The sequence below is a fragment of the Bufo bufo genome, chromosome 2 (assembly GCF_905171765.1).
Source record: "Bufo bufo chromosome 2, aBufBuf1.1, whole genome shotgun sequence".
Classification (NCBI taxonomy): Eukaryota; Metazoa; Chordata; class Amphibia; order Anura; family Bufonidae; genus Bufo; species Bufo bufo.
The window spans coordinates 86,239,243-86,360,624 of record NC_053390.1 but is presented as its reverse complement, the minus strand read 5'-3'; the positions used below and the strand labels follow the sequence as shown (position 1 = coordinate 86,360,624).

The window sequence follows — 121,382 nt, the reverse complement described above, 5'->3', positions numbered from 1 at the left end:
GACCATTTTTTTGTCAAATCCCCCGGAAAAGGATAAAGGACGTTTAAGCGTTTTGGCAAGGTAAAACGTCCATCAGGAAAATTCCACTCCTAGGAAAGAAAGGAATCAAACTCCTGGTGGTTGGGGAAACACTTGTGCAAGCGACGGGACCTTCTAAAAGGAAAAAACCGAGCTGGCAGATGACTGGGTGGGATCCTCAACCTGCAACGTCTCGATAACCGCCGTAATAAGATTGTCCACCATGGAGGACAGTTTGGACGACTGAGACGCTCTAGCAGGAGAGGCTGAGAAACGGGAGACACAGACACCCTTTTGGGGGAGGATGTTCTGGAACGGCCGCAATGGGCATGTGCCCCATGATCCCCAGAGTCACACCGGTCAGAGGACCGCCTTGCCAACAAACGCCCCAATATTGCCACAATGGCGTGGTTGGTATTGGAGAAATCCTGTACCACTCTAGAGGGGGAACGTGCCCATTCCCGTTCTACCATAGGCTGGGCAGCAGGACCCAACGGGTCTGGGGCCGAGCCACTTTATGGCGGAGCCGCACACGCAGAGCAGAGGGAGTCTGACTGAGGGGATGGAAATTTTGCACGACACGACAAACAGGCAAAATGACGCACCAAAGGGACCGCCTGCTTCGGGACCTGGTCTGGGCTCAGACATAGTGACAACCCTGGCGCCTAAGCGAGGAAGAGGGGAAGACTAGGCCCTGTAAGAAAGGACAAACCGCTCTTACCCAGCCTGTGTCCCTCAAAGCAGCAAGACCAGGTCGTCAGCGTCCCACCGTGCTTTAAATTCTAGAAGTGGGCCACTCTCCCTCTGCCCAGCTGCCGGCACAAAAAGCACAGGCCCCGCCCCAAAATGATGTCGGACCTCCCCCTCAGGGGGGGAGGGGGGAGCCCTGAGCCACCGCGCAACGCCTTCAAACCAGGCAGCAGGAGGATGCGTCGCGCGTGGGAATGCCTAAACCAGAAGAAGCTGCAGGAGGAAGAGTCGCGCTACGTGACCGCAGAAGTGCCACCAAGCCCTGCCTGCTGCACTGGAAAACAGACGCCCCCTCATGAGCAAGCACATGTGCAGCGCTGTGCCCACATACCACAGGGTGACTGGACTGCTCCATCACCCTGCATACCCCCCCTCCCCCGGAAGTAGCCTCCTGGAGGGTCCTAGGTAACTTGGGGGGGGTACTATAAAAGAGGGAGCACACTGGGGCCAAATTCCTCCTCCCCATTTTTGTTTATATATACACACACACCTGTCCAGCGTCTTCTTCCCCCTGGCTCCAGCCGGATCACCACCTTCGGTGTGCGGCCCCTTGGTGAGGGACACTACACCGGAACAGAGGGGACTTGAGGTGGACGGCTGTGATGATCCGAACGCTGGCGGGATACAGAGGTTTTGTAGGAACCTCTGGTCTTTGCTTCTGGAGAACAGGAAGAAGCAGAGGGCTCTGGGGACCCCCTGGTCTCCTGTGTAGGAGCGCAACTGATTTAGCTTAGTCCCTGTAGGAAGGGTATAGCTGAAGGGGAGGACCTTACACTTTGTGTGCTTAGTATCCGCCTCCTAGCGGCAACAGCTATACCCATGGTCAAGCCTGTGTCCCCCAATGATACGGATGAGAAATAAGAGCGGTCTTACCATATCTTGTAGACCAGATAAGTGGTTATAAGGTTAATTCTCCAGAGAGAGGTCAGGATCGGGTAAGATTACTATCCCCATTATTCTTCCAGACAAGCGGAGCACCCACCCTGATAAGAGCAACCTTTCTGGAATTGGTCCCTCACACTGAAACACCCTATAAAGCCCTGCAAGCAGGTGAAACAGTCCATATTTCCTCAGCAAAGGCAAGAAAACTGTCCTGAGGCATTTCATTGGGCAGTATGACCAGCTTCCTCAGGAGACTTACAGCACGGTGGCAGAAAGATAAGTGCACAATGCGCAGGCTGGCTACTCTTGCTCATGTCCATGTAGAGAGGCAGCATCGTGAGTTGCGATCAAATAATATAAACCCACCTCTCAGCTGTGGGTTATCAGTGGAACTGAAGGGGCGTCCACGGAAGACTGTGGATTGAACAGCCCAGCCCACTTGGACAACCCCCGAAACCCAAACATGTAGCAGCAGGAGAAGCCCACTAAGGCATAATTCACAGTGTCAGGGTTTGGTCAGTGATTTGCAGGTCAAATACACAGAACAGGTCCAAATCTTTCCATTAGTATCTCATCTCTGTGGAGGCTCCACTCCTGGTTTTGGCTCACAGTCACTGAAGTGTGAACTAGGCCTAAGGGCTGTATTACACCAAAAGATTACCTGACCCACTGGTCAGATGGCCGTTTACACACACAGATCTTTTGTTAAAATACACCAACTATTGGTCTCATTGGACAGATATTGGTCAGATAATTGTTGGTGTAATACAGCCCTAAGACCGTACGGCCGCCAGGTCGACGGGCATAGATAATAAACATCTTGTTAAACTAAAAGAATTTCTGTCAGGATACCTAAAGCAGTGGTGTTTTTTGGGTACGACTACAAGGCGTGGTGGTTCCTGTTAAATTAATGAGGACTGCACTGCTTATGTCCGTGCTGCACTTTCAATACGGCGCGGCCATTAACAATGCAGACCAGCTAAACAGTGGGGTCCTGATTAGTTTAAAAGGTGCCATCTGCGGCATCTACGTCCACGTGGTACTTGACCACAGCACGGCTGTGTTGCAACCACGCAGTGTGGTCATACTCTCAATCACGTAATGATAGTGTATGCTCGCTAGTTACTCGGCCAAGGCTGAAGACAATTTGCTAATTTCCTTAGAATGAAAAGTTAAGTATAGAAGCTACCAGAACAAGAGAGAAGGTGAGTAATATTCAGCTACCCATCCATGCCATGATATAATAGATATTAATGTACAATACCAGACTAAGTGTTAACATTGCACCAAGTATGATACTAAAGGGGTTGGCCACCTTCTGCCCCCACCCCTTACCTGCTCCACGCCTCTGGATCCTGGTGGTTTCTTGTCAACATCTGCTCTGATGCCGCTGCAGCCAATGACTGGTCACATCGGTGACCTGCTCCCCTTGCATTGTGTCAGCTGGTCACGAATTGTAGCCAGTAGGTGCAGATCTTTTTAACAGTTTTGCTTAACTAATGGGCACACTAATGCAATTCCCATAAATCTCACAGTATGGATTACTCTGATGTGTTATGTGAGAGTGACTATGGACAAGATGATCCTAAAGGCCCCCATGTACATTAGCATATTGTCACTCAAACGTACTGGACTCACATTATCGTGATCAGATATGAAATATACTATGCTACAGTCAGTCCAAGGGGAACGTGTTCGGCGGACACACGGCCCGTTCTTCTCAGGACAATCATATTCATGTGAAATATCCCTTGTCCCAGGTTTATAAGGAGCTCCTGACTATTCCCTGACAGATGATGATAGGTGAGAGAAGGATTGTGCAAAATGAATATCTTCACCTGATCCTTTTGTTCTCCTGCAGGATATGCTGCCAGAGGCTTTTTCCAGTCTCTCCATAGAATACACTTACAAGTGCGGCCAGCTATTGCATGTGTATGCCCAGTCTAAGGCGGCGGGTCCGTGTGAAGGCGATTTGCAAGGATACCCCAACTACATCCCATTCTCAGAATGTTCGAGGGATGTGAGATAGTTTGTTTAATCTACTGGGAGGCACTATCAATCTGATACAGTCAGCGAGTGCCCTTTGGAGCACTCATGGATGGGGCCGCCTGGTCAGGCCATAGTCGACTTCTCCCGCTGTCGCATATTAGTGAGAGTTGTCCTAGTGGATTTGGCTGTTTGACACGTGACGTGTGGCTGATGGGCCGGTATGTGTCAGTGTCCTGCATTTATTAACCATGTGGAAGGCCACCGGATGTGCTGCTACCATACGTGGACATAAGCGAGAGTAGCTGGCCGGCACAGACCACTATGCCACGAATTAAACATGATATTTGGCATTTGCAGTATACCAAGTGCAGATCACCATTAGGGGTTTAGGCTGTGTGAACAGGGGGGGGTTGTAGGGGGAAGAAAAAATAAGTTCTCTATGGTGTGTAGAGAATGAAATCCACCTATTTCATCAGCTCTGGAACAGAGTGCCATGGCCACGTGAGCAGCGCAACGACATCTGATCACCAGAACATGCATCTATATACATGATGGGTTCACATTACATTTAAAGTAGCAAAAACAGCTTTTACCTGACAAAAACACTTTAATTTTATAATACATCTGGAGAGGGCGAGGACCTCAGTATATCTAAAGCAGAGCCCCCCAAAAACAGAGCTCCAAGTCCCCTGCCTTACCCCACACACAAAGTTAAAGGAGTTAGCCCATGAACAACATTTATCCATCCACAGGATAGGAGACAAAGGTATAGTCACAAGGAGTCCAACCGCTGGGACCCCCTGTAAACATAACAGTAGTACGCACGTCCATGAGCACTGCTACCACCAAGTGCTGTACTCCGCAATCCCACTGAATGAAGCGTTAGTCACGCATGCAAACCACCATTCACACAGGGGACTCGAGGTACCCATTCTCATGAATAATAAATCCAGCGGGTACAAGTTGTTGTTTTTTGTGTAGTTAAGGACCCCTATAAGACACAGTGGGCAAGACTTGACGGGGGTTGCACGATTCTGTAGAAGAATCATCCCACCACGGAGCTAACAAATGTCAGTTGCCTTGCCAGGCTTGAGATACCACAAATAGGAAGTGAGAACCTGGTGACATCACCTTGTAGACTGAACGAGCTCAGGAATGGAGAACATCCCCTGCCTGGGAATACGCGTCATCATTTCCTTCGTATGAAGAACACGCTTCTCCTCGTGACTCATATCTGCAATTAGGACTTTCTAGAAGAAAGCAGCAAGTCAATATCTTGTATGGCTTTTGAGGTCTTCTCCAGAATAGACTGTATATCCATTTCACTGATCTCGTCTTGCACGCCCTCAGCATTACCCGGGTGGCTGGGAATATCATTTCTGTGATCCTTTCTGCTGCTATTCTCCAAAAGAACTGAATGCATGCATTAAGGACAGAATGAACATCCAATGAAGATACAGTCATGGACTGCTTGAACATAAAATAATGACAGTAACATTCCTTTAAGGCACAGTTTATGCATGCTTTCGGGTGATGATCAGTCTGCAAACAATATCTATGGCTGGATGGTAACATTTCCATCACTCTGTGCTAGGGGCCCCCAGTGTCCACTGTCCGAGCATCCTGGGCTCTTGGCTTTAGGCTCAAGACCTCCTGTTATGTCACAAATCTTCACAGCGGCTCTCATCGAATGCAAATGGCAAAATCCCCACATAACTCTCCCTTCATGCTGATGTGTGACCACTGCTGTGTTGTGTGCAGGCGCGGCGCTGTGCGGCTACTAGTATTACAGGCAGAGGCACAGTAGTTGCCAGTATTATGAGGGCATTGTGTATTACAGATCCTAGCTGCTTTAAGACCGTCTCTCAAGGGGAGCTTGACTTCAGTCACTGCCGGACCTTAAAAAAGAAGAGGTTCTGCAGCAGTGTGTGATATACTATACTGTTGCGTGCTCCTACAGCATCTTGTAATGTGCATGTTAGCTCCTTAGGACCCTCGTTTGGAAGACAAAAATGGGGCATTTCATTTGTGAACGAGAAGAAAAAGATGCAAATGAGCACTTAACAAGCTCTGCCTCCGATGCCACCAGATGTAACGCTGCTATCCTATAAGTCAATGATTGACCTTTCAAACAGGCCTTGAGACATGACTTGGATATTAAATAAGCCAGCACCTCATCTACAGATAGCTGTTTTGGGGCAATCGCCCCTCATCAGTGCAGAGCAGAGAGTACTGGCTTACCTGGGTGAGAGGCCTAAGTCAGGATTTGGGGGGTACTATGTCTCCTGGGGGAAGAGAGCGCCTTAATCGGCGTAAGGAGACTTCTAGCCATAGTACCCCCAAATCCTGAACTAGGCCTCTCACCCAGTTAAGCCAGAACTCTCTGCTCTGCACCGATAATGGGTCAATCAACCCAAAAAAGCTGTCTGCTGGCTTATTATCCAAGTCATGTCTCAAGGCCTGTTTAAAAGGGTCGAACATTGACTATAGGATGGCTGCCTTACATCTGGTGGCATCAGAGGAAAAGCTTGTTAAGAGCTCATTTGCATCCCTTTCTTCCCAGAATTACAGAGGAGCATGTATGGCCTATAAGTCTCCTCACACCGATTAAGGCGCTCTCTCCCCAAGGAGAGTTAGTAATACCAAAGTTTGTGAATGATTAACATGGTGCTCCCCTTTTAGCTTTTAATTTGCACTCTGTGACAGATAAGGCGAGAGGAAAAATGGAGACGAATGTACTGTCTTGAGAATATTTGTAGTCTCCTCACAGTTCTATCATCGGTCGGTAAGCTTTCTCCTGGTTGCAGAGCTCCGGGTTACATAATAGAGTACAAACATTATCTCGTATAGACATTCCACATTGACGAGTAAAAAAGCAGTGGTTTTAAAGGATACAGTTAAACCTCTGAATCTTTTCAAGCTCACGTGCTACCGTCCTGGAGGAAGAAAACAAGCATCGGATATACATAAATCGTACAAAGGAAGCAAGGAACTCTGCAGATCACAACAATAACATTAAGGGATAGGCTATCGATATCCGATTGTCAGGGATCCAACACCAGACACCCCAGCGTAGCTCCGGCGCCAGGAGCTCCATCCATTGTGCAGCGGATAGCGCTAGTTACTGTAGCACTGCTCCTAATCACTTCAATGGTAACCAGCTCCGTCCACTACATAATGGATGAACCTACTCAGAAACAGCTGATCAGCAGAAGGGTGGGGTGTCAGACCCCCATCTATCAGATATTCAAAGCCTATGCTGAGGACAAAAAGATCATCAACAAAAAAATAAACATAATTTCTATAATTATCCATGTGGGGCGGTAAAGTGACTAACACCATGTTGGAGGCTGAAAAGCTTACCCACCCAAATCCCTTCACCAAGTCAGTTTCCGTGTTACTGGGGGTCCGCCTTTCTCCCAATGACTTCTCATCCAGCCATCTGCACCAGGTCACAGCGGTTCCGATATAGCTACAGGGAGAGGACACACTGATCATAGCAGCAAGTATGAAGAATAAAGTCAAAAGAAGGTGAAACTAATACAAAAAAAATGAACGTATTTATGGGCAGAAATTAAAGCAATAATTCTGATATTAGATTGGGGTGTGTGCATGATGTAAATCTATAATAAGTCCAAAGAGGAGTTTCACATTAAACCTGCCATCTTCCATGTTAATTCATTAGGAAAAGGATCTGCGCTTATTGTTTAAATGGGTCGTCCACCCAGGACATTCCCCATCCAGGTGGGTTTTTAGGGTGTTAGAAATGAAGGTCCCTTTGTATTGGCCAAAGCAGAGAGACACCCACTGAGTTGAAAAATCTAAGAAGGGATTATCCTGGAAGGACGACCCTTTAACACACAGTGGGTACACTAAATGTAACAATACACTGGAGTACGCATAATAATACCACTGGCGCATGGAAAGCTTTAAGTATTTTTTTTTTTAAAGGTCTTATAAATCTTAAAAAACATACTGAAGTGAACTGAAGCACACCTTGCATATTCTCCAGAATCCTCCATTTCTACCAGTTTGGACGATCCATCTGGAAAGCGCAAACAGCACCAACTGAACCGTTCATGTCTGACTGTGCTGGCTGGACACTGTGGGAGCAGAAACACTACAATGGTCTATATTCGAATTTAAAGGGCATCTGTCAGCAGATTTGCACCTACGAAACTGGCTGACCTGTTACATGTGCACTTGGCAGCTGAGGGCATCTGTGTTGGTCCCATGTACATATGTGCCCGCACACCTGAGAAATATGATGTTTTATTATATGCAAATGAGCCTCTAGGAGCAATGGGGGCGTTGCCGTTACACCTAGAGACTCTGCTCTCTCTGCAACTGCCGTGATCTCTCCACTTAAAGGGGTTGTCCGGGTTCAGAGCTGAACCAGGACATACCCTTATTTTCACCCAGGCAGCCCCACTGATGTTAGCATCGGAGCATCTCATGCTCCGATGCGCTCCCTTGCCCTGCGCTGGATTGCGCAGGGCAAGGGCTCTTTTGTTTACAATAACACACTGCTGGAGCGGAAGCGTCCGCCCGGCAGTGTGTTCGGGGATGTCACCGGCTCTGATGGGCGTGCTTTAGCTAAATCGCGCCCATCAGTGCCGGTGAAGTCAGCGGGCTTCCTGGCAGCCCCAGTACGTCACCGGAACTTCTGAAAATGCCTTTTCCTTGCGCAATTTAGCTCAGGGCAAAGGAGAGCATCGGAGCATGAACTGCTCCGATGCTCAAGTCCCCCCTGACCGGGCTGAAAATGGAGGTATGTCCGGGTTCAGATCTGAACCCGGACAACCCCTTTAAGGAAAAGTAAGGGCCTGACCGGTGTGCTGATGTTTACACTGCCTAGCCATGTCAATTAAAGTGGAAAGGGCATGGCGGTTGCAGAGAAAGCAGAGCTTCTATGTGCAATGGGAACGCCCCTGTTGCTCCTAGAGGCTCATTTGCATATAATAAAACATCATATTTCTCAGTAATGCAGGCACATATGAACATGGGACCAACACAGATGTCTTCAGCTGCCAAGTGCACATGGAACAGGTCAGCCAGTGTCATAGGGACAGATCTGCTGACAGATGCTCTGTCTTGTCCATTAGACGAACACATGGACTATGCACATGACAAATCCCCCCTAGGACTATGTACATTACCTCTTCACTTTTATTGAAGTTGGCAAAATTCCAAATCATGTATAGAAGGACGCCATCCAGATAGCTCGCACACACCGTGTTATTAGAATATGCTGCAAATCTGCCCTGGTTCGGGATGAAAGATTGCTCAAGCAGCAGTGGAATGACAGCTCTGGAGTCAGGCCCAGATCCCTGGCATAAGAAATGTACACAATAAAAGAAGGTATGGGGGCAGCCTGCATTTCCCCCATTAATCATTGAGAAGTCTGTATGATGGATATGGAGGACTTACAGAGGACATGGGGTGAGGATCACATCCCTCCACATAGCTGAGGAGACGCGTCAGCCCCTTTGCCTCCACTATATTATGCACAGCCATGGTCTGATCAGCAGGAATTCTGCTTCGCTCTGTGAATTAACATCTATTACCAGAAAACACGTCATCCCGGCCAATTAGGTCTATAAAAAGAATCAGGAGCCGTGTTCAGGAACAGCTGCAGATAAAAAAGAAAAAGTCTGCAACAACCAACAACCCCAAATACCAGAAGGATGCTTGACCCTCGACGCCACTATTTTGGGCCTTAAAGGGGTTTTTCAGGATTTTACTATTGATAGTCTATCCTTGGGATAGGCCATCAATATCCGATTGGCAGGGTCCGACACTGCACCTCTGCTGATCAGCTACTTCGGGGTAGCCAGAACTACACAGGTCAATGCATTGTGTAGTGGACGGAGTTGGTTACTGCAGCGCTGCTCTCATTCACTTCAGCGGGACCAGTGCTGCAGTTACCAGCTATGTCCACCGCACAATGGACAGCGCTGTGGAGTTTCAGTGCCGAATTCTGCCACAGAACTACCCCCGGGATGTTAGAGTGCTGCTGATGAGATACTGATGGCCTATCGTGAGGCCAGGCCATCAATAGTAAAGTCTTTAACAACTGCTGTAAAGGGGTTCTCCAGGACATTTATCTTTAGGATAGGTCATCTATATCAGATCAGTGGGGTCCGACTCGCGGAAACCTCCACCAATCAGCTGTCCTGCAGTAGCTCCAGCCCTTGAACTACACAGCTCTGTCCACGTGCAGTGGCTGGAGATGGTGAATGCGGTACTGCTCCCAGATGTGAGTAACACTGCAGTAACTGGCTCTGTCCACTACTCAGCGTAGTTACAGCTGATCGTAGTGGGGGGATCCAATCGGGTAGTCTGTTACCTGATCCGGTAGTCTGTTACCTGATCCGGTAGTCTGTTACCTGATCCGGTAGTCTGTTACCTGATCCGGTAGTCTGTTACCTGATCCGGTAGTCTGTTACCTGATCCGGTAGTCTGTTCCAGCACAGGAAAATCGGCTAAGCCGGATACGGTGAAATCTAATAGTCTGTTCTTCTGCCGGAACAGCCTGCTGGATCAGTGACTGCAGATGTGAACATACCCTTACATAACCCTGAGCTTCATAAAACCTGCATTAAAATAAAACTGCCCAAGAGCCCGGTCCTGGCCACGTCAAGGATACAGAACATCCCCTACATTTACCTACACAAGGATTTTGCAAAGCAAAATCATCGGAAGACATTCCCATAACCTTCAGGCTGAGAATATATTTAGCAGTAGGCCTTTTCTATCCCGCATTTTGCATAGCGGCAGGAAATTTGCTTATCCAGATACAAATGGAAATGACACATTTTAGTCGTACCGTCCTCCAGCAACAGGTGTGAGAGACCGGATTCAAGGAGAGCTTGTGCTTGCAGCAAAATTCCAAAAACCTGGAAAATGAAAAGCAAACGGACGGTGAACATAAAAGAAATAGAAACATATAGAAGATATAGAAACAGACAGCTGAGTACCTTATACAGATACAAGCCCTGGGAGATCTAGAAACTGTAGCGCAAAATGCAGCAATGCGGGGGTGGCCATGCATCATCACATACTGTAGCTGGGCAAATCTGCTATTCAGGAAAGGCTGTGCGATAGGCCGTTTGGCAGCTGTAGTGCTAGCCATATAAGTAGTCACCCAGCTTTCCCAGAAGCATACCTGCCAAAAGTCACACTTTTTTGGGGGGCAATCTCGTGAATCTGACCCCCCCAAAAAAACTGTCCATTTTGTTAGCATTCTAGATAATATCTGGGGCAATCCTCAAAGGTCCACCTGGGTGTATGTCCCTGCACAGTCTGAAATTGGCAGCACTGATTGGATAGTGTCAGACTGGGACACCCCCCCAACTGGTAACACCCAGCTGGACTTTTATTGCAGACTGATGGCAATTCAGTTATAAACTTCTGGCAGAAATGTTAGAGGAATGTCACAACATAGAGTCATAAGAATGTGTGTCCCCAATTGTTATTACATGGGGAACACAAGCAGAACAGACATGTCAGGGAGGGGGACAGGTCCTCTTAAATGGAACTTGTCACCTCCAAAAAACATCCCAAACCGCCAGCAGGGGATAAAAACGGTTTTCAGAGCTTTTATCGCATCTGACTGCTGAAAGAAAAAGATCATTAGAAACACACTGCGGGCTACTCTCGGGTACTGCTGGCGGTTTGGGATGGTTTTTGGAGATGACAAGTTCCCTTTAAATGTCCTGATTTTTACTTTAAATGTTGGTAAATCTTTAGATCTTGTTTTGGCACAGGCATAATCAGAGCAGGAATACTGACCTTCTAGCCTGAGATATGACGGAGCGCACAGAATACAGAGCTCGAGGCTTGTCCGGAGGGAGATCTCTGGCAGTATACAGCCGGTCTTCTACCTAATATCATACAAATACCAGATAAGAAAATGTTTAAGCCATTCACACTGGCTGGTCAAGCAAAGAAATGATAATTGTTCCTTGGTATTCCTTCATCTAAACTGTGTATGATATCTTTGTGTTCAAAGTCTTCCTGCGTCTTCCGTTCAGTCTCCAGCCATGTGGCGCCATCTTTGTTTTCCCCGTTTCACATTCGTTACTTATGAAAGTCCCAAGACTAAAGAGTGGGCACGTGCAATAGTTCTGCGTAGCCAGGTAGGTGTACAGGGTGGTTACAGTGCACAGCAGTCGGATCACGACACGTGCAAAATCTGCAAGCAGAAACAAGCTGAACTTCAATCAACTTGCTGGGGGACTGGTTGCTTCCCTGAGGCTAAGTTCAAACGGCAAAATCAGTGGCAGAAAAATCTGTAGCAGATTTCTAGCTGAAAACATGTCATTTTTGGTGAAGGTTTTTACAAGATTATTAGGTTGAGGTTTCTCTGCCTCCCTACTGTCTTCTATGAAATCCATATCTGCTTACTAGAAGTAACAAATCACTTCTCAGGTTTTTTTTAAATCCGCTACTGATAAAACTTCTACCATTGTACACTGCGTGCACAAGGTGTTTTTTTTTTACCATTAAAGTCAATAGGAAAAGATGATAATTACTGTTACCGGTAATTGGATTTTCTTTTAGTATCCACAATGGCACCACCTGGAGGGTAACCTGCCTTCTTAGGGACAGGAAACAACTGCGAGATCAGCCAATAAAAGGGCCCCTTCCCTCTTACCTTCTCCAGTTAATAACCTAGGACTCAGAAGTATATGCCATAATTTAATAATGTTTAAACATAACAGATAAAAATAACGATCTAGTTATATGAAATCAACAGCAAATAATCTATTATAGAGAATAATTGGGTGGTAATTCTTCGTGCCGTTGTGGGGGATAAAAGGAAAATCCAAATACTGGTAAGAGTAATTATCTTTTCCCCACGCCTCCACAACGGCACCACCTGGAGGAATAACAGAGAAACAATCGGGGGGCGACTACCGCATACAAAACCTTCCTGCCAAAAGATGAGTCTTTGCTGGCTAAGACATCTAATTTATAGTGTCTAAAGAAGTTACAGGGACTCGACCAGGTGGCAGCCTGACAAATGTCCTCAAGAGAAGCAGAGGCGCCTTCAGCCCAAGACGCGGGCAATGCTCTGGTGGAATGAGCCTTTACCCCAGGAGGAGAAATTCCCCTCTTGTCATAACAAAAATACAAGACTTAATCCACCGAGCAATAGACGCCTTGCTTGCCGCATTCCCCCGATTTAGTCTGAGATACTGATTCAACAGCTGATTTGACTTCCTGAGCTTTTTAGTCGATTCTAGGTATTGAAGCACACATCTCCTCATGTCCAGGTTCTAGAAAAACTTCTCTTTTTCAGAAACCGCCTAGGAACAAAAGGAAGATAGAGAGATTTCTTGTTGACAATGAAATCTAGAAACAACCTTAGGGAGGAATTCAGGAGAATATCTCAAAACAATCCTATCTTCAAAAGATTGTCAAGTAAGGTGGCAATATAGAAAAAGCCTGAATCTCCTCTATTCTCCTAGCCATTGTAGTGGTCAAAAGTTTTCTGCTCCGCATAAGTGTGTTGAAGACTGCATCTGAAAGGCCCTTCCTTTTTAAGATGGCTCTCTCAACCTTCAGGCTGTCATACAGAGCTGAGGAACTTTGGGATGCAGAACTGGACCCTGAGATAAGAGATCTGGCCGGAGAGAGGAAGAGTCCAGTAATCCTCTCCCGCTAAATTCTTCAGTACAGGAAATATGTGATTACACTTACCGGTAATCTTTTTTTCCTTGAGCCTAAGACAGCACCCTTGGATAGTGTCCGCCCCCTCCTCAGGACAGGAAAGAGGAACCACAACCACTTTAAAAAGGAGGGACCAACCCCCTACACGCCAGTACTATTCCAAGAACTAAGGAAACACAAACGTCTCATAACAACTCTTCTATACACTTTATTATTAGGGAAGGGAATTAAGCAGGTGCTGTCATAGGCTCAAGTAAAAAAGATTACCGGTAAGTGTAATCACATATTTCCCCTCCAAGCCTATGACAGCACCCTTGGATCTATAGGCAAGATACCTGGGCCAGAACGGTGTTATCAGGATGACTTGAGCTTTTTCTTCTATGATCTTTGTCAACACCTTGGGAATTAGAGGAAAGGAGACCCCTGGGTCAAGGAACCGACAGAGCGTCTACTTGTAGAGGCTGATCCTGGAGGGACAGAGAATAGAACTGCCCCACCTTTTTGTTCTTCCTTGAAGCAAACAAGTCGATCCTTTGAAAGTCCCCATCTCACACAAATCTGACTGAACACCACTGGATTCAGACTCCATTCCCCTTCTCTTAGTCTTTCCCTGCTCAGAAAATCCGCCACTAGATTTTCCTTTCCTTTTACATGCACGGCTGAAAGAGACAAATTTTCTTCGGCCTAGACAAAGATGTTCTTTGCGATCACAGAGGGAGAACGACTTCTCGTTCCCCCATGCTTGTTTAGATAAGCTACAGTCGTGGTGTTGTCTGAAAAGAATTCTGACGTGGTTTAACTGGACCGAGAGAGCAAAGGCTTTTAGGGCTTGCCAAACCGCACACAGTTCCCGCATGTTGGAAGATGCCCACTCCAGATCCGCCTGCCATAAACCTTGTTTCATGGTACCGTTCATGTGCGCTTCCCACCCCCGCTTGCTCGCGTCAGTTGTAATTACCATCTGATTCCTCTGCCGCCACTCTACCCCACGGGACAGATTTTCCTGTCTGATCCATCATAATAGAGAGAACTTTACCCCTGCTGGAACTTTTTAAAAGTTCTCTTGTTTAAAGACATCTGCTTGTTGTCCCAGGTCTGTAACAGGAAAGACTGAAGAACTCTCGAGTGGGCTTGCGACCACTTGCTTGCGGAATGGTGGAGGTCATGAGGCCCAGAATAGTCATGATTTCCCTGATTAAGGATATGTTTAACCGCTAAAACCTTATAATCTTCTGGATCAAATCTTCCTGTTTTTGTAAGGGAAGGAAAGAAAACATCTGACGAGAGTCTAGCAGTACTCCCAAGAATATTCTCTTCTGCTCGGGAAGAAGACAAGACTTCTGAAGATTTATGATCCAACCCAGATCTGAAAGGGTGTCTGATACTGCCTGAAGTTGAACATGCAGGTGATTCTCCGTCGGAGCTGAGGTTAGGAAGTCGTCAGTCGTCTAAATAAGGTATCAGCAAGATTCCCGCCAGATGAAAGAACTTTGCTACATCCGCTAAAATGTTCGTAAAGATTCTCGGTGCCGAGCACAGATCGAACAGCAGAACTTGAAATTGAAAATGATGTAATCTTCCCTTGAACCATACTGCCATTCTCAAATATTTCTGGTAATCCACGTGAATTGGCACATGGTAATAGGCATCTGAAAGGTCTATCGTGACCATGAAGCAGTCTTTTAACAGGAGATTGATTACAGACCTTACGGATTCCATTTTGAATTTCCTGTACACTATGTACCTGTTTAGATTCCTGAGATTTATTATCGCCCGGAAGGAACGGTTTGGTTTCTTGACCAGGAAGATTGAGGAGTAAAAGCCTTTCCCTTGTTCTTCTATAGGGACTTGTACTATGGCATTTTTCTGCAGAAGTAGAGCGATCTGCTCGTCCATTGCTTCCTGATTTTCTCCTTTTAATTTCAATTTTTCTAGATACCTGTCTGGAGGGACTTGCAAGAATTCTAAACGGTACCCCGTGGTTATGGCTGAGAGCACCCAAGGAGAGGCACGGATTCTTTCCTAGGCAGAACCAAAATGTTTCAGCCTAACCCACACCGGACTTCTGGCATCATTGGGAGGAAGGACGGGCGGATTTGTCAGGGTTGAATAGGAAACCTCTATCTTTCCCTTTTAATGATTGCCAGAAAGAATTAGGTTATTTTTCTTGTGGTCAAATCTAGCACGTTTTTTATCCATCGCGTCCCTTCAGTAGCCCCAGATCCTCAAACGGCAGAGAGGATTTCTTGGAAATCCTTGCTACCGGAGCATCGACTTTAGGAGGTTTGTCCCAAGAACTGGAATCTTCCTCAGCAAAAGGGTACTTCCTCTTAAACATTTTAGAAGCAGACTGCCTCTTTTCCAGATCCCTCCACCGATTTTGTATAAGAGAGTCTTAATATTACTGTGAACAGGAAAAACATTTGGTCCTGGACAGGGAGTGGCTCTTTGGGTTCGTCCAAATTTATCGTTGCTCTGATCGTTTTTAACAGAGATTCAGTATCATCAATGGAACAAAGTGAACGTCCCGAAGTATTCTCTGAGACACTAGAGTCAGTGTCAGAAGAATCTTCCCCTTCATCAAAATCAGAAGGATTTAGAAGTGGAGGCTTTAGGAGGAACGGCAGAAAGTTTTCCTTCACCTGCCACATCGACTTCCACTTTAATTAGGGCTCTTAAAGGGGTTGTCTCGTCATGTACAATAGGGGCGTATCGCTAGGATATGCCTCCATTGTCTTATAGGTCCCACCGCTGGGACAAGCACCTATATAGAGAACGGAGCCCCGCAAGGTGGTGGCTGGAGGACTCCAGTCCGGCCACCACCAAGCCGGCTCCCCATAGAAGTGAATGGGTGCATACATGCGCATGTACGGCCCCCACTCCTATTCATTTCTATGGGGGCGACGGAAATAGCCGAGCCAGCTCTGCTATTTTCGCAGGCCCCATAGAAAATAAATAAAGGGCGGCTGCACATGCGCAGTGCGCCCTCCTTCACTTGCAGGGCTCCATTCTACATATAGGTGCGGGTCCCAGTGGTGGGACCTGCACCTATAAGACAATGGGGGCATATCCTAGCGATATGCCCCCAATGTCCATGATGAGACAACCCCTTTAAGCTCTCAACTAGGGAAGGAGTTTTTTCAGAGACTACTCTGTAAATACATCTTGGACACAGATTTTTTGGAAGAAGCAGAAAGCCCCTTTTTACATAAGGAACATTTTTTCTTTTGGGATGGTTCCCCTTTAATGCTCTCTGTCCCCTAGTAAGACACAAGCATGTGGGGAGCTAATTAGAAAATAAAATACAGCCATAATAGAGAGCCGTCACCCAGGAAGAAAGAAACCAATCAAACCCCCTGTTCACAGAAGAGAAGAAGGTAAAGGTGATCAAAATAATCCTCAGGGAGGAGGCTTACCGGGCTGGAGGGTCTGGAGGTGTCAGTGGCCTTGCGGGTGGGTTCGCTGTCCGCCTGTAAGGACATACTGCCAGTAGGAAGGCATGCTGTGTGGGAACGCCCCCAACCACTGCACTATACGGTTCCCCTCCGTGGAACACGGAACAAAGTACGGGGTAGCCAGCACACGCCAGACTTACACCAAGAGGAGGGAAGAGCGATCCGCCTTGCTCCGCAACCCCTCCTCCTGCAGTGGCCCTCCGAATGAACCGGGAGAACAAACCTAAAGGCTGTGCGCGCCAACGCTGATCCACAACCTGCCTTCACAGTTACAGGAAACAACTGAAGGTAAGAGGGAGGGAGCTTTTTATTGGCTAATCTCACAGTTGTTTCTTGTCCTTAAGAAGGCGGGTTACCCTCCAGGTGGTGGAGGCATGGGGAAAACAGAGTTTTGGTTGTGGATTTCCGCTGCTGAATTAATGGCAGATTTTAGCCGTGTGAGCATTCCCTAACTCATGAATACGCTAGACAGGATAAAATGCCCAGTGGACACATATCACTAGAAAAGAGAGAATTTCTTAAAATTTGATTCGGATCAGAGTGATCCGAGTCAACCGTCTGAATCAGTTTGGCTCAAATTATTCAGATGGTGCTCTCATTGCCTGGAAAAGTCTCTCTCTCCTCTCGATTCCCCCAAACAGAATGACACAAATTTCAGGTTCAGTGAAATCCGAACTTTTAGAAAAATTTAGGTCAAATTTCTAAATTATAGCGCTGATTCTCTCTCTAATTTACATATAGTGGGGACATGTGTAAAACACATCACACAATGATCAGAAAAATAAATAGTGAGGAACTATCATTCTTTTGCTTACGTGCCAGTGTTTTTGGTGCCAAAACTGAGGTGACAGGTTCTCTTTATTGAATGTGCAAAGAATGGGGGAGACTTATAAAAATACATTTAAGGGTACCTGAATGATAGCAGGGAGAATCAAAGAAAACATCAAAACGTATCAGTATGTAAATCATGCTACAATCAGATCATCTATCATGGCTTAGACCAGGGCTTTTCAACCTTATTTTACTGCTCACAGCCCAGTAGAACAATGAAATAAGCAGAATTAGACTGCTGTTTTACAGTGAATTCTGAGATCCGGGAATAAAATAGGCTTTACAAGGCTTATGTGCATAAAAATTTACTAAACTATGATAAAATACATACGAAATATGACAGAGTAAAGTTACCTAGGCCGTGTACAAATGAGTGAGCTCTCCATCCTCCAGGGCCCAACATGGCATCCGGCTCACACCCATGATACAAAGTGGTGGTAATCACATTTTACTCTTATGATGTCCTCATTTGAGATGAGCTCTTTGGTACACATCTAGAAGTTTTCTAGCTACTTGGCCCCTTCCTAAAGGTCTCCAGTGTGCAGTACACATGTACAGTTACTTTAGACCTTAGGAATGCAGCCTGGTACCTGGTTACATTAACCAATTATATTACAAGGGATATCATTACATTAAAAGGATAAGGAATAACTAAAGGGAAAGAACCACTAAATATAAACCTTGCCACACAACTGCTAAACTAGTGATTGCTGCAGCAAGATTACTGCCTCCTCTGTTGCTCCTCACCATAAAATGGCGAGCATCTCACTTGAGAAGCCATGACCCATTTGCCTTTAATTTGGGCAAAAGGGAACAAAATCTACAGGAAACATTATCTGTATTAAATTTGCAGTTGAAGCTAATCTATTTCTCCCTGTTATCAGCCACATCAGGCTGCAGAGAAGATGCAATGTTCCCCCCTCTCTGATCACAACATTTCTCTTATCTTCTGTCGAAAGAACTTTAGTCAAGCTAATGGCCCTTTAAATAAAGTCAAACAAAACTTTGTCAGGACGTAACTAGGGTCAGTGCTTAGAAAAGCCTCAGTACATACGTACCTGTTTAGCATCCGTTTGTATGAAGAAGTGTTGGAAATATTTTCCCATACCGTCGCCCTCAGAAATAAAAACTGAACCATCGCCTGGGTAAATTTCCACCACATTGGTTCCATCCAAAATGAATCTAAAACAAATGAGATGAATTAGACAAGCTGTGGATGACGCAGCTGAAGGCATCGGTGTTGGTCCCATGTTCATATGTGCCTGCATTGCTGAGAAAATATGCAAATTAGCCTCTAGGGGCAACTTGGGCATTGCCATTACTCCTAGAGGCTCAGCGCTCTCTGCAACTGCCGCCCCTCTGCACTTTGATTGACAGGACCAGGCAGTGTAAACCTCCATCATGCCTGCCTGGCACTGTCAATCAAGACGGTGGGGCAGATGCAGAGAGAGCTGAGCCTCTAGGTGTAATGACAATGCCCCCATTGCTCCGAGAGGCTCATTTGCATATATTAAATCATAATTTTTCTCAGTAATGTGGGCACATATGAACATGGGACCAACACAGACGTCTTCAGCAGCCAAGTGCACATGTAACAGGTGAGCCCGTGTATAGGTACAAATCTGCTGACAGATGTGCTTTAATATTAGACTGGTAGGGATCGGATTGAAAATACTCCCACCAATCAGCCGTTCGAAGGGGCCATTCCAATCAGGTGGGCACCACATCCCCTTCATTATTTACCAGGCACAGCTTTGTCCCATTTCATCGGGCGGGACTAAACTGTAATACACGGCCACGAGACGTACAGAGCTGTGCTGTATGGAGCAGTGTGAACAACGACGGGGACGCCCCTTCAAACAGCAGATGGGGCTGCCAACAGTTAGACCCCCCTTACTAAATCTAAAATGCATGGCCTTTCATTAGAATAAGCGGCATGTTAATGAAGATTTTTTTTTGGTTGTTTATTTGTGATTGTGGTAACCGCACCCCACCCCAAAGAATCCTATGTGGGGAATTTATCCTTTCCTTATGCCAGTTTTCTGGAGTATAAGGCCCCTTTCACATGAGCAAGTATTCGGCACGGGTGCAATGTGTGATGCGAACGCATTGCGCCTGCACGGAATCCGGACCCATTCATTACAATAGGGCTGTGTACATAACACTTGTGCGTTGCGTGAAAATCGCAGCATGTTCTATATTCTGCGATTTTTACGCAATGCTGGCCCCATAGAAGTGAATAGGGCTGCGTGAAAATCATATCGCATCTGCAAGCAAGTGCGGATGTGATGCGTTTTTCACTGATGGTTGCTAAGAGATTTTTTTGGAAACATTCCGTTTTATTATCACGCACGTGAAAAACACATTAAATCGCATTGCACTGCACTGAACGCGATCGCAGACAAAACTGAATGAACTTGCTTGCGAAATCTGGCCTTTTCCACTGAACGCATCCGGACCTAATCCGCTCACGCTCATCTGCAAGGAGCCTAAATGTTGCAAACCCCTTGATTGTCTGCTGAGTCCAGGCAAGCCAATCCCCATAATGTGCAAACCCAAATACCACAAGTATGGAATTATACTAGCACTGGGTTCAAATACTCTGTAAGAATAAAGTATGTGAAGTCTCACCTGTACAGGGCGCCGTCATAGATCACCACTTTCAAAGGCAACGAATTTACTGCCAACTTGTCTCCTTCTTCCAAAGAGGCCTTCCAATAACTCATCCTATAATAAGGTACCGTGGTTAGGAATATGGATGGCACTTACACGGGATTGATCAGCCTCTTATATCACGCAGATTGAATACAAGAATGTGTCTGATAGAATCGAGTCCGCTAGGACTGGTTTTGCGTCAGTGGTCAGGTATTTAAAGATGGCGACGCTGTTAAGCGCAGCTGGGGCTTATGTATGTGATCGATGAAGGCGTTGATCACATACCTTTAATCTCTCAGATACCATGGTCAAATGTGACCATGGCATCTATAAGCGCACGTGCCCAGCTGTGTATCGACTCCCTCTAGGGAGGACTGGGGGATCCGGATGTTGTGTGCAGCAGCCTCGGTCTTCCTAAATGATCTGAGGCTGCCGCACATAGGTTCCTATGGACAACCTGCCTGTGGCTGGGCTCCATAGGAACATAGCAGCAATCTAATGATTGCTTGGTCAAGTTCCCTAAGGAAACTATTAAAAAGTATTTAAAAATCAAAAATAAAATATATATAAATTTAAAATCACCCCCCTCTCCCCAAAATTAGAAAAATACATAAAATTAAAAAAAATATATTGGCATTGCCGCATGCAAAAACACCTGCAGTATTAAAAAAATACTTATCCCATGTGGCAAAATGGAAAAAAGTCAAAATGGTTGATATCATGCATGAAATTTCTGTGCCCTAAGGGTATATTCATACGCCGCAGTTTTCTGTGACTGTCCCATGCATCTGAATGAGGCTTGCAGAGGTCCATGTGCTTGTCACACAGACAACACCTGAACCGATTTTCACCCACAGAACTTTCTGCAACAAATAATCAATATCCCCTACATGGAACGGTGTACAATTTTGGGTTAACTGTGTATAAGGAGGACGTAGCTGAAACTAGAGCAGGTGCAGAGAAGGGCAAGCAAAGTAATTAAAGGGGTTCACCAGGAATGGTATAAACATCGTAGAATGCGACTTGGACAGGATTCCTCCATATGTACATCTGCTTGGGGATGGGTCCTCATTACAATGTGCTGAGATTTGCTGTTAGTCTACTCAGCCTGATAGCATCTCTCATGTATCTATTGTAGCAGGAAACAATAGACGGTAATGATGTGTTCCTCTGTCATGGCTGAGCAGCCTGCCGAAAACTGGCAGGAGGGATGAGATATTGCTCAGCCGTGACAGGCATATCACACGTCGAGAATCTCCAGCTCTACAACAGATGGTAACGGAGCGATCATACATGAGATATGCTGTCAGGCTGAGTAGCCCAACATCAAATCTCAGCCATGTGAAGTAAAGCTGGAGCGCAGTGTGATGAGGCCCTAACCACCTTCCAATCCCAAAGCAGCTGTGCAAATGGTGGCAACCTATCCTAGTCACACTCTATTTTCTATACCATTACTGGAGAACCCTTTTAACTCATTAATTACCATGCCAATTTTTGTTTTTATCTCCCCACCTTCCAAGAACCATACGCTTTTATGTTTTTTTTTCTGCTCATATAGCCATAGGAGGGTTTATTTTTTGCAGGCCAAGTTGTATTTTTTAATGGCACCATTTAATTTACCAGAGCTTGTATTGGAAAATAGATTCTTTGTGGGGTAAAATTGAAAAAACAGAGGCAGTTCTGCCATTTTTGTCGGGCGAACTGTACTATTTATTGGTATTATTCTGGGTTACATGCGACTTTTGGCCACATTTTATTCAGTGTGACAAAAAAAACAAAAACTCAAATTGGCTATTTTTATTTTCGTTACGTCATTTACCGCATATTATAAATATTGTCATATTTTAATAATTTGGGCAATTTACAGATGCGGCAATACCCATTTTTGTTTTATTTATTTTCATGTGTAAAATTAGGAAAGGGGGGTGATTTGAATCTTTAATACGTTTGGGTTTTTCTAAAAACATTTTTTTCCACTTTTTTTTCAGTTACCTTAGAACTGATCGCTTGTACCATAGACTACAATAGAATACTATTGCAGTCTATTGGCTTTTCACTGGTTTCCTTCACAAGGCTCCAGACTGTCATAACAGCTGATTGGAGCCCTGTAATTTCACTAGGTGGGCTCCGATCAAAGGGAGCCCCCAACAGCGGCATCTGAGGAATTAAATGACTGGGATCATCTCCGTTCTTGGTCACTGCCGGAGGGTGCCTGCTGTATTATACAGGTGGTATATGCCATGTATGGAGCGAGCTCAGCGCGCAAGCCTGCTCCATACAACCCCTTAACGCCAATCACGTAAATGTATAGGTCGATTGCAGGGCCAAGACATGTTGTCAAACTTGGGTTTGTTCAGTCTGGGAAAAAAAAAAAAGATGGCTTAGAGGAGATCTCATCACAATGTACAAAGAGATGAATGGACATGACAAGAGAGCATTCTCTACGTCTACAGGAAAGAAGGCTTCACCATTATCACTGACTGGCTTCTTTACTGTAAGAGCAGCAAAACTATGAAACTCTCTGCCAGAGGAAGTTGTGATGGCCAAGTCATTGTAGAAGCTCAAGAAGGGTCTGTATATCTTTCTCTAATGTAATAATATTGTAGGTTGTGTGTGGTAGAATTCTAGAGATGGGTCATTGATCCAGGGATTTATTCTGATTGCCAGAATTTGGAGTCGGGAAGGAATATGCCTCATAAGGGTTTTTTGCCTCCCTCTGGAGCAACACTAAAATTATAGGTTGGACTTCATGGACCCATGTCTTGTTTTCAACCATACCAACTATGTAACAGAATGAATTCATCCTAAGAGTCCAATCAGACCCACCTCTACAGAGAAAGGGGGGTGAGAAAATAGTCCAGGGAGTCATGAAAAGATCTTGGAGAAGGAATCAGACCCTAATGGGTGGCCCCTATATGGACCCTCTCCTGTCTGGGTGCCACTGATAAACTGGTCCTAGAGTGGGATGTGATGTGACACCTACCTGTGCATGTGTGCAGCAGGACAGGTTAGAGGTAATGCTCTTGGTAACGCAGACACCGTTCTTCTATCTGGGAAATCGGACTTGGTCTCGTCAGTGTCCACAAACTGTTTTGCGTCACCTTGTTGGGCTAACTTCCTGTGGAAGAGAAGAGCCAAGTCCATGGGATACTGAAAGGACGGTGGACAGTCGGCCACAGAGAAGCGCTGCACCAACCAGGTGTACTGGGAGGCGTGCTTGGTCAGACATGACGGAGGCTCCTCTTGGAGGACGCAGGATGAATATTTCGACCTGTTCATGTTCTTTGTGGTCTTGATCCCTGCAGTCTTCGGGTCGGCGTTCACTTTGTTGTGGTTTGTATTTTCTTCATCACAGGGGGCGCAGCTGAGCTGGCATAAAAACTTCACAGTGAATTCTTTCTGTAGGGTGTTCATGTATAAATCTGCATGCCCATCCAACGAGGAAACCTTTACAGTGCCATCCTCCATATGTGTCACACCACCGGTGTCGTCCTCCAGAGCGGGCCATGTCGCTTCAGAGATCTCAGCCAAAAGAGTCTGAAGAAAGAGCAAAATAAAAGGCTCAATCTATACATCCATCTAAACGTCCAGGCTGGAGGAGATTAGAAAAACATGGTCACCTTCTTCCACAAACAGTGACATACTTGTCAACATGGACGGAGCAGTTTGGAGTTAAAGATTCTCATGTTTTTCTAATCCCAGACAACCCCTTTAAGTTATGTCAAGTCCTGAACATGAAGAGGCGTGATATTTGAAAACTTAGATAGAAGTATGCAGATAAGGTGATGAAAACCCGCGCGCCTGCAAGCTTCAAATGTGAAACGTGGGAAAAACGTACTCGATTGTGCCTAGACCAGGTTGCAAAATGCCCCAAAAGATGGTGAATTTCTGACACATATGCAGGTCTTTTATTAAAGACACACAAACCCTTCTAGAGGAAGATCCGGTCAAGTCATTAAGAAGCGCACACCTTTACATAAATTTGTCGCATCTTTCCTCAGTCTGTGTGCCAGAAAATGAATTCTGCTCCAGCAAAATGTTTGCACAAAATGCACTTTGCATCAAAATTTACAATTTTTTTAAAAAATTTTTTTACAACAAAAACCTAGTGTAAAGATTTGGTTATTGACCCCCAAAGTTTCATCATCTTTTAGACCTATTTAAGAAGAAACTGCACCAAAAAGAATAATCCATTACGTCTAAGGCTACTTTCACACTAGCGTTCGGAGCGGATCCGTCTGATGTTTCATCAGACGGATCCGCTCCGATAATGCAGACGTTCGCATCCATTCAGAACGGATGCGTCTGTATTAAAACTTAGAAAATTTTCTAAGCGTGAAAGTTGTCTGAGCGGATCCGTTCAGACTTTACATTGAAAGTCAATGGGGAACGGATCCGCTTGAAGATTGAGCCATATGGTGTCATCTTCAAGCGGATCCGTCCCCATTGACTTCCATTATAAGTCTGGACGGATCCGCTCGCCTCCGCACGGCCAGGCGGACACCCGAACGCTGCAAGCAGCGTTCAGGTGTCCGCTCACTGAGCGGAGCGGAGGCTGAACGCTGGCAGGCGGATGCATTCTCAGTGGATCCGCCTCCACTGAGAATGCATTGGGGCCAGACGGATGCGTTCGGGGCCGCTCGTGAGCCCCTTCAAACGGTGCGCACGAGCGGACACCCGAACGCTAGTGTGAAAGTAGCCTAACTCACCTATTTTGGATAGACAAGAGGGTGTGGCTTAGTGGAATGGGGCGTGGCTTAAATGGGCCCCTCGTATAGATTATACTTACCTGCTCCCCGGCACCCGCGTCGCTTCGGATCCCTGCACGGCCACCACTGCATCACCCCGTTGCCTGGATCAAAACAGCCGGCGACTGGGGTGGGGGGGGAGCAGCCAATAGCAGGCCGCTATGGAGACTGGCCTCCCTAGTATCGCGGATGACGCCAGGGATCCGGAGCGACGCGGGTGCCGGGGAGTAGGTAAGTATAATGTATAAGAGGAGCCCGGCATTGGGGGGGGGCTCATTATAAGGGTTGGATAACCCCTTTAAGACACGATTATGCGAGGCAAAATTTTACAAGATCTTCCTGCACAGCAAGATAACCAATAGTTGCTGTAATATTAGACAAAGTGTCTTTGCAGGCACCACAGCCAGGGCCCAGCCAGCGCACCCATGATAAATCTGGCACATTTTGAGACTTTCTACGTGTACATGTCTACAGGGTTAGTAACACCACCCTGATGTACTTGGTCATGGCGCTATTACTGCAGTACCTACCATGATCTCCTCTGAAGGTATCAGGCTACAGGGCAAGAATGGACGGCTGGAAAAGGTGTTGCGAAAACTTAGCGCCTGAAGAACTTGTTCCTACAGACAAGGCAGAAAATACAAAAATACTTAAAAAGAACTACTACACAAAAACTGGATAACAAAACTAAATGGTCAATGTAGTCAGAGCTGGCACAGCCTGTAAGTGTGCTCACGTGAAAGAGGGAACATAGTGGTAGCACAAGTTCCTGATCAGCAGGGTCCTGTTAACCCACCATGAATGGAGTGGCAGGTCCTGCATGCACAATGCCATCCCATTCATTCTCTAGGGGGTTGCTGGAGATAGCCAAGTATAGTGCAGCCCCATAGAATAGAGAATGAATGGAGAGGGACCAAGCATGCTCAACAGACGCTCCATTAATACAGGGGGGTGGGATTGTGGGGGTCCCATCAGTCAGATCATCATCCCCTATCCGGTGGAAACAGATACGTTAATAACTTAGCATGACCCCTTTAAATGGGGTTTCCCATCTTGTTTAGTGATGATGCATTGCTAAGCTATGACAGGACTTGATGGAGGTCCAACATCTGGGACTCCACTGATCCTGAGACTGAAGGGTCCTCAGCACCAGAGTAGAGCAAGATTCATCTGCTTTTAAATGAATATACCCCCTCGGCCCAATGGTTGCCTTCTTCACCTCCCCTTATCCCAGCCCAGGCTACGGGTAGTGGATTTCTGGAGATGGGCCGTCGCCCCAGCACAGTGTAAGGACACTGCTGGGAGGAGAGCAGCGGACCGGCTGTCTGGTTAAGGAAATTCTGTGTTAATGGGGTTTTCCAATCAAATTTTAATCATCTATCCACAGGATAGGTGCTAAGTGTAGAAAAAGCTGAGGGTCCAACTGCTGGGACCACTACAATCACGAGAAAGAGGACGCACACGTGTGACCATCCCTCTACCCACTTCAACGAGACCTCCGAGTCACAGCTCTATTATGTCCGCCTGTCTTATAGAAGAGAATGGAGTGGTGGTCAGGTATGCTTCATTCACATAGAAGACTTGAGGACCCTCATTCTTGTGAGGATCCTAGAGGTTGGACCCCTACATATCACACATTTATCACCTAACCCATGGATATACGTAATCTGTGAAAGGACCTTAGGGACTGTATAGTGGACGGGGGTGACAGGTCTGGTTGCCTTCCAAGCTAGGTTTCCCAGAACCTTAGGTTCTGTTCACACTTGTGTCTTGGCTTTTCAGTATGTGTGACATAAGTATAGTGCATCCTACTGAAATCACAGGAGACCACATTGAAGTTAAAGGGAGTCCTTCACCAAATATGACCATTACAGACCACTCAGACCAGGTTCTCCATGACTTTCCCCAGATTACTATGGTACCTTTTATAACACCGTCCATCGCCGATTTGCTCCAAAAAACACTTTTCTACCATATGGTAATTAGGTTCTGAAGGTGCCCAGGCCCCTCTGCGCTTTGCTTACCAAACTCCTCCTCTTTCACCCCTCTGGCCCACCCTTGTTTAATCTGATTACCTCCTCCTCTCTGTCTGAAATCCCGTGCCTCTGCCAGCTGGATCGGGTTGCGCAGGCTGGCACATGCCCATTGAAAGTCCCTGTTCCTCTGCCCATAATGGGCAATGCAGTGCGCACGCGCCAGGAATGTGTGGAGCGGCGAGGACACGGGATTTCAGACAGAGAGGAGGTAAACAAGGGTGGGCCAGAGGGGTGAAAGAGGAGGAGTTTGGTAAGCAAAGCGCCCAGGGGCATAAACGCGGCCCCTGGGCACCTTCAGAACCTAATTACCATATGGTAAAGTGTTTTTTGGAGTAAATCGGCGATGGACGGCAATATGAAAGGTACCATAGTAATCTGGGGAAAGTAATGGAGAACCTGATCTGAGTGGTCTGTAATGGTCATAGCTGGTGAAAGACTCCCTTTAAGGGGTCTACTGGCGTTTGGATCCATTGGAAAACAGATCGGTCACTGAGGTCCTCCTGACAATGTGTGCTCACCATATGGCATCATGGATAATGCTAGTCTGGCTGGGACCATGACACCAGTGTGACATCAGCCTCAGGACACCGTCATCCTGTACAGCGCTTTTATAGGACACCGTATTACAGGGGTATTGGTTCCAAGGAAAAAACCTCATACAGCGTCCGCACAGTCCTACTAAGCCAGAGCAATACATGAGGTCTTACCTCTGCACCCCCCCCCCAATATTACACCCCTGTATACTCCCCCCCCCCCCCAATATTACACCCCTGTATACTCCCCCCCCCCAATATTACACCCCTGTATCCTCCCCCCCCCAATATTACACCCCTGTATACTCCCCCCCCCCAATATTACACCCCTGTATACTCCCCCCCCCAATATTACACCCCTGTATACTCCCCCCCCCCCAATATTACACCCCTGTATACTCTCCCCCCCCGTATACTCCCCCCCCCCCCCCAATATTACACCCCTGTATACTCCCCCCCCAATATTACACCCCTGTATACTCCCCCCCCCAATATTACACCCCTGTATACTCCCCCCCCCAATATTACACCCCTGTACACCCCCCCCCCCCAATATTACACCCCTGTATACTCCCCCCCCCCCCCCAATATTACACCCCTGTATACTCCCCCATTACACCCCTGGGCACACGGTGCACCCGTTACCCGGGGCCATTCCGTACAGTCATCTCTTCCCACGCCCTGTAGACGCGGCAGAGCCCCGATGGTCAGGACGCCTCTCACCCTGCAGCTGCTGGTTACAAACTCCGTCCTATGACGTCCCCTCTGCGGCCTCTGCACCGGGTGAGCTCCAGCCTGGGGCCGCTCATACATGAACTCAGTCCCGCACGGAGAAACAAACAGCCGGGCCCCATCCCGGTACTGGACCTCCACCGAGTCATCCGTGTACAGCAGCAGCGCGCGGGGAGCCGACATCCTGCGTCACCGGCGCACCTAACCGACACTACACGGTTCAAACGGCCCGGCCACACCGAGCACCGCCCATCAACTCGTTGATTGGTCACGGTGTAACCAAGGCAAGCTTTCAGGTCGCTGATTGGCTAAGAACGTCGTTGCCATAGTAATTGGGGAAGACGCTTCGGCAGGTCTGTCAATGTTTTATTTGGATAGCTTGACAAGTCACCTGACCACAGATGACGGCCACTGACCATCCTTTACTGCGCATGCGTTTCTCTTCTCCAGCGTGTACTATGAGGCGCAGTGGAACTACTAATCCCAGCGTGTCCTATAACTCATGGATATCATTTGTAGTATTTGTGACGCTTCAGTCCATTGACTGCTAGTATAGAATTAACATTTGAAGCTATTAAAATCATACAGACTTTAATCCTCATTCACACCTCCATGTCTGTGCTCAAATCCCTGAGAAGGTGGTCAGTGATGCCTCTTTCAAGATGTCCGTGATGGATCTGTGTTTGTTCCATGTGCCATCCGTGTTTCACCGTCCCTGCACAGCTGAAAAATAGTTTTTAAAGCATCTCTTCCTAATGATCCGTGAAACACTGATGCAACACGGATAGCATCTGTGGCTTTCACAGACTCAGACTATAAAGCCTCATTCACATGTCCGTGCTCAAATCCGTGAGCAGGTGGTCAGTGATGCGTCCGTGAAGGATCCGTGTGTCGGTTTTTTGCTGTCCGTGGTCCATCCGTGTTTTACTTACAATGAACAGCTGAAAAATTATTTTCAAAGAATCTCTTTTTAATGATCCGTGAAACACGGATGCAACACGGACAGCATCCGTGGTTTTCACAGACCCATAGACTATAATGGACGTGATGGATCCGTGAACACAGACAAAAAACAGCATGCATCCGTGGTAAAAACACTGATGTCTGAATACACACATTAAAATAAACGGGGACGTGTGCTGTCCGTGGTGTGAATGACGCTTTACACTTGTGCTAGTTATTTTCAGTGTTTTCTACTGTAAAAAAACATTTCCCGAACTCGGGTTTGGTTCCAAGTGATAACTTGGAACCAAACCAGAGTTCGGGAAATGTTTTTTTTTACAGTAGAAGTCAATTTATGAAGTTATTACCCGAAGTCTCGCGAGACTTTGCATAGTAAGAACTTCGGCTCATCGGAGCCAATACATTCTAATACTGTACGGAGCTCTGTACAGTATGGAAACAAAGTTTTATGCGAATCGACTTTGGATGTTTCATCCGAAGTCGAGGGACCCATTCACTTCAATGGGTCTGCAAATCCAGAGATGCGGAACGGAAGCTCGTAACGGAACACTACGGAGTGCTTCCTGGGGGTTCCGATCCGTGCCTCTGCACCGCAAAAAGATAGAACATGCGCTATCTTTTTTCGGAACAGACGGATCGCTGACCAATTCAAGTGAATGGGTCCGCGATCCCCATGCGGCTGGGCCACAGTCGGTGCCCGTGAATTGCGGACCGCAATTTGTGCCCCACGGCACGGGCTTCACGCAGTCGTGTGAACAAGCCCTAAGCCACATTCTTATCAGTAAGATATGAACTGAGCTATAAAGTACTCACAAAAAGTTATGGATATTTGGCTTGTGGGTGAAATTTCAGGATGAACCTAAAATGCTCTCAGGTGAACTTAAAGGGGTTGTCCGGGCTTTTACTATGAGGATAGGTTATCAGTTTCAGATTAGCGGGGGTACGACGTCCAGCAGTACGATGAGACTGTGTGCGCCATGCCACCACCTTGCTCTCTTCATGCTCTGCCATGTTTTTGTACTGTATTTGGTTCGCAGAGAGCTGTTGCATTATATGTTGTGGTGTTTTAGGTTTCCAGTCATAGGGATGTGCTGACCAACCCCTTGTGTTTCCCTTGTATTTTGCACTGGAGGTGCGGCTGACTCCAGTCGGTCGTGCGCTCCTGACCAGCCTGTCTGCCTCATAGGCTGATTTTAATTAGCATGAGTATAAAGCTTAGTCTGCTCCTCCCCACTCACTGGAAGCCCCCGACACCAGGAGAGGTATGGAGCGGGTAGTGGACTCGGCATGCATGTTGGTACTTGCATCCCCTGTATTCAATGGAGGCCACTTTGGCACCAAAAATGATAAAAATCAAAGAGGACCCAGCATGCATGTGGAACCTACACCCCCTGAATTGCATGGTCGCTGTCATGGCACTTAACAGGTAGAACTTAGTGTTAGGTTCCCGTCTTACAGAGATCGCCTTGACATGCGGCAGACGGGCTCAAATAATTTTGTACAAAATGTATTTGCCAAGCATCTCTACTTTATTAGCACAGCATCGGCATTATAATATGTTTTTGTACTTTATTTGGTTCGCAGAGAGCTGTTGCATTGTATGTTGTGTTGTTCCACTGCTTTGCCATAGACCGCAGTGGCAGAGCAGGAAGAAAGAAGATAGACGGCACGTGCACACCGTCTCCTCATACAGCTGATCAGCAGGGGGACCAGGTGTCGGACCCCCGCCGATCTGATATTAATAACCTATCTCGAGGATAGGTCATCAATATTAAAAGCTGTTCGCATCCGTATAACAGGCATGGTTACAATGGGTCCGCAAAAAAATAAACAAAAACAGATGCAACACGGATGTCACCCGTATTTTTTGCGGATCCGTGTTTTGCGAACTGCAAAATACATACAGATGTGTGAATGTACCCAATTACCTTTATGTAACCCTTTAAAGGAAAGATTGTGACCATATATATATTTTTTTTTCAACTCAAAAGTGCACATTACAGCCAGACAGGGTCATGTAAAATCTTTTATTTACTATATTTGTACAAGGAAAAAACCCGAAAAAGAAAGATAAATAAGACACAGCAATGAATGTACAAGACAAGTGACGTGCTCTATACAATCCAGGCCGGCACTAAGTACACGGGGTAGACAGTCTCTGCCTAAGGGAAATTAAGGTTCATGGCTTGAGATACAATTGAAAAACATTAAAAAAAATTCACACATTTATCTGTCAGACTCAGAGCCTGTAATACTATCTGGAAGGAGTACAAGATCCTGCCACCAATCTGGTAGATCCACCTGCCTCTTGTGACAGAGCTCAGCTTCCTAAACTTTTCAGACACATATTCAAGCAATGACCTGATCTGATGAGCATCTGTGATGTTGGCACCACTTCAGTTAATACAAAATTTTGTCCCGATCCAATAGGCTCTGCCTTGTTGACCTGGGACAGCCGCACTCTTGTCCAAAAGGGATGTATCAGGCACTGGAGCACAGCCCTGAACAGATGTGAGCTGCAGTACCAGACTCCACCTATGGTCAAAAGTGGCACTGTTTTTTGAAAAACTTAATGCACCCTCTTTAAGGCAATGGCTACACAATATCTTCTGTAGCTTGATTGTGTGACGTTTGGAAGCCATTACAGTCTCAAACTGTAGCCGGCTGAAAACAATAGGGCAGATTCCTCAGCCAGTTTCCTAGACGCTATGAGCCGGTATTGATTTCAGCTAGAAGTTACACCATTTCTGGCATAAATTATAGAAAATCTGGCAGGTCGCCCCTTCCGCCTCGGCCCCATTTTCTCACCACTATGGCGTGCACCATAATTTACAATATTTTTTTTTACGCCCTAAAAGCTTTGATAAAATCAGCCCCATTATGTTGCAACATTGCAAATACGCCGGCACTCAGCAGCTAACCGGAGCCGGTGATGTACCTGGTGACAGACGCTAATTGTACAAGCTAAAATATGGAAAGGTTCGTACACGGGCCTGAAAAGGACGGACGTATCTAATGGCACAATGAAGATTCTGCAGTGACTGAGTTTCACTTTTCATACTGAAGGGTCAGATTATTTTGCCCCCTGTATCAATTCCTTATGGTTTTCAAGATCCCTGCTGGCTGTCATTCCGTAAGAGCCTTAATAATTTACCTTTGGGGGATAAAATCTGTCCTGGTTATGTGATGGACACAAGTGCACAGTGTAACCCTGCATCCATCACATGCCCAGGACTACTGAAAGTAATCAATGAAAATTCCTACTGAATGACAGCAAGTAGAGATCTTGAAAGCCGTGAAGAATTAAAAGGTTTTTCCAAGACTTTAATACTGTTCATCCTCAGGATAGGTCATCAGTATCTGAACGGTGGGGTCTGACACCCGGGACCCCCGCCAACGCTCCTGTGAGCGCCGCAGCCTTCTTGCAGCTTACCAAGCTCAGCGCTGTACACTGTATTGCGGCCGTACTTGGTATTGCACTCAATGGTGGGGCTGAGCTGCGCCCAAGCCGTGTGACTGATGAACGCCACATCACATGGCCTAGGAAAAGCTGAGGGAAGGCCGTGGCGCTACTGCTCTCCAATCCGCAGGGGTCCCGGGTGTCAGACCCTGACCGATCTGATACTGATGACCAATCCAGAGGATAGGTCATCAGTTTTTAAAACCTTGGAAACCCCCTTTAATATAAGAAGAATTTGCTGAAACTGTAATACCCCTTTAAAACCAGTCTTTACTAGTACATATGACAGATTTCAGCAGGAACTATGGAGCAGTGATGTCACTGGTACCTAATAAAGAGGTTGGCTGTATCCTCATGAATATAGCTTCCTCCCTGAGAACCACCTTATCCTCTGTGCATAGATTTTAGGTTGGGGGGTGGAATTAATTAAGACTGCGCCAAATCTACATCTGCTATGCAAGATATGAACGATAATCTGCAGAATTCTCTGGCGTAACGAATAGTAAATCTGTCAGTCTGCAGAGACCCTGCCCGGTCTCACTAAACCCCACCAACTTTTTTTTTTTGCCATTTGCCAAGTTGCAAAAGAAGGCGCAAGTATGGCAAGCGCCACAATTTGTCGCTTTTCTATGCCATAAGAGTAGCGTAAACCCATTAATAAATTAGCTCCTACCCAGAAATGAACGTTAACGGGGTTCTCTGACTTGGACAATCCTTACTTGTTAAACATGTCCCCTGACAGCAATTTGATCACAAAGTGTCCCGTTTTTGGCATCCCGAGGGTCAGCTGTAATCTGTGGGGTAACCTGGAAGTGTTTCGTTTCCCTCACCATGGTAGGAATAAAGCATTACACCAGTGGATTATCTATGTAAAGCAGGACAGGACCTCCAGAGTGAGAGGTGCTCTTTATAGCTGCTCACCCTGTGGGTAAAGCATGAGGATCCTCGAGAGAGGACCCCCATCAACTAACTCAGAAATACCTAACAGGGTCTATGGCAAAGGGTTTTTAAAGGTAATGAATGTTAAGAGCACGTGGCTTGCTATTTTCTGCCTGAAAAAGGAACACATAAACCTAGAAATGGCATTCTCCTGGGAAGCTACCGACAGGCTTAATTCTGACTCCAAACGCTAACAAACCAATCATCAGTATTTTCGTCTTTCTGCATTTTGGGAGCCGCAACAACCAGATATTACACTGAAAAGGATAAAAAAATAATCCTGTTCCAAAAGTTTCTGTGATTGTACCATGAAGTACCAACACAAGGTTCTCAAAAGGAGCATGACCCCTTACATGTTCCAACTGCAAGAAAAGCTGCATGTGGATTTGTGCCTGCCTGGAATTGTATATTTCAGTAGTGGTGCGGCTCTATACGACATGAAAAAAAATGAAGATTAAAATTTCCCTTTAATAGACTACTTACATCGCCCCAAAAACAGCCCCAACCCTTTCTACCATCTCTTGGCTATCAGATTTTCCCCCCTACGGTGAACACAGAGCACAAGTGGATGAACATCCTTAACGTACAGAGTAATTATGGTAAAATAAATTGCTTTTTATTTGTCAAGTTTCTATGTCAAGTACAGAAAAACATCGCTGAAAACCTTCAAGAAATAAATTAGTCAGGCTGAGCTGGGGGTTCATTGAGGAATACTGGGATTTGTTTTAATAGGCTCTAACCCACAAAAAAGCCATGCACATTACCTGGCCAGACGACCTACTACATCCTTCAGGTTAAAGGATGGGCCTACCGAGTTAGGAACGGTTTTATCACAACAATGTGCCGTTAGATTGGATATTTTTTCCTTTTTCTTTTTTTAATGCAGCCAAAAAGAAAACAAAAAAACCACTGTTCCTTTAACTGAACAGAAATGAAACTAGAATATTTACACAAATGTCGATATAACTTACTGGGTATCCGCGTACACATTTTTTGGCATTCACTTAAACAAAAGAGTTTGCATAAATTTCTAGATCTGAGATAATCTTGAACGTAATAATATTGGTGCAAGAATGATACGTCTGCCCCGTGTGCTAAACAGCGTACTGAACCATGTCCATGTATTCACTGCGTTCGCTTGTGTTCTGACTCCAAGCAGAACTTTTCATAAGCTTCTTGCATCTCAGGGTCCATTTCATCATCGCCAAAATCATCGAGGAACCTACAGAGAAACAAAGCGTTAATGAAACTCTGCTGCCACCTTATGGACAAACTCTCTTACCACAGCAGAAGACAATTTTATGGAGTCCTCTACAGGTCTCAGATTAAAAGGTATCTGTCAGCTTGGCAGCTGAAGGCATCTGTGTTGGTCCCATGTTCATATGCGCCCACATTGCTAAGAAAAATGAGCCTCTAGGAGCAACGGGGGCGTTGCCGTTACACCTAGAGGCTCTGCTCTGTCTACAACTGTTACACCCTCTGCACTTTGACAGGACCTGGCAGTGTAAACCTCATCATGCCTCGCCCTGTCAATCAAAGTGCAGAGAGTGCAGCTGCTGCAGAGAGAGCTAAGCCTCTAGGAGTAATGGGAACGCCCCCATTGCTCCGAGGCTCATTTGCATATATTACAACTTTTTCTAAGCAATGCGGGCACATATGAACATGGGACTCGCATAGATGTCTACAGCTGCCAACTGCACATGTAACAGGTCAGCCAGTGTCATAGGTACAAATCTGCTGACAGATGCGCTTTAATGGCTCTTGTTCTTGCTTGTGGTTGCCTATGGGAACACACCACAGTAAGGAAACACAAGTTGGCAGGTAGTGAAAGCCCAAATAACCTTCCACAACCATGACTCATGGGACACATCCCAATCAAATCTAAGGCTCCAGTCATATAGGCAAGTTTATCCTTTCTGCCCCATGCAACCAGTGTATGCCAATAGAGTCTTTTTAAAATACGCTGGGCTGGTAGGCTTTGACATAATTTCTATTTAACTGTATAACCATGTGCAGTCTGTAGATGGATATAGTATAAAAAATATATATATACACATACAGAAATGTATGGCTACACAGCTGCATACGAGATGTTAGTCAGGGTATGATAAGGAATAAATTATATATGAACAGTGCCTTAGCTTGCATTTTTCTGCTGATAAAGTGAGCATTTGACGTTGTTCTCTTAGGGCTCTTGCACACAAACTTATTTTCTTTCAGTGTCCGTTCTGTCTTTTTTGCAGACCGTATACGGAACCATTTATTTCAACGGGTCCGCCCAAAAAAATCCAGACGTTACTCTGTGTGCATTCTGTTTCCGTATGTCCGTTCCGCAAGATAATAGAACATGTCCTATTATTGTCCGCATTACAGACAAGGATAGGACTGTTCTATTAGGGGCCGGATCTTCCATTCTGCAAAATATGGAATGCACATGGACGCCATCTGTATTTTTATGCGGATCAGTTTTTTTCTGACTGCAAAATACATACGGTCGTGTGCAGGAGCCCTTACGTTGTTGAAATTCATCCACTGATGAGGGGTAGATATGGTGGTCAATGAATAAAGAAATGGTAAAAGAAAACCTACGCATCTCCAGAAGCGGACAAGTCTGTCCCAGTGTCTTCACAGAAAAAGTCTTCTCTGTCCAGCATTTCCTGGTACTTTTCTTGATACTCTGAAGACAGTAAGCGCCACATGTAAGACTCAGTATTTACAGGCAAGAACAAATACCATCCTGAGTGTCTCATAAGGTACCTGGGTCTGCAGCAGTGAAGGGAATACCCTCAGAGGTGTAAAAGGTGGGCTCATTCTGGAAAAGAAGCAGGAAAGAAAGAAAAATGATACACAAAAATTGTGACTTTCATAACTGAGCTCCAGAAACTGGCGATATCCACCATTGAACAATATTATGATACTCCATTTCAAGGAGATGAAAGAACACAAAAAATAAAAGATACAGATGCAGCAAGTTTTAAAATTGACAGTTAACACAACAAAAGCCATTGAAAAAGTGAAGTTTACGGCATCTGTAAATACACAAAAAATTGCAGCAATTCCCCTCTTAGAGGGGTGCTCCAGGATTACTGTGGTTAAGAGATACGCTCATGTAGCTGCTTACGTCATGTACACATTTCCCATGCTTTTTTACTTTGGACTCCCCTGACCTGTTCTCACCATGTTAACCAATCCCTCCGGTTTGTCTCCATCCTGTAGGTATCACTTTCTGTATCCAACCAAACCCATGATGCACTTCTCCTTTGTCTGCCGCAGATCCAGCACCGCCCAGCTAGTTTATAGCTCCTCCCACCCAGCTAGTTACAGGCACACCCCTATCTCTGCCCTATCCATGGACAGGAAATAAGAGCGGCATGGACATGGTCATGTGACCACAGCCCAGAACGGAAGATAGGAGCAGTAAAGGTAAAAGAAATACATTACAAAATGACAGCGACCTTCATAAGTATTTTAAAGGATATTGATGCAAACAGGAAAACCCCTTTAATCAGCTGCTGTTACAATCAAAACTGAGAAATATATCAAGAAGTGTCTTCTACCAATTTCATGCATCCTGTCAATTCATGCTCTGGATTTCCACTGCAGATTTCACCATCTGCAACGCAACAGTTTTGTTATTGGCCTAGAAGAGACACGACTTGTAGGTGCAAACTTACCATGAAGTAATTGGGGTCATTTTCAGGCGTGGCTTCCTTGAAAGTCAAAGTAGAATGAACCCTCCCCCAATTACTGGATCGAAGTTCTACTAACTTCAGCAGCATCTGTCTTACGTCTCTGAAACAAGACACGTGCAATTTAGATACAATACACCCCATTAAAAGAAAAGTGTTTTCTCTGTCCCTAAGCGAACGTGCAGACAGAGGATTTTGTCTGCTACGACTTCCGCCGCAGAAACCACTGTGCTGCCGTTTCCTACGTGGGTTTTCATACAGACCCACTCCAGGTTTAGCTCCATTGAAGGATCCCGCTGTGACTTTGCAAAGGGTCCATTCTTAATGTGTTCTCTGGAAACCTCAGCGGCACAAATTGTGGAGCAGCCTTCCACAATGGGAGGCGGTTTAAGCACAGATCCAGACTGGTTTTCTGAACAAAAAGGGTTTGCCACTTTGCAATCTTTTAAGGTTGCTCACCTCTCCTGTTCTGTTCGTTAACTTGCTTCCATATTCCGTTTGTTCATCTTTTCTGGTGTTTGCGGCTCCGCTTGTAAATGGTGGCTGTGCACAGTTTGGGGTCCTGCGTTCCCCATTTATGACATCACTGGAATTTAGCAGTCCTGTCCCGTCTTCTACTGTGCAGACCCTACATATGCACAGAAGAAGCAATTCTCTACCTCCAGTGTACCATCCGGTGGGCACTACTGGCAAGTGTAGCGTGCGTGCCCACTATGGACAGCTCCACTGTTGTGCTGCTGTCAATGAGGAGTGTGGTTGTACTGCGCAGAGTGCAGGAGATGCCGGGAGACCCAGTCTGTGCAATATGCTACTGTTTCAAGTAATCAAAAAGACACCTGATCTATAACAACAGCAGAAACTCACCAGCGACTTTATATAAACACATCCGGTGTGAATTGAGGTTTAGTGGTGCTGTGGAAATTTTATTAGGATGTGTATTTAATATATTGTGTACTGTCATCATGTCTCTCAGTGTCAGGGTAAACCATTGGGGTGGATATCTTCCCGTGTATGTCCTGTCACAGCTGCTGGGCGCAGAGGTCTCTGTCGGCGAATGGTCCATGTGCTAAGCACTGGGCTGTGGGCCGGGGGAGACTGATGTGTTCAGCAGAGCAGTGTTTTGTTGGCTGATGTATGGACGCCGGCTAGGGCCCCCGCGCAAGACGCGGATGCATTTGTTAAGAGAACAATATAACGAAAGGAACGTGCGTTTGTTGTCTCTAGTGCGCCTGAGATAATGACGTTGTCCTGTAAATAAACATGCATGAGGATCATAGTAACTTTATCTGGCATTGATCACTGAGCAAGGCTGGATAAAGTTCACTCCAGTGGTAATGGTAGATTATTGCATACATGTGTTTGTTGGCTAGGGTATTCTAAACGATGGTGTCTTGTCTTCCTGTATGTCATCACTTCCTGCATCCTTGTTATGGGCCAGCCCCTTTTACACCTTTTGTGAGTAAATAAAAGTGAACAGACTGATCAGGGCGGCGGGGCAGTTGCTCAGCAAGAATTCAACATGAAAACACCTTTGGCTGACTGCGGTTGAGATTTTTACCTTTCCTTACACAAAGTTTGATGCGAGCAGATTACAACTATTAATATTTCTACAACAATGTGCACACGAGGTCCCCAATATATGTATTAACCACTTCCCGCTACGCTAACGCCGAAAAGTGTCATTGCTGCGGCGCTCCTAGGCTACACTAACGCCGATTGGCGTCATCTCGCGTGAGCCGAGATTTCCTGTGAACACACAGGTGCGCACGTTCACAGGATCGGAAGGTAAGCGAGTGGATCTTCAGCCTGCCAGCGGCGATCGTTCGCTGGCAGGCTGTAGATGCGATTTTTTTAAACCCCTAACAGGTATATTAGACGCTGTTTTGATAACAGTGTCTAATATAACTGCTACCTGGTCCTCTGGTGGTCCCTTTTGCTTGGATCGACCACCAGAGGACACAGGCAGCTCTGTAATAAGTAGCACCAAACACCACACTACACTACACCCCCCTGTCACTTATTAACCCCTGATCACCCCATATAGACTCTCTGATCACCCCCGTCATTGATCACCCCCCTGTCATTGATCATCCCCTTGTAAGGCTCCATTCAGACGTCCGTATGATTTTTACGGATCCACTGATACATGGATCGGATCCACAAAACACATACGGACGTCTGAATGGAGCCTTACAGGGGGGTGATCAATGACGGGGTGATCACCCCATATAGACTCCCTGATCACCCCCCTGTCATTGATCACCCCCCTGTAAGGCTCCATTCAGACGTCCGTATGATTTTTACGGATCCACTGATACATGGATTGGATCTGCAAAACACATACGGACGTCTGAATGGAGCCTTACAGGGGGGTGATCAACGACGGGGGTGATCACCCAAAATAGACTCCCTGATCACCCCCCTGTCATTGATCACCCCCCCTGTAAGGCTCCATTCAGACGTCCGTATGATTTTTACGGATCCACAAAACACATACGGACATCTGAATGGAGCCTTACAGGGGGGAGATCAATGACAGGGGGGTGATCACCCCATATAGACTCCCTGATCACCCCCCTGTCCTTGATCACCCCCCTGTAAGGCTCCATTCAGATGTCCGTATGTGTTTTGCGGATCCGATCCGTGGATCCGTAAAAAACATACGGACGTCTGAATGGAGCCTTACAGGGGGGGTGATCAATGACAGGGGGGTGATCACCCCATATAGACTCCCTAAACACCCCCCTGTCATTGATCACCCCCTGTCATTGATCACCCCCCTGTAAGGCTCCATTCAGATGTCCGTATGTGTTTTGCGGATCCGATCCATGTATCCGTGGATCCGTAAAAAACATACGGACGTCTGAATGGAGCCTTACAGGGGGGTGATCAATGACAGGGGGGTGATCACCCCATATAGACTCCCTGATCACCCCCCTGTAAGGCTCCATTCAGAATTTTTTTTGGCCCAAGTTAGCGGAAATTTTTATTTTTATTTTTTTCTTACAAAGTCTCATATTCCACTAACTTGTGTCAAAAAATAAAATCTCACATGAACTCACCATACCCCTCACGGAATCCAAATGCGTAAAATTTTTTAGACATTTATATTCCAGACTTCTTCTCACGCTTTAGGGCCCCTAAAATGCCAGGGCAGTATAAATACCCCACATGTGACCCCATTTCGGAAAGTAGACACCCCAAGGTATTCCGTGAGGGGCATATTGAGTCCATGAAAGATTGAAATTTTTGTCCCAAGTTAGCGGAAAGGGAGACTGAGAAAAAACAAAAAAAAAAATAATCAACTTCCGCTAACTTGTGGCAAAAAAAATAAAAATTCTATGAACTCGCCATGCCCCTCATTGAATACCTTGGGGTGTCTTCTTTCCAAAATGGGGTCACATGTGGGGTATTTATCGCCGTACTCAGGAGCAGTTGGGGAATGTGTTTTGGGGTGTCATTTTACATATACCCATGCTGGGTGAGAGAAATATCTTGGTCAAATGCCAACTTTGTATAAAAAAAATGGGAAAAGTTGTCTTTTGCCAAGATATTTATCTCACCCAGCATGGGTATATGTAAAATGACACCCCAAAAAACATTGCCCAACTTCTCCTGAGTACGGCAATACCACATGTGTGACACTTTTTTGCAGCCTAGGTGGGCAAAGGGGCCCACATTCCAAAGAGCACCTTTCGGATTTCACCGGCCATTTTTTACAGATTTTGATTTCAAACTACTTCGCACGCATTTGGGCCCCTAGAATGCCAGGGCAGTATAACTACCCCACAAGTGACCCCATTTTGGAAAGAAGACACCCCAAGGTATTTCGTGATGGGCATAGTGAGTTCATGGAAGTTTTTATTTTTTGTCACAAGTTAGTGGAATATGAGACTTTGTAAGAAAAAATAAATAAATAAAAAAAATCATCATTTTCCGCTAACTTGTGACAAAAAAGAAAAAGTTCTATGAACTCACTATGCCCATCAGCGAATACCTTAGGGTGTGTACTTTCCGAAATGGGGTTATTTGACAGGTGCTCAGAAAGTCAGAGCTGCTTCAAAAAGCGGAAATTCACATTTTTGTACCATAGTTTGTAAACGCTATAACTTTTACCCAAAACATTATTTTTTTACCCAAACATTTTTTTTTTTATCAAAGACATGTAGAACAATTAATTTAGAGAAAAATTTATATATGGATGTCATTTTTTTTGCTAAATTTTACAACTGAAAGTGAAAAATGTCATTTTTTTGCAAAAAAAAAACAAAACGGTAAATTTCGATTAATAACAAAAAAAGTAAAAATGTCAGCAGCAATGAAATACCACCAAATGAAAGCTCTATTAGTGAGAAGAAAAGGAGGTAAAATTAATTTGGGTGGTAAGTTGCATGACCGAGCAATAAACCGCTAAAGTTGTGGAGTGCCGATTTGTAAAAAAGGGCCTGGTCTTTAGGGGGGTATAAACCTGTGGTCCTTAAGTGGTTAATTGATCTGTTTACCGGACCAGGGCTTACCGGACCAGGGCCATACTAGTTAGAAGGGGGATTTTAGGTTTTTAATGTTTTATTGTGGTTTTTATTTGAATGATCGACTCAGATGGCGATTTGATCTTTTTAATAAATTAGTAGTTTAGATTTAGGCCTCATGCACACAGCCGTTGTGTGCATTGATGACAGCAATTTGCCATCCCCAATGCACAGACACCATCGGTGTGGCTGCCGCAGATGGATCAAGACCCATTCAACTTGAATGGGTCTGTGATCCGTCAGCACTGGGGAAAAAAATAAATAAAAATAGAACATGTTCTATTTTTTTTTGTGGAGCGGAGGCACAGAGAGAAACCCCACAGAAGCCCTCCGTAGAGCTTCCGTTCTGCACCGCACCTTCCAGATTGCGGACCCATTCACTTTGGCGGACAAACGACCGGGCCCGTATATTGTGGACCTGCTGTTTTCTGGGCCGCAATATGAGCACAGCCATGTGCATGAGGCCTTATGCTGTGGGTATTTTATATTGCAGAGGCTTCCAACCACTGTCCAGCCACCTTTGTCCAGTAAACTCCAGAAAAGATGAACAAATGGAATAGGGAAACAAGCTAATGAACAAAACAGAAGTGACTGTAAAACAGTGAGTAAGCTAAAAAGATTGCAAAGTGGGCCAACCCTTTTAAGCTCGAGACAAACTAATAAAGTAAGTGCCATTATCAACCTGCTACGGTCTGAATCCAGAACCACGTTCTTCATTCTCTGGATCACATCGTCCATGTGAAAGGTCCCCTTCTCTTTCCATGCATCTTCTAGAACAGATCCAGTTAACTAGAAAACAAAACACATTTTAGTTTTTATGACCTGATCAGAATGAAGAATGGGCAACTGCACCCCTCACCCGCTGGACTAGGGTCTATATGATGAATTGGCTTATTTCTTCTCCTTACCAAAGGAAGATTGATGAAACATTTTGTTAATGAGGGTGAAGTGTAATTGAAAGTGGTTACGCCCCAAGTAGTTGTGGGTACAGCTCATCACAAATTCTCAGTAGTATATACTGTAGTATTGAACACTTGATCGCAGTGCACAATTTTGGCCTTAAATGGGTTGCCTAGGGTTTAAAGGTCGATGTACACCTTTGGGGGGCAATTTCTTTTTTATTATTGCATTGTATTCATTTGATGCTAAAAATCATTTCCTAAATTGGTCTTTATTACAAATATTGAACCCTATTTTTCTGTACAGCCGTGTGTTCCTCTAGTAGCAGGATCTAAATGTTCTCTTATCTCTGACCTTATAAACCCTTATTATAGCTCAGTTCTTATCTTATTGATAAGAATGTGGCTTAAATAAGTGTTTATGGCAGCATAGTAAATTAGAGATAAGGTTTATTAGATGACCGGCACAAAGTGAAAGTAAAAAGTACAATTCATACAGCTAGACCGTTAAAGAGTAACTAAACCTTTATTCAAGTTTAAAAAAAAAAAATGTCCCAAATACCCTAAAAATAATTTTTCGAATATACTTTATTCATTGATTTTGACTTTTTACTAAGGCTACATTCACACGTCAGTATTTTTCTATAATCCGATTTTCTGTCCGTTTTTTGCGGATCCGTTGTTCCTGAAAATGTTTCCGTATGTCATCCGTTTGTCATCCGTTTTTTGCGGATCCGCGAAAAACGGAAACGTGTATAAATTCCAATAAGCAAATAAAGTTGTTTGGATTTCTTTAAAAAAATAAAATAAAATTAAATGTAATTTCCAGGAACGGATTCCGTATAAAACGGATGACATACGCAATGACATCCGAATGTCTTCCGTTTTTTGCGGATCCATTGACTTTGTATTGTACCAGGATCCGATTTTTCAGGAAAAGAATAGGACATGTTTTATATTTAAAACGGACATGTGGAACGGAACAACGGAAACGGACAGCACACATTGTGCTGTCCGTTTTTTTCCAGGACCCATTGAAAATGAATGGGTCCAGATCTGGTCCAGATCTGTTCCAGAAAAAACGGAACAGATCAGGAAAGAAAAAACGGACGTGTGAATGGACCCTAAAAGATATTTCCCCTCCAGCCCTGATTTCCGGCACACTTTAAAGGGAGTCTTTCACCTATACTGACCGTTATAGAACACTAACACCATGATCAGCATTATAGTCCCCATATTGGAATGCTACTTACTGTTTAGGTGGCCGTCGCTTATTTTCTTGAAAAAATAAAAAACTTTTATTCAATATGCAAATTAGGTCTGAAGGTGCCCAGGGGCGGCGTTAAAGCAGCTGATTCCCAGGCCCCTCGTTGCTATTAATATGAAACCACGCCCCTTTCACCCCTCTCGCCCGCCCCAGGTTCTTCAGAAATCCAGCGCCTGCGCACTTCATTCCCCATCTGGGCAGAGGCACAAGAGCGTTTAATGCGCATGTGTCGGAATAGGGAATGAAGCGCGCAGGCGCGGCGAATCTTGTGAACGGCGCTGGATTTCTGAAGAACCTAGGGCGGGCCAGAGGGGTGAAAGGGGTTTCATATGAATAGCGACGAGGGGCCTGGGAATTGGCTGCTTGAACGCCGCCCCTGGGCATCTTCAGACCCAATTTGCATATTGAATACAAGTGTTTTTTTAAGAAAATAAGCGACGAACAGCTAAACAGTAAGTAGCATTCCAATATGGGGACTATAATGCTGATAATAGTGTTAGCGTTCTATAACGGTCAATATAGGTGAAAGACTCCCTTTAGTAAACCTCGGGGGGCACAGGCAGGAGCAGCAATGTGCGCTCCTGCCCATACTCCGTTCTCTGTGGCAGCAATGTGGAGAATAGTGAATTTAAAGCACGCAGGAAATCAGGGCTTTAGGGGGAAATATCTTTAGTAAAAAGTCAAAATCAATAAATAAAGTATATTAGAAAAAATATTTTTAGGGCATTTGGAGCGTTTTTTTTTTTAAACTTTAATAAAATTTTTGTTACTCTTTAACCCTTTCAGACAAAACAGCTCAATATTTTTAATAAAGACCAGACCAATGAAAAAAAAGATTTTTAGTCCAAAATGAGTAAAATGCAATCATTAAAAAAAGATGCCTCTGAAGGTGTACATAGCCTTTAAAAATTGATGGCCTATCCTAATGATAGACCATCAATATCTGATCAGTGGGGGTTTGACATCTTGCACCCTCGCCGATCAGCAGTTGATCAGTGTGGGTTTCAAGGTGATGTAAGGTCAGGCAGCAGCTGTAAATGGCCTAAAATAATAAAAACGTTAAGTATTACAAACTATGTTAATACGTACTATAGACAAGATACCTTTGCAAAATAATTTTTTTTTTGTCTTTTTATTCCACATTTAGCAGGCTCCAATAGGTAAGGTCACATTTGACCATGACATCTGAGGGGTTAAATGTCTGCGATTGGCATTACTGCTGATTGCAGACACTAGCCCTAACACTGGCAGACACTAACACTGGCAGAATTGCAATATTAGCCCACTTCACCTCACAAAAAAAAGCGATCAAAAAGTCATATGTACCCAAAAATGGTACTATTAAAAACTACAGCCCGCAAAAAATGAGCCCCACACAGCTCAATCAACAGAAAAATAAAAAAAGATATGGCCCAGAAGGAGGAGAAATTCCCCTCTTGTCATAACAAAAATACAAGACTTAAAGGATAACTGTCGTATTTTTATTTTTTTGGAGTATTGGATTGTGGTGATTAATATATCCTTGGTGGCCCTATTTCAACTTTTCACTGTGTATTCAATTACCCCTTAATTACACACTTTTGTTCCCTGTACTGCCTACTTTTACCTGTGCTTAAAATAGGGTTGCTAGGCATGACAGCCAGGGACTGTAAGTAAATGATTAAAGCCAGGTCCTCCCCAGCAGCTGATAACAGTGCCTGGGCTGTGTGCACTTCTCCCTGTCCCTGCGCTTGGCAGACGCTCCCTCACTACAGCAGAGCTGAACAATGCAGAGTTGGTGCAGCGCAGACCAGGGAAGGGAGATCTGCCATCTGCTCAGTGTATACATGAAAGCAACATGTGGTAAGAGGACCCCTTTGTGCTGCAGAAGATTAACCCTTTAGGGGGAGGGCTCTGGTTATTGACACTTTTGGGGGGCTATTGTTACTGGCTACTGAGGGCAGGCGGGATTAGCCCCAGGGTGAGGGCAGTGGCGGCCATCTTAACTGAATAGTGAAATTGCAGTTTTATGCAGACTGGTTGCTAAGGGCTGAATCGTATTAAATATGGGGTAAGTCAGTCTAATAGTAACTGATTCTGGAATATCATGTTATTAGTAACTACATATATGAAAATTGAAATTAGGGTCTAAATGTGACAGTTATTCTTTAAAATCTAATTCAGCAAATTCCACGTTAGAAAATGCCGCTCCTTTCCTTTTGAATTCTGCCGTCTGCCCATGCAGCAGTTTACAACCACGTATGGGTAGTTGCCGCATTCAGGAGAAAATGGGTAACACAACATTATGGGGTGCATTTTCTCCTGTTTGGGCTTAAGTGACTTTCTTGTAAAAAATATTATTTTTCATTTTCACAGCCATGTGTTTCTAAATATTATGAAACGCCTGTGATGTCACAGTGATCAGTAAACCTCTCAATAAGGGTCCATTCACACGTCCGGATCAGCAATACAACCGGCCGGCACCCTCAGAACTGCCTATTCTTGTCCGCATCCATTCCTGCCACATAGAGAATGAATGGGTCCGCACCCGTTCCGCAATTTGCGGAACGGCTGCTAACCCCTTCTACGGACGTGTGAATGGACCCTTAATTACTTGAGGGATGCAGTTTCCAAAATGGAGTCACTTTTAGGGGGTTTATTCTGTAGGGGTGCCTTAGTGTGCCCTTAAATATGACACGACACCCAAAAGCCATTCCAGCTAAATCTGCTCTTCAAAAACCATATGTTGCTACTTTCCTTCTGTGCCCTGCCATGCGCCCATATAGCTGTTTACGAACATAAATGGGGTGTTTTTGTAAACTGCAGGATCAGGGTAATAGATATTAGGGCTCGTTTTGCTGTTAACCCTTGCTGTGTTACAGAAAAAATTGGATTAACATAAAAAATCTGCACAAAAACTGAACTTTTTTAATTTTACCTCCATTTTCCTTTAATTTTTGTGGAACACCTAAAGGGTTAACATAGTTTGTGCAACCAGTTTTGAGTAATTCGGGGGGTGTAGTTTCTAAAATGGGGTCATTTATGGGTGGTTTCTGTTATGTAAGGACTTCAAAGTGACTTCAGAACTGAACCGGTCCTTGAAAAAGTCGGCTTTGAAAATCATATAGAAAATTTTAAAAATTGCTTCTTAAATTCTAAGCCTTCTAAGTCCTAAAAAAATAAAATGTCATTTTAAAAATGATGCCAACATAAATGAGAGATATAGGGAATCTTAAGTAAAAACTATCTAATGAGGTATCATAATCTGCCTTTAAGGTGTAGAAATTCAAATTTCGAAAATTAATTTTTTTTTCAAAATTTTGGATTTTTATGATATAAAAAGGTAAAAGTTATCGACCCAAATTTAACTCCAACATCAAGATGTCACGAATTGGCTTGGATAAATAAAAAGCATTCTGAAGTTATCACCACATAAAGTGACAAAATGTCATATTTGCAAAATTAAGCCTGGTCACGAAGGTGAAAAATGACTTGGTCTTGAAAGGGTTAAAGACCTCACATTCCCCGTACATGTACGGCAGATGTCAGGAAAGGGTTAAATGGAGGAAGCTGAACGGTGAATAACAAACCCTGGCATCAGTAGATCTAGAGGTAGCGATGAGCTGCTGCTTACCTTCAGTAGTTTCACAGCACAGATGAGATTATCATCTACAGGATTGGAGAATAAAGCATCCAGCAGCTCCTTGAGGCCGCTCTGCAGGATCTGGGCTCGAGTCACTTGGCCCTTTGCACCTTTTATCTGTTAGAGAAAAAAAATAGGCTCCAGCACATGGAAAATCTTCATGATATATCGGGCCAAAGTAATAACATGTAACCTACTAAACATTGCCCAGACCTGCAAGTAACCACGAGGAGGGTTTTTTAGCTTGTCAAATAACTGTCACCATACAGGTTGGCGACTTTCACACTCGCGTTTGGTGCGGATCCGTCATGGATCTGCCCAGTCGGATCCGTTCAGATAAAACAACCGTCTGCATTCGTTCAGAACGGATCCGTTTGTATCATCTTTAACATAGCCAAGACGGATTCGTCTTGAACACCACTGAAAGTCAATGGAGGATGGATCCGTTTTCTATTGTGCCAGAGAAAACGGATCCGTCCACATTGACTTACATTGTGTGCCAGGACAGATCAGTTTGGCTCAGTTTCGTCAGACGGTCACCAAAGCGGAATGGAGATGGATCGGAGGCAAACTGATACATTCTGAGCAGATCCTTTTCCATTCAGAACGCATTAGGGCAAAACTGATCCGTTTTGGATCGCCTGTGAGAGCCCTGAACGGATCTCACAAACGGAAAGCCAAAACGCCAGTGTGACAGTAGACTATAATAAGAGGTCTATGGGAGGCATTTTTTATTTTGTTTTCTACATTACCGTTTTCTTAAGTGCGGCTGTATGCTACAGGGGAGAAACACAGCCTCATATTACAGAGCTCTTATAGGGGTTTTCTGGGACTTAGGTCATCAATATCAGATTGGTGGGGGTTCGATACCGGGCACCGCCACCAATCAGCTGTTTCTGCTGCCGCTGGCACTGGAAACTACATAGTGAAGAGAACCAGAAGCACAAAGTGGCTGCGCTGAGCTGCAGTATGCCGACGCTGGAAACTACACAGTGCATGGAGCCTTCTGTCCACTGTACAGTTTCTGATACTGATGTCCAATCCCGAGGATAGCCCGTCAATATCAAAGTCCGGAAAAACAAGAGCAGCTCCAGCACAATGAACCTATAAAGAGTCAGATCTCTTCTTTAGCAGCAGCTGTAATAAATGCTGAAGTGCCCAACATTGGAAGATCTTATACAACACTGGAATATCACTTGTCATATGCCATCACTTCTTAATCTTTGGCAGTATGAAGGGGCCGCAGCACTGGTTTACGGTTGGAGGTCCCTTCACAGATTTTCCCTGCACAGAACCACTCCCTGGGCACCTGGCTGTGCAGGGAACTGCAGCTTGCCCCATTCACTTCTATGGGAGCTATGAAAAGATCAAAGCACAACCAGCTTGGTTATTACCAACCATCCACTTCTCTCAGCCGGGATGGGGTCAAAGGACACCTGTTCCAGAGAGAGGAGTGGGTCCCTGATGTGGGACCTGCATCTAGAAGACACTTATGGTATAGCCATGTGTTCCTCTAAGGTCTCTTTCACACGAGCGTGACGGATAAGCAGCAGAACTGATGCTTGAAAAAAAAACCCGCTGATGTACACAGTGTCGGCATACTGCAGCTCAGCGCTCTTCACTATGTAGTTTCCAGTGGGTCAGGATTCAGTGTGGGTGCTATGCGTTCACGTCACGCATTGCACCCGCGTGGGAAAACTCGCTCGTATGAAAGGGGTGTAAGGCTAGGTGGATATGGTTATGTGAAGTGTTCGCCAGCTAACATCATGTTCTTGTAAGAACCTACATTGGGAATTCTAGTCTTACCTCCAGGTTAAGATAAAGTTCACCCAAGAACAATACAAAGGCATGAAAGCGCTTTCTTGTGGCTTCATCTTCTTTTGCTGCCTGATGTCTTTTATCAAATTCTGTCTGACACCTGGAAGAGGCGAAGATTGCAAATATAGAATGACTTGGGAACAGAAATGCTAAGCACGGGTCTGAATGGTATGTGGTGACCTCTCTATCATACTTCACTAATCAGGATATGATACTAGGTAATAAACATATATCATGGCCAATATATGCCGCTGAATAAGATGGCCTTTATTAGCCCCCAGTCATGTCTCAATCCAGATTGTCATCTCTCTGCCTGTTCATCTGATTCAGCTTGATGTATCTACAGCACTTCAAATTCGGGGTGGCAATATAGTACTTGGTATATTTATCCATTATAGGCATGAACACATACATGACAACAGTCCTGATTATGGGGTGACAATCCAAATTTATCCAAGGGTTTCCGTTCTGGAGGGGCATACCCAGGGGAGCGATTATGGGGATTTGAATGCTGGAACGTATGGGTGTACTACAGGATTGTCATGACAGGTACGCCAGGACTTGTAAAAGATATCATGAGACTAGCGTCAGCTTACAATGCCCCGGGAGCAAGCAAACATCACCATTTATTTACCTCTTAAGGAGCAACTGCCTGAAGTTCCAGTTCTGAGAGTTTATCTGAAGATTACTTGTCAAGTGATTACACAATCGCGCCCCAGTATAGGAGAAATTGGGGACTGAAGTTGCCTTAAAAACAAAAATTATTATTATTATTTCCTAGTAATGCATGAAAATACTTGGTTGTAGCAAAATATCTATAACTTAGTCAAAAGCTATTATAAAATGCAAAAGATGGAGAGACACCAGTCAGTCATGGAGTGGAGGAGAGCCATCCTGTTGACACTGTTAGGCCCCTTGCAGACGAGCGTTCCTCCCGCAGCGAGTCTGCATCGCAGCTCCCGGCCTGACCTCCCATTGCTGCCGGGGGTCACACAGCATTATATTGATTTATGATGCTATGTAACCCTTATAGTTCTGGAATGTACTGGATAATGCTGCCAGTGTTGTCAAATACATTCCAGAACTGTAAGGGTTACATAGCATCATAAATCAATATAATGCTATGTGACCCCCGGCAGTGCTGGGAGGTCAGGCCGGGATCTGGGCTGCAGGAGGAACGCTCGTCTGCAAGGGGTCTTAATGCAGTAGATGGGAGGGGATCACAGCATTTAGTCCCTCACTGACCAGACACATCTTATTGCTATGCCATTCACTGGAACGCTCCAGACATTTAGGCCCCTTTCACACGAGCAAGTCCCCCACATCAGACTCACAACGTGTGTCAGGGAGAGCACCCGTCCTGAACTCCGGAGCACTTCAGGGGTCGCATGGCATTATACTGATTTATGCTGCTAAGGTTACATAGCATCATTCATAAGTCAATATAATGCTATGTGACCCCGTCAGTACTGGGAGGTCAGGACGATGCGTGGGACTTGCTCGTGTGAAAGGGGCCTTAAGGTGCATTTTTTTTTACATATGATACTTTAACATTTCTACATTACTTCATGTCACACAACAAAGTCTTGCTCAGGACGATTTTCTGCAGATTGTTAGCAAAATGTTTGACACAAATTACAGAAAGGGAAGCAGTAACGTGATAGCATCGTGTTAACCCCTTCCAGACAGCCTAACTAAAATGACAGCTAAAGGCCTGTGGCAGAAGACTAAATTTAGGTGTGGTCTATTCCAGGCGGTCACACTGACAAATAGCTGAAATTATCAGTTTCAGACAATGAATCGACAGAGCCATCATATTGAGCATTAAGTCTCTGAATACAGAATCCAAAGCTTCCGAGTTCAGGTATTTGCTAGAAAACCCTGAAAAGGGAACCTGTCAGACTGAAGCTGCAGGCAGCTGGTTCTAGAGCAAGAGGGGCTGAGCAGATTGAGGATTCAATAAAACCTGTATTTCAGTCAATTAAATCTCTGCTCATCCTGGGCCTTGAAGTCTAGGAGGTGGTCCTATCAGTGACTGACAGCCTTCCCTCTATGACTGTGTATACAGAGATACCTGTCAATCGAGGATCGCCTCCTCGACTTCAAAGCCCAGAAAGAGCAGAGGTTTAAATAAGTGAAATACAGGTTTTATGGAGTCTTCTCCCACAAAACTACATCTCAGTCTGCTCAGCTCCTCCTGCTCTATAACATGACATTTTATGACATCACCAGGCTTCTGTGCAGGTAAGGGGAGCAGAAAACATTAAATAATATCTAAAACACTACAAAAAGGTGATTGGGACTATTGCAGGATGTCAGAGTCATTCCAGATCCTGTCTGCAGCCCTTTCATTCTAGGAACAGATGGGGGTCCTATGCTCTGGACCACCACTGATGTTATACTGTAGCATGATATTATCACTGATGTAAACGCCACATTGTCTAGTGTCCTGCTCAGTAACAGGAGCAGAAGCCTCAGTCCTGGGATATGGTGGACACGAGCAGCACCCAAAGGACCCCACTGACTAGAAGAGTCTGTCGGGTTTCTGGCATCTTGCCAGACAAAACCGAGCAGCATGCAGTGCTATTTTATGTGGAATCTGCAATGGAGGCCTGATACAGAGCCTCCGACGCAGATGTGAACCCAGCCTTGTGGTAATATGCCGAGTCTCCTGTAAGGATATAATCTGGAGGAGATAAGGTTACGGTACAAAATACATACCTGCCCATAGATAAGTTCCACAAGTTCCTTTAAGGATTCTTCTGTGGTGACCCAGCCATTCAGTACATCTGTAAACTGGCCGATCTCAGCCTCAAAGCTACCCGGCTCTTCAGTTAAATGGTTGAGTATGTCCTGGACATAGCTTGCCAACGTGATGTTTAGGACAGCCGAATCTCCCACATTATTCTCCTCATAGGACTAGGACAATCACATAGCACAAGTTAGAACTTCTACATTGCTGTGTCACATAAAAATACCTAATAACATAAAATCATGAAAGCTCAGCAGATATCTATGGATGTCATCCTACTTATAAGAGCACCTGTTATTATGGCAGATTCTTTAAAGGCTATGGACACCTTCGGAGGCATTTTTTATGATTGCATTTTACTCATTTTAGGCTACAAATCATTTTTTCAATTGGTCTTTATTAAAAATGTTCAGCTGTTACTGAGATACAAAAAAAAAAAAAAAAAGTCTGTGTGCAAGCTGTCATTTTGTGTTTTCTTTGAATCTAGTCATCTGACGGCTCATGTGTAGTTCTTATTTTTGATCTCCTGACCTCAAACACTCCCATTATAGCTCAATTCTTATCAAACAGTTTAGAATGTGGCTTAAATAAGTGTTTATGAGGTCATTACGTCAGAGATAAGAGCTCAACATGAGCTGTCAGCTGACGGGATAAAAAAAAAAAAACAGCTGGCATGTGACAGCTTGCAAACAACGGGGTATGGGGCCTCCATTCTCATGATCGGTGGGGGTTCTGGTGGTAAGACCCCCACCAATCTGCCTGTTTTAATGTTTTATTATATTTATTGAGTCTTACTTTTTTTTTTAATCCCATGGGGGATATATTTAATCTTGATTTTCCCCATAATGTCCTTGGAGGACACAGACAGTTATTAGGACACGTCTCCGAACGCCCTAACAGAGAACACAGTCAGACGGTGCCTGGATCCTTCAAAGGATATGACAGCTTTTGTCCTGCTCCTGAGTGATCAGCATGACCAATATGCTCATCCTGATGCGGCAACTGCCCAAGGCTCATGACGTACACACTCTTCTCAACTCCTTTCCATGGCTTAAAAAAAGTACGTAAAATAACGAACTACCAGCAGAGATCACACATAACGCAATACTTACATTGCCATCTGCAAAATATCCGGAGGGATAAAACTCGGCTGCATTTGCAGACAGTTTGGAGTTCACGGTGCTGGAATCTGGAGGCTGACCCTTATACACGGCCATGTGGCTGGTCTCTACAGATATCTGAACCTTTTTCTGATTTATTTGGGCTATGGAGACAACGAGAAGCTTGATGTAAGCGTTTAATGGAGAGACATCGCTTGTCAATAGTGTTACACATTTGAAATGAGAGACGAGGCATTATCCCCCGGCTCACTCATCATGTACACACGGCCTATATCCTGCCCCCCTTACAGCATCTCCTATCACGCTGCTCACCTGCATGCTCTGCCATCCCTTCCTGCTTTCCCACATGCACCGCTGTACTTCCTCTGCTGCCCATCCGCAGCGCTCTGCCATCTCTGCCCTCACTACCTGTCTACAAGGTCACCATGATGCCAGTCATCTGTATACAGCACAGCCACGTCTCCCCACTGTCTATGGTATATGGACAGGAAGGGAAGCCCCTGCTCAGGAGACCTATAGATGACATATGTCACTGCCATTCATCACAGAATCCTGTGTTAGGAAAGACTCCAAGGGGGTCATTTATCAAACTGGTGTAAAGTAGACCTGGCTTAGCTGCCCATAGCAACCAATCAGATTCCTCCTTTCATTTTCCAAAAGAAGTTGTCCAAAAGGTAAGGTGGAATCTGATTGGTTGCTATGGGCAACTAAGCCAGGTCTACTTTACACCAGTGTGATAAATGACCCCGCCAAAATGTATACCTCTGACTGACAGAAGAAATGAAGTGTGAACAGAGCCTTAGGCCTGTTTCACGCTTGTGTTGTGGCTTTCCGGTTTCGAGATCCGGCAGAGGATCTCAAAACTGGAATTAAGTGGATCGTTGCCATTTAATACATCTGGATACATCCATTTCGGCCAGATCCGGCTGTATTAAATCTAAACTCAACACACCGGTTCCGGTATCAAAATCGCTGTAAGTCAATGGGCACCGGATCCATTTTGCTAAGGCATTTTCAGGCGTTCCGGTGACAAAACAGGCTCTCCTTAGGGCTGCCAGGCGGAGGCTTCCGCCCAGCAGTGAGCCCAGTGACATCACCAGCACTGATTGGCAGGCTTTAGCGCTGCCCTAGCCTGTAAAACGGCTAGGGCAGTGCTAAAGCGAGCCCATCAGAGCCGATGACGTCACCGAATACACTGCCGGGCGGAAGCTTCCACCTAGCAGTGTGTTATTGTACAGTGAGGAACAGAAGTATTTGAACACCCTGCGATTTTGCAAGTTCTCCCACTTAGAAATCATGGAGGGGTCTGAAATTCCCATTGTAGGTGCATTCCCACTCTGAGAGACAGAATAAAAAAAATTAAAATCAGGAAATCACATTGTATGATTTTTAAACAATTTATTTGTCTTGCACTGCTGAACATAAGTATTTGAACACCTGAGAAACCTTTAAAAAGTCCACCTCTACTCCACTCATTAATCTAACTTAGTAGCACCTGCCTGAGCTCTTTAAAGACCCCTGTCCACCCCACAGTCAGTCAGACGCCAACTACTACCATGGGCAAGACCAAAAGACACCAGAGACAAAATTGTGGACCTCCACAAGGCTAGAAAGGGCTACGGGGCAATTGCCAAGCAGCTTGGTGAAAATAGATCAACTGTTGGAGCAATTGTTAGAAAATGGAAGGGGCTAAAGACGACTGTCAGTCTTCCTCGGACTGGGGCTCCATGCAAGATCTCACCTCGTGGGGTATGACTGATGATAAGAAAGGTGAGGAATGAGCCCAGAACTACAAGGGAGGAGCTGGTCAATGACATGAAGAGAGCTGGGACCACAGTTACAAAGGTCACTGTCGGTAGAACACTATGCCGTCATGGGTAAATAAATAAAAAAACAGAAAATAGATAGATACTCACGCTGCCGTCTGTATTGGGGAGAAAGAAAATTGAGCCCACACAATTGGAATATGCGTAGGGCCCGTCGCTGCAGGGTTTTACTGTAAGGTTAATTGCCAGAAAAACCACAGAGTAGGTGGAGACCTAATATAAAAGGCAGAGAAAAAGAAAAAGAACCCGCGCTGACTATGCCGTCATGGTTTCAAATCATGCATTGCACAGAAGGTTCCCCTGCTCAAGTCATCACATGTCCAGGCCCGTCTGAAGTTTGCCATTGATCATCTGGATGCTCCAGAGGAGGCATGGGAGAAAGTAATGTGGTCAGATGAGACCAAAGTAGAACTTTTTGGTCTAAACTTTACTCGTTGTGTTTGGAGGAAAAATAAGGATGAGTTGCATCTCAAGAACACCATCCCTACTGTGAAGCATTGGGGTGGTAGCATCATGCTTTGGGGGTGCTTTTCTGCGAAGGGGACAGAACAACTGCACTGTACTAAGGAGAGGATGAATGGGGCCATTTATTGGGAGATTTTGAGCAACAACCTCCTTCCCTCAATCAGAGCATTGAAGATGGGTCGTGGCTGGGTCTTCCAACATGACAACGACCCGAAGCACAAAGCCAGGATAACCAAGGAGTGGCTCCGTAAGAAGCATATCAAGGTTCTGGAGTGGCCTAGCCAGTCTCCAGACCTAAATCCAATAGAACATCTTTGGAGGGAGCTGAAACTCAGTGTTGGTCAGCGACAGCCCCAAAACCTGACAGATCTAGAGGAGATCTGTCTGGAGGAGTGGGCCAAAATCCCTGTTGCAGTGTGTGCAAGAACTACAGGAAACGTTTGACCTCTGTAATTGCAAACAAAGGCTTCTGTACCAAATGTTAACACTGATTTTCTCAGGTGTTCAAATACCGTATATGCCGGCGTATAAGACGACTTTCTAACACTAAAAATTATTTTCAAAAGTCGGGGGTCGTCTTATACGCCGGGTATACTCAGATCCGATGGTATATTCTAACCCCCAGGCGTTCCCATGGTGACGGGGACGCTTGCCTGGGGGTTAGAATATACAGGGCCCCGCCGCTCACAGGAGTATACATTTATTAATTGTAAACTGTAACTTTAACTGAGCGCTCATGTCTTTACTAGGGTACCTTACTCTCAGCTCCGCTAACAGGCAGTGCGGGCGGCGCTCACTCACTGACGTCACGTGCCTGCTCCTCCCACTAGGTGGCGCAGGCGCGTGACGTCAGTGAGTGAGCACCGCCTATTACCAGAGCTGAGAGTAAGGTACCCTAGTAAAGACATGAGCGCTCATTTAAAGTTAAAGATTACAGTTAATAAATGTATACTCCTCTCAGCGTCGGGGAGGGGGATCTGTGGATGGCACTGTCATGGGGGGGGGGGATCTGTGGATGGCACTATTTGGAGGGGGGTCTGTGGATGGCACTGTCATGGGGGGGATCTGTGGATGGCACTGTCATGGGGGGGATCTGTGGACGGCACTGTCATGAGGGGGGATCTGTGGACGACACTTATGGGGAGGGAGATCTGTGGATGGCACTGTCATGGGGGGGATCTGTGGATGACACTGTTATGGGGAGGGGGATCTGTGGATGACACTGTTATGGGGAGGGGGATCTGTGGATGACACTGTTATGGGGAGGGGGATCTGTGGATGACACTGTTATGGGGAGGGGGATCTGTGGATGGCACTGTCATGGGGGGATCTGTGGATGACACTGTTATGGGGAGGGGGATCTGTGGATGACACTGTTATGGGGAGGGGGATCTGTGGATGACACTGTTATGGGGAGGGGGATCTGTGGATGACACTGTTATGGGAGGGGGATCTGTGGATGGCACTGTCATGGGGGGATCTGTGGATGACACTGTTATGGGAGGGGGATCTGTGGATGACACTGTTATGGGGAGGGAGATCTGTGGATGGCACTGTCATGGGGGGATCTGTGGATGACACTGTTATGGGGAGGGGGATCTGTGGATGACACTGTTATGGGGAGGGGGATCTGTGGATGACACTGTTTAGGGGGGGATCTGTGGATGGCACTGTTTAGGGGGGGATCTGTGGATGGCACTGTTTAGGGGGGGGATCTGTGGATGGCACTGTTTAGGGGGGGGATCTGTGGATGGCACTGTTATGGGGAGGGGGATCTGTGGATGACACTGTCATGGGGTGGATCTGTGGATGACACATATAGCATAAGATGCTATATAGTGTCATCCACTGATCCCCCTCCCCATAGCAGTGTCATCCACTGATCCCCCTCCCCATAGCAGTGTCATCCACTGATCCCCCTCCCCATAGCAGTGTCATCCACTGATCCCCCTCCCCATAGCAGTGCCATCCACAGATCCCAGTCAGTTCCCTGGACTGGAGAAGATTGTCTTGAAGACAGGGAGGGCTGGGCATTCAGGGGTAGTCTTATACGGCGAGTATAGCCCAAACCCTATATTTTAAATGGAAAAGTTGGGGGTCGTCTTATACGCCGGCATATACGGTACTTATGTTCAGCCGTGCAAGACAAATAAATTCTTCAAAAATATTACAATGCGATTTCCTGATTTTTTTTATTTTTAATTCTGTCTCTCAGAGTGGGAATGCACCTACAATGTGAATTTCAGACCCCTCCATGATTTCTAAGTGGGAGAACTTGCAAAATCGCAGGGTGTTCAAATACTTCTGTTCCTCACTGTATATAGAAAAGCCGTTGCCCTGAGCGATCCAGGGCAAGGGAACATGACATTCTCTGATGCCAACATCAAAGGGGCTACCTGGGTGAAAATATGGGTATGTCTGAACCCGGACAACTCCTTTAAAATGATTTTCATACCGGATCCACAGACTGGACACAAAACGGCAGCTTGCAGCGGTTTTGTGTCCGGTCAAAACTGGAAAGCCACAACGCAAGTGTGAAATGTGCCTTATTCTGGTTTTCACACCACCAGGGTACAAAGCTGCTGCCTAGGAAGACATTTTTTGGGGTGAGGCGGACTGGTACTTCCCAGCCATTAGAACGCTGACCAGCCTGTATAATCTCTGCGGTCTGTTATCAAACACCACTGACTATAAAGAATGGCGCATCAATGCTGTGTGATCAGGGCCGGCTCCACTGGACATTCCGCACCTCCCCCTTCCTCATGGTAAGGCCACTTTCACACTGTCAGTGTTTGGTCAGTGATTGTAAGGAACACAGACCAGCAGGAAATCTTCCCATTATACCTCATCTCGGTGGAGGCTCCACTCCTGGTTTTGGCTCACAATCACTGATCAAACACTGACTGCATGGAAGCGGCCTGACTGGTTCTGTTGAAGATGCGGCACACACATACTGCGACAGATCTTCTAGAAGGGAAGATTCAGACGTGGCTTTTGAGGTCTGGTTACTACTGCACTGGAAAAAAGGGCATGGGGTGGGTCAGACGAGCGAGGGCAATGCGTGAAGTGAACGCACAGCACCCGCCCTGAATCCTGACCCATTCATTTTAAAAGATCTGTGCACATCAGCGGTATTTTTCATGCATCATTTTGCATTGCGTGAGAATATTCTGCGTTTTTCACGCAGCTCTGGCTCCATAGAAGTGATAGGGGCTTTAGTGAAAAACGCATTGCGGATGTCACCTGGATGCAGTGATGGTTCCTAGGAGATGTTTGTAATTATTCCGTTTTTTTCCATGTGCGTGAAAAAATGCATCAAAACTGATTTCACCAGCGGGAGAAAAATTGAAACACTGGACGCAATCGCAGACAAAACGGACTGAACTTGCTTGCGAAATGGTGTGAGTTTCACTGAACGCACCCTGAGAGAATCCGTACAGGAGGAACACGTGGGCCCAGGTTTACTAATGTATCTGCCCCAAAAAACGTGTCTAAAATAAAGTGACACAAAATATACCCAATCTGGTGCATCTAGGGTTTCTACACTTTTTTCCAACATGTTCAACAAGGAGGCGGGGTTTAGCAGAAAGTGGCCGGAGCTTCAAGTCAAGAGGCGGGTCTAAGAGGCGCCAAAATTCTAGCGTAAAATTCTGTCCAAAAGCAAGCCCCCCCGATAGTCGGTATAGAGTCAGAGAGAAGTGTCTGTCCCTCCACCGAGCCCCTGGGATAAATCTGGGGTAGGTCTAGAGAACCCGTCTAAGCTCACTCCTCTAGGATTAGGACATCCATGGTTTCACATCTACAAACCTCAACTGCACAAAAACTGTATGCAGTTTTTTCCTTCACTGTCCGAATACAACCTTAAAGTCATTCTCCGCTTTTACTATACTGATGACCTCTCTGCAGAATAGGTCATCAATATCAGATCTCCATACAGCTGATCGGTGGCAGTGGCGGCAGTCAGGCCCCGGCCAATCTGATATTCATGACCTTTTCTGAGGAGAAGTCATCAGTACGGCAAAAGCGGAGAATCCCTTTAAAGGGAACCCGTCAGCTGAACTATGCTTTCCTCACTGAGGGCAGCGCAGTGTAGGGACAGACCGCTCTGTGGCTGATGTGATGGCAGTCTCTATCACAGTACTGATCTAACGAAGCCCACAGCTCGGGGATGCTCACTGTGCCCACCCTCCAGACCACAAGTGACAGGCACAACACTAAAGAAACCTGTCACTCATCGTCCGGAGGCGGGGGAGGAGGGGGATAGCAGTGGACGCCTCTCCCTCGCAGCGCTGGTGCGTGCAGTGGGCTTCAGCTGGTCAGTACTGAAGTGACTGACATCCCACCAGCGTCAGGCAGGTCTGTCACTACCCGCATGGAGGCTGCACAGCGCAGGCGACAGGTTCACTTTGAGAGGAGCATCTCGATTCTGTCTCTTCAATAAGATGCAGTTAAATACACTGCACGCGCTCAGCACCGATCCAGGATATAACATGGGGGGAGATCATCAGGGACCCCAAAAACACCCTCTATCCAAAGTACAGATAGGGTGCGGGGGGGGCACTGTAGAGTATTTCTGGTAGTGGCAGGAGTGACAGGGGAAGTAGTACCAAGTATAGATCACTGAGAGATGATGGTAGTGGTACTGTATAGGACTGCGCTATCTTATCACACCTCCAAGACGGCACTGTGCCCGGGCACAGACACCTTACTGCACATGCAGATGGCGCCTCCAAGAAGTGAAAAATACAGTGAACCCCCTCTATATACAGGACATCCCCCAGTACAGGGTAACCGCTCTGTATACAGGACATCCCGCTATATAGTGCCCCCCCTGATACAGTGCACCCCCGATACAGGATAACCCTCTATATACAGTGCACCCCCGATACAGGATAACCCCTCTATACAGTGCTCCCCCTCTATATACAGGACATCCCCAGTATAGGATAACTTCTCTGTATACAGGACATCCCGCTATATAGTGTACCCCCCGATACAGGATAACCCTCTATATATAGTGCACCCCCAATCAAAGGTCGCAATAACGCCTGTACAAGCGTCAGACGCCTGTTCGGGCCATTTTACTCCCTGGAAAAAGTCTAAGGCGTGCCGATAAGTCTAAGGCGTGCCGATAAGTCTAAGGCGTGCCGATAAGTCTAAGGCGTGCCGATAAGTCTAAGGCGTGCCGATAAGTCTAAGGCGTGCCGATAAGTCTAAGGCGTGCCGATAAGTCTAAGGCGTGCCGATAAGTCTAAGGCGTGCCGATAAGTCTAAGGCGTGCCGATAAGTCTAAGGCGTGCCGATAAGTCTAAGGCGTGCCGATAAGTCTAAGGCGCGCCGATACGCTGCTGCCTGAAACAACCAATAACAAGGCTCATTACAGTGAGGAGCTTTGTTGTTGGTCAGTTTGAGCGGGCTGCCGACCATTCGGCACGCTGCTCTGAAGCTGCAGCGTGCGATCTCACTATATATGCACACACCCTCTGCACAGGGCAGCTCTCTCAGTGGGTGCTGCCCACACTCTACAGCACCCGGAGCACCATGTTCAGGAACTAGAGCAGGGCTCGTCCTCCGGTCCCAGCTGCTGCTCAGGATGAGCCCAGTAAGTTAGCTCTTCTTCTACTGTGGTGAGGGGAGCTGTGGGTAGGGGGGCACCAGGTATTATCTCTACAGTGTGTACCACTGATAATGCGCCTAAGGAGTGTTCTGAGGTTTACCTGATGCCATGAACTTGTTTAGCACCGAGCTGTCTGCAAAGCATCCCCCACTGTTAGCCCCTTCAGTCGATCTAACCCCGTCCTACTGTAAGATCTAATAAATTCAATTTTTGGAAGGCACTCCGTTTCTATGAGGGAAATATAAATCCCAGAGAGAGGTGCTCAATGGAGGGACAGTCACGTCACTATATCAATTAAAGTATATATCCACGGCACACTCGTTTATACTGGTCAAAAATTAGAATTTATTGTATAATCGGCACCAACTGATTGTAGTACATAACAATCGGGCCAACGTTTCGGTCCAACCTGGACCTTGATCACGGCCTGATATGTCCGAAGCGATGTGTACTCGTTGGTGGTATAACGAGTACACATCGCTTCGGACATATCAGGCCGTGATCAAGGTCCAGGTTGGACCGAAACGTTGGCCCTATTGTTATGTACTACAATCAGTTGGTGCCGATTATACAATAAATTCTAATTTTTGACCAGTATAAACGAGTCTACTGTAAGATCTCACATCCCGTTTTCCTTTCCCAGATTGTGTGGGCATTGTGGGTACAGCTTGGGTAGCTTCAGCTTGTTGATCTGCACACATGCACCAAGCTCTATTAACTCTTGCTGTTCCTTCAGAAGAAAGAAGGACCCACGCAAATGGAATTTTGCATTTCCCCTTTTCATCCTGCGATTTGGTGACATAAATGTATTGCTCTGTCTCAGTCAAAACCTTGGGCGATTTCCTGCTCAGGATGTGCCCAGTAAGTTAGCTCCTCTTCTCCTGTGGTGATAGTTGCTGTGGGCAGGGGCACCATGTGTTATCTCTACAGTATGGGCACAGAGCTGCCTCCAGTGTGTGTATGCTCTGAGAAGAGGAGGGGGCATGCCCCTGGCACTGGTGTTCTGAAGTTGCCCTGTGCATGTGGAGGGCAGTGGGGTTTGTAAGAGGCAGGCAGTGGCAGGAAGACCTGTGCCCTGCTGTGGCTCTCGTGCCTTTCTGCAGTACTTAGGCTGGAAGTGAAGCTCTGCTTCACTCCCATCAAACATGTCATAGGATCCACTGGTGTGGACAGGGATAGGGTCCCAGTGCTAATGGGACCCTGCCTGTAACTCCCATAGACCTACGTGCAGCTGTATGCCACCTAAAACCAGAGGGCTGCTGCGGCCTACTGCTTCTGTCAGGGGCGATGTCACTGTTATGACTGACCTGTCTGACTACTGATAAAGTACAGGGAAGACCCACTATTCTTTACTATAACTGCCTGCTGTTATTAAGTCCAGTAACGGTCCCCTGCATCCCCACCTCTTAGGCCCCGTTCACATCACAGCTATTTATTTCTATTGTTCTACAGAACAATGAAAATAACGGAGGTGCTGGATCAGGCGCATAACTGAGATGAACAGACTCCATGTACTGGTATGGAGTCTATTCAGGTTCTGTTCAGGATCCTGTCTTTTTACCAGACAAAAAAGTCCTCATGTAAGGTTTTTTGTCTGGTGTTTGACAGAATCTGCGACAAAGCACCGTACAGAGCCTCCAGCGCAGATGTGAACAAGCCCCTAACATTATGTAAGCCTACTATTAGTTACAGTTGCAAGAAAAAGTATGTGAACCCTTTGGAATGATATGGATTTTTGCACAAATTGGTCATAAAATGTGATCTGATCTTCATCTAAGTCACAACAATAGACAATCACAGTCTGCTTAAACTAATAACACACAAAGAATTAAATGTTACCATGTTTTTATTGAACACACCATGTAAACATTCACAGTGCAGGTGGAAAAAGTATGTGAACCCCTAGACTAATGACATCTCCAAGAGCTAATTGGAGTGAGGTGTCAGCCAACTGGAGTCCAATCAATGAGATGAGATTGGAGGTGTTGGTTACAGCTGCCCTGCCCTATAAAAAACACACACCAGTTCTGGGTTTGCTTTTCACAAGAAGCATTGCCTGATGTGAATGATGCCTCGCACAAAAGAGCTCTCAGAAGACCTACGATTAAGAATTGTTAACTTGCATTAAGCTGGAAAGGGTTATAAAAGTGTCTCCAAAAGCCTTGCTGTTCATCAGTTCATGGTAAGACAAATTGTCTATAAATGGAGAAAGTTCAGCACTGCTGCTACTCTCCCTAGGAGTGGCCGTCCTGTAAAGATGACTGCAAGAGCACAGCGCAGAATGTTCAATGAGGTGAAGAAGAATCCTAGAGTGTCAGCTAAAGACTTACAAAAGTCTCTGGCATATGCTAACTGCCTGTTAGCGAATCTACGATACGTAAAACACTAAACAAGAATGGATTTCATGGGAGGATACCACAGAGGAAGCCACTGCTGTCCAAAAAAAACATTGCTGCACGTTTACAGTTTGCACAAGAGCACCTGGATGTTCCACAGCAGTACTGGCAAAATATTCTGTGGACAGATGAAACCAAAGTTGAGTTGTTTGGAAGAAACACACAACACTATGTGTGGAGATAAAGAGGCACAGCACACCAACATCAAAACCTCATCCCAACTGTGAAGTATGGTGGTGGGGGCATCATGGTTTGGGGCTGCTTTGCTGTGTCAGGGCCTGGACGGATTGCTATCATCGAAGGAAAAATGAATTCCCAAGTTTATCAAGACATTTTGCAGGGGAACTTAAGGCCATCTGTCCACCAGCTGGAGCTCAACAGAAGATGGGTGTTGCAACAGGACAACGACCCAAAGCATAGAAGTAAATCAACAACAGAATGGCGGGTTTCTACCACTTCGTTTTCACCTATTTAGCTTTCAGACACTAGCGATCCGCTAGTGTCTGCTCTATCAAACCATCCTAATATAACAGCTTATTGTCCTGCCGTTTCGCTAAAAAAAGAACTTATATTGATATGCTAATGAGCCTCTAGGTGCTATGGGGGCGTCATTAGCACCTAGAGGCTCGGTCTACCTTCACAAACTGCCGCCGCCCAGCGCGTCCCTCCAGCCCGCCCATCTCCTCCGGAATGCGATCCTCCCCATGCGCGTCTGTATTCGGCACATGCGCAGTGAACGTCTGACCGCTTCCCTGCTCAGACATCTCCACTGCGCCTGTTCCTCGGAGCACTATGACGTCATCGGCGCAGAGGGAAAGGTCCTCTTTAACCACCTCAGCCCCCAGTGCTTAAACACCCTGAAAGACCAGGCCACTTTTTACACTTCTGACCTACACTACTTTCACCATTTATTGCTCGGTCATGCAACTTACCACCCAAATGAATTTTACCTCCTTTTCTTCTCACTAATAGAGCTTTCATTTGGTGGTATTTCATTGCTGCTGACATTTTTACTTTTTTTGTTATTAATCGAAATTTAACGATTTTTTTGCAAAAAAATGACATTTTTCCCTTTCAGTTGTAAAATTTTGCAAAAAAAAACGACATCCATATAGAAATTTTGCTCTAAATTTATAGTTCTACATGTCTTTGATAAAAAAAAAATGTTTGGGTAAAAAAAAAATGGTTTGGGTAAAAGTTATAGCGTTTACAAACTATGGTACAAAAATGTGAATTTCCGCTTTTTGAAGCAGCTCTGACTTTCTGAGCACCTGTCATGTTTCCTGAGGTTCTATAATGCCCAGACAGTACAAACACCCCACAAATGACCCCATTTCTGAAAGTACACACACTAAGGTATTCACTGATGGGCATAGTGAGTTCATAGAACTTTTTATTTTTTGTCACAAGTTAGCGGAAAATTATGATTTTTTTTTTTTTTTTTTTTTTTCTTACAAAGTCTCATATTCCACTAACTTGTGACAAAAAATAAAAAGTTCTATGAACTCACTATGCCCATCAGCGAATACCTTGGGGTCTCTTCTTTCCAAAATGGGGTCACTTGTGGGGAAGTTATACTGCCCTGGCATTCTAGGGGCCCAAATGTGTGGTAAGGAGTTTGAAATCAAATTCTGTAAAAAATGACCAGTGAAATCCGAAAGGTGCTCTTTGGAATATGGGCCCCTTTGCCCACCTAGGCTGCAAAAAAGTGTCACACATCTGGTATCTCCGTACTCAGGAGAAGGTGGGGAATGTGTTTTGGGGTGTCATTTTATATATACCCATGCTGGGTGAGAGAAATATCTTGGCAAAAGACAACTTTTCCCATTTTTTTATACAAAGTTGTCATTTGACCAAGATATTTATCTCACCCAGCATGGGTATATGTAAAAAGACACCCCAAAACACATTCCTCAACTTCTCCTGAGTACGGGGATACCAGATGTGTGACACTTTTTTGCAGCCTAGGTGGGCAAAGGGGCCCATATTCCAAAGAGCACCTTTCGGATTTCACTCCTCATTTTTTCCTGAATTTGATTTCAAACTCCTTACCACACATTTGGGCCCCTAGAATACCAGGGCAGTATAACTACCCCACAAGTGACCCCATTTTGGAAAGAAGACACCCCAAGGTATTCCGTGAGGGGCATGGCGAGTTCCTAGAATTTTTTATTTTTTGTCACAAGTTAGTGGAAAATGATGATTTTTTTTTTTATTTTTTTTTTTCATACAAAGTCTCATATTCCACAAACTTGTGACAAAAAATAAAAACTTCCATGAACTCACTATGCCCATCAGCGAATACCTTGGGGTCTCTTCTTTCCAAAATGGGGTCACTTGTGGGGTAGTTATACTGCCCTGGCATTCTAGGGGCCCAAATGTGTGGTAAGTAGGTAAATGACCTGTGAAATCCGAAAGGTGCTCTTTGGAATGTGGGCCCCTTTGCCCACCTAGGCTGCAAAAAAGTGTCACACATCTGGTATCTCTGTATTCAGGAGAAGTTGAGGAATGTGTTTTGGGGTGTCTTTTTACATATACCCATGCTGGGTGAGATAAATATCTTGGTCAAATGCCAACTTTGTATAAAAAAATGGGAAAAGTTGTCTTTTGCCAAGATATTTCTCTCACCCAGCATGGGTATATGTAAAATGACACCCCAAAACACATTCCCCAACTTCTCCCGATTACGGAGATACCAGATGTGTGACACTTTTTTGCAGCCTAGGTGGGCAAAGGGGCCCATATTCAAAAGAGCACCTTTCGGATTTCACAGGTCATTTTTTACAGAATTTGATTTCAAACTCCTTACCACACATTTGGGCCCCTAGAATGCCAGGGCAGTATAACTACCCCACAAGTGACCCCATTTTGGAAAGAAGAGACCCCAAGGTATTCGCTGATGGGCATAGTGAGTTCATGGAACTTTTTATTTTTTGTCACAAGTTAGTGGAATATGAGACTTTGTATGAAAAAAAAAAAAAAAAAAATCATCATTTTCCACTAACTTGTGACAAAAAATAAAAAATTCTAGGAACTCGCCATGCCCCTCACGGAATACCTTGGGGTGTCTTCTTTCCAAAATGGGGTCACTTGTGGGGTAGTTATACTGCCCTGGCATTTTCCAGGGGCCCTAATGTGTGGTAAGTAGGTAAATGACCTGTGAAATCCTAAAGGTGCTCTTTGGAATATGGGCCCCTTTGCCCACCTAGGCTGCAAAAAAGTGTCACACATGTGGTATCGCCGTATTCAGGAGAAGTTGGGGAATGTGTTTTGGGGTGTCATTTTACATATACCCATGCTGGGTGAGAGAAATATCTTGGCAAAAGACAACTTTTCCCATTTTTTTATACAAAGTTGGCATTTGACCAAGATATTTCTCTCACCCAGCATGGGTATATGTAAAATGACACCCCAAAACACATTCCCCAACTTCTCCTGAGTACGGCGATACCAGATGTGTGACACTTTTTTGCAGCCTAGATGCGCAAAGGTGCCCAAATTCCTTTTAGGAGGGCATTTTTAGACATTTGGATACCAGACTTCTTCTCACGCTTTGGGGCCCCTAGAATGCCAGAGCAGTATAAATACCCCACATGTGACCCCATTTTGGAAAGAAGACACCCCAAGGTATTCAATGAGGGGCATGGCGAGTTCATAGAAATTTTTTTTTTTTGGCACAAGTTAGCGGAAATTGATATTTTTAATTTTTTTCTCACAAAGTCTCCCGTTCCGCTAACTTGGGACAAAAATTTCAATCTTTCATGGACTCAATATGCCCCTCACGGAATACCTGGGGGTGTCTTCTTTCCGAAATGGGGTCACATGTGGGGTATTTATACTGCCCTGGCATTCTAGGGGCCCTAAAGCGTGAGAAGAAGTCTGGAATATAAATGTCTAAAAAATTTTACGCATTTGGATTCCGTGAGGGGTATGGTGAGTTCATGTGAGATTTTATTTTTTGACACAAGTTAGTGGAATATGAGACTTTGTAAGAAAAAAAAAATAAATTCTGCTAACTTGGGCCAAAAAAATATCTGAATGGAGCCTTACAGAGGGGTGATCAATGACAGGGGGGTGATCAATGACAGGGGGGTGATCAATGACAGGGGGGGTGATCAATGACAGGGGGGTTGATCAATGACAGGGGGGTGATCAGGGAGTCTATATGGGGTGATCACCACAGTCATTGATCACGCCCCTGTAAGGCTTCATTCAGACGTCCGGATGCGTTTTGCGGATCCGATCCATCTATCAGTGCATCCGTAAAAATCATGCGGACATCTGAATGGAGCTTTACAGGGGGGTAATCAATGACAGGGGGGTGATCAGGGAGTCTATATGGGGTGATCACCACAGTCATTGATCACTCCCCTGTAAGGCTTCATTCAGACGTCCGGATGCGTTTTGCGGATCGGATCCATCTATCAGTGCATCCGTAAAAATCATGCGGACATCTGAATGGAGCTTTACAGGGGGGTGATCAGGGAGTCTATATGGGGTGATCACCACAGTCATTGATCACGCCCCTGTAAGGCTTCATTCAGACGTCCGGATGCGTTTTGCGGATCGGATCCATCTATCAGTGCATCCGTAAAAATCATGCGGACATCTGAATGGAGCTTTACAGGGGGTTGATCAATGACAGGGGTGTAATCAATGACAGGGGGGGTGATCAGGGAGTCTATATGGGGTGATAACCACAGTCATTGATCACGCCCCTGTAAGGCTTCATTCAGACGTCCGGATGCGTTTTGCGGATCCGATCCATCTATCAGTGGATCCGTAAAAATCATGCGGACATCTGAATGGAGCTTTACAGGGGGGTAATCAATGACAGGGGGGTGATCAATGACAGGGGGGTGATCAGGGAGTCTATATGGGGTGATCAGGGGTGATCAGGGGCTAATAAGGGGTTAATAAGTGACGGGGGGGGGGGTGTAGTGTAGTGTAGTGGTGCTTGGTGGGACTTTACTGAGCTACCTGTGTCCTCTGGTGGTCGATCCAAACAAAGGGGACCACCAGAGGACCAGGTAGCAGGTATATTAGACGCTGTTATCAAAACAGCGTCTAATATACCTGTTAGGGGTTAAAAAAAACACATCTCCAGCCTGCCAGCGAACGATCGCCGCTGGCAGGCTGGAGATCAACTCTCTTACCTTCCGTTCCTGTGAGCGCGCGCGCCTGTGTGCGCGCGTTCACAGGAAATCTCGCCCATCGCGAGATGACGCATATATGCGTGACTCTGCGCAGGGCTGCCACCTCCGGAACGCGATCCTGCGTTAGGCGGTCCGGAGGTGGTTAATAACTGGGAGTCCCAGGCTATGAGCTGTGCGCTACGATTGGCCAGCGCTGCAGCAAGGGACAACCCTAATACAAAAACTCCGCCCAGTACAAGAGAGGGAGCTGCACACACCGGAGCCTATACCGGGCGAACGGAGCGGCGCCCAGACATACTAGTAAGTGCAGGGGGACCCCTGGGCGCCGCTCTTTAAATCCAAGGGTTCACATACTTTTTCCACCTGCACTGTAAATGTTTACATGGTGTGTTCAATCAAAACATGGTAACATTTAAAGGGAACCTGTCACCAGGATGTTGTGCATAGAGCTGAGGACATGGGCTGCTAGATCGCCACTAGCACATCCACAATACCCAGTCCCCATAGCTCTCTGCGCTTTTATGGTGTTAAAAAACAGTTTTTAACCATATGCAAATGACCTGATATGAGTCCTGTGTCCGGAGATGAGTCAAGCGGAAAGGAGCCCAGCACCGCCCCGCGTCCTCCGAATCTCCTCCTTGCTGGCTGACGTCACAGAGCTGGAGCGCCGAAATCTCGCGATGCGCGAGCTAGCGCATGCGTAGTTCGTTCCCTGTGCTGATGCCAGTACAGGGAATGAACATGATGCCGACACTGCGCATGCGCTAGCTCGCGCATCGCGAGATTTCGGCGCTCCAGCTCTGTGACGTCAGCCAGCAAGGAGGAGATTCTGAGGACGTGGGGCGGTGCTGGGCTCCTTTTCGCTTGACTCATCTCCGGATACAGGACTCATATCAGGTCATTTGCATATTGATCAAAAAGGTTTTTTAACACAATAAAAGCACACAGAGCTGTGGGGACTGGGTATTGCAGATGTGCTAGCGGCCATCTAGCAGCCCATGTCCCCAGCTCTATACACAACATCCTGGTGACAGGTTTCCTTTAATTCGTTGTGTGTTATTAGTTTAAGCAGACTGTGATTGTCTATTGTTGTGACTTAGGCCTCTTTCACACTTGCGTTGTTGGGATCCGGCATGCACTTCCGTTACCGGAGGTGCCTGCCGGATCCGGAAAAACGCAAGTGTACTGAAAGCATTTGAAGACGGAACCGTCTTCCAAATGCTTTCAGTGTTACTATGGCACCCAGGACGCTATTAAAGTCCTGGTTGCCATAGTAGGAGCGGGGAGCGGTATACTTACAGTCCGTGCGGCTCCCGGGGCGCTCCAGAATGACGTCAGAGCGCCCCATGCGCATGGATGACGTGATCCATGCGATCACGTGATCCATGCGCTTGGGGCGCCCTGACGTCACTCTGGAGCGCCCCGGGAGCCGCACGGACGGTAAGTACACTGCTCCCCCGCTCCCCGCTACACTTACCATGGCTGTCAGGACTTTAGCGTCCCGGCAGCCATGGTAACCACTCTGAAAAAGCTAAATGTCGGCTCCGGCAATGCGCCGAAACGACGTTTAGCTTAAGGCCGGATCCGGATCAATGCCTTTCAATGGGCATTAATTCCGGATCCGGCCTTGCGGCAAGTGTTCCGGATTTTTGGCCGGAGCAAAAAGCGCAGCATGCTGCGGTATTTTCTCCGGCCAACAAACGTTCCGTACCGGAACTGAAGACATCCTGATGCATCCTGAACGGATTTCTCTCCATTCAGAATGCATTAGGATAATCCTGATCAGGATTCTTCCGGCATAGAGCCCCGACGACGGAACTCTATGCCGGAAGACAATAACGCAGGTGTGAAAGAGCCCTTAGATGAAGATCAGATCACATTTTATGACCAATTTGTGCAGAAATCTATATCATTCCGAAGGGTTCACATACTTTTTCTTGCAACTGTATAATTTCTACTACTTCAAGCTTCGTACTCCTCCTCGCCTAAAAATACTCCTCAAAAATGGTAAGGAGTATTTTTACTCTTACGGAAAAAATGTAGTGCGACCTCTGCCCCGATACAGGATAACCCCCCCTATATACAGTGCTCCCCCTATATATAGTGCACACAACCCCTTTATACAGTGCTCCCCCGATACAGGATAACCCCCCCTATATACAGTGCTCCCCCTATATACAGTGCACACAACCCCTTTATACAGTGCTCCCCCGATACAGGATAACCCCCCCTATATACAGTGCACACAACCCTATATACATATATATACAGTGCTCCCCCCTCCCCCGATATCTTACTGACAGGTGATGGGGCAGTGGTACCTTGTATGTGATAGTTGGAAGGATTATAGGGCAATGATGCTGTGCAGCAGGTATTTGGAGGGATGATGATGGTAGTGTCATTTTGTGTATGATAGTGAGGATGATGGAGGTAGTGGCGCTTTCTATATGATAGCGGGAAGGATGATGGAGGTAGTGTTATTGTGTATGTGATAGCGGGATGATGGAGAGATGATGGTGGTTGTAGTACAGCAGGGTGGTCCTCGGCGCGGGTACCTGCAGTAGTGATGCTTCCCAGGGGGGGAATGCTGAGGGGCGGCCGTAGCGGCTCTTGTTGCTGGGGTCCTCCCGCCCTCTGCGCTGAGGTGATGGATTCCACTCCGTTGTTCTGGCCCCGGAAACCGGGCGGTGTGTCGCCTTCTCGCCCGCGTCCTCTGCCTGTCCCTACGCCGCGACCTCTGCCTCTGCCGCCTCCCGGGGCTCTATCAAAGCCGTCACACATAGCGTTGTAAACACGGTACCGTCACGGAGCTCGGCAGTCGAGCAGCCCTCTCCGGGCCCGATCACAGAACCCCCGCTCCGCCCCCTTGTCAACAGGAAGCGGAGCGGACAGCGTCACCTGCAGGACGGAGGTCCAACTCCGCAGTCACTGCACACAGTGGAAGGCTATCGCGACCACAGCGCCGCCTGGTGCCCGGAGGACTGCAGCGCTGGTCCGATGTGACAGACCGTGGTGCAGTCTGGGCAGCAGGCTTGTGTCATGTCTTTCCTTCATTATGTTCAGTGACACAAACTGTGCATTAGGGTTGGTTACTGACATCCACGGATTCAATGGCTAAGAATGGCCCCTACTGCAACCTCTGCCTAGCTCCCTAGGGTAGTAGTGTGCCAGTTGATGGGTATCACTCACTCCCACTTGCTAACTAACTGCCAGGCAGGTCGTCTATATACAAGCGGCTGCAGCGTTCTCTCACATGGACCACTGCTGTGTCTGTGTCCTCTGGGGACCTCCATAGGAACATGGCGTGCATGCCGCAGCTTATCCCAGTGTTGCGGTATGCATGGCTTGTGTACAGGCCCATGTAGTGCAGTAAGTCAGTAATACAGCGCGTTGCTCTCATGGGCATAACTAGAAAAGTCCGAGCCCCATAAAAACCATCCCCAATACGATCATGTACCTACTCTGTGTGAAAGGTCGTGGAGAGACCCACAGATACACTTCCAGTCACAGGGGCGGACTGGCCATAGACCTTACAGGGAAATATCCCGGTGGGCTGATGCCCGGGGGTCCGCCCAAGCCCTCCTCTCTGACACCGACCACCGCACAAGTCATGGACGGACTGAGGGGCGTAGCCTTAGGGGAGGGCATCATGACGGGGGTTTGGTTTAGGGAGACCCCAGTTAGTAGGATAGGTGGAGTTTAGAGGGGATGGGAGGAGGAATTGGTAAAAGTGTGGGATTGGGTGGTTTAAGTGTAGGGGTGTGGTTAAGGGGTTAAATAGGGAAGCTGAGAGGAAACCGGGGGCCATTTTGTGGGATCCTGGAAAAGAGCTAGAGCTGGTACCTGTTACTGTGAGCTGGTGACCCTCATAGAATAGCTGGAGGAGACCATCGCTCGGTTGAGGGCAGCAGCGGAGGTCTGCGGCGCCGACTGGATCCAGGCGCAGGTGCAGCAGATGCTCCAGGGGGCGGCTGAGGCTCCGGCTGGGCCTCAGCCAGTGTTAAACCGGCCGCAGTCGGCTCAGCCTCCTGCCAAGGCTCAGCGCCGCAAACGGAGCCCCTCAAGGGACCCTCCACGCCGGGGGTTGGCGGGGAGCGCTTCCTCCAGTACTCCCCTCGTTCTGCTATGACGGACGGCGTGGGAGAGGGACCAGGTGCGGGGGTCTCCAGCCCAGGATCGGAGGCTGAGACCCCCCAGCGGGTACAAGATGTCGGGAGGAACGGGGCTGCTGCAGTCGCAATGGTGTCCGGCGGCAGGCCCCTGTCTTCAGTGATCGCAGTGCAAGATAGAGGATGCTCCGCCCACTCTCTTGCAGCCCGGGAAGATGGATGTCCTAACGTCTCTAGCCTGGGCCTGGCTAGGGGACTAGAAGATGAGGCGGCGACGCGGAGGAGTGATCAGCTGGAGTCCGGATCTACGGCTGGTGGGGACACAGCACCCAGGCAGCCAGGTGAGGCCTCTTGGGGAACGTTAGCGCAGTTTGTTGGGGGGTCCCCAGTAGATGTTAGCAGGGGTTTAGGACAATTGTTAGGGGGGCTGGCAGGTTTGCTTGCGGGATGGGGTATGGGGGGGGGGGGGGGCGTCTCCGTTACCAGCGTGGGGGGTGTCCGGGCCCTCTGGGGGAGTGAGTGCGGTTGGGGGGGGGCGGTTCGGGTGTGGGGTCTGCAGTCTGTGGTGGCGTCGGTGCAGACGCAGGCGGGGGGCGCGGTTGAGGAGGAGACGGTTCGGATGGACGATAGGGCAAGAGGGGAGGTTTATGTCTGCTTTGAGGGCCCATTGGGGGCACATTTGAAACAAGAAGTGAGGGAAAAGATTTGGAGGGGGGAGTATGTAGAGATTTTTTCTTTGCTACTTTTAGACAAATTTAACCTGGATAGGGGGAGACGGGATGAGGGTAAGAAGGAGGAGGAAGAGAAGCGTAGGTAACGTCTGATACCGCGGACGTTTGCAAACTGGCTGAGGGCGTTCACGATATTAGCGAGCGTGATTGGGGAGAAGGCGCCGGAGTGCTGTTCGGCGTTGTTTTGTTATTTGGATGCAGTTGGGGAGGTGTACAGGGTGTATGGGGGGATAGCGTGGCTGCGGTACGACGAACAGTTCCGGCAGCGGAAGGCGGTGCGGCCCGAAATTAAGTGGGATCACAAGGATATATGTTTGTGGTTGAAGGTTACCGCGCCGGTGAGACAGGGCCAGTCCTTTCGGGGGGAGGCAGGAGGCAGTGGGCAGCCCAATGTTGCGTCAGCTTCAGCGAAGGGGCTGTGTTTCGCATTTAATAACGGAACATGTAAATTCGGAGCAAAGTGTAAATTTAAACACGAGTGCTCGGTGGGCGGAGGTTCACACGGTGCAGCGCGGTGCTTTAGGGGCAACAGACAGAGGGGGGGGGGGGTTTCAATAGCAAAGGGGGAGACGCCGGTACGTCTGGGAAGGGTGGGCCCGTTTCTAGACCGATTTCCGGATAGGGAGGCGGCAGCTTTGTTGCGGGAAGGTTTTTCAGTTGGTTTTCGGATCCCGTTTGTTCAGTGTGAAGCGGTGTTGGTTAGGAAAAATTTGAGGTCGGCGTTGGAGCATCCGGAGGTGGTGGCGGAGAAACTTGGCAAGGAGGTCAGTCTAGGCAGGATGGCGGGCCCCTTTTCGGCTCCACCATTGCCAAATTTAAGGGTGTCACCGTTGGAGGTGGTTCCGAAGAAGGAGATGAATAAGTTTCGGCTTATTCATCATCTGTCTTTTCCAAAAGGCTCGTCGGTCAATGATGGTATAGACCCCGCCTTATGTTCGGTGGTTTATACCTCATTTGATGCGGCAGTTCAGTGGGTTAAGAAGTTTGGGAGGGGGGCGCTGTTAGCAAAGACTGACATCGAGGTGGTGTTCAGGTTGCTGCCGGTTCACCCGGATTGTTTACACTTGTTGGGGTGTTTTTTTGGGGGGGAGGGGGTTTTGTGGATAGGTGTCTGCCTATGGGCTGTTCCCTGGGCTGTTCCCTGTGTATTTTGAGGCGTTTAGCTCATTTTTAGAATGGGCGGTGGCGGATTCGTCGGGTTGTGAGTCCATCATTCATTACCTGGACGATTTCCTATGTATTGGTCCGTCGGGTTCTAGGGTGTGCGCCTTGTTGTTGCATACCTTTAGAGTCGTTGTTTGGGGTTTTTGGGGTCCCGTTGGCTACGGATAAGACAGTTGGGCCGGTCACGGAGTTGAGTTTTTTAGGGATAGTGATTGACACTGATAGGATGGAATGTAGGTTGCCCTTAGATAAGTTAGGGGATTTGAAAGGGGAGGTTGCGAGGGCGTGTCGTTTGAAAAAACTGCAGTTGCGGGAGCTTCAGTCGCTGCTCGGTAAACTCAATTTTGCATGTCGGATTATGCCTATGGGGAGGGTGTTCTGTAGGAGGTTGGCTATGGCGACGGCGGGGGTGGTCTCACCACATCACTATGTGCGTTTAGGGAAGGAGTTGAGAGCGGACTTGAGGGTGTGGGGTTCCTTTTTGGAACGTTATAACGGTCGCTCTCTATTTATGGGTGATGTGGTGAATTCGTTTGATTTTGAGTTGTTTTCGGATGCAGCGGGGAGCGAGGGCTTTGGGGTCTTTTGCCGGGGGCAGTGGTGTGCGGGTCGGTGGCCTGACAGCTGGGTGGAAAGAGGTTGGGTGAAGAACGTGGCTTTGTTGGAACTGTTTCCCATTGTGGCGGCGGTAGGGTGGCCAGACGTCCGGTTTTAGGCCGGACAGTCCGGTTTTCAGGCTCCCTGTCCTCCGTCCGGCGCAGTGCCTGGACGGACGCAGGGATGTCCTCCTTTTCAGTGGCTCATGTCTCAGACAGCAGCATTGTGTTCTCTGAGCGTAAGCTGCAGCAACTGACCGAGGCTTCTCTCACCCCCAGTCAGTCACTAGAGCCGCAGAAATGACTCCCTGTGGCTGACTGAGGGGGAGAGAAGCACCCCGGGCTGCCCCGCTCACCTTCCAATCACAAAGTTCTTCCCACTCCTCCCCCGTGTTTTTCCAGCCGATTGTGGGGGCGTGGCTTCACGGATACGGGGCGTGGCTTCATGCCGTTTGGAGGCGTGGTTTTGATCATTGTGGGGGTGGTTTTGGGCGTTGTGGGTGTGGTTTTGGGCGTTGTGGGTGTGGTTTGGGCGTTGTGGGTGTGGTTTGGGTCAGTCCGGCTTTCTAGGGTGAAGCCAGTGGCCACCCTAGGCGGCGGTGGTGTTGTGGGGGGGAAGTGTTCCGGGATAGAAAGGTACGGTTTCACTGTGATAACTTGGGGGTGGTGCAGGCGATAAATGGGTTGTCAGCTTCGTCAGAGTTGGTGGTGCGGTTGTTGCAACGGTTGGTGTTGGAGTGTCTGTTGATCAATGCGTGGGTGGTGGCGGTTCATGTGCCTGGAGTGGATAATGGCATAGCTGACGCTCTTTCTCGTTTACAGTCGGACCGTTTCCAGCAGTTGGCTCCAGGCGCGGAGGAGTTTGGGAGGGAATGCCCGAGTTGTCTATGGGAGGTACTGGAAGAACGGTAGCAAGTCTCATTCAGGCATCGCTGGCGCCTAGGATGTGGGAGTTGTATCTGAAATCGTGGCAGTACTGGGAGGATTGGTGCAGTAAGTTGGGGGTTGGGGAGGGGGAGCTAGAGGTCCCGATGCTGTTGTTTGTGGGTCACTGTAGAGAGGAAGGCTGGTCCGTGGCGAAGATGCATAGTTGCATGGCCGGATTCGCGTTCTGGTTTAAGTGTAGACAGCGGCCGGATGTGACTAAGTCATTTTTGGTGATGCGGCTGTTGAAGGGGTGGTGCAGGGCAGGGACGGGGGTAGATAACAGGAGACCTGTGTCCTTCGGGTTATTGTTGAAACTGGGGGAGCAGCTGGGGGTGGTGTGTAGTTCCGCCTCGGAGGTTCGGTTGTTCTGGTTGGCCTTTTCATTGGCGTTTTTTGGGGTGTTACGGGTAGGGGAGTTGGTTAGTCCGTCGGTGCGTAAGGCTGGGGGGTTACAGAGGGCGGATGTGGTGCTATTCCAAGACAGGCTGGAGTTCGTTATTCGCCGGTCTAAGACGGATGCGTAAGGACGGGGGCGGAGAGTAGTGTTGTTTGGTGTCCCGGATTGCGCCATGTGCCCGGTGGTGAGTTTACGGGACTACTGGAGAGGCAGGAGGAGCGGGATGTTGCCGTTGTTAGTGCATGGGGATGATTCCTTTTTGTCGCGTTTTCAGTTTGCGGCGGTCTTTTCGAAATGTCTGGTTCGGTTGGGTTTGGGGCCTGATGTGTACTCGAGTCATTCTTTTAGAATTGGGGCGGCAACGGAAGCAGCGAGGTGGGGGTTGGGCGACGAGATTATAAAAATGATTGGGCGGTGGGAATCTATGCGGTTTAGATCGTACATTCGATTGCACAATTTATAGTGGAACGGCCGCGGGGGAGGGTAGGAAGACGGTGTATATGTAATGTCATTACTGTTTGTTCTTGGGTTTTGTTTTTCGTTGCAGATGCAGTGCCGGCCCTAGTTTGAATCCTCGGACATTCTTATGTCTTTTGGGGGGCTGTCCGGGCAGCGGTTCGGCCGGATGGTCAGCAGCTGGGGTTCACAAGGTCCATGGCGGTGGTGAGATGGCTAGGGCGGAGAGGTATGGTTTGGGCGGGGGTGTTGCCGGAGATTCACAGGTTTGTGAGGCAGGATAGGGCACCCGAAGTGTTGGTTCTGCATGTGGGCGGTAATGACCTGTTGGCGCGGCCGTTCAGCGAGTTGTTGCAGGGTATTAAATTTGATTTGCTGCGGATATGGGCTTTGTTCCCGCGGATGGTGACGGTCTGGTCCGATATAGTTCCTAGGATGGTGTGGAGGGATGCACGTTCAGTGGTGGGTGTGAACAGGGCCCGTATTAAGGTGAATAGGGCAATGGGTCGGTTCATGGCCAGGAATGGGGCGGTGGCAGTGAGGCATATGGAGCATGAGAAGGGTGTAGGGGGGTTTTGGCGGGCGGACGGTGTGCATTTAAATGCGGTTGGCCTGAACATGTGGAGTTTAGCAATCCAGGAGGGGATTGAGGTAGCCTTGCGTTTGTGGAGGAACGCGCAGACTTAAGGCGGTCAAGTCTGTGCGTCGGTGGCGGGGGGAGGTCCTTGAAGTTGGTCAGATTCACAGAGGAGGATGCTGGGAGGGCTCCATGGTTGGGGCTGGACTCCCAGTGGTGACGGATTTAAAAGGGGCCATTCAGTGGTGCTTCTGAGCTGGAGGGCATTGGCTGGAGGCAAGATGGCTCACCCAGTGGGGTATTTGCAGTTCTTTGGGGGCTTCAAGGACCTCCCCTGGGGGGGGGGGGGAGAATTGTTATTTATTATATGTTATGTTTATATGTTAATAAAAGACGGCTGCTGTGGCCGATTTATTCCAAGCCAGGTGTCCGTGTGTCATTTTGGGACAGGTTATAGATGAGGTATGGGTGGAGGTAGTGTCACAACCAGACAGTTGAGAAGCTCTGACAGGAGCTTTCCAGATCCTCCTCCTTGAGTTTCTTTGTTTTGGTTAAGTTCCTCATCTCGTTAGTCTATCTCAGCTGTCATGCAGTTGGACTGATTGCTGCCCTTTAAGTTCCTCCCCAGAATGCAGTAGTGTGCGGCTTATACAACTTCCTGGAGTGTGTGTGCATGCTGTTCCTAGTTCCCAGTCCACAGTCCCCAGTCGTCTGCAAGATAAGTGCTGTTTATGTATTTATGATTTTCTGTTTCTGGATCCAGGTGACCCTGACTCCCTCCGTGTCTGTGTAGGGAGCCGGTGGTCCTGTCCCCTCACTATTGTAGGGTCTTCAGGTGTAAGATAGTCGAGGTACGTGGATATGCGCCCATCCACCTTTGGGGTGGTCGCATAGGCTGAGCAATAAGGGAGAGCGGCAGGTCTCATGCAGGGGTCTCCCTTTTGTTCCTTAGTTGTGGATCCAGTGAGTCATTGTTTATATTGTATTGTCTTGTTTCCTGTACACCATCCGTGACAGGTAGGATACGGGGATTGGAGGGTAAAGAATGGGGAAGGGCCAGGTGTCACACGGCTGATAACCAATACCACTGTCATGCCCTGAATTGAATTGCTGTGGCCCACACCTCACCTCCTAAGCCCCCTGCTCCATATCTTATGCCTCATGCACACAAATGTATTTTCTTTCCGTGTCCATTCCGTTTCTTTTGCAGACCGTATGCAGGACCATTCATTTTAATGGGTCCGCAAAAAAAAAAACGGAAGGTACTCAGTGTGCATTCCGTTTCCGTATTTCCGTTCCGCAAGAGAATAGAACATGTCCTATCATTGTCCACGTTACGGACAAGGATAGTACTGATCTATTAGGGGTTAGCTGTTCCGTTCCGCAAAATACGGAATGCGCATGAACGTCATCTGTATTTTTGGCTGATTTGTTTTTTGCGCAAAATACATACGGTCATGTGCATGAGGCCTTAATCAGACAACTGGAAGAGGACACAAAATTGAATCTATTGATGGCTACAACAGAAGGACAGCTTTTGAGGCAGTATATGGTTCTGCTGGGACAGTATTTGGCGCTATGGTGTTGCTGACCCCGCCTACTTGTGTTGCCCCACCTTCTGTCAATTTAAACCCACCACTTTTAGTTTTTTTTTCCAGGGCCACATTAAGTTCCCGTTCCGTCCCTGCTAGGCCTTAGCCTCTGGTCATACCTGGGTTGGGAGCTCCATTAGGAGCCAATGTCGTAGATTCAGTCAAAATAAAATGTCACGCTTTGCTATTTTGTCCCTTAACCTGTTGGGGACACAGGGCGTACCTGTATGCCCTGATGTCCTAGTACTTAAGGACACAGTGCGTACAGGTACGTCCTGTGTAGTTCCGATCACAACCGCGCGGCGGGTGTGATCGGAACTGGATGCCTGCTGAAATCAATCAGCAGGCATCCTGGGTCAATGCCGAGGGGGGTCCTGTGATCCCCCTGTATCGGTGATCACTGCAAACCGCAGGTCAATTCAGACCTGCAGTTTGCAGCGCTTTCGGAAGTTTCTGATCCCTGCGGTTCTGTGACTGCGGGGATCAGAAACCTCAAAATGCCTTATTTTAATGTTTAACACCCCCCCCCCTGCAGCCCTCTGTGTTATGTGTCGGTGGGCGCAGCGGTGGGGTGCGGGCGGTGCTAGGGTGGCGGGCAGGCTCGCGATCATCCGCCCGCCGCCTCTCAGGATGGCTGAGCGGTTTTAGCAGAGTGTCAGCACATTCTAATTAAATGACACTCTGCTTTAAACGGCTGACATCTGTGCTGGCATAGATGTCAGCCGTTTGAACCCTTCCATGCCGCGGTCTGTAGGGACTGCTGTAGGGAAGAGGTTAACAGGGAGGGAGCTCCCTCCCTCTCCCTTCGGGGGCTGCTGTGCCTTTTCAGCCCCCGATTCTTGACAGGATCACAAAGGGAGGGGGCCCGCCTCCCTCCCATCACCCGCTGCTCTGTTGTGGCAGCGAGTGATGGTTACCATGGCAACTGGACGCCTTCACAGGCTTTCTGCTGTCCATGGTGCTGATCATAGAAACATAGAAGGTTTGGCCCATGTAGTCTTCCCAATAAAGGCAAAAGTCTGATCAGACTTTGTAAAGTGAAAATACAGTACAGTACACTATATAGTGTACTGTACTGTATTATACAGACATCAGACCCACTGGATCGTCAAGCACCAAGTGGGTCTGGGTAAAAAACACATTTATCACTGATTAAAAAAAAAAAAAAATTCCCTACACATGTTTGATATCACCGCGTCCGTAACGACCTGATCTATAAAACGGTCATGTTACTTTCCCTGCACGGTGAACGCCATAAATAAAAAAAAAAACTATGATGAAATTGAAATTTTGCCCACTTTACTTCCCAAAAAAGGTAAAAAAGTGATCAAAAAAGTCGTATGTACTCCTAAATAGTACAAACCGGATTCCAAAAAAGTTGGGACACTATACAAATCGTGAATAAAAACTGAATGCAATGATGTGGAGGTGCCAACTTCTAATATTTTATTCAGAATAGAACATAAATCACGGAGCAAAAGTTTAAACTGAGAAAATGTACCATTTTAAGGGAAAGATATGTTGAATCAGAATTTCATGGTGTCAACAAATCCCAAAAAAGTTGGGACAAGGCCATTTTCACCACTGTGTGGCATCTCCCCTTCTTCTTACAACACTCAACAGACGTCTGGGGACCGAGGAGACCAGTTTCTCAAGTTTAGAAATAGGAATGCTCTCCCATTCTTGTCTAATACAGGCCTCTAACTGTTCAATCGTCTTGGGCCTTCTTTGTTGCACCTTCCTCTTTATGATGCGCCAAATGTTCTCTATAGGTGAAAGATCTGGACTGCAGACTGGCTATTTCAGTACCCGGATCCTTCTCCTACGCAGCCATGATGTTGTAATTGATGCAGAATGTGGTCTGGCATTATCTTGTTGAAAAATGCAGGGTCTTCCCTGAAAGAGATGACGTCTGGATGGGAGCATATGTTGTTCTAGAACCTGAATATATTTTTCTGCATTGATGGTGCCTTTCCAGACATGCAAGCTGCCCATGCCACACGCACTCATGCAACCCCATACCATCAGAGATGCAGGCTTCTGAACTGAGCGTTGATAATAACTTGGGTTGTCCTTGTCCTCTTTGGTCTGGATGACATGGCGTCCCAGATTTCCAAAAAGAACTTTGAATCGTGACTCGTCTGACCACAGAACAGTCTTCCATTTTGCCACACTCCATTTTAAATGATCCCTGGCCCAGTGAAAACGGATGAGCTTGTGGATCTTGCTTAGAAATGGCTTCTTCTTTGCACTGTAGAGTTTCAGCTGGCAACGGCGGATGGCACGGTGGATTGTGTTCACTGACAATGGTTTCTGGAAGTATTTCTGAGCCCATTCTGTGATTTCCTTTACAGTAGCATTCCTGTTTGTGGTGCAGTGTCGTTTAAGGGCCCGGAGATCACAGGCATCCAGTATGGTTTTACGGCCTTGACCCTTACACACAGAGATTGTTCCAGATTCTCTGAATCTTCGGATGCTGTTATGCACAGTTGATGATGATAGATGCAATGTCTTTGCAATTTTTCGCTGGGTAACACCTTTCTGATATTGCTCCACTATCTTTCTGCGCAACATTGTGGGAATTGGTGATCCTCTACCCATCTTGGCTTCTGAGAGACACTGCCACTCTGAGAAGCTCTTTTTATACACAATCATGTTGCCAATTAATTAGTGTTAATTGGTCTTCCAGCTCTTCGTTATGCTCAAATTTACTTTTTCCAGCCTCTTTTTTGGGATTTGTTGACACCGTGAAATTTTGAATCAACGTATTTTTCCTTTAAAATGATACATTTACTCGGATTAAACGTTTGATCTACGTTCTATTACAAATAAAATATTGACATTTGCCATCTCCACATCATTGCATTCAGTTTTTATTCACAATTTGTTTAGTGTCCCAACTTTTTTGAAATCCGGTTTGTACCAATCAAACCGTGACCTCTGATAAAGTAGCCCTAAATTAGAGCATTTGAGATACTCTGGTGCTCCAGATCAATGTACCCCCAGGGGGTTATTATCCACGCGTGGTTGAGAGACTAGACACTGACACAGAAGCTGGTCAAAGCAATCTCTAACTTTTATTACACAGAGTAAGGCCTCATGCACACGACCGTTGTCCCTGGCCGTTGTGCCGTTTTCCGTTTGTTTCGCGGACCCATTGACTTTCAATGGGTCCGTGGAAAAATCGGAAAATGCACCGTTTTGCAGCCGAGACCGTGATCCGTGTTTCCTGTCCGTCAAAAAAATATGACCTGTCCTATTTTTTTGACGGACAACGGTTCACGGACCCATTCAAGTCAATGGGTCCGTGAAAGAACACGGATGCACACAAGATTGGCATCCGTGGCCGTAGGTTAGTTTTTATACAGACGGATCCGAAGATCCGTCTGCATAAAAGCTTTTTCATAGCAGAGTTTTCACGAGAGAACCGACAGTATATTCTAACACAGAGGCGTTCCCATGGTGATGGGGACGCTTCAGGTTAGAATATACTAAAAGAACTGTGTACATGACTGCCCCCTGCTGCGGCCCGTGCCCCCCCCCTCCCTCCCCTGTAGTTAACTCATTGGTGGCCAGTGGGCCCCCTCCCTCCCCTGTAGTTAACTCATTGGTGGCCAGTGGGCCCCCTGTAGTTAACTCATTGGTGGCTAGTGCGGCCGGCCCCCCTCCCTCCCTCCCCTGTAGTTAACTCGTTGGTGGCCAGTGGGCCCCCCTCCCTCCCCTCTAGTTAACTCGTTGGTGGCCAGTGGGCCTTCTCCCCTCCCTCCCCCTCCTAATTAAAATCTACCCCCCTATCATTGGTGGCAGCGGAGTGTACCAATCGGAGTCCCAGTTTAATCGCTGGGGCTCCGATCGGTAACCATGGCAACCAGGACGCTACTGCAGTCCCGGTTGCCATGGTTACTTAGCAATTTGTAGAACCATTATACTTACCTGTGAGCTGCGATGTCTGCGTCTGGCCAGGAGCTCCTCCTACTGGTAAGTGACAGGTCATGTCACTTACCAGTAGGAGGAGCTCCCGGCCGGACGTCACTTACCAGTAGGAGGAGCTTCCGGCCGGACGCAGACATCGCAGCTCACAGGTAAGTATAATGGTTCTACAAATTGCTAAGTAACCATGGCAACCGGGACTGCAGTAGCGTCCTGGTTGCCATGGTTACCGATCGGAGCCCCAGCGATTAAACTGGGACTCCGATTAGTACACTCCGCTGCCACCAATGATAGGGGGGGAGATTTTAATTAGGAGGGGGAGGGAGGGGAGAAGGCCCACTGGCCACCAATGAGTTAACTACAGGGGAGGGAGGGGGGCCCACTGGCCACCAACGAGTTAACTACAGGGGAGAAGGGGGGCCGGCCGCACTGGCCACCAATGAGTTAACTACAGGGGAGGGGGGGGGCCGGCGGGCCGGCCGCACTGGCCACCAATATGTTAACTACAGGGGGGGGGGCTGCACCTTCCAGGCAGCAGGGGGCAGTCATGTACACAGTTCTTTTAGTATATTCTAACCTGAAGCGTCCCCATCACCATGGGAACGCCTCTGTGTTAGAATATACTGTCGGATTTGAGTTTCACGATGTAACTCAAATCCGACGGTATATTCTAACATAGAGGCGTTACCATGGTGATGGGGACGCTTCAAGTTAAAATATACCATCGGATTGGAGAAAACTCCGATCCTATGGTATATTAACTCCTGACTTTACATTGAAAGTCAATGGGGACGGATCCGTTTGAAATTGCACCATATTGTGTCAACGTCAAACGGATCCGTCCCCATTGACTTGCATTGTAATTCAGGACGGATCCGTTTGGCTCCGCACGGCCAGGCGGACACCAAAACGACTCTTTTTTCATGTCCATGGATCCTCCAAAAATCAAGGAAGACCCACGGACGAAAAAACGGTCACGGATCACGGCAAAACGGAACCCGTTTTTGCGGACCGCAAAAAAATACGGTCGTGTGCATGAGGCCTAAGTGGTATATGTATCTTCAGAAAAGGGCAGTACTTTCTGAGGCCCAGGCATTATTTCATTGGCTCAAAAGGAAGAAGAGATAAGAGAGAGGAGATAACACCCTGGCTTCTGCGCACTGGGCACTACTTTGGAATGTGAACTAATGTAAACATCTGGTTATCATCGCCATTTTGTAATGGCTTCTATTCTAACAATAATACTGCATACGTCATATGTGACACTTCAAAGAGGTGCTTCTCTATAGGCAGTGAATAATATATACATATCATCGAGCCATATGATTGGCTTATGCACTCCTTCACACTCTATATACCTCCCTTGGGACACCTGTACAAGGATGAGAAACCAGACGCTGCCCACAGCACAGCTCTTCCCCCCCCCATCCCCTCTCTTCTCCAGTCTTGAAACAAAGAGGGGGTGGGTGGGCACTTGGAGAAGAAAAAGGTAACTCATTACAATCCTAGATATACAAAAATATAGAATAAAATTCACACATCTTTAACACCTCATCCCGCAAAAAATGAGCCCCTACATGAGACAATGGCTCAAAAAATACAAGAACTTTGGCTCTCAGACTAAAACATGATTTTTTTTGTTTCAAAAATGCTTTTTTTTGTTAAACGTAAAAAAAAAAGAAAAAGTAGACATATTAGGCGTCCGTAAGAACCTGCTCTATAAAAATACCACCTAAACTAAACCCTGAGGTGAATACCGTAAAAAAAATAAGAACTGTGTCAAAAAAGCTATTTTTTGTCATCTTACATCACAAAAAGTGTAATAGCAAGCGATCAAAAAGGCGCACGCCCCCCACAATGGTGCCAATCTAACCGTCGCCTCATCCCGCAAAAAAATGATATCCTACATAAGACAATCGCCCAAAAAATTTAACAACTATGGCTCTCAGACTATGGAGACACTAAAACATTTTTTTTTGTTTCAAAAATGATATTATTGTGTAAAACCTAAATAAATAAAAGTATACATATTAGGTATTGCCACGTCCGTAAGAACCTGCTCTAAAAAAATACCACATGACCTAACCCCTCAGGTGAACACTGTAAAAAATAAAAACGGTGTCAAAAAAGCAATTTTTTTTGTTACCTTACATCACAAAAAGTGTAATAGCAAGCGATCAAAAAGTCATATGCACCCCATAATAGTGCCAATCTAACCGTCATCTCATCCCGCAAAAATGATACTCAACCTGAGACAATCGCCTAAAAACTAAAAAAAACTATGGCTCTCAGACTATGGAGACACTAAAACATGATTTTTTTTTGTTTCAAAAATGATATTATTGTGTAAAACCTAAATAAATAAAAAAAAGTATACATATTGGGTATCGCCGCGTCCATAAGAACCTGCTCTATAAAAATAGCACATGATCTAACCTGTCAGATGAACGTTGTAAATAATGAGAAATAAAAACGGTGCCAAAACAGCTATTTTTTGGCAAATTTTCAATTTTAATCAATTCCCGTAACAAAGCAAGGGTTAACAGCCAAACAAAACTCAATATTTATTGCCCTGATTCTGTAGTTTACAGAAATGCCCCATATGTGGTCGCAAACTGCTGTATGGCCACATGGCAGGGCTCAGAAGGAAAGGAAGCCCCCCGTGATGCACCCCTAGAGCAGAAACTCCAAAAAGTGACCCCATTTAAGAAACTACACCCCTCAAGGTATTCAGAACTGATTTTACTAACTTTGCTAACCCTTTAAGTTCCTACCTGTTTATGGGCCATGACAAGTGTGTGGCTGTCATGGCCCATAAACAGGTAGGAACTAGTGTTAGGGACCACTCATAGAGGCGACCTTGACGTGGTGAGTGGCTTATTATGCTTTGGCCAAAATGTACACCAATGCCTCATTCAACATCCAGCATGGAGGCAGGGCGGAGTGCTGGTTGCAGAGTGCTATTGCATTTGTGTCTTTTTCTTTGTATATGTATTTCGCCATAGCGATGTGCACCTGCATATAGGGTTGTGCTGACTGAATCCCCCACATTTTTTCTTTGTAGTATATATTGGAGGCGTGGCGATCTCCATGCAGTCATGCACACCTGACCAGTTAATCTGCCCTAGAGGCTGGTTTTAAAGTCAGTATAAAACTGAGTCTACTTCTACAGGGCCTACCAGTAGCCATTTGGCTCCAGGAGAAGTATATAGTGGGCTCAGCATGCATGTTGGTACTTGCATCCCTGGATCCGATGAAAGCTGTAATGGCACCGGACGGGGTTAAAAGCAGAGTGTGCCTGGCGTTCATGCTGTGCCTGCGCTCCCTGGACTTTGTGTGGCTGTCATGGCCCATAAACAGGTAGGAACTAGTGTTATGGACCACTCATAGAGGCGACCTTGACGTGGTGAGTGGCTTATTACGCTTTGGCCAAAATGTACACCAAAAATCATATGTACCCTAAAATAGTACCAACAAAACTGCCACCTTATCCCGTAGTTTCCAAAATGGGGTCACTTTTTTGGAGTTTCTACTCTAGGGGTGCATCAGGGGGCTTCAAATGGGACATGGTGTCTAAAAACCAATCCAGCAAAATCTGCCTTCCAGAAACCATATGGTGTTCCTTTCCTTCTGCGCCCTGCCGTGTGCCTGTACAGTAGTTTACGACCACATATGGGGTGTTTCTGCAAACTGCAGAATCAGGGCAATAAATATTGAGTTTTGTTTGGCTGTTAACCCTTGCTTTGTTACTGGAAAAAATTGATTAAAATGGAAAATTTGCCAAAAAATTGAAATTCTGAAATTTCATCTCCATTTGCCAATAACTCTTGTGGAACACCTAAAGGGTTAACAAAGTTTTCAAAATCAGTTTTGAATACCTTGAGGGGTGTAGTTTCTTAGATGGGGTCACTTTTATGGAGTTTCTACCCTAGGGGTGCATCAGGGGGGCTTCAAATGGGACATGGTGTAAATAAACTATTCCAGCAAAATCTGCCTTCCAAAAACCACACGGCACACCTTTCCCTCTACGCCCTACCGTGTGCCCGTACAGTAGTTTACGGCCACATATGGGGTGTTTCTGCAAACTAACGAATCGGGGCAATACATATTGAGTTTTGTTTGGCTGTTAACCCTTGCTTTGTTACTGGAAAAAATGGATTAAAATGAAAAATGTGCCAAAAAAAAATCGAAATTCTGAAATTTTATCTCCATTTGTTATTAACTCTTGTTGATCACCTAAAGGGTTAACGACGTTTGTAAAATCAGTTTTGAATACCTTGAGGGGTGTAGTTTCTAGAATGGGGTCATTTTTGGTGGTTTCTATTATGTAAGCCTGAGTCAAATTAATGCTGACAGTCTGCAGTTAAAGCACATCTTGTTCGTTTCATTTCAAATCCATTGTGGTGGTATATAGAGCCAAAAATGTTAGAATTGTGTCGATGTCCCAATATTTATGGACCTGACTGTACATCTGGTGGTTATTAGTTACGGCCACCCCAGCGATACTGGCGCGGTGGCCGCGCTTGCTCACTATCCTCCTGTTTTTTGATTCTACGCAGCCCGACCTGACTCACAGGGTTGTGCATTTTCACGCATGCGCGATCAATAACTTTCCTCCGTCCTGTTTTTTTCCCCCAGAGAAATCTCTGCGTCTGCGCGCAATTTTTTTCTCCTGTGCTTGTCAGTCCATATACCATGGGTATCTAGTTGCAGGAAGGGATAGGAGAGTAGGAGCGCAGAGGCGGCTGCTGGAATGAATTCCGACTCACACGGGAGCGTGCACGTAAAGAAAGGAGGCAGAGTCAGTAGATCAGCAGAGCGCTGATCCCGCTGTCAATCAATAAAAAAGGACAGCCCTCTGACTGAGCAGTTTCTTGAAGAGGACAGAGCTGCAACGGCATGGAAAGCAGAAGGTGGGATAACCCCTTTAAAGTGATGGAAACCCCATAGACCCCATTATAGTCAATGTGACGGATTTGGCACTTATAAAGCAGATGTGAACAGAGCCTTAAAACCCACATAATATTTTTTCCAGTTATCTCGCAGTGCAATGAGTGTTCAAACTCTGTGTGGGAGAGTGGACCCAAATTACCAGGTATCAAGGAAAAATGGGGCCCCATCTATATGTTAACTTGTCAACCAATAGAAAGAGCATTATTCTGTTATGTTAACCGGCAAAGGTTGTGGCCAATACGTAGACTATTCCCATTCTAATTGCAATTGTAAATATATGAGAAGTAATAGTGATGCCACATAGTGCACTGGTGTATGGGTCATCAGCGACACACAGGCCCATGGGCCGGCCTCATGACATAATTGACGGACTCACCAGGTTTTTACCCTGTAGAGTTAATGGCAATTCTCCCTTGACCTCAGATAACACTGCCTATCTCTAGTGTTTACAGGGTCTGACGGAGCAGGCAACTATCAGGAACAAGCAATTTGTTCCTGATAATTGCCTGCTCTTCAGAGGAGGTGAGAGCTGCATTTACTTGCAGCAATTACTACTGCTGTATGGAGACAAGTGACCACTACTGTGATTACATGTCCCCATAGGATGAATTGCTGCCTAGAAACAATTATGTTTGGTGTCCACCTCAATGATGCTCTCACCCACTGAACAAGCATTTGCTCATTCAAGTTGATTGGCAGCACCTTTAGGGTACGATCAGGTGGACGTGCTACGGTCAAGTTGCACGTGGCCGTACGGGCAGCAGCTGGCTCTTGAAGACCGCACTTTTTAGTTGGTCTGCATTGTGAATGGCTGCGCTGTATTGAAGGTGTTGCACAGCCATTCACAATGCAGATTGGGTAAACAGTGTGGTCTCTTCAGTTTAGGAAGAGCCGACTGCGACCTGTACAGCCACGGGACTCATCTGCGACACGACTGCGCCATATGGTCGTACCCTTACACAGGTCGTTGATAATTAGCCTAAGTAAAGAGGCTTTTTGTCTGCTGTGAGCAGACAGCATGAGGGCGACTTACAGCATCCTCTACTACTTCAACAGATTCTACAGAGAGAGTGCTCATCCTCAAGGGAGTTGCTTGCACTTTGCAGCGGGAACAGTCCACGTGTATTCTGGGCTCAGCCACTGACCTTTGTTTATGCTGCTCATGAACAGCACTTCTGCAATATTCCAAGTTTCACTTCTCCTTTCTGACAGACCGCCCTTGTCTTGTTAACTAATACAAACCTGGAGTTTGTTAATTCACTGAAATTTAAGGGATATCTGTAGATGATCGAACGTCTTGAAATTTCATTTGGTGTCCAATTTGGCAAATTTTTCAAAAAGTTTCATGCATAAGCGAATCGTTTCTAAATGAATCGAAGTTGCTCCAAGTTTCCAGAAATTATGTGTTAACGGGGGTAAAATGCCTGCCCTTATTTATACCCCCACAAGTGTTAATTGTCAGAAGAAAGAGTGGCTTCTTCAGATCGAACCTGGAAAAATTATTCCTTTTAATTGGGAGCAGCAGCAGTACAGTGTGGATGTGGAAAGGGTAGGGTAATAATGGCACGTGGCCGCAACAGAAGCGTCAGCAGAAGTGTCATAGCATGGAACATACAAGGCAGTAGATGGTAGGCAGGAAGACAGCGGCAATGACATGATGGCGGCAGCAGCAGCCATATGGTATGGAACACGATGAAGGCAGGCAGAGGATGGCAGTGGCATCATGGCAGAAGCATCCATACGGTATGGAACATGATGGGCAGGCAGACAGTAGGAGTGGCATGATGGGGCACCGTCAGCAAGGGCAGATCTATTCATCGGCCTCAGCCAGAGGAGTGTGAAAATCTTCACGGAGCCACGCCTCATTCATTTTGACAAGTAATGTTTTATACACTGGTGGAGGACAACTTCGTCCATTTGGGTGTGGCAACACCCCTTGACGTGCTGAAAACCCTCTCTGAGATGACAATGGAGGCTGGGCAAGAAAGAACAGAGAGAGAATACTGGGCCAGTATGCACCCTGGAAAGGCCAGTGTCCAGGTAGTACTGAACCTGGGTGTTGAGACGTGAGGTCTCCATTTGCTAATTTGCGTCAGCCTAGCGCGGCACACAAAATATATTGCCATCATGTTGATGAGAATGAACTGGCTGCTGTTGCAGCTGTGGTATCTGTTGCTTGTGTTAGCAGAGAGAGCGGGAGGTGGGTGACTCTGCAGAGGATGGAGAGGGGCCTTCCGATCAGACATGCAGGTGGCAGGCATCTGCTCGCCAAAAGCTGCTGCTGCCTCCCTTTCTCTATAGGAAACATTCCCCCATTTTGATTCGATAGTGAGGGTCTAAAAGCATGGCTATCCAGTAATCATCACAAACAATGCTTCATGGTCAGGATACTGCTTTTATTATGTAAGCAAGCATACAGCTTGCCATTCTGGCCAACGTGGCTGAGGACCCAGATCTTTTCTGGCTTCAGGTGTCTCTGATGAGCTGCCACTGCCTGACCTTGAATAACACATGCTCCGTGCCGAGCTGGTCTGGTGCATGACAAAATCATTCACAGGTTTATGCTGTTCGTGCAGGTGCTCTGGCATATGTAAGGTGGAATTCCAGCAAGTTGAAATGCTGTTAATAAAGCGGTGTAACTGCAGACCATTTTGTAGCTGTAAGTTCAATAAGAAGTTCCTTGCCACATAACAACGGCTGAAATACAAGGACTGTACATTTTCAAAGTTTTGCACGAGTAAATTTATCCCATGTGCCATGCAGAAAGCATGTGTTATTTTCTTCAAATGCAGTATAGCCATGATGTACCGGCCATTATTGTTGACCACTTTGCCCAGTTGGAGTTGGCGGGGTGACAGCCAGTGGGATGTTTGCTGCTTGATGCACTTTAGCAAAGGATCGGCTGTGTGGCTAATCTCCCAGGCTGATCAGTTCTAACAGGGCATGGCAACGCTTGACTTTACACATATGATAGGAGGGAGGCGGAGTGGGTAGTGACACTCTGCCCTGTTTTTGTTGGGGATGGGAGGATGTCCATGGAGGAGGATGTGACGAGGTTGATAAATGCCAAGTATCGGAACCAGACCGACTCAAACGTGGAGGTTTCAATAGGACCTGGCCTTCTCACTGACCTGCTGCCTCACCCTAAAAAACATAGACCCAATGGGCTATGAAAGTCATATATTATCCCTGCCCATAGCAGCTGCTCCAGGCGTCTACTGTGGCATGCACCTTGCCACACAGCAAGAATTGCAAGCCCACATTCTCTGCCACATTTTTTTTAGACATTATGCCAGCTAGGTATCTTCCAGCGAAGCTGAGCGCACGTTATCAGCTTCCAAAAGGGCAACATAATCCACTAATTGGTATAGCAGCGACTGCACCTCCAGCAACTTGGACAGGTGGGAGTTAAGCTTGTATACCAGCAGATTGCTGAGCGTGTACAGTTGTTTCTTTGCCACATATTCCGTTATCGATGGCCAACGACGGAGTGGAGGAGTCTGAGAGGGAGAAGCACTAACTGATGACGATGACAAGGACACTGTGTCCTGGCTGCTGCAAATTAGGCTGAGAGAAGGAGGAAACTCTTCTTTCACTAGCTGCCCATCACTTCTGTTTTCCCACAGTAACTGGTGATGCTGCTTCATGTGCTGAAATAGTGCTGTGGTGCCTACATTTGAACGCCATGGCTTATTTTACTCTTGCACAGGTCAAGGCTGTAGTCATCAGGCACTGTGGAGAAAAAATGCCAGATAGGAGATACTCGACACCCTATGCACAGAGCTAGTGGCAGCTGAACTTGGCTTAGGTCTATCACGTTTTGAGCCTGCGCCACAGTATCAGAGGCATCACCAGTTCCCGAGCTGACCTTAATGGAAGCATATCTAGCCCTAACAGTTTTTTGGGAGGGTTTGCCACTGCTACCACCACTCTCCTCTTTTGATGTTACTGTCACGGAACCATGAACCAGACGTACAACAAGAGATAAGTGAAAATAAGAAGGCTTTATTGAAAATAAAGCTGTAAAGCAAAAGTCCAAATGGATGGCGAAACCGAAGCAGAGTCTTTGCGAAGCCAGAGGTCAGGAACCAGAAGGGTAGTCAGACGAAGCCAGGATCAGGAACCAGCAGGGTAGTCAGACGAAGCCAGGATCAGGAAAAAGCAGGGTAGTCGGACGAAACCAGGATCAGGAACCAGCAGGGTAGTCGGACGAAACCAGGATCAGGAACCAGCAGGGTAGTCGGACGAAACCAGGATCAGGAACCAGAAGCAGCAGCAGTCTAGAAGCATGTGAACACAGGAGGACCAAGCAAGGAACTGAAGCCACAGACCTCCTATATATATGAGCTAGGCATCCAGCTCCTCCCAGTGGGAAGGAGGAGCCGCAGGGTGGGAGGCTACAAGAAACCCAGAAACCAAGATGGCCGCCAGCACATGTCAAACGAAGGAGAACAGCAGAAGGTAAGACCATGACAGTACCTCCCCCTCAAGGGCCCCTCCTCCGCGGAGTAAAGAACGGTTTTTGAGGGAAGCGTGCGTGGAAGGCTCGGAGCAAGGCAGGAGCATGGACATCTGCGGAGGGAACCCAGGAACGCTCCTCTGGACCATAACCACGCCAATGGACCAAAAACTGCACCCGACCGCGGACCAGGCGTGAGTCCAGGATATTGCTCACCTCATACTCCTCACGATTGCCCACTTGGACCGGACGAGGCCGAGGAACCGAGGAAGTGAAACGATTACACACCAGTGGCTTCAACAGGGAGACATGAAACACGTTGGAGATCCGCATGCCAGGAGGAAGCGCAAGGGCATAGGCTACCGGGTTTACCCTGCGAAGCACTCGGAAGGGGCCAACAAAGCGAGGCGCCAGCTTGGGAGTGGGCACTCGAAGGTTGAGGTTGCGGGTGGACAACCATACACGGTCTCCGACCTGGTAGGAAGGAGCAGGCGCTCGTCTGCGATCAGCCTGGAGTCTCTGACGCTGCGCAGAGACCTCAAGGGACTTCTGGATCAGTACCCAAGAAGCACGTAGGACGGAAAGGTGATCCTCCACAGCCGGAATATCCTGGGGAGAGAATACCTCCGGTAACACGGCAGGTTGGAACCCATAATTGGCCATGAAGGGAGACGTCCCAGAGGAAGAGTTCATTGCCGTGTTCCTGGCAAACTCAGCCCAAGGCAGGAGGTCAACCCAATTGTCTTGGTGATCGGAGACATAGCAACGAAGGAATTGCTCCAAGGCCTGATTGGATCGTTCTGCGGCCCCATTGGACTGAGGGTGGTAGGCCGAGGAGAAGGAGAGATGAATCCCCAACTGGGAGCAAAAGGCGCGCCAGAACCTGGACACAAACTGACTCCCCCGATCCGACACAATCTCCTTGGGCAAACCGTGCAACCGGAAGACCTCCCTGGCAAAAATCGTGGCCAACTCTTGTGCAGAGGGTAACTTCTTGAGAGGAACACAGTGGCACATTTTGGAAAACCGATCCACAATCATGAGAATGACCGTATGGCCTCGGGATGCAGGGAGGTCCACAATGAAATCCATCCCCAGGTGTGACCATGGGCGCTCCCCGGTGGCTATGGGTTGCAGAAGGCCCAACGGAAGGTGCCGAGGGGACTTACTCTGGGCACAAACGGAGCATGCCGCTACATATGCGGCGATGTCGGAACGTAGGGAAGGCCACCAGAACAGACGTGAAACAGCCCAGGACAGCTGATTCTTTCCAGGATGCCCCGCGGTCTTGGAGTTATGGTAGGTTCGCAACAACCGAGTGCGCAACTCCTCAGGCACAAAACATCTGCCGTTGGGTCTCCCAGAGGGAGCACCAGATTGAGCTGCCAAAATCTGCTCACCCAGGGGAGAGGTCAGGCTGGTGCGAATGGCGGCCAAGATCTGATTCGGAGGTATGACCGAAGTCGGAATCGACTCCTCCCTGGACAGCTCGGAGTACTGCCGTGATAAGGCATCCGCCCTGATGTTCTTGGAACCGGGTAGGTAGGAGACCACGTAATTAAAACGTGACAAGAACAGAGCCCATCTGGCCTGACGTGGTGTCAATCTCTTGGCCTCAGAAAGGTAGGTCAGATTCTTGTGGTCCGTCAGGATGAGGACCGGAACCACCGAACCCTCGAGCAAGTGCCTCCATTCTTTAAGGGCCTGCACGATGGCCAATAACTCCCTGTCACCAATCTGATAGTTGCACTCCGCGGAAGACAGTTTCCGGGAGTAAAACCCACAAGGAAGCAGAGGACCCTCTGGTGTTCTACGCTGAGACAGAAGGGCGCCTACTCCCGTCTCAGACGCGTCCACCTCGAGGACAAAGGGCAACCCAGGGTTGGGATGCGACAGAATCGGAGCCGACACAAAGGCGGACTTTAGAGCCTCAAAAGCTCGGATGGCCTCGAGCGGCCAGACCTGGGAATTACTGCCCTTCCTGGTCAGATCCGTGAGAGGCTTGGCTAGCATGGAAAAGTCCCTGATGAACTTCCGATAATAATTGGCGAAGCCCAAAAAGCGCTGCAGGGAACGAAGACCACTGGGCTGGGGCCACTGTAAGACAGCCGAAACCTTCTCAGGATCCATGGAGAACCCCTCAGCGGAAATGATGTAACCTAAGAAGGTTACCTGGGATCGGTGAAATTCGCATTTCTCAAGCTTACCGAACAGCTTGTTCTCTCGTAACCGTTGCAACACTGGTCTGACATCCAGAATGTGGGCCTCCATGGATTCAGAATATACCAAGATGTCATCCAAATAGACCACCACACACTGCTGCAACAGGTCACGGAAAACATCGTTGAATTCCTGAAAGACTGTGGGCGCATTGCACAACCCAAAGGGCATAACCAAGGATTCATAATGACCGGTCCTGGTGTTAAACACGGTCTTCCACTCATCGCCCACCTTGATCCTTACCAGGTTATATGCCGCCCTCAGGTCGAGTTTGGTAAAGACCGTGGCCCCTTTAAGGCGATCGAACAGCTCGGAAATCAAGGGTATCGGGTAAGCGTTCTTGATCGTGATGCGATTGAGACCCCTGTAATCGATGCAAGGCCTCAACTCACCGCCCTTCTTTTTCACAAAGAAAAATCCAGCCCCTGCCGGGGACGAGGATTTGCGAATGTGTCCGCGTGAAAGCGCCTCCCTCACGTACTCCTCCATGGCCTCATTCTCCGCTACCGACAGTGGATAGACTTTGCCACGAGGAGGAACGGCACCAGATTGTAACTCTATGGCACAATCGTATGGGCGGTGCGGAGGTAGGGCAACCGCACGCACCTTATCGAATACATCCCGGTACTCCTCGTATTCAGGAGGCAACAGAGAGTCCGAGGAAGTACACAGCAACTTGACAGACCCATGGATGCAACTAGCCCCACACTGCGGTGACCACGAGAGGATCTCGGCCGATCTCCAATCGAAAGTCGGATTATGCTTCCGGAGCCAGGGGTACCCCAAGACCACCGAGTAGTGTGGAGACGAAATAACCTGGAGGCAGACCGACTCTCTGTGAACGGCACCAATGGCTATCCCCACTGGAAGGGTCTCATGAGTCACGTGTGGCGGCAGAAGGGGTCTGCCGTCTATCGCCTCAAGAGCCAGTGGGGAACCTCGAGCCTGCAGAGGAATGGAATTGGCGGCAGCGAACACATTATCAATGAACAAACCACCAGCACCAGAGTCCACCAACGCCTGGGTCGTCACCGAACCCCCGACCCAGGAGAGGACAACAGTGATCAGTGGTTTGTCAACACGGGAAAGCGGGGACGAGGAGACTCCACCCAAGATCTGCCCCCGACAGGATCTCAGGTGCGAGCGTTTCCCGGACGGTTCGGACATGCCAACCGAAAATGCCCACCGAGACCACAGTACATGCATCGGCCCTCGCGTCTCCGGAGTACCCTCTCCCCCTCGGACAGGCGAGCAAACCCCAGCTGCATGGGTTCACCCCCAGACAAGTCATCCCCAGGAGGCGTGGGAGGAGAGGGAGGCACGGGTGGGACAGCAAACGTAGGCGCCAATCTGTTAGAAAACCTCCGCAGGCTCTCCTTAAAGGAAGGTCTCTCCCTGAGTCTGGTGTCAATCAAAATCAGGAAAGAAATAAGAGACTCGAGCTCCACTGGTAGGTCCTTAGCTGCAACCTCATCCTTCAAGGCATCCGAGAGACCATGAGAGAAAGCAGCGACCAGAGCCTCATTATTCCAGCCCACCTCTGCTGCCAGGGTACGAAACTCAATGGCGTATTCAGCTACGGATCGTGAACCCTGTCTGATGGACATAAGGAGCTTCGCAGCAGAGGCAGCACGAGCCGGCACATCGAATACCTTCCGAAGAGAAGCAACAAAACCGGAAAACTCGGCAACCACCGGATTGTTGTTCTCCCATAAAGGGCTGGCCCAGGCCAAGGCCTTGTCCGAGAGCAGCGAGATCAAGAAGCCCACCTTTGATCTCTCAGTAGGAAAGGCATGTGGCAGCAACTCGAAATAAATGCCCACCTGGTTAAGGAAACCTCGGCACAGAGTTGGCTCTCCCCCAAAGCGCTGTGGAAGAGGGGCAGAACCGGTCATACCCCGAAACACCGCAGGTGCAACAACAGGTGTCGGGGTAGACTCTGGCGCAACAACCGGAGCGGCAGTAGGAGCGGGCCCAGGAGCGACAACCGACCCATCGGCAACGGGAGCGAAATGAGCCGTGCGTTCAAGCAGGGTTTGCAACGCCACAGCGAACCGACCCAACAGGTGATCCTGCTGATCAAGTCTGGCAACCAGCGTGGGTAGCGAGGATGGCCCTGTACCGTCAGAATTCATGGCTTGGTCCTAATGTCACGGAACCATGAACCAGACGTACAACAAGAGATAAGTGAAAATAAGAAGGCTTTATTGAAAATAAAGCTGTAAAGCAAAAGTCCAAACGGATGGCGAAACCGAAGCAGAGTCTTTGCGAAGCCAGAGGTCAGGAACCAGAAGGGTAGTCAGACGAAGCCAGGATCAGGAACCAGCAGGGTAGTCAGACGAAGCCAGGATCAGGAACCAGCAGGGTAGTCGGACGAAACCAGGATCAGGAACCAGCAGGGTAGTCGGACGAAACCAGGATCAGGAACCAGCAGGGTAGTCGGACGAAACCAGGATCAGGAACCAGAAGCAGCAGCAGTCTAGAAGCATGTGAACACAGGAGGACCAAGCAAGGAACTGAAGCCACAGACCTCCTATATATATGAGCTAGGCATCCAGCTCCTCCCAGTGGGAAGGAGGAGCCGCAGGGTGGGAGGCTACAAGAAACCCAGAAACCAAGATGGCCGCCAGCACATGTCAAACGAAGGAGAACAGCAGAAGGTAAGACCATGACAGTTACCTCCTCCTCATTCAACACACAATCATTGTCATCCTCACCCTCCACTTTTATCACACTATGATAATGTCATCATGGGCTCCTTGGCCCTTCAGATTCCCTGCTCTGTATTTTCCCCGAGTGCCACTGTTGCTACCACTGCCTCTACCGCCTCCACAGTGGCTACAGGTAATTATAAGTGTAAAAACTGTTCTTTTTGTGTAAGCCGTGTACTGGGGTAGGCTCCCCAGGATACAGCAAAATCACGAACGAGGAAAGCAACTCCAACAGCAGTTTTTGCCAAAACAGCATTTTATTTAAACGTGGTAATGACACAATTAAATTTACATACATCCAGCCCGAAGACTGAGACCATTGTGCTGCACAGCGTGGCACTCTCCAGTGGATGCTGGAGGTAAGAGCGGTAATTTCTATACTGGCGGGCTCAACTAAAACAGTCACTTGCCTGTTATTACTCTAAGAATCAGGAACAAATGTTTGGGTGCCTGGTATGGGCTAGCCTGCGGTGCAGCACGGCTTACAATCTGTCACGCTGGGTAGGATACAAGATACAATAGAAACACAGAAAACCATGAAACCAGTGTCTAGGCTAGAAGCTGTGGATAAAGGTCACCTCCTAGCAAATCCCTACCTACTCTCCCTGGACTTCTGTGCCCACGTTCAGACCCTGAACGTGGGAATAAACATGCCCCCGTTCCTAAGACTGAAGAAACCCTAAGATCCCTAAGATAGTGGAAAAGGGGAAAAGAGACAGCCTGCTTCCTCAAGCAAGGAGGGAGCAGTTGTCTCCCTAACAGCCTAGAAAGAACACAAGAAAGAAACAAAACCAACTTATCTGTAGCTGAGCAGAAACAGCAATTCCTTCCTTCCACAGAGCAAGATAGAATCTATAACCCGCACAGGACACTGGTAAAGGGAGTAATTTAAAGTTATACAAACGACTCCACCGAGTGCACCTGGAAGGAGGCGGATACAGCTCAAATCCACACCCAAAACAAAACAAACTACACATGTGCTGCTAGCCTGGCAGACCTCCGCACATAACCTGAGCAGGGCATGACACAATCTCATCATACTCTTTAGTATTCCCTCTCCAATAACTGGTCATGTAGCAGGTGCCCTAGTGTTTCTTCTGAGTAAACGCCAGCCTGGCTTGAGATTATCAGCTCTCCGGTGTGAAATGTCACTTTAACTGTGAAGTCCTTGTAGTGAACAGTTAACAAACCTTGTGGCCTGACACAAACAGAAATCCTATCTAACTAACTACAAGCCTCGTCTCAGTCTCAAGGATTCTAGACGCCAACACTGTAATGAGGTGTGTGCACGATCAGTCGTAGGCTATTTTCACACTAGCGCTTTTCCTTTCCGCTATTAAGATCCGTCATAGCATCTCAATATTTTCAAGTAAATAGGCCACAGCACTCTTTTCAATAAAAGGCAAGGGTGGATGCACGTCCGGGTTGTGTTCTGTAGCTCCACATCAAGAACTGTAGATATCACACAAATATTTAGACAGCACTCCTTGATGATGATAAATAGTGATTTTATTTCATTTCATATTATTTCAGCCGGAGTTAGTGGTATATCAGTTGCGTGCAATGTTTCGGGCTAACATTTGCCCGGGCTAACAGCGCCGGCTGTACACACACCGTGGTCCTCAGAGTGCCTGATGAAGGGCGGATGTTAGCCCGAAATGTTGCACGCAACTGATATACCATTAACTCCGGCTGAAATAATATGAAATGAAATAAATCACTATTTATCATCATCAAGGAGTGCTGTCTAAATATTTGTGTGATAGGATCTCAATAGCGGGGGAAAACGCTTTAGTTTTGTCCCCACTCATTGTCAATGGGGACAAAACTGAACTGAATGAAACAGAGTGCACCAGAATGCATTTTGTTCCATTTGGTTGCGCCCCCGTCACGGACAGAATAACGCTGCAAGCAGCCTTTTTCTGTCCGGGATGTGATGCGGAGCAAGACAGATCCGTCATGAAACACAATGTAAGTCAATGGGGATGGATCTGGTTTCTCTGACACAATAGAAAACGGATCCGTCCCCCATTGACTTTCAATGGTGTTCATGACGGATCCGTCTTGGCTATTTTAAAGATAATACAACCGGATCCGTTGATGCTCTGCATCAGCTGGTGATTGTGAACTGAACATAGACTTCTACAACAAGCGTGCGGTACTGCAGTATATGTTGCTCTGCTCCTCAGCTCTCATCAGTGTTCCTGGCAGCAATCCTTCTTCCTCTGGACAGGATCAGGGTCTTGGACACGATCAGCTTTACTTGGCTGCAGCTCTGGTCACAGAAGGGTGCTCCCACACCTAGATGTCGATGGATTCTCTCCGCTACAGTGTTCATTTTAGGACATGACTAGATATCATAGTCAAGTATCAGAATAATGCCAGTGTGGTCCCTGACACCTGACTCTGACACCTGACCCTGACTTTGATATTTGATTCTGACATCTGAGTTTGACTTAGGCTCTTCATAGGTCAGGGTCAAAGTGAGAATGAGTTATAGATATACAGGGAGTGCAGAATTATTAGGCAAGTTGTATTTTTGAGGATTAATTTTATTATTGAACAACAACCATGTTCTCAATGAACCCAAAAAACTCATTAATATCAAAGCTGAATATTTTTGGAAGTAGTTTTTAGTTTGTTTTTAGTTTTAGCTATTTTAGGGGGATATCTGTGTGTGCAGGTGACTATTACTGTGCATAATTATTAGGCAACTTAACAAAAAACAAATATATACCCATTTCAATTATTTATTTTTACCAGTGAAACCAATATAACATCTCAACATTCACAAATATACATTTCTGACATTTAAAAACAAAAACAAATCAGTGACCAATATAGCCACCTTTCTTTGCAAGGACACTCAAAAGCCTGCCATCCATGGATTCTGTCAGTGTTTTGATCTGTTTACCATCAACATTGCGTGCAGCAGCAACCACAGCCTCCCAGACACTGTTCAGAGAGGTGTACTGTTTTCCCTCCTTGTAAATCTCACATTTGATGATGGACCACAGGTTCTCAATGGGGTTCAGATCAGGTGAACAAGGAGGCCATGTCATTAGATTTTCTTCTTTTATACCCTTTCTTGCCAGCCACGCTGTGGAGTACTTGGACGCGTGTGATGGAGCATTGTCCTGCATGAAAATCATGTTTTTCTTGAAGGATGCAGACTTCTTCCTGTACCACTGCTTGAAGAAGGTGTCTTCCAGAAACTGGCAGTAGGACTGGGAGTTGAGCTTGACTCCATCCTCAACCCGAAAAGGCCCCACAAGCTCATCTTTGATGATACCAGCCCAAACCAGTTCTCCACCTCCACCTTGCAGGCGTCTGAGTCGGACTGGAGCTCTCTGCCCTTTACCAATCCAGCCACGGGCCCATCCATCTGGCCCATCAAGACTCGCTCTCATTTCATCAGTCCATAAAACCTTAGAAAAATCTTGAGATATTTCTTGGCCCAGTCTTGACGTTTCAGCTTGTGTGTCTTGTTCAGTGGTGGTCGTCTTTCAGCCTTTCTTACCTTGGCCATGTCTCTGAGTATTGCACACCTTGTGCTTTTGGGCACTCCAGTGATGTTGCAGCTCTGAAATATGGCCAAACTGGTGGCAAGTGGCATCTTGGCAGCTGCACGCTTGACTTTTCTCAGTTCATGGGCAGTTATTTTGCGCCTTGGTTTTTCCACACGCTTCTTGCGACCCTGTTGACTATTTTGAATGAAACGCTTGATTGTTCGATGATCACGCTTCAGAAGCTTTGCAATTTTAAGAGTGCTGCATCCCTCTGCAAGATATCTCACTATTTTTGACTTTTCTGAGCCTGTCAAGTCCTTCTTTTGACACATTTTGCCAAAGGAAAGGAAGTTGCCTAATAATTATGCACACCTGATATAGGGTGTTGATGTCATTAGACCACACCCCTTCTCATTACAGAGATGCACATCACCTAATATGCTTAATTGGTAGTAGGCTTTCGAGCCTATACAGCTTGGAGTAAGACAACATGCATAAAGAGGATGATGTGGTCAAAATACTCATTTGCCTAATAATTCTGCACGCAGTGTACAGTGTATTTGTATGTTATATCACACAACCAAAGAAAGTCTATAGCTGAGCTTATAACTCTGTCTGAAATTATAAAGGCTCACATAGCACAGTATTATATGAGTGCATAGCTGACTGGTTGGGTTGTACTCTGGAGTTTTGGGGTTCAGGACCCAATAGAAACCTTAAAACGACAAGTTAATATTTTTAAACATTAGATAAGAGACAAATTCAAGTGATGTGTGCCCCTGAATGTCTGACTTTCCTGACTAGTCAGCGTTGCAATGACTTTTAGGTAGAGTTGAGCGTACACCTGGATGTTCGGGTTCGACGGGTTCGGCCAAAATTCACAAAAAAGTTCGAGATCGGGACCCGAACTTGACCCCGAACTCGAACCCCATTGAAGTCAATGGGGACCCGAACTTTTGAGCACTAAAATGGCTCTAAAAATGTCATGGGAAGGGCTAGAGGGCTGAAAATGGCATCAAAATGTGGTTAATAGCATGGCAAGTGTTCTGCAAACAAATATGGATAGGGAAATGACTTTAAATAACATAAAATGCGTAAAAATAAAAAATTCTAATCTTGATCTAGGAAAAAAGAAAGATATCTAGTCACCAGTCCACAAAAATGTTCCGCTGCAGGTCCGAGGAGTGTTGTGGGGTGAATCACACTTTCATGCAGTATATATATAGGGTTCGGACCGCGCGTGTAAAAAGACGGTATACAAACAGTTTTTTTCTTTCTCCTTTTAGAAATAAACCGAGGGCTGCAAATGTCCTTTTTGTGGATATCCTGCAACTAATAAAAATTATAATAGTGTAAATCCGTACGGTTGTTTTGCCCTGCAGTGCACAGATTGTACTTACACGGCACTCCACCAACAAAAAGCGTATCTACGATATCCTCCGCAGCTGGTTAGATTTTTCGCGGCGAAGATCCACGTTCATACACCACCAAACAGGGCTAAAACCACGGACTTGATTCCAGCACACACCAGATGAGTCTGCTAGTATTCCCAATTTCTTTTCCTTAAAAGTTTCTGTGGATACAAGTGGCTCCTACCATAGTGAAGCTCCGATGACTGTTTTAAAAGGTTTATTAGTACATACTTACAAACATGCACTTTAAAATTCGCATAAAAAATCCCAGCGTCTTATTCTTTGCCCGACCTAGGTTTCGCTCCTTAAGCTTCGTCAGGGGCACAATTCATCTCTCCCTCCCCCTTCTTTTTTATTTGGTAGGCTAGAGTTAATCAAGCACCTGATGTGCTGCTCCAGATACCTTCTCTTTTTCCTACACTTAACCCTACACTTGTATCTCCAAGTACTCAAGGGAAAAAAACGCTGATCTTTAGGTCCTAATTCACATGGGAATAATTGTTCTACCAATTTATTTATCTAATTTAGAACGGCTTGCAGGTCAAATCTACATTCAGGCCCCCTGGTTGTAGCGCACATAATTCGTATATCCACCTACTTTATTTTTTATTAATTTTCTCTAGAAAATTTCCTCCCCTCCAGTAGCTTTGTACTAGTTCCACCCCCATGAACTTTAATCCCTCTGGGTTTTTTTGGTGACATTTTTTATAATGTGCCGAAACACCATGACTTTCGAGACCCTTTTTTATGTTTCTTATATGCTCCTGCACCCGGACCTTGAGGGGTCTAATGGTCCGTCCTACATACTGGAGGCCACAAGGGCACTATTTTTACAGGCAATGCAAAAACCACACCAATTGAAAGTGTTTTTTATTTTTTTATTTTTATTTTTATCTTCTGGTCGGTTGGCACTATGTACTAGTTTATTTTGTAAATTGGGTGCTCTTTTATAGATGACTAGTGGTTGTTCAGGAATTGCAGGTCCAAGTACTGGATCATTTTTCAAGATGGACCAGTTTCTTTTAATTGCGTTTTTTAGTTCCCCAGAACATTGTGTGAACTGGGTTATAAACGAAAAACGAAAGTCAATTGTCTTTTTCTGTATTTTCTGTATTTTTGGGTTATTTGGGGTCTCCTCTCGTTGTTTTATTTGTGTCTTTTATACATCTCTCCAAATTCTCATTCTCATCCTTTTTCTGGGAAGCGTTCTTTTATTATTTTACTCTGTTCTTTAAAAATAGCTGTGTCAGTGCAGTTGCGGTGGATTCTCTAGATAACTTCTGCCTGATTGCACGTCCCTGTGATGTCCACAGTCTATTTGGATATCTTCTCTATCAACTTTCGATGTTCTTTTCTGAGCCTACCATATTGATCACATGTATCTGGGAATCAGGGTTCCATTGGGTATATTTTGAAGCCAGGGGGCATAATGGCAGCTGGTTAAATCTATGTACCCGTTGACATCTGTGGGTTTAAAATAGGTCTTAGTTTTGAGTTGTCCCTCTTCCACATATATGGTCAGGTCCAGAAAGTCAACCGAAACCGCACTGCGCCTGCGCAAGTTTTCTGGCTGCAGACAGGAAAGAGGACGGGGCATATCTATAAGGTAGATTATGACGTGCGGAGGGGGCGGAACCGTTTGTCGGACTGTGGGAGGTGTTTTGATTATCAGGAGGCTGTCTTGGGCACTGCAGGGGGGCGTCACTGGGCACCGGAGAGTGAGAAAAACGCCCCTCTGGGCACCTTGGAGCCTAATTAGCATAACATAAAAATCGCTTTTACATCAAAACTACTAAACGAAATAAAGTAAAAAGAAGAGTCCTGGAAATAAGCTACTTTAGTCAACATAGCGATGGTGCCAGCTTAAAATCGTAAAAGGAGGTGACAGAATCCCTTTAAGTTCCATTCCTTATTTTCTAATCTTCCAATAAATGCCTCCAGCTGATTTTTTTTTTTCTCCTTCCCATATCACCAGGCAATCATCTATATATCTTTTCCAAGTTCTTAATGTCCCACTTTTTTTAGGTTGGTTCACCTCGGGGTCAATGTATTGTTTTTCCCACATGGTCATAAAAATATTTGCGAAACTGGGGGCGAATTTCGCCCCCATCGCTGTTCCGACCTTCTGTAGATAATATTCGCCCTTGAACCAAAAATAGTTGTGCTCTAGGCAGAATTCCACACAGCGTACAATGAAATCCGCTTGTATATTGGTCATGTCAGGGTCATTATACAGAGTATCTTGTATTGCTTGTAGTCCTAAGTTTTTTGGTATAATGGTGTACAGGGAGGACACGTCGATGGTAGCCATCCACGTATTCTCCCCAACCCCCTGTAGTTCTTTTATCATTTTCACCACACAACCACTATCCTTCAGGAATGAAGGTGCTAGTGGTACATATTTCTGTAGAAAATTATCTATATATTCCGTGATCCTACTGGTCAGGGAATTAATCCCTGACACTATAGGTCTACCGGGGGGATTTGTAGCGCTTTTGTGAATCTTCGGTAATATATAGATAATTGGGGTCGTGGGTTCTTTTATATTCAAATATTCCATTTCCTTTTTATTAAGTATGCCTTTGTCTCCTCCATATTTAACCAAAGCCTGTAATTTGTTTCTGTATTTTGGGTCAGGATCTTTTTTCAACATAGCGTAGGTTTTGATGTCTCTCAACTGCCTCAATACCTCTGCTTCATAGTCCTCAACATTCATCACTACTACCCCCCCCCCCCCCTTTGTCTGCAGGCTTTATTATTATATCCTGATTGTCTTGTAACATTTTTAGTGCATCTCTTTCTTTTTTGGTCAGATTACCTCCTTTCTTTTTCAGTTCTATTTTTTCCAGTTCATTCAGAATGCTTTTTTTAAAAGCATCTATGCACTCATTATTTTTGTTTTTTGGATAAAATTTTGATTTGTCTTTTAGGTCTGTGTGTATATATTCTTTCTTCTGCTCTGCATTATTTTGGTTAGTAGCTGGTACTTTCCCTAAGAAAAATTTGGCTATGTCTAATTTTCTAATATATTTGTGTATGTCCACAAAGGCATCAAATTTATTTAAGTTCTTGGATGGCGCAAATCTTAACCCCTTTCTAAGCACCGATTTTTCAGGTTCTGACAAGGTGTGCCTGCTGAGATTGAATATCCCATCATTCACACCTTTCTTTTTTTGTTCGCCAATTTTGTGTTTTCCCCCCCCTCTTTTTCCTCTATAAACCTTCTTTTTTGCGGTGTATTGATGTTTTGTGTGGTTTTGTCGTTCCTTTCCCGGAGTTTCTCGAGTTTTTCTTGTTCTTCCCTCTGTATTCCCTTGATCGCTTGGTGTGGAAAATTCTGTTTGTCTAACTGCCCTCCTTCCTGCGTTTTATCATATGGTCCCTCCCCATTTTTCATTTGTTGCGCCATATTCCCCTGTTTTTTTAAACAGTAGGAGTAGGAGGTTGAGGAGGCAGTGGATGTGGCGGTGTAGGTGGAAGCGGCGGTGGAGGAGGAGGTAGCCTACACTGCTTTTTGGTTTTAAATTTTTTATTTTTTTTTTAAATTAGGGTACACCCCAAAACATTGGGAAATATAACCTGTGATAACCCCCTCCAGTCGTGCTAAACACATGTTCAGACAATACACTGGCTGCAGGGCAGGCCAGCACCTCCAAGGGGTAAAGGGCAAGCTCAGGCCATGTGCCCAATTTGGAGACCCAGAAGTTGCAGGGGGCAGACCCATCAGTAAGTACGTGTAGGCGTGTGCACACATACTGCTCCACCATGTTGCACTTCCCCGTGATGTTCACGATCCAATTGGATATCTGCTCTATCAACTTTCGATGTTCTTCTCTGCGCCTACCATGTTGATCACGGTTAGCGGCGAATCAGGGTTCCACGCCGGAGAGGGAGCGTGAGAAAGAGAGACCACATCCAAGGGAGATCAATGGATGAAATTTAATTGTGATTGAGCAGAAATGTGGGAGAAGCTGTTAAAACGGAAGAATTGAAGGCAAGGAGGGGGCGTGAGGCAATTACCCACTCCCGACTTGGGGAGGTAGTGATGATAAATAACAATACAGGACTCTTAAGATGCCCTGTTATTGGAATGAGTAATAAAAAATTATAGGGAATGTCACTGGGGTATTTTGGATTTGGAAACGTTAGACAGGGGAGGCCCTGCTGCCGCTTTGCTGACTCTAGATAACTTCTGCCTGATTGCACGTCCCTGTGATGTCCACAGTCTATTTGGATATCTTCTCTATCAACTTTCGATGTTCTTTTCTGAGCCTACCATATTGATCACATGTATCGGGGAATCAGGGTTCCATGCCGAAGAGGGAGCGTGAGAAAGGGAGACCACATCCAAGGGAGGTCAATGGCTGCAATGTGATCGAGCTGAAATGTGGGAGAAGTTATTAAAGCAGAAGGATCGACTGAAAGGGCTAATTAAAGACAAATTTTACAAATGTAATTCCCTGTCACCTATGCAGAGCAGGGGTTTTTCATCGCCAGAAATGGGTTAATGTCACCCACCAATGGAACAGATGATTTAAAAAAAATTTAGGTCCCTGTTACCTATGGAAAGCAGGGGTTTATTCACGGCAAAAATTGGAAAATGTTAACCCAAGAATGTAACAGAAAAATTTGTGAAATTTATTAACCTGTCTACTAGGTAGAGCAGGGGTATATCACAGCCAAAGATTGGTCAATTTGACTCGAATATGTAACAGACAAATTAATTAATTTTTTTACCTGTCTACTAGGTATAGCAGTGGTATATCAAACCAACAAATTTGTGAATTTCTCCCCAATATGTAACAGACAAATTAATGATTTTTTTTTTCCTGTCTACTAGGTATAGCGGTAGTATATCACAGCCAAAAACTAGTGAATTTCACCCGAAAATGTAACAGACAAATTAGTATTTTTTTTTAACCTGTCTACTAGGTACAGCCAGGGTATATCACACCCAAAAATTGGTGAAATTCACCCGAATATGTAACAGACAAATGAATGTTTTTTTTTTTTTTACCTGTCTACTAGGTATAGCACTGGTATATCACAGCCAAAAATTGGTGAATGTCACCCGAAAATGTAACAAATTAGTGAAATGTTACCTGTCTACTAGGTAAAGCGGGGGTACATCACACCTAAAAATTGGTGAATTACACCCGAATATGTAATAGACAAATTAGTGAAATGTTACCTGTCAACTAGGTAGATCAGGGGTATATCACACCAAAAAATTGGTGAATTTCACCAGAAAATGTAACAGACAAATTAGTGAAATGACATAAAATAAAATACGTACAAATAAAAAAAAAAAACTTGATTTATGAGGTGGAGGTCCATATGGAGTAGGAGTTTGAGGAGGCAGTGGACGTAGCGGTGTAGGTGGAAGCGGCGGTGGAGGAAGACGAGGTAGCCAACACTGGTTTTTGGTTTTAATTTTAAATTTTTAATTAGGGTACTGTCGGGTGGTAATAATTCAATTAAGAATTATTAATTATGGTCATAAAAATAATTAACCATAAAAAAATAAAATGTATAAAATTTGTCATAAATTCTTAAAATCATGACCTGGTGAATTGTAGACAACCTAATTGATACAATTCACATCTGAGTCCGACTATTTCCTCAGATTAATAAGTTCTTTTTAACGTGAGATGACGTTAATGATAAAATGTAGTTCTGCATTATACAATAATACGCAGGTATTATTAAAATATGCAGATTTATTGGTTACAAGGTTTTAAACATATACAAGTAAATAAACACAATGATACATGCAAATGAATATATAAATCGTTAATATAAAGCATTACAAGCTTAACAATACATGTGACTGGCAATAACTTGTCACATTATACACAAGCTATTAATAGGTTAAGATATCAAAATATGAACATAAGTTATATACATCACTTCTGTTCAGAGAAAACCTCATGATATCAAGATGGGCATGTCTAATCCTAGACATCATTATAGAATGCTAAATACATTCTGCCCCCCCCTAACCAACTACACATCACATGACTTCAAGATGGGAAAATCCATTCAAGGATATAACTTAGAATAGATAACTGTATCCTTCCGCCCCATCCTGGACTATTTTCACACATATAACTTTGGTAAGACTATTAAGACAAATAACAGGGATCTAGGATCTTAAACGGGAAGGATTTGAAACAAGTCTTTCCTGTGGGAATCCATCACTTAGCTTGGCGAAGAATGTTCTATCAATATATATATATATATATATATATATATATATATATATAAAAGCAATTATTTAATGCTTTGCTAGATTATAAGTCTAGATTCTTCTGCAGGTAGAATGAAGCCTCACAATATCCTAAGACTACATCTCAATATGGAGATGATCAATTTATTTAATCATTTATTTATTCGCCAATCTAGATGGTATAATTTCACCCACACTATCAAATTAGTCTTAATAAAATGAAATATAATTTTCTGTGTCTCTTACCAAGTCCTAGTAGGAATCTCACTTCTGCTCCTAGGAAAGCTGGGTGGTCCATCATAGCGCATCTCATTATGGCTTTCATCTTGATAAACCCCTCTAGAGAGCTCCACTTCTCTCTTTTCCTTTTTTAATCTCCAGCTCTCGCCTTTTTTCCTCTTGCTCCCTTCCCATGCTACTCCGCACACGAGTAAATATTCCCCCCCTTATCTAAGAATCATCCCCTTTTAGATTAGGGATTCCCAATCAGGTAGGGTGGGTGTATTCGCATGCTAATAACATCATGATGTTATATCAACTCCTAATATGGTATAGAACAAATAATAAAATAATATAATATTGTCCATCTGCCTCCAGATGGCACTGAGGTATTGTAGATGAACATAACAACTTTTAAGCATTAAAATTAAATATTTAATAATACGTTCTCATGACTTCGTTGACCTTTCTATATAAATCATTGAGGAAGGTCTTATCCTGACACTTTTTTAATTACCTATATCCTGGACTTGTTGGAGTTGACTGTCTTCTCCTATCTTTTTGAAATATAGGTTGACTTGATGAAAATTTTATATAGCGGCTTTGATGCTTGGCATCGGAACTTGTACATTTCACTTATCTACGTCCATGAATAACTATTATTTTGAAATGGCATTTACTTTTCCCAGAAACCCAATTAACATAAACTTACTTGTTTCTGTACCTTCTACAATACCTTCTAAATGGTAAATACATGGTATGACATATATATAAATCGATACATTGTTACACATAGATAACACATTATATGAATTATTGATTAACATATGTTGTAAACTAAATATACCATACAGAGATATATATAATATAATTATGAATATATAAATTGAACCTCATACAGCAGGTGTGCCTCAAGGATATGAGTTCCTTTTCAAGTAACCTTGTTCCCTCCAGACAGACATGTCTTAGGGAGTTGGCATACTCCTTACAGATTGTCCCATATCTTTAGTAATAACTTTTAAATACAATGTCCGTTTATGTTCACAATTATTTTTTTTATATAAACTGAACTTGCCATGAACTCATCTTGGTTTCCTCAGCCACATAATATAACTTTGGTTCAGGCTGATCTTATTCTTAAAGGCAATGAGATGAGCATTCATTTTGATTATAATGTCATTAGATAATATTGTATAGGTATGAAAATGCACAACAGTACACTCCAAAAGAGTGTGAAATATCCAAAATACAACAATGAGCAATTGCGCTGCAGTATAACAATGGCTGGCTAAGGCCGGTATACATGTCTATTCTGCACAAGGTACAGACAAGTCCTGTGGGATCCATGCCTGGTTCATTTTAATAAACGTGAGCTTGTCCACATTGGCTGTGGACAGGCGGCTGCACTTGTCTGTGATAACGACCCCTGCCGTGCTAAACACAGGTTCAGACAATACACTGGCTGCAGGGCAGGCCAGCACCTCCAAGGCGTAAAGGGCAAGTTCAGGCCACGTGCCCAATTTGGAGACCCAGAAGTTGAAGGGGGCAGACCCGTCATTTAGTACGTGTAGGCGTGTGCACACATACTGCTCCACCATGTTGCTGAAATGCTGCCTCCTGCTAAGACGTTCCATATCAGCTGGTGGTGCTGGTTGTTGTCGCGTGCTGACAAAGATTTTCCACATTTCGGCCATGCTAACCCTGCCTTCTGAGGTGCTGGTGGTGCCCCAGCTGCATTGGCGACCTCCTCCTCTGCCTTCGCCTTGTGCTTCCACTGTGCCCCCGCTGTCAGGTGGGAATGCCACCAGCAGCGCGTCTGCCAGCGTGCGCTTGTACTCGAGCATCTTACGATCACGCTCCAGTGACGGAATTAAGGACGGTACGTTGTCCTTGTAACGGGGATCCAGCAGCGTGCCACCCCGTAATCAGCACAAGTTAGAATGTGGGCAACTCGGCGGTCGTTGAGGAGACACTGCAGCATGTAATCGCTCATGTGTGCCAGGCTTCCCAGAGGCAACGAAAAGCTGTCCTCTGTGGGAGATGTATCGTCTGTGTCCTCCATATCCCCCCAGCCATGCACCAGTGATGGCCATGAGCTGGTTTGGGTGCCACCCTGCTGTGAACACGGTTCCTTCTCCTCCATCTCCTCCTCCTCATCCTCCACCTCGTCATCCTCCAGGACTGTGCCCTGGCTGGACAATTGTGTACCTGCCGTTTGTGGGTGCAGGAATCCACCCTCGGAGCCACTTGTCAATGACTGGCTGGAAACCCTATGAAATGATCCCTCTTCCTCCTCCTGTACCACATCCTCTTCCATCATCGCCAGCAGCGTTTTTTCAAGGAGGCATAGAAGTGGGATAGTAACGCTGAGAACGGCGTTATCGGCACTGGCTATGTTGGTGGAGTATTCGAAACAGCGCAACAAGGAACACAGGTCTCGCATGGAGGCCCAGTCATTGGTGGTGAAGTGGTGCTGTTCCGCAGAGCAACTCACCCGTGCGTGCTGCAGCTGAAACTCCACTATCGCCTGCTGCTGCTCGCACAGTCTGGCCAGCATGTGCAAGGTCGCACATGCTGGCAAGGTGGGCACGTCGCATACGAGGCGGTGAGCGGGAAGGCTGAAGTTACGCTGCAGCGCTGACAGGCGAGCAGCAGCAGGGTGAGAACGCCCAAAGCGCGCACAGACGGCCCGCACTTTATGCAGCAGCTCTGACATACCGGGGTAATTTTTAAGGAACCTCTGCACCACCCAAATTCAGCACATGCTCCAGGCAAGGGATGTGCGTCAAACCGGCTAGTCCCAGAGCTGCTACGAGATTTCGCCCATTATCGCACACCACCAGGTCGGGCTTGAGGCTCACTGGCACCAACCACTCATCGGTCTGTTGTTCGAAGGGCCGTCCATTGCTCCTGCGCAGTGTGGGGTTTGTCCCCCAAACAGATAAGTTTTCAAACCGCCTGCTGTCGTTTACCCCTGGCTGTGCTGAAGTTGGTTGTGAAGGTATTACGCTGACCGGATGAGGAGCCGGTAGAGGAGGAGGAAGCGGAGTAGGAAGTGGATGCAACAGGGGGCAAAGAGAAACACCCTGCAATCCTCGGTGGTGGAAGGACATGCGGCAAACTGCTATCTGCCTCAGGCCCAGCCGCCACTGCATTTACCCAGTGTGCTGTTATGGAGATATAACGTCCCTGACCATGCTTACTGGTCCACGTATCCGTAGTTAGGTGGACCTTGCCACAGGTGGCGTTGCGCAGAGCACACCTGATTTTGTCCCCCACTTGGTTGTGCATGGAAGGGATGTCACACCTGGAAAAGTAGTGGTGGCTGGGCACGATGTACTGTGGGACAGCCACCGCCATAAGGCTTTTAAAACTCTCTGTCTCCACCAGACGGAATGTCAGCATTTCAAAGGACAGTCATTTTGAAATGCTGGCATTCAGGGCCAGGGATCGCGGGTGGGTAGGGGGGTACTTCCTCTTCCTCTCCAGTGTTTGTGAGATTGACAGCTGAACGCTCCTGTGGGACATTGTGGAGATGCTTGGTGACCCAGGTGGTGGTGTTGCTGGCAGATCCTCTGTTTGCGGGGTGGCAGGTGGCACTGTCACTCCAGAGGTGGATGAAGAGGCAGAGACTGCAGCAGAAGAGGAAGCAGGAGGAGCCAGAGACCTTTCTTGGTTTTTGAGGTGTCTACTCCACTGCAGCTCGTGCTTTGCACTTAGATGCCTGGTCATGCAGGTTGTGCTCAGGTTGAGAACGTTTATGCCTCGCTTCAGGCTCTGATTGCACAGCGTGCAAACCACTCATGTTTTGTCATCAGCACATTGTCTGAAGAACTGCCACGCCAGGGAACTCCTTGGAGCTGGCTTTGGTGTGCTCGGTCCCTTGCTGCAGTGGGCAGTAGCAGGCGTACTGTCTAGGGGACGGGCGCTCCGCTTTTGCACCCTGCTCCCTCTTTTGCACCCTGTCCCCTGCCCTCCTTGTCGGTCTGCACACTTTCGAAAGCCACAGCAGTTGGCAACTGTGTTTCGTCATCATCCGAGACGTGCTGCGGTGGTCCTCCCATGTACTCATCTTGAAACATAAGTGGTTGGGCATCGGTGCACTCAATCTCTTCCACTTTTGGGGCAGGGATAGGTGGATGGCCCTGGGAAACCCTGCTAGCAGAGTCATAAAAAAGCAGAAGAGACTGCTGCATGACTTGGGGCTCAGATTGCTTGGCTGATTTGCAAGGGGGTGAGGTGAAAGACTGATGGACATCGGCTGCAGGTGCCAACTCTGATCTTTCAGCAGGAGACTGGGTGGGAGACAATGTGAAGGAACTGGAGGCACTGTCAGCAACCCAATCTACTATCGCCTGTACTTGTTCTGGCCTCACCATTCGTAGAGCCGCATTAGGCCCGACCAAATACAGCTGAAGGTTCTGTCGCCTACTCGCACCTGAGGAAGGTGTTTTACTTGTGCATGTAGCTGGCACAGATCGACCACGTCCTCTCCCTGCAACAGGAGCTCCACCAGCAGCACCATGACCGGGGCCACATCCCTTATTTGAGGCTCTCCTCATATTTCTCAAATTTAGAATCTTGCCCAAAATGGGTGTTTTTTTTATAGCAGAATAGAACAACAGTATCTAAAGGGTGTATCTCACAATGAAAGATGCAGCAAAGGCTGCAAAATTAAGATTTTTGCCCTAAATAGGTGTTTTTTTAATAGCAGAATAGCACAGCAGTGTCTAAAGCGTGTATCTCACACTGACAGATGCAGACAAGGCCGCAAATTAAGTATTTTGCCCAAAAAGGGTGTTTTTTTAATAACAGAATATGACAGCAGTATAAAACGCTTGAATTTCACACGTACAGATGCAAACAAGGCCGCAAATTAAGTATTTTGCCCAAAGTGGGTGTTTTTTTAATAACAGAATATGACAGCAGTATCTAAAGCGTGTATCTCACACTGACAGATGCAGACAAGGTTGCAAATTAAGTATTTTGGCCAAAAAGGGTGTTTTTTTTAAATAACAGAATATGACAGCAGTATATAACGCTTGAATTTCACACGTACAGATGCAGCAAGCGCTGTAAAATTGAATATTTTGCACAAAAAGGGTGTTTTTTAAAACCCAGAAAATTATTGCTGTATTCCTAGCTTAAATTGCACACTGACTAATGCGGCAGAGGCCCCAGGTGGAGGGTATTGCCAAAAATGGGTGTTTTTTAAAACCCAGAAAATTATTGATGTATTTCAAGCTTGTTTTTAACAATCACAGATGCAGCAAAGGCTGCAATAGTAAGTACTTTGCCCAAAAAGGGTGTTTTTTTTAATAACAGAATATGACAGCTGTATATAACTGTTGAATTTCACACTGACAGGTGCAGACATTGCTGCAAATTAAGTATTTTACCCAAAATGGGTGTTTTTTTAATAACAGAATATGACAGCGGTATATAATGCTTGAATTTCACACGTACAGATTGTGGTAAGGTGAACAGAAAAGTGTATGGTAAAGTCCTGGAAGGGGTGTATATCCCACCCAGCTTCCTCAACTGGGTCAGGTAAAGGGTCCAGAAGGTTAAAATGGTCTCAGCAATGTGTAGGTTTCCGAGACATTTTTGTTAAGTTTATGGGCTGGATTTTATTGGACTGGGAAAGGTAGGATTGGTAGAGGGACCTCCCCAGTCTACCCCATTCCTGGACAGGTTTTCCCCTAGCCTGAGGGATCCCCAGCTGAATCCAGCTGGGATCGTTAAGGGGAAATAAAGCACAGTCCAGGTTGTCAGTCTGGGGAGATTGATGCCTGGAGAAAGTCTGGGAAGCTGGCTGCCCTGCTGGCTAGAGTAGCCGAATTCTCTGTGTGAACTGTGTTCAACAGGTGAGTTAGGAACTTCACTGTATTAGCCAGAGCCCAGACGGGCAGGTGTTTATTTTGGTTTGGTTTATGTTTTGTGGTGCTGGACCTTCACCTTACCCAGTGAATTATAACTGGGGTTGCCTGTATTGCCGGAGTGTGATAAATAAAGCAACATTTGGACCTTAACCCTGTGGTCTGCAAGACAATCTGTCATTGTCACCCTACCTGAGAGTGTAACCCCTTACAAGATGCAGCAAGGGCTGTAAAATTTAGTATTTTGCCCAAAAAGGGTGTTTTTTAAATCCCAGAAAATTATTGCTGTATTTCTAGCTTAAATTGCACACCGACTAATGCGGCAGAGGCCCCAGATGGAGGGTATTGCCAAAAACTAGTGTTTTTTAAAACCCAGAAAAAGTATTTCAAGCTTGTTTTTAACAATCACAGATGCAGCAAAGGCTGCAATATTAAGTACTTTGCCCAAAAAATGTGTTTTTTCTAAAAATAACAGAATATGACAGCAGTATATAACGCTTGAATTTCACACTGACAGATGCAGACAAGACAGCAAATTAAGTATTTTGCCCAAAATTTTTTTTTTTTTTTAATAACAGAATATGACAGCAGTATATAACGCTTGAATTTCACACGTACAAATGCAGCAAGGGCTGTAAAATTGAGTATTCTGCCCAAAAAGGGTGTTTGTTAAAACCCAGAAAATTATTGCTGTATTTCTAGCTTAAATTGCATACTGACTAATGCTGCAAAGACACCAGAAGTAGGGTCTTGCCAAAAATGGGTGATTTTTTTTAAACCCAGAATATAATTGCAGTATTTCAAGCTTCTATTTGACTGTCACGAATGCACATATGCTGTGCTGTTACACAGAACTTGCATAAAATGGCTGCCGCCATCGCCCACCTAACTAACAGACGGATAAAAGTTATTTTTCTGGGTCACTGGGCTCAGGGCAGGGTAAAAAGATTGTGCACTGCACCCACAAAACAAAATCTAGGTAGATCGCTGAGTTAACAAGCACTTCTGATTAAAGATTCTGTCCTATTCTCTCCCTCACAGCAGCAGCATCCTATCCCTACACTAATCAGAGCAGAGTGACGTGCAGCGCTACGTGACTCCAGCTTATATAGAGGCTGGGTCACATGCTGAACTGGCCAATCACAGCCATGCCATTAGTATGCATGGCTGTGATGGCTTTTAAGGGCACAGAGTTAAACGCTTGTTGATTGGCCTTTTTAAAAAGCGCCATAAAATAGCCGAACACCGAACCCGAACTTTTACTGAAATGTTCGGGTTCGGTCCGGGGTCCAAAAATCCTAAAGTTCGGTACGAACCCGAACTTTACAGTTCGCGTTCGCTGAACCCTAGTTATAATGGCTCATTTTGTTTAGGGAGCAGTCATCAGGGGAAATAAAATGGCCATCATCCTACTTGTAGACACAAAACCTGTCCTAATCACACAGGAGAACAAGTTACTTCACAACACTGAGCTAGAGTTGCCTACAGCTTATCAGGGATTATGATCCTGAATACAGCTGATAAGATCGGCAGATGAATCTCTGTAGGAATGGAGCTCATGAGGAGACATGAAGTACAGAGAGGAGGTGGGGGTAATGAGCAGCAGCACTTGTATGCAGTTTGCTACTAGTGTTGATCGCAAGTTTTTATCGTGAATATTAGCACTTTGAGAAGTCGCGAATATCTAGAATATAATGCTATATCTTCGTAATCGCGAATATTCAAATTTTTTTTTTTTCATTTTTCATGATCCCTCACTGCTTCTTGCTTGTGGGCCAATGAGAAGGCTGCAATATCTTTGACTTTAGGAGTAGTGTTGATCGCGAATGTTCGTATTGCGAATTTTTATCGTGAATTTTCCGATTGCAGATTAGCAATCAAGAAAATAATGATGAGATCACGAATTCTCGAATATATGACGAATATTCGCCCAAATATCCACGAAATATTGCAAATTCGAATATTGCCCCTGCCGCTCATCACTATTTGCTACATTTCCACAGTCTCCATTACCACAGCCTGTCCTGTCCATCCTCTCTGTACTTTATATCTCCTCTTGAACTCCATTCCTACAGAGATTCAGCTGGAGATTTTATTAGCTGTATTCAGGATCATCATCCCTGACAGGTAGAGCAGAAAGGAGGTTGAAGCAGCTCTTTAGTTCAGTGTTGTGAAGTAACTTGTCCTGCTGTGTAATTAGGACAGGTTTTGTGTGTACTAATAGGACGGCAGCCATTTTATTTCCCCTGATGATTGCTACCCAGACAAAACAAGTCATTTGGAAATATATTTATAATAAAGTAATATTTAAGTATTTTCAGTAATTTTATGTTCTTAATTTGTGGAGAACCCCTTTAATGACTCAATAACAGATAATATTCTTTTTAAAGGGGTTATCCAACTTCCCCTCATCATACTTACCTGCTGCCATCGCGCCGTTCACTTCCTGGATTCTGGCTGGGGGCGGGCTTCATCTCTATTGAAGTCTTCTCCCGGCCGCGCCGCGCGCTGGACTGAACGCGCACGGCGCCGCGCATGCGCCATAGTGACTTATTCCTGTCCAGTATAGTACAGAGCCGGCGTGTGCGTTCGTGGCTCTATACTATTCTGGCCAGGAAGAAGTCACCATCGCGCATGCGCGGCGGCGTGCGCGTTCAGGACAGCGAGCAGCCCGGCTGGGAGAAAAGAAGGAGTCTTCTGCGCAAGCGCAGCCACCAGGCTTCCGGAGAAGAGCGGTGGCCGTAACCAGGGAATACCGAATGACAACAATGAGGTAAGTGGGGAAGAATTTTATCCTAAACAGTGGGAATTTGTTAATCAAATATATTTACAAAAATTATCACTGTCAAATCATTAACAGATTTAACAGTGATCATTATGATGGGAATACCCCTTTAAGCTGGAGTGGGTACATTTCTACTGACTCCAACTCCACTGAAAACTCCACTAAGATGACTCCACGGCCCTGGTCTTTATCAACGCTACGTTGCATGATGCTTCAGGCCTGGAGCTGCAGTGGTTAAACTGTACAGCGTTCCCCAGATGGCTTCCGCATGTCCTGATTTTAACGATATCTAAATCCTTAGGACATAGATCCAGTTGAATACAATGATGGAGCTCTCTGCTCCACCAGTCACTGGACTCTGTGTGGTCCAGTGCAGGCAAGCATGATGCAATGACGTCAACGCGCCTACGGAGCTGAGCAGGAGAGAGCACAAGCCGGGTATAATGTGTTCACTATTGTGAGAGGGCAACACTTATAATGTTCTCTGGGACTTCACCTAAATTCTCCGTCAGCTAAGGCTGGTGACACACTAACGTTTACCGATCCGGCTTTAACTCTTGCTCTAGCCTTAGGGGTTCTATACACTGCTATATACAAGTGACCCAGCATTTCACATACAGTACAACACTGTCAACATGACAACATTCTACATGTGCGTGGGCACACTATATTTAGTAGAGATTACACTTTGTCCCTTCATAAATGGTCAGGGTTATGCAATAAACATTAGAAGGTGTACAGTCGTGGCCAAAAGTTTTGAGAATTACATAAATATTGGAAATTGGAAAAGTTGCTGCTTAAGTTTTTATAATAGCAATTTACATATACTCCAGAATGTTATGAAGAGTGATCAGATGAATTGCATAGTCCTTCTTTGCCATGAAAATTAACTCAATCCCAAAAAAACATTTCCACTGCATTTCATTGCTGTCATTAAAGGACCTGCTGAGATCATTTCAGTAATTGTCTTGTTAACTTAGGTGAGAATGTTGACGAGCACAAGGCTGGAGATCATTATGTCAGGCTGATTGGGTTAAAATGGCAGACTTGACATGTTAAAAGGAGGGTGATGCTTGAAATCATTGTTCTTCCATTGTTAACCATGGTGACCTGCAAAGAAACGCGTGCAGCCATCATTGCGTTGCATAAAAATGGCTTCACAGGCAAGGATATTGTGGCTACTAAGATTGCACCTCAATCAACAATTTATAGGATCATCAAGAACTTCAAGGAAAGAGTTTCAATTCTTGTTAAGAAGGCTTCAGGGCGTCCAAGAAAGTCCAGCAAGCGTCAGGATCGTCTCCTAAAGAGGATTCAGCTGCGGGATCGGAGTGCAACCAGTGCAGAGCTTGCTCAGGAATGGCAGCAGGCAGGTGTGAGCGCATCTGCACGCACAGTGAGGCGAAGACTTTTGGAAGATGGCCTGGTGTCAAGAAGGGCAGCAAAGAAGCCACTTCTCTCCAAAAAAACATCAGGGACAGATTGATCTTCTGCAGAAAGTATGGTGAATGGACTGCTGAGGACTGGGGAAAAGTCATATTCTCCGATAAAGCTTCTTTCCGATTGTTTGGGGCATCTGGAAAAAGGCTTGTCCGGAGAAGAAAAGGTGAGCGCTACCATCAGTCCTGTGTCATGCCAACAGTAAAGCATCCTGAGACCATTCATGTGTGGGGTTGCTTCTCATCCAAGGGAGTGGGCTCACTCACAATTTTGCCCAAAAACACAGCCATGAATAAAGACTGGTACCAAAACACCCTCCAACAGCAACTTCTTCCAACAATCCAACAACAGTTTGGTGAAGAACAATGCATTTTCCAGCACGATGGAGCACCGTGCCATAAGGCAAAAGTGATAACTAAGTGGCTTGGGGGCCAAAACGTTGACATTTTGGGTCCATGGCCTGGAAACTCCCCAGATCTTAATCCCATTGAGAACTTGTGGTCAATCTTCAAGAGGCGGGTGGACAAACAAAAACCCACTAATTCTGACAAACTCCAAGAAGTGATTATGAAAGAATGGGTTGCTATCAGTCAGGAATTGGCCCAGAAGTTGATTGAGAGCATGCCCAGTCGAATTGCAGAGGTCCTGAAAAAGAAGGGCCAACACTGCAAATACTGACTCTTTGCATAAATGTCATGTAATTGTCGATAAAAGCCTTTGAAACGTATGAAATGCGTGTAATTATATTTCACTACATCACAGAAACAACTGAAACAAAGATCTAAAAGCAGTTTAGCAGCAAACTTTGTGAAAACTAATATTTGTGTCATTCTCAAAACTTTTGGCCACGACTGTAGTTGCGGTGCCATCAGATAGGTCACACAATGAGCTGTCCTATTATTAAAGGGTACGTGGCCCGATTAAAGAGGACCTGTCACCTCTCCTGACGTTTCCGTTTTAGGAAGTGGTTGCCTTCCCCATGTAATGATTTTGGAGCATCTATTCCTGTGAGCCTATGGTGCTCTATTTCCTTAATATTCCTACTAGAAGTTATGAATGACTTACTAGCAGTTTGCAGTGAAGGTCCAGTTGAATGCCTGTCCCTGCACAACCTGACTCTATCCAATCAGTGCTGCCAGTATCAGACTGTGCAGTGACACCCCCCGCCCAACTGGTAACACCCATTGGGACCTTCACTGCAAACTGTTAACAACTCATTCATAATTTCTAGCAGGAATAATAAGGGAATGGCACAACATCGAGTCATAAGAATAGACGCCCCAGCATTGTTATTACAAGAAGGATGCCAGTTGTTACTAAAGCAAGCAAGCCCGGCCACCCTTCATTTTCATGGGGTTTCAAAAATAGCCGAGCGGTGGTTTGGCTATTTCCAGCAGTCCTGTAGAGGTGCACGTGTGGTGCGCTCTCCATTTATTTCTATGGGAGTTCCAAAAATAGCCAAGCATGCTCGCTCAGCTATTATCAGAACTCTCATGGAAGTAAATGGAGATCACACCGCACATGTGCAGTGCGCTCGACTTCGCTTTGGGGGCCCTGTTCTGGAGATAAGAGCGGACCCCAGTTATACTGTATGAGACCAATGTCTGAAAAGACATAACCCCTTGAAAGGCTATGGACACCTTTGAGGGCATTTTTTTAATACTGCAGTAATTTTTTTCTTCTACAACCTTCACTTTCAGTGTATCTGCAGACTATTGCTCCCCCCTTCTCAGTGAATCTATCAGAGATCTGCTCTGAAGGCTCAATTTGTAGTCTTCTAGGGAATCTGTCATCAGGTTTAGGCCTCATGCACACGAATGTAGTTATGGTCCGCATCCGAGCCGCAGTTTTTGCGGCTCGGATGCAGACCCATTTACTTCAATGGGGCCGCAAAAGATGCGGACAGCACTCCGTGTGCTGTCCGCATCCGTTGCTACTTTCTGAGGCCCCACAAAGAAAATATAGCATGTCCTACTCTTGTCTGTTTTGCGGACAAGAATAGGCATTTCTACAATGGGCCGCCCGTTCCGTTCTGCAAATTGCAGAAGGCACACGGACGGCTTCCGTTTTTTGCAGATCCGCGGACCACAAAAAATGGAACGGTTGTGTGCATGAGGCCTTAGACCAGTTGTTCTCAACCTTTCTAAAGCCGTGACCCCTTAATACAGTTCCTCATGTTGTGGTGACCCCCAACCATTACATTTTTTTCCTTGCTACGTCATAACTAATTTTGTTACTGTTATGATGACCCACCAAAAACA

At 46.3% G+C, this 121,382-nt stretch overlaps 2 protein-coding genes across 4 annotated transcripts; both read right to left on the bottom strand.

The window, feature by feature from the left end:
- Positions 1–4,850: 4,850 nt before the first annotated feature.
- On the bottom strand, positions 4,851–28,535 carry C2H5orf34 (chromosome 2 C5orf34 homolog). 3 transcript variants are annotated; one of them, XM_040421272.1, is made up of 12 exons: positions 28,299–28,535; positions 25,537–25,626; positions 23,242–23,795; positions 20,235–20,330; positions 18,662–18,785; positions 11,434–11,525; positions 10,469–10,538; positions 8,799–8,969; positions 7,636–7,742; positions 7,007–7,111; positions 6,535–6,575; positions 4,851–5,052 (listed from the first exon to the last, which is right to left on the bottom strand). In XM_040421272.1, the coding sequence occupies exons 1-12, from the start codon at positions 28,488–28,490 to the stop codon at positions 4,880–4,882; spliced, it is 1,815 nt and encodes a 604-aa protein (XP_040277206.1). In that variant the 5' UTR covers positions 28,491–28,535; the 3' UTR covers positions 4,851–4,879. The 3 variants fall into 3 exon arrangements, with proteins under 3 accessions (XP_040277206.1, XP_040277207.1, XP_040277208.1); XM_040421274.1 differs by having other exon boundaries at positions 4,910–5,052; positions 7,021–7,111; XM_040421273.1 differs by lacking the exon at positions 25,537–25,626.
- Positions 28,536–31,283: 2,748 nt separating this feature from the next.
- Positions 31,284–71,713, bottom strand: PAIP1 (poly(A) binding protein interacting protein 1). Its single transcript, XM_040421275.1, has 11 exons — positions 71,382–71,713; positions 53,358–53,509; positions 52,215–52,412; positions 50,128–50,240; positions 49,482–49,593; positions 47,667–47,792; positions 42,570–42,676; positions 37,344–37,461; positions 36,427–36,481; positions 36,259–36,346; positions 31,284–34,891 (listed from the first exon to the last, which is right to left on the bottom strand). The coding sequence occupies exons 1-11, from the start codon at positions 71,605–71,607 to the stop codon at positions 34,795–34,797; spliced, it is 1,392 nt and encodes a 463-aa protein (XP_040277209.1). The 5' UTR covers positions 71,608–71,713; the 3' UTR covers positions 31,284–34,794.
- Between the last annotated feature and the right edge of the window lie 49,669 nt (positions 71,714–121,382).

Coding starts and splice junctions, on each gene's coding strand:
- C2H5orf34 (XM_040421272.1), bottom strand. CDS start 28,490: ATGTCGGCTCCCCGCGCGCTGCTGCTGTACACGGATGACTCGGTGGAG. Junction 23,796..25,536: donor TACCTTCAGAGGAGATCATG/GTAGGTACTGCA, acceptor CTCTTTCTTCAG/ACTCTTTTGGCTGAGATCTC. Junction 7,112..7,635: donor GATTCTGGAGAATATGCAAG/GTGTGCTTCAGT, acceptor CTCTCCCTGTAG/CTATATCGGAACCGCTGTGA.
- PAIP1 (XM_040421275.1), bottom strand. CDS start 71,607: ATGTGTGACGGCTTTGATAGAGCCCCGGGAGGCGGCAGAGGCAGAGGT. Junction 37,462..42,569: donor CTGGATTCAGACCGTAGCAG/GTTGATAATGGC, acceptor GTCTTGTTTCAG/AGACGTAAGACAGATGCTGC. Junction 34,892..36,258: donor TTGTCCGCTTCTGGAGATGC/GTAGGTTTTCTT, acceptor GTTTCTCTGTAG/GTTCCTCGATGATTTTGGCG.